Source organism: Oncorhynchus mykiss, chromosome 19 (genome assembly GCF_013265735.2).
Source record: "Oncorhynchus mykiss isolate Arlee chromosome 19, USDA_OmykA_1.1, whole genome shotgun sequence".
NCBI classification, from domain to species: Eukaryota; Metazoa; Chordata; class Actinopteri; order Salmoniformes; family Salmonidae; genus Oncorhynchus; species Oncorhynchus mykiss.
Genome location: NC_048583.1, coordinates 23,733,059 through 23,877,237, shown reverse-complemented (window position 1 = coordinate 23,877,237; position 144,179 = coordinate 23,733,059). Strand labels below are relative to the sequence as shown.

Below are 144,179 nucleotides of genomic sequence, written 5' to 3'. Positions count from 1 at the left end.
CCAATTTTTATGTGCTGTCTATTTGAGATGAAATGAACATTGTGGACAGTTTTCAGCAAGTTGCAACATGAAACGAAGAAATTAACGTCTTTTTTTTCCCATAAACAAGCTCTAAATCATGGTTGATGCACTCTGGATGTCCACGTTTTGCTGTGCTGTCTATTTGAGATGAAATGAACATTGTGGACAGTTTTCAGCAAGTTGCAACATTGAAATTAAGAAATTAACTTCTTTTTTTCCATAAACAAGCTCTAAATCATGGTTGATGCACTCTGGATGTCCAATTTTTCTGTGCTGTCTTATTTGAGATGAAATGAACATTGTGGACAGTTTTCAGCAAGTTGCAACATTGAAATGAAGAAATTAACTTCTTTTTTACCATAAACAAGCTCTAAATCATGGTTGATGCACTCTGGATGTCCAATTTTTCTGTGCTGTCTTATTTGAGATGAAATGAACATTGTGGACAGTTTTCAGCAAGTTGCAACATGAAACGAAGAAATTAACTTCTTTTTTTCCATAAACAAGCTCTAAATCATGGTTGATGCACTCTGGATGTCCAATTTTTCTGTGCTGTCTTATTTGAGATGAAATGAACATTGTGGACAGTTTTCAGCAAGTTGCAACATTGAAATGAAGAAATTAACTTCTGTTTTTCCATAAACAAGCTCTAAATCATGGTTGATGCACTCTGGATGTCCAATTTTTCTGTGCTGTCTTATTTGAGACGAAATGAACATTGTGGACAGTTTTCAGCAAGTTGCAACATTGAAATGAAGAAATTCACTTCTTTTTTACCATAAACAAGCTCTAAATCATGGTTGATGCACTCTGGATGTCCACGTTTTGCTGTGCTGTCTATTTGAGATGAAATGAACATTGTGGACAGTTTTCAGCAAGTTGCAACATTGAAATGAAGAAATTAACTTCTTTTTTTCCATAAACAAGCTCTAAATCATGGTTGATGCACTCTGGATGTCCAATTTTTCTGTGCTGTCTATTTGAGATGAAATGAACATTGTGGACAGTTTTCAGCAAGTTGCAACATTGAAATGAAGAAATTAACTTATTTCTTTCCATAAACAAGCTCTAAATCATGGTTGATGCACTCTGGATGTCCAATTTTTCTGTGCTGTCTATTTGAGATGAAATGAACATTGTCGACAGTTTTCAGCAAGTTGCAACATTGAAATGAAGAAATTAACTTCTTTTTTTCCATAAACAAGCTCTAAATCATGGTTGATGCACTCTGGATGTCCACGTTTTGCTGTGCTGTCTATTTGAGATGAAATGAACATTGTGGACAGTTTTCAGCAAGTTGCAACATTGAAATGAAGAAATTAACTTCTTTTTTTCCATAAACAAGCTCTAAATCATGGTTGATGCACTCTGGATGTCCAATTTTTCTGTGCTGTCTTATTTGAGATGAAATGAACATTGTGGACAGTTTTCAGCAAGTTGCAACATTGAAATGAAGAAATTAACTTCTTTTTTACCATAAACAAGCTCTAAATCATGGTTGATGCACTCTGGATGTCCAATTTTTCTGTGCTGTCTTATTTGAGATGAAATGAACATTGTGGACAGTTTTCAGCAAGTTGCAACATGAAACGAAGAAATTAACTTCTTTTTTTCCATAAACAAGCTCTAAATCATGGTTGATGCACTCTGGATGTCCAATTTTTCTGTGCTGTCTTATTTGAGATGAAATGAACATTGTGGACAGTTTTCAGCAAGTTGCAACATTGAAATGAAGAAATTAACTTCTGTTTTTCCATAAACAAGCTCTAAATCATGGTTGATGCACTCTGGATGTCCAATTTTTCTGTGCTGTCTTATTTGAGATGAAATGAACATTGTGGACAGTTTTCAGCAAGTTGCAACATTGAAATGAAGAAATTCACTTCTTTTTTACCATAAACAAGCTCTAAATCATGGTTGATGCACTCTGGATGTCCAATTTTTATGTGCTGTCTATTTGAGATGAAATGAACATTGTGGACAGTTTTCAGCAAGTTGCAACATGAAACGAAGAAATTAACTTCTTTTTTTTTTCCATAAACAAGCTCTAAATCATGGTTGATGCACTCTGGATGTCCACGTTTTGCTGTGCTGTCTATTTGAGATGAAATGAACATTGTGGACAGTTTTCAGCAAGTTGCAACATTGAAATGAAGAAATTAACTTCTTTTTTTCCATAAACAAGCTCTAAATCATGGTTGATGCACTCTGGATGTCCAATTTTTCTGTGCTGTCTTATTTGAGATGAAATGAACATTGTGGACAGTTTTCAGCAAGTTGCAACATTGAAATGAAGAAATTAACTTCTTTTTTACCATAAACAAGCTCTAAATCATGGTTGATGCACTCTGGATGTCCAATTTTTCTGTGCTGTCTTATTTGAGATGAAATGAACATTGTGGACAGTTTTCAGCAAGTTGCAACATGAAACGAAGAAATTAACTTCTTTTTTTCCATAAACAAGCTCTAAATCATGGTTGATGCACTCTGGATGTCCAATTTTTCTGTGCTGTCTTATTTGAGATGAAATGAACATTGTGGACAGTTTTCAGCAAGTTGCAACATTGAAATGAAGAAATTAACTTCTGTTTTTCCATAAACAAGCTCTAAATCATGGTTGATGCACTCTGGATGTCCAATTTTTCTGTGCTGTCTTATTTGAGATGAAATGAACATTGTGGACAGTTTTCAGCAAGTTGCAACATTGAAATGAAGAAATTCACTTCTTTTTTACCATAAACAAGCTCTAAATCATGGTTGATGCACTCTGGATGTCCACGTTTTGCTGTGCTGTCTATTTGAGATGAAATGAACATTGTGGACAGTTTTCAGCAAGTTGCAACATTGAAATGAAGAAATTAACTTCTTTTTTTCCATAAACAAGCTCTAAATCATGGTTGATGCACTCTGGATGTCCAATTTTTCTGTGCTGTCTATTTGAGATGAAATGAACATTGTGGACAGTTTTCAGCAAGTTGCAACATTGAAATGAAGAAATTAACTTATTTCTTTCCATAAACAAGCTCTAAATCATGGTTGATGCACTCTGGATGTCCAATTTTTCTGTGCTGTCTATTTGAGATGAAATGAACATTGTGGACAGTTTTCAGCAAGTTGCAACATTGAAATGAAGAAATTAACTTATTTTTTACCATAAACAAGCTCTAAATCATGGTTGATGCACTCTGGGTGTCCAATTTTTCTGTGCTGTCTATTTGAGATGAAATGAACATTGTGGACAGTTTTCAGCAAGTTGCAACATTGAAATGAAGAAATTAACTTCTTTTTTTCCATAAACAAGCTCTAAATCATGTGTGATGCACTCTGGATGTCCACGTTTTTTTGTGCTGTCTATTTGAGATGAAATGAACATTGTGGACAGTTTTCAGCAAGTTGCAAAATTGAAATGAAGAAATTAACTTCTTTTTTTCCATAAACAAGCTCTAAATCATGGTTGATGCACTCTGGATGTCCAATTTTTCTGTGCTGTCTTATTTGAGATGAAATGAACATTGTGGACAGTTTTCAGCAAGTTGCAACATTGAAATGAAGAAATTCACTTCTTTTTTTTACCATAAACAAGCTCTAAATCATGTTTGATGCACTCTGGATGTCCAATTTTTCTGTGCTGTCTATTTGAGATGAAATGAACATTGTGGACAGTTTTCAGCAAGTTGCAACATTGAAATGAAGAAATTAACTTATTTCTTTCCATAAACAAGCTCTAAATCATGGTTGATGCACTCTGGATGTCCAATTTTTATGTGCTGTCTATTTGAGATGAAATGAACATTGTGGACAGTTTTCAGCAAGTTGCAACATTGAAATGAAGAAATTAACTTATTTTTTTACCATAAACAAGCTCTAAATCATGGTTGATGCACTCTGGATGTCCAATTTTTCTGTGCTGTCTATTTGAGATGAAATGAACATTGTGGACAGTTTTCAGCAAGTTGCAAAATTGAAATGAAGAAATTAACTTCTTTTTTTCCATAAACAAGCTCTAAATCATGGTTGATGCACTCTGGATGTCCAATTTTTCTGTGCTGTCTTATTTGAGATGAAATTAACATTGTGGACAGTTTTCAGCAAGTTGCAACATTGAAATGAAGAAATTAACTTCTTTTTTTCCATAAACAAGCTCTAAATCATGTTTGATGCACTCTGGATGTCCAAGTTTTTTTGTGCTGTCTATTTGAGATGAAATGAACATTGTGGACAGTTTTCAGCAAGTTGCAACATTGAAATGAAGAAATTAACTTCTTTTTTTCCATAAACAAGCTCTAAATCATGGCTGATGCACTCTGGATGTCCAATTTTTCTGTGCTGTCTTATTTGAGATGAAATTAACATTGTGGACAGTTTTCAGCAAGTTGCAACATGAAACGAAGAAATTAACTTCTTTTTTTCCATAAACAAGCTCTAAATCATGGTTGATGCACTCTGGATGTCCAATTTTTCTGTGCTGTCTTATTTGAGATGAAATGAACATTGTGGACAGTTTTCAGCAAGTTGCAACATTGAAATGAAGAAATGAACTTCTTTTTTTCCATAATCAAGCTCTAAATCATGGTTGATGCACTCTGGATGTCCAATTTTTATGTGCTGTCTATTTGAGATGAAATGAACATTGTGGACAGTTTTCAGCAAGTTGCAACATGAAACGAAGAAATTAACTTCTTTTTTTTTTCCATAAACAAGCTCTAAATCATGGTTGATGCACTCTGGATGTCCACGTTTTGCTGTGCTGTCTATTTGAGATGAAATGAACATTGTGGACAGTTTTCAGCAAGTTGCAACATTGAAATGAAGAAATTAACTTCTTTTTTTCCATAAACAAGCTCTAAATCATGGTTGATGCACTCTGGATGTCCAATTTTTCTGTGCTGTCTTATTTGAGATGAAATGAACATTGTGGACAGTTTTCAGCAAGTTGCAACATTGAAATGAAGAAATTAACTTCTTTTTTACCATAAACAAGCTCTAAATCATGTTTGATGCACTCTGGATGTCCAATTTTTCTGTGCTGTCTATTTGAGATGAAATGAACATTGTGGACAGTTTTCAGCAAGTTGCAACATTGAAATGAAGAAATTAACTTCTTTTTTTCCATAAACAAGCTCTAAATCATGTGTGATGCACTCTGGATGTCAACGTTTTGCGGTGCTGTCTATTTGAGATGAAATGAACATTGTGGACAGTTTTCAGCAAGTTGCAAAATTGAAATGAAGAAATTAACTTCTTTTTTTCCATAAACAAGCTCTAAATCATGGTTGATGCACTCTGGATGTCCAATTTTTCTGTGCTGTCTTATTTGAGATGAAATGAACATTGTGGACAGTTTTCAGCAAGTTGCAACATTGAAATGAAGAAATTCACTTCTTTTTTTACCATAAACAAGCTCTAAATCATGTTTGATGCACTCTGGATGTCCAATTTTTCTGTGCTGTCTATTTGAGATGAAATGAACATTGTGGACAGTTTTCAGCAAGTTGCAACATTGAAATGAAGAAATTAACTTATTTCTTTCCATAAACAAGCTCTAAATCATGGTTGATGCACTCTGGATGTCCAATTTTTCTGTGCTGTCTATTTGAGATGAAATGAACATTGTGGACAGTTTTCAGCAAGTTGCAACATTGAAATGAAGAAATTAACTTATTTTTTTCCATAAACAAGCTCTAAATCATGGTTGATGCACTCTGGATGTCCAATTTTTCTGTGCTGTCTTATTTGAGATGAAATTAACATTGTGGACAGTTTTCAGCAAGTTGCAACATTGAAATGAAGAAATTAACTTCTTTTTTTCCATAAACAAGCTCTAAATCATGTTTGACGCACTCTGGATGTCCACGTTTTTTTGTGCTGTCTATTTGAGATGAAATGAACATTGTGGACAGTTTTCAGCAAGTTGCAACATTGAAATGAAGAAATTAACTTCTTTTTTTCCATAAACAAGCTCTAAATCATGGCTGATGCACTCTGGATGTCCAATTTTTCTGTGCTGTCTTATTTGAGATGAAATTAACATTGTGGACAGTTTTCAGCAAGTTGCAACATGAAACGAAGAAATTAACTTCTTTTTTTCCATAAACAAGCTCTAAATCATGGTTGATGCACTCTGGATGTCCAATTTTTCTGTGCTGTCTTATTTGAGATGAAATGAACATTGTGGACAGTTTTCAGCAAGTTGCAACATTGAAATGAAGAAATGAACTTCTTTTTTTCCATAATCAAGCTCTAAATCATGGTTGATGCACTCTGGATGTCCAATTTTTATGTGCTGTCTATTTGAGATGAAATGAACATTGTGGACAGTTTTCAGCAAGTTGCAACATGAAACGAAGAAATTAACTTCTTTTTTTTTTCCATAAACAAGCTCTAAATCATGGTTGATGCACTCTGGATGTCCACGTTTTGCTGTGCTGTCTATTTGAGATGAAATGAACATTGTGGACAGTTTTCAGCAAGTTGCAACATTGAAATGAAGAAATTAACTTCTTTTTTTCCATAAACAAGCTCTAAATCATGGTTGATGCACTCTGGATGTCCAATTTTTCTGTGCTGTCTTATTTGAGATGAAATGAACATTGTGGACAGTTTTCAGCAAGTTGCAACATTGAAATGAAGAAATTAACTTCTTTTTTACCATAAACAAGCTCTAAATCATGTTTGATGCACTCTGGATGTCCAATTTTTCTGTGCTGTCTATTTGAGATGAAATGAACATTGTGGACAGTTTTCAGCAAGTTGCAACATTGAAATGAAGAAATTAACTTATTTCTTTCCATAAACAAGCTCTAAATCATGGTTGATGCACTCTGGATGTCCAATTTTTATGTGCTGTCTATTTGAGATGAAATGAACATTGTGGACAGTTTTCAGCAAGTTGCAACATTGAAATGAAGAAATTAACTTATTTTTTTACCATAAACAAGCTCTAAATCATGGTTGATGCACTCTGGATGTCCAATTTTTCTGTGCTGTCTATTTGAGATGAAATGAACATTGTGGACAGTTTTCAGCAAGTTGCAAAATTGAAATGAAGAAATTAACTTATTTTTTTCCATAAACAAGCTCTAAATCATGGTTGATGCACTCTGGATGTCCAATTTTTCTGTGCTGTCTTATTTGAGATGAAATTAACATTGTGGACAGTTTTCAGCAAGTTGCAACATTGAAATGAAGAAATTAACTTCTTTTTTTCCATAAACAAGCTCTAAATCATGTTTGATGCACTCTGGATGTCCACGTTTTTTTGTGCTGTCTATTTGAGATGAAATGAACATTGTGGACAGTTTTCAGCAAGTTGCAACATTGAAATGAAGAAATTAACTTCTTTTTTTCCATAAACAAGCTCTAAATCATGGCTGATGCACTCTGGATGTCCAATTTTTCTGTGCTGTCTTATTTGAGATGAAATTAACATTGTGGACAGTTTTCAGCAAGTTGCAACATGAAACGAAGAAATTAACTTCTTTTTTTCCATAAACAAGCTCTAAATCATGGTTGATGCACTCTGGATGTCCAATTTTTCTGTGCTGTCTTATTTGAGATGAAATGAACATTGTGGACAGTTTTCAGCAAGTTGCAACATTGAAATGAAGAAATGAACTTCTTTTTTTCCATAATCAAGCTCTAAATCATGGTTGATGCACTCTGGATGTCCAATTTTTATGTGCTGTCTATTTGAGATGAAATGAACATTGTGGACAGTTTTCAGCAAGTTGCAACATGAAACGAAGAAATTAACTTCTTTTTTTTTCCCATAAACAAGCTCTAAATCATGGTTGATGCACTCTGGATGTCCACGTTTTGCTGTGCTGTCTATTTGAGATGAAATGAACATTGTGGACAGTTTTCAGCAAGTTGCAACATTGAAATGAAGAAATTAACTTCTTTTTTTCCATAAACAAGCTCTAAATCATGGTTGATGCACTCTGGATGTCCAATTTTTCTGTGCTGTCTTATTTGAGATGAAATGAACATTGTGGACAGTTTTCAGCAAGTTGCAACATTGAAATGAAGAAATTAACTTCTTTTTTACCATAAACAAGCTCTAAATCATGTTTGATGCACTCTGGATGTCCAATTTTTCTGTGCTGTCTATTTGAGATGAAATGAACATTGTGGACAGTTTTCAGCAAGTTGCAACATTGAAATGAAGAAATTAACTTCTTTTTTTCCATAAACAAGCTCTAAATCATGGTTGATGCACTCTGGATGTCAACGTTTTGCGGTGCTGTCTATTTGAGATGAAATGAACATTGTGGACAGTTTTCAGCAAGTTGCAACATGAAACGAAGAAATTAACTTCTTTTTTTCCATAAACAAGCTCTAAATCATGGTTGATGCACTCTGGATGTCCAATTTTTCTGTGCTGTCTTATTTGAGATGAAATGAACATTGTGGACAGTTTTCAGCAAGTTGCAACATGAAACGAAGAAATTAACTTCTTTTTTTCCATAAACAAGCTCTAAATCATGGTTGATGCACTCTGGATGTCCAATTTTTCTGTGCTGTCTATTTGAGATGAAATGAACATTGTGGACAGTTTTCAGCAAGTTGCAACATTGAAATGAAGAAATTAACTTCTTTTTTTCCATAAACAAGCTCTAAATCATGGTTGATGCACTCTGGATGTCAACGTTTTGCGGTGCTGTCTATTTGAGATGAAATGAACATTGTGGACAGTTTTCAGCAAGTTGCAACATGAAACGAAGAAATTAACTTATTTTTTTCCATAAACAAGCTCTAAATCATGGTTGATGCACTCTGGATGTCCAATTTTTCTGTGCTGTCTTATTTGAGATGAAATGAACATTGTGGACAGTTTTCAGCAAGTTGCAACATGAAACGAAGAAATTAACTTCTTTTTTTCCATAAACAAGCTCTAAATCATGGTTGATGCACTCTGGATGTCCAATTTTTATGTGCTGTCTATTTGAGATGAAATGAACATTGTGGACAGTTTTCAGCAAGTTGCAACATTGAAATGAAGAAATTAACTTCTTTTTTTCCATAAACAAGCTCTAAATCATGGTTGATGCACTCTGGATGTCCAATTTTTCTGTGCTGTCTTATTTGAGATGAAATGAACATTGTGGACAGTTTTCAGCAAGTTGCAACATTGAAATGAAGAAATTAACTTCTTTTTTTACCATAAACAAGCTCTAAATCATGGTTGATGCACTCTGGATGTCCAATTTTTCTGTGCTGTCTATTTGAGATGAAATGAACATTGTGGACAGTTTTCAGCAAGTTGCAACATTGAAATGAAGAAATTAACTTCTTTTTTTCCATAAACAAGCTCTAAATCATGGTTGATGCACTCTGGATGTCAACGTTTTGCGGTGCTGTCTATTTGAGATGAAATTAACATTGTGGACAGTTTTCAGCAAGTTGCAACATGAAACGAAGAAATTAACTTCTTTTTTTCCATAAACAAGCTCTAAATCATGGTTGATGCACTCTGGATGTCCAATTTTTCTGTGCTGTCTTATTTGAGATGAAATGAACATTGTGGACAGTTTTCAGCAAGTTGCAACATGAAACGAAGAAATTAACTTCTTTTTTTCCATAAACAAGCTCTAAATCATGGTTGATGCACTCTGGATGTCCAATTTTTCTGTGCTGTCTTATTTGAGATGAAATGAACATTGTGGACAGTTTTCAGCAAGTTGCAACATTGAAATGAAGAAATTAACTTCTGTTTTTCCATAAACAAGCTCTAAATCATGGTTGATGCACTCTGGATGTCCAATTTTTCTGTGCTGTCTTATTTGAGATGAAATGAACATTGTGGACAGTTTTCAGCAAGTTGCAACATTGAAATGAAGAAATTCACTTCTTTTTTACCATAAACAAGCTCTAAATCATGGTTGATGCACTCTGGATGTCCACGTTTTGCTGTGCTGTCTATTTGAGATGAAATGAACATTGTGGACAGTTTTCAGCAAGTTGCAACATTGAAATGAAGAAATTAACTTCTTTTTTTCCATAAACAAGCTCTAAATCATGGTTGATGCACTCTGGATGTCCAATTTTTCTGTGCTGTCTATTTGAGATGAAATGAACATTGTGGACAGTTTTCAGCAAGTTGCAACATTGAAATGAAGAAATTAACTTATTTCTTTCCATAAACAAGCTCTAAATCATGGTTGATGCACTCTGGATGTCCAATTTTTCTGTGCTGTCTATTTGAGATGAAATGAACATTGTGGACAGTTTTCAGCAAGTTGCAACATTGAAATGAAGAAATTAACTTATTTTTTACCATAAACAAGCTCTAAATCATGGTTGATGCACTCTGGGTGTCCAATTTTTCTGTGCTGTCTATTTGAGATGAAATGAACATTGTGGACAGTTTTCAGCAAGTTGCAACATTGAAATGAAGAAATTAACTTCTTTTTTTCCATAAACAAGCTCTAAATCATGTGTGATGCACTCTGGATGTCCACGTTTTTTTGTGCTGTCTATTTGAGATGAAATGAACATTGTGGACAGTTTTCAGCAAGTTGCAAAATTGAAATGAAGAAATTAACTTCTTTTTTTCCATAAACAAGCTCTAAATCATGGTTGATGCACTCTGGATGTCCAATTTTTCTGTGCTGTCTTATTTGAGTTGAAATTAACATTGTGGACAGTTTTCAGCAAGTTGCAACATTGAAATGAAGAAATTAACTTCTTTTTTTCCATAAACAAGCTCTAAATCATGTTTGATGCACTCTGGATGTCCACGTTTTTTTGTGCTGTCTATTTGAGATGAAATGAACATTGTGGACAGTTTTCAGCAAGTTGCAACATTGAAATGAAGAAATTAACTTCTTTTTTTCCATAAACACGCTCTAAATCATGGTTGATGCACTCTGGATGTCCAATTTTTCTGTGCTGTCTTATTTGAGATGAAATTAACATTGTGGACAGTTTTCAGCAAGTTGCAACATGAAACGAAGAAATTAACTTATTTTTTTCCATAAACAAGCTCTAAATCATGGTTGATGCACTCTGGATGTCCAATTTTTCTGTGCTGTCTTATTTGAGATGAAATGAACATTGTGGACAGTTTTCAGCAAGTTGCAACATTGAAATGAAGAAATTCACTTCTTTTTTTACCATAAACAAGCTCTAAATCATGTTTGATGCACTCTGGATGTCCAATTTTTCTGTGCTGTCTATTTGAGATGAAATGAACATTGTGGACAGTTTTCAGCAAGTTGCAACATTGAAATGAAGAAATTAACTTATTTCTTTCCATAAACAAGCTCTAAATCATGGTTGATGCACTCTGGATGTCCAATTTTTATGTGCTGTCTATTTGAGATGAAATGAACATTGTGGACAGTTTTCAGCAAGTTGCAACATTGAAATGAAGAAATTAACTTATTTTTTTACCATAAACAAGCTCTAAATCATGGTTGATGCACTCTGGATGTCCAATTTTTCTGTGCTGTCTATTTGAGATGAAATGAACATTGTGGACAGTTTTCAGCAAGTTGCAACATTGAAATGAAGAAATTAACTTCTTTTTTTCCATAAACAAGCTCTAAATCATGTTTGATGCACTCTGGATGTCCACGTTTTTTTGTGCTGTCTATTTGAGATGAAATGAACATTGTGGACAGTTTTCAGCAAGTTGCAAAATTGAAATGAAGAAATTAACTTCTTTTTTTCCATAAACAAGCTCTAAATCATGGTTGATGCACTCTGGATGTCCAATTTTTCTGTGCTGTCTTATTTGAGATGAAATTAACATTGTGGACAGTTTTCAGCAAGTTGCAACATTGAAATGAAGAAATTAACTTCTTTTTTTCCATAAACAAGCTCTAAATCATGTTTGATGCACTCTGGATGTCCACGTTTTTTTGTGCTGTCTATTTGAGATGAAATGAACATTGTGGACAGTTTTCAGCAAGTTGCAACATTGAAATGAAGAAATTAACTTCTTTTTTTCCATAAACAAGCTCTAAATCATGGCTGATGCACTCTGGATGTCCAATTTTTCTGTGCTGTCTTATTTGAGATGAAATTAACATTGTGGACAGTTTTCAGCAAGTTGCAACATGAAACGAAGAAATTAACTTCTTTTTTTCCATAAACAAGCTCTAAATCATGGTTGATGCACTCTGGATGTCCAATTTTTCTGTGCTGTCTTATTTGAGATGAAATGAACATTGTGGACAGTTTTCAGCAAGTTGCAACATTGAAATGAAGAAATTAACTTCTTTTTTTCCATAAACAAGCTCTAAATCATGGTTGATGCACTCTGGATGTCCAATTTTTATGTGCTGTCTATTTGAGATGAAATGAACATTGTGGACAGTTTTCAGCAAGTTGCAACATTGAAATGAAGAAATTAACTTATTTCTTTCCATAAACAAGCTCTAAATCATGGTTGATGCACTCTGGATGTCCAATTTTTCTGTGCTGTCTATTTGAGATGAAATGAACATTGTGGACAGTTTTCAGCAAGTTGCAACATTGAAATGAAGAAATTAACTTATTTTTTACCATAAACAAGCTCTAAATCATGGTTGATGCACTCTGGGTGTCCAATTTTTCTGTGCTGTCTATTTGAGATGAAATGAACATTGTGGACAGTTTTCAGCAAGTTGCAACATTGAAATGAAGAAATTAACTTCTTTTTTTCCATAAACAAGCTCTAAATCATGTGTGATGCACTCTGGATGTCCACGTTTTTTTGTGCTGTCTATTTGAGATGAAATGAACATTGTGGACAGTTTTCAGCAAGTTGCAACATGAAACGAAGAAATTAACTTCTTTTTTTCCATAAACAAGCTCTAAATCATGGTTGATGCACTCTGGATGTCCAATTTTTCTGTGCTGTCTTATTTGAGATGAAATGAACATTGTGGACAGTTTTCAGCAAGTTGCAACATTGAAATGAAGAAATTAACTTCTTTTTTTCCATAAACAAGCTCTAAATCATGGTTGATGCACTCTGGATGTCCAATTTTTATGTGCTGTCTATTTGAGATGAAATGAACATTGTGGACAGTTTTCAGCAAGTTGCAACATTGAAATGAAGAAATTAACTTATTTCTTTCCATAAACAAGCTCTAAATCATGGTTGATGCACTCTGGATGTCCAATTTTTCTGTGCTGTCTATTTGAGATGAAATGAACATTGTGGACAGTTTTCAGCAAGTTGCAACATTGAAATGAAGAAATTAACTTATTTTTTACCATAAACAAGCTCTAAATCATGGTTGATGCACTCTGGGTGTCCAATTTTTCTGTGCTGTCTATTTGAGATGAAATGAACATTGTGGACAGTTTTCAGCAAGTTGCAACATTGAAATGAAGAAATTAACTTCTTTTTTTCCATAAACAAGCTCTAAATCATGTGTGATGCACTCTGGATGTCCACGTTTTTTTGTGCTGTCTATTTGAGATGAAATGAACATTGTGGACAGTTTTCAGCAAGTTGCAAAATTGAAATGAAGAAATTAACTTCTTTTTTTCCATAAACAAGCTCTAAATCATGGTTGATGCACTCTGGATGTCCAATTTTTCTGTGCTGTCTTATTTGAGATGAAATTAACATTGTGGACAGTTTTCAGCAAGTTGCAACATTGAAATGAAGAAATTAACTTCTTTTTTTCCATAAACACGCTCTAAATCATGGTTGATGCACTCTGGATGTCCAATTTTTCTGTGCTGTCTTATTTGAGATGAAATTAACATTGTGGACAGTTTTCAGCAAGTTGCAACATGAAACGAAGAAATTAACTTCTTTTTTTCCATAAACAAGCTCTAAATCATGGTTGATGCACTCTGGATGTCCAATTTTTCTGTGCTGTCTTATTTGAGATGAAATGAACATTGTGGACAGTTTTCAGCAAGTTGCAACATTGAAATGAAGAAATTAACTTCTTTTTTTCCATAAACAAGCTCTAAATCATGTTTGATGCACTCTGGATGTCCACGTTTTTTTGTGCTGTCTATTTGAGATGAAATGAACATTGTGGACAGTTTTCAGCAAGTTGCAACATTGAAATGAAGAAATTAACTTCTTTTTTTCCATAAACACGCTCTAAATCATGGTTGATGCACTCTGGATGTCCAATTTTTCTGTGCTGTCTTATTTGAGATGAAATTAACATTGTGGACAGTTTTCAGCAAGTTGCAACATGAAACGAAGAAATTAACTTCTTTTTTTCCATAAACAAGCTCTAAATCATGGTTGATGCACTCTGGATGTCCAATTTTTCTGTGCTGTCTTATTTGAGATGAAATGAACATTGTGGACAGTTTTCAGCAAGTTGCAACATTGAAATGAAGAAATTAACTTATTTTTTTCCATAAACAAGCTCTAAATCATGGTTGATGCACTCTGGATGTCCAATTTTTATGGGCTGTCTATTTGAGATGAAATGAACATTGTGGACAGTTTTCAGCAAGTTGCAACATGAAACGAAGAAATTAACTTCTTTTTTTCCATAAACAAGCTCTAAATCATGGTTGATGCACTCTGGATGTCCAATTTTTCTGTGCTGTCTTATTTGAGATGAAATGAACATTGTGGACAGTTTTCAGCAAGTTGCAACATTGAAATGAAGAAATTCACTTCTTTTTTTACCATAAACAAGCTCTAAATCATGTTTGATGCACTCTGGATGTCCAATTTTTCTGTGCTGTCTATTTGAGATGAAATGAACATTGTGGACAGTTTTCAGCAAGTTGCAACATTGAAATGAAGAAATTAACTTATTTCTTTCCATAAACAAGCTCTAAATCATGGTTGATGCACTCTGGATGTCCAATTTTTATGTGCTGTCTATTTGAGATTAAATGAACATTGTGGACAGTTTTCAGCAAGTTGCAACATTGAAATGAAGAAATTAACTTATTTTTTTTACCATAAACAAGCTCTAAATCATGGTTGATGCACTCTGGATGTCCAATTTTTCTGTGCTGTCTATTTGAGATGAAATGAACATTGTGGACAGTTTTCAGCAAGTTGCAACATTGAAATTAAGAAATTAACTTCTTTTTTTCCATAAACAAGCTCTAAATCATGTTTGATGCACTCTGGATGTCCACGTTTTTTTGTGCTGTCTATTTGAGATGAAATGAACATTGTGGACAGTTTTCAGCAAGTTGCAAAATTGAAATGAAGAAATTAACTTCTTTTTTTCCATAAACAAGCTCTAAATCATGGTTGATGCACTCTGGATGTCCAATTTTTCTGTGCTGTCTTATTTGAGATGAAATTAACATTGTGGACAGTTTTCAGCAAGTTGCAACATTGAAATGAAGAAATTAACTTCTTTTTTTCCATAAACAAGCTCTAAATCATGTTTGATGCACTCTGGATGTCCACGTTTTTTTGTGCTGTCTATTTGAGATGAAATGAACATTGTGGACAGTTTTCAGCAAGTTGCAACATTGAAATGAAGAAATTAACTTCTTTTTTTCCATAAACAAGCTCTAAATCATGGCTGATGCACTCTGGATGTCCAATTTTTCTGTGCTGTCTTATTTGAGATGAAATTAACATTGTGGACAGTTTTCAGCAAGTTGCAACATGAAACGAAAAAATTAACTTCTTTTTTTCCATAAACAAGCTCTAAATCATGGTTGATGCACTCTGGATGTCCAATTTTTCTGTGCTGTCTTATTTGAGATGAAATGAACATTGTGGACAGTTTTCAGCAAGTTGCAACATTGAAATGAAGAAATGAACTTATTTTTTTCCATAAACAAGCTCTAAATCATGGTTGATGCACTCTGGATGTCCAATTTTTATGTGCTGTCTATTTGAGATGAAATGAACATTGTGGACAGTTTTCAGCAAGTTGCAACATGAAACGAAGAAATTAACTTCTTTTTTTTTTCCATAAACAAGCTCTAAATCATGGTTGATGCACTCTGGATGTCCACGTTTTGCTGTGCTGTCTATTTGAGATGAAATGAACATTGTGGACAGTTTTCAGCAAGTTGCAACATTGAAATGAAGAAATTAACTTCTTTTTTTCCATAAACAAGCTCTAAATCATGGTTGATGCACTCTGGATGTCCAATTTTTCTGTGCTGTCTTATTTGAGATGAAATGAACATTGTGGACAGTTTTCAGCAAGTTGCAACATTGAAATGAAGAAATTAACTTCTTTTTTTACCATAAACAAGCTCTAAATCATGTTTGATGCACTCTGGATGTCCAATTTTTCTGTGCTGTCTATTTGAGATGAAATGAACATTGTGGACAGTTTTCAGCAAGTTGCAACATTGAAATGAAGAAATTAACTTCTTTTTTTCCATAAACAAGCTCTAAACCATGGTTGATGCACTCTGGATGTCAACGTTTTGCGGTGCTGTCTATTTGAGATGAAATGAACATTGTGGACAGTTTTCAGCAAGTTGCAACATGAAACGAAGAAATTAACTTCTTTTTTTCCATAAACAAGCTCTAAATCATGGTTGATGCACTCTGGATGTCCAATTTTTCTGTGCTGTCTTATTAGAGATGAAATGAACATTGTGGACAGTTTTCAGCAAGTTGCAACATGAAACGAAGAAATTAACTTCTTTTTTTCCATAAACAAGCTCTAAATCATGGTTGATGCACTCTGGATGTCCAATTTTTCTGTGCTGTCTTATTTGAGATGAAATTAACATTGTGGACAGTTTTCAGCAAGTTGCAACATTGAAATGAAGAAATTAACTTCTTTTTTTCCATAAACAAGCTCTAAATCATGGTTGATGCACTCTGGATGTCCAATTTTTATGTGCTGTCTATTTGAGATGAAATGAACATTGTGGACAGTTTTCAGCAAGTTGCAACATGAAACGAAGAAATTAACTTCTTTTTTTTTCCATAAACAAGCTCTAAATCATGGTTGATGCACTCTGGATGTCCACGTTTTGCTGTGCTGTCTATTTGAGATGAAATGAACATTGTGGACAGTTTTCAGCAAGTTGCAACATTGAAATGAAGAAATTAACTTCTTTTTTTCCATAAACAAGCTCTAAATCATGGTTGATGCACTCTGGATGTCCAATTTTTCTGTGCTGTCTATTTGAGATGAAATGAACATTGTGGACAGTTTTCAGCAAGTTGCAACATTGAAATGAAGAAATTAACTTCTTTTTTTCCATAAACAAGCTCTAAATCATGGTTGATGCACTCTGGATGTCCAATTTTTATGTGCTGTCTATTTGAGATGAAATGAACATTGTGGACAGTTTTCAGCAAGTTGCAACATGAAACGAAGAAATTAACTTCTTTTTTTTTCCATAAACAAGCTCTAAATCATGGTTGATGCACTCTGGATGTCCACGTTTTGCTGTGCTGTCTATTTGAGATGAAATGAACATTGTGGACAGTTTTCAGCAAGTTGCAACATTGAAATGAAGAAATTAACTTCTTTTTTTACCATAAACAAGCTCTAAATCATGTTTGATGCACTCTGGATGTCCAATTTTTCTGTGCTGTCTATTTGAGATGAAATGAACATTGTGGACAGTTTTCAGCAAGTTGCAACATTGAAATGAAGAAATTAACTTCTTTTTTTCCATAAACAAGCTCTAAATCATGGTTGATGCACTCTGGATGTCAACGTTTTGCGGTGCTGTCTATTTGAGATGAAATGAACATTGTGGACAGTTTTCAGCAAGTTGCAACATGAAACGAAGAAATTAACTTCTTTTTTTCCATAAACAAGCTCTAAATCATGGTTGATGCACTCTGGATGTCCAATTTTTCTGTGCTGTCTTATTTGAGATGAAATGAACATTGTGGACAGTTTTCAGCAAGTTGCAACATGAAACGAAGAAATTAACTTCTTTTTTTCCATAAACAAGCTCTAAATCATGGTTGATGCACTCTGGATGTCCAATTTTTCTGTGCTGTCTTATTTGAGATGAAATGAACATTGTGGACAGTTTTCAGCAAGTTGCAACATTGAAATGAAGAAATTAACTTCTTTTTTTTTCCATAAACAAGCTCTAAATCATGGTTGATGCACTCTGGATGTCCACGTTTTGCTGTGCTGTCTATTTGAGATGAAATGAACATTGTGGACAGTTTTCAGCAAGTTGCAACATTGAAATGAAGAAATTAACTTCTTTTTTTCCATAAACAAGCTCTAAATCATGGTTGATGCACTCTGGATGTCCAATTTTTCTGTGCTGTCTTATTTGAGATGAAATGAACATTGTGGACAGTTTTCAGCAAGTTGCAACATTGAAATGAAGAAATTAACTTATTTTTTACCATAAACAAGCTCTAAATCATGTTTGATGCACTCTGGATGTCCAATTTTTCTGTGCTGTCTATTTGAGATGAAATGAACATTGTGGACAGTTTTCAGCAAGTTGCAACATTGAAATGAAGAAATTAACTTCTTTTTTTCCATAAACAAGCTCTAAATCATGGTTGATGCACTCTGGATGTCAACGTTTTGCGGTGCTGTCTATTTGAGATGAAATGAACATTGTGGACAGTTTTCAGCAAGTTGCAACATGAAATGAAGAAATTAACTTCTTTTTTTCCATAAACAAGCTCTAAATCATGGTTGATGCACTCTGGATGTCCAATTTTTCTGTGCTGTCTTATTTGAGATGAAATGAACATTGTGGACAGTTTTCAGCAAGTTGCAACATGAAAAGAAGAAATTAACTTCTTTTTTTCCATAAACAAGCTCTAAATCATGTTTGATGCACTCAGGATGTCCAATTTTTATGTGCTGTCTATTTGAGATGAAATGAACATTGTGGACAGTTTTCAGCAAGTTGCAACATGAAATGAAGAAATTAACTTCTTTTTTTCCATAAACAAGCTCTAAATCATGGTTGATGCACTCTGGATGTCCACGTTTTTCTGTGCTGTCTATTTGAGATGAAATGAACATTGTGGACAGTTTTCAGCAAGTTGCAACATTGGAATACAGAAATTAACTTATTTTTTTCCATAAACAAGCTCTATAAATCATGGTTGATGCACTCTGGATGTCCAATTTTTCTGTGCTGTCTATTTGAGATGAAATGAACATTGTGGACAGTTTTCAGCAAGTTGCAACGTTGGAATGAAGAAATTAACTTCTTCTTTATGGAAAAATCCATAAACATTTCTAAATCATGGTTATCAAAATGTCACGCCAGGGGGAGACTACACGAAACACAGACCTTATTAGAAGTTAGAAGTTGTTCTAATATTCCAGATGCAAAAATGTATTTGGGAAAAAAACAAATGTAACCAACTGGGCTCCCGAGTGGTGCAGCGGTCTAAGGCACTGCATCTCAGTGCTAGAGGTTTCACTACAAGGCACCCTTGTTCAAATCCAGACTGTATCACAACCAGCCGTGATTGGGAGTTCCATAGGGTGGTGCACAATTCGGCTTAGTCCGGTTTTAGGCCGTAATTGTAAATAAGACTTTGTCCTTAATGACTTGCCTAGTTAAAAAAGTTTAAATACAAAATTGCTAGGTTTTATACCACTAGGTTTGATGGGTAATTGTGATGCGTCAACTGTTCCAGTCTATGGGCGTCAACAGGTAGCTAACATCACTTTCAACTGATGGGGTTGACAGGTCGTTGATTTGAAGCTATTCCATCGCTTTTCCCCTTCACTTCCAAGAGGATCAGCCAACATCAGCACAGCAGAAAATAAGTTGAGCAGTGGTAACATTGCAAATTATACTTTCATAATACGCTGGCTAGCTTGCTAGACAATCCAAAGAAAATCAATGTAATTAGCCATGTGCTATCTGATTAAGTGATTTGTAACTTTACAAGCTAGTGTTAGCTACGTTAGCCTAATCACTAATCTACTTGAAGAACACAAACTCTTGCATCTTTCATATCAAAGAAAAAGCGAGTTAGCGAAGGAGAGAGAGAAATAGGGGGAGGCACAGCCAGGCATAGTTAGGCATGTTTGCCACCCGGCATCGGTAATCGGTAATAAGATGTATGCTATCGCAATGCAGTATTTCACAATTTCTTAGCTTGCAATGTTTAGCACAAATTCACATACCTTTTAAGGGAACATTTTGACATTTCATGTATGGTTAGTGAGAAAGTCCATATTGCAAATGTACGGTCCGAAAACGTTTGTAAAATTCGCGGTCGGCGTCGGGCTGTGCGGTAGGGCCGGACCTACCGGGAAGTCATCGAATGAACTTTGTCGGACATTCGGTTTCCGTTTTATCACGGAAATTCCCACGAGGGCATAAGGAATCATATGGCAATTTGGCAAAACATCACGAATCACGACGGGGCCTTATCTCGAAAACTGAAAATATTTCGAAGCCGAAACTTGGTGAGCGTAGGTTTGGCATAATGGCCCCGAACAAGATGGCGTCTAGGCCTCAACGGTTTTTGAGTTATGGCCATTTTTCTGGGATTAAAGGTCCAAAATGGAAATAGAGAAATTATTTTTCCACTTCAGGTCAAAGTCAAGGAGCCTCCGGTGTCAATAAAAAAAGAACCAGCCATTTATCGGAACAATGACAAATTGGTGATGTTCACAAATAGGCGTTTTTTTCAACGGTTACAGATCCAGTTGCAGGGTGTTCATACGAATCTTTTTAAAGTGTGCTGCGGAGCTCTGCGAGATTTGTGATTTTTTCTATGATTTTCTGAAATAACACACACATAATAAACCCTCCGTAAATAACTCTTACTCTTAACGTAAAGACTTAAAACTCAGGATTATGTAAAGGCATACCCCAATCACGATATGAGTATATTTATAGCTTCCTGTGCCAACCGGAAGTGCCTTTAATTGGGTCACAGTGTCTGTTTCGAAGGGTTAAAAAAGTCACATCTCTCCAAAACTTCATATGTGTGACTAGGTAACCCTTCTGAACTGTAAATCAGTCATTTCTCCCAACAGATGTCAAAGAAAAGCTCCCTCACACACACACAGGAAGGATGGAGTGATAAAGTGCGGTGATTAAAGACCAGAGAGCAGGCAATGGCATTACCATAATCCCTAGGCCGTGCCGAGTTCAACGAGATATCCCGCTTGACCGTAGCTCACTCGGTCTAGGCGCAGCGACCATTAGAAAGTAGGCCCAAAATGAAGCCTGCCCCTCAACGTCATTTGATTTTGGGTGAGAGTGAGAGAACCGTTAGGGTGAGAAGAAAAATCCCACCACAGGAATGTTCCTAAGGTCCTCCCGATCCGTGCAAGCCTAACCTTAAAAGAAGGTGTTTACATCAAACATTTTGCATTGACTTCTCTCCCCATAGGAATACATTGCCTGCACTCCTAAATTCAACCTGAAGCCGATATGGGTTATGAATGCCGTATGAACCTGTCTTCGGTAACAGTCCATCAGGCCACTATGAGGTCTACCTGTGTTGATTCTAAGCTTCCTGGACCAACCGGAAGTGGTTAAAATCACCCTAAAAGTGTATATCCATACCCTGCCTGCAGTTTGATAGACATAGTGCATTCAACCCTGTGTAAATCAGTCAGTTCTTAACGTAAAGCCTTAAAACTCAGGATTCTGTAAAAGCATACCCCAATTTTTCCCCAAAAAATTCAAAGGAAAAATAAATCACACTAAACACAATTTGGAAGGAGGGACGTAATTGAGGTGCGTAGAGACAGACAGTGGCTGCAATAGTTAGCTTTGTTCGAGCTAAAAAAGAAACGTCAGACCTAGAGTTCCTAAAATGTAGAATCCTGTTCTAGACCTCATGACGATAGTGCGTGGTGAGTTAGGTGGTTCTATAGAAGGTTCTCGGACCGAGAAACAGCCTCGTACATTTGCAATACCTTCAATTCATTTTTGCATCATGAAAATGACGACATTTAGAAATGTCCCAGAGTCGCAAGACTACGTGCATTGCGAACGTCTCGGCCCATATAGACAGACCCCAACGTTTCTGTCCGATAGCTCATTCAAGGACCATGTAGCAAGTCATGGAAAATAGTGGATTTTCATCACCAATTAGGGTTTTTCTCGGACACCAAATGACCTATCGAGCCGAAACTTGGGATTTGGGGTCGCCTCAGCTAGGCCAACACATAACATAAGAAATGGACCCGCAGCTAGAACGTAACTACGTGTTTTATGTTTTTTTTATGGTTTGAACTGAAGGCGTTGTGAATTTTGGGCCAGCTCTGAAGTATGTCATAGTTGGCTACTAAACGAGTTGGAAAAAGTGGGTTTGGTGTCAGTTTGTATCAGTTTGGTGTCAGAATGATATCTAATTGACTGATGGACTCTTGTCCACTTGACTCTTGTCCATTTGCAATATGTTTAAACAGTGAGGTACCATCACCAAAAGCGTCATTCTGAAATCTACCCTAACGAGTGATTGAGATGAACCAGAATCACTGCATCACTGCATCATCCCGAGTTCATCGGGCCAGTCAATTTCACATTCCTGCAGGATTTTTATAGCATGACAAATTCGTGATGGTACCTGCCCATTAAAACATATTGCAAATGCACAGTGACTTTGAAAAAGTAAGTAAACATAAACAAATGGACATAATGAAATCACCCTTTTTTTATTTTTCAGTTACCAGTTGCACAACAATGCATGTGCATTTGCAATATGATTCTATAGTGAAAAAACATCACCAAAGTGACATTCTGAAATCAACCCTAACGAGCGATTGAGATGACCCAGAATCACTGCCCAGCCATCCCGAGTCCACCGGGCCAGTCAATTTCACATTCCTGCAGGATTTTTATAGCAGGACAAACTAACTTATGTAGCAGGCGAAACCCAGAGGACAAACCATTCAGATTTTGTTTTGTTGAGGTCACTCTCTTTTCAATGAATTTTCATTGGTAATCCAGATTTCTAAGGGACCTTCCTACCGCTTCCACTGGATGTCACCAGTCTTTAGAAATTGGTTGAGGTTTTTCCTTTGTGTAATGAAGAAGTAGCCCTGTTCAAAATGAGGGTCACTTCAAGTGTACTGTTAGATAGAGGCACGTGACCAGAAAGGTAGCGTCAGTTTGTTTTCTTCCTGTATTGAACACAGATCATCCCATCTTCAATTTTATCGACACACCTAAAGCTGTATTATAAAAGTAGTTTGAAATGTTTTGGCAAAGTTTACAGGTAGCTTTTGAGATATTTTGAATGTAAGTTCAAAATTGGAACCAGTGTTTTTCTGGATCAAATGCGCCAAATAAATTGACATTTTGGATATATATCAACGGAATTAATCGAACAAAAGGACCAAGGTGTCACGTCCTTAGTTCCTTTTTTATGTCTCTATTTTAGTTTGGTCAAGGCGTGATCCGATGTGGGCATTCTATGTTTTGTTCTGTGTGTTAGATTTCTATGTGTTTGGCCTGGTATGGTTCCCAATCAGAGGGAGCTGTCAGTCGTTGTCTCTGATTGAGAACCATACTTAGGCAGCCTGTTTTCCCACTATGGGTTGTGGGTAGTTGTTTTCTGTGTCTGTGTTTCACCATACTGTTTCGATTTTCATTGTTTCACTTTGGTTATTTTGTATTCAGTGTTCAGTTATATTTCATTAAAATGGACATTTACCACGCTGCGTTTTGGTCCGATCTTTCATACTCCTCCTCAGAGGAAGAAGATCGTTACATCAGAGGAAGAAAATCGTCAATAATAACATGCATGATTTATGTTTTTATTTCTGTGTTTTATGTCGTGCCTGCAGGGTATGCTTTCTCTCTTTGTTTACTATGCTCAGATAATAGCATCGTTTGCTTTCGCCAAAAATACATGTTGGCTGGATTCACAACAAGTGTATCTTTAATTTGGTATCTTACATGTGTGATTTCATGGAAGTTAGATTTTTATAGTAATTTATTTGAATGTAGCACTCTATGTCCCACATATCCCAGAGAGGTGAAATTGATTTCATGTAATGGACATACACAAAATAGTCCAAATTGGTGAAGTGAAATGAAAATTAATAACAGGTTTCAAAAAATTCTAAAAAATAAAAAACAGAAAAGTGTTGAGTGCATATATATTCACCCCCTTTACTATGAAGTTCCTAAATAAGGTCTGGTGCAACCAATTACTTCAGAAGTGACATAATTAGTTGAATAAAGTCCACCTGTGTGCAATCTAAGTGTCACATGATCTGTCACAGGATCTCAGTATATATACCTGTTCTGAAAGGCCCCAGAGTCTGCAACACCACTAGGCAAGGGGCACCGTGAAGACCAAGGAGATCTCCATACAGGTCAGGGACATAGTTGTGGAAGACTGGAATATGTTCTGGGATTCTTCTGGTGGCATTTGAGGAGTACACCACATAAGTCACTGGCCTCATCAATAATGACGTCGTCCCCACAATAACTGTTTGTACATACCCCAACCAGAAGTTGGGGCGGCAGGGTAGCCTAGTGGTTAGAGCGTTGAACTAGTAACCGGAAGGTTGCGAGTTCAAACCCCCGAGCTGACAAGGTACAAATCTGTCGTTCTGCCCCTGAACAGGCAGTTAACCCACTGTTCCCAGGCCGTCATTGAAAATAAGAATTTGTTCTTAACTGACTTGCCTGGTTAAATAAAGGTAAAATAAAAAATAAATAAATAAAAAAGTCATGGATTACAGGCAACATTTGCACTGAGCTAAAGGGTAGAGATGCCGCTTTCAAGGAGCGGGACTCTTATCCAGATGCTTATAAGAACTCCGGCTATGTCCTCCGATGAACCATCAAACATGCAAAGCGCCAGGACAGGACTAAGATCGAATTGTACTACACCGGCTGCAACGCTCGTCGGATGTGGCAGGGCTTGCAAACTATTACAGACTACAAGCATAGCCGAGAGCTGCCCAGTGACACGAGATAAACCAGACGAGCTGACCAGACGAGATATATAACTTCTATGGTCGCTTCGAGGCAAGTAACACTGAAACATGCATGAGAGCACCAGCTGTTCCGGACGACTGTGTGATCACAGCCGATGTGAGTAAGACCTTCACAAGGTCGCAGGGCCAGACGGATTACCAGGACGTGTACTAAGAGCATGCGCTGACCGACTGGCAAGTGTCTTCACTGACATGTTCAACCTCTCCCGGTCTGAGTCTGTAATATCAACATGTTTCAAGTAGACCACCATAGTCCCTGTGCCCAAGAACACTAAGGTAATCTGCCTAAATGACTACAAACCCATAGCACTCATGTCTGTAGCCATGAAATACTTTGAAAGGCTGTTCATGGCTCACATCAACACCATTATCCCATTATCCCAGAAACACTAGACCAACTCCAATTTGCATACCACCCCAACAGATCCAGAGATGATGCAATCTCCATTGCACTCCACATTGTCCTTTCACACTTGGACAAAAGAGACACCTATGTGAGAATGCTATTAATTGACTGAGTTCAACACCATAGTGCCCTCAAAGCTCATCACAAAGCTAAGGACACTGGGACTAAACACCTTCCTCTGCAACTGGATTCTGTACTTCCTGACGGGCTGCCCCCAGGTGGTAAGGGTAGGTAACAACATATACGCCACGCTGATCCTCAACACAGGGGCCCATCAGGGGTTCATGCTCAGTCCCCTCCTGTACTCCCTGTTCACTCATGACTGCATATCCAGGCATGACTCCAACACCATCATTACGTTTGCAAATGACACAACAGTGGTAGGCCTAATCAGCGGCAACGATGAGACAGCCTATAGGGAGGAGGTCAGAGACCTGACTGTGTGGTGCCAGGACAACAACCTCTCCTTCAATGTGATCAAGACAAATGAGATGATTGTGGATTACAGGAAAAGGAGGACAGAGCACGCCCCCATTCTCATCGATGGGGCTGTAGTTGAGCAGATTGAGAGCGTCATGTTCCTTGGCGTCGACATCACCAACAAACTAACATGGTCCAAGCTCACCAAGACAGTTGTGAATAGGGCACGACAAAACCTATTCCCTGTCAAGGAGACTGAAAAGATTTGGCGTGGGTCCTCATATCCTTAAAAGGTTTTTCCAGCTACACCATCGAGATCATCCTGACGGGTTGCATGGCTGGTATGGCAACTGCTCGGCCTAACAGAGGGTAGTGCGTGCGTCACCGGGGCGAAGCTTCCTGCCATCCAGGACATCTATACCAGGCGGTGTCAGAGGAAGACCCTAAAAATTGTCAAAGACTCCTGCCACCCTAGTCATAGACTTTTCTCTCTGCTACCACACAGCAAGCGGTACCGGAGCTCCAAGTCTAGGTCCAAGAGGCTTCTAAACAGCTTCTACCCCCAAGCCATAAGACTCCTGAACATCTAATCAAATGCCAACCTAGACTATTTGCATTGCCCCCCCCCTCCCCCTTCTACGATGCTGCTACTCCCTGTTATTATCTATGCATATTCACTTCAATAAGAATCGGGCCCTGTTTTTCAATTTTCGCCTAAAATGACATACCCAAATCTAACTGCCTGTAGCTCAGGCCCTGAAGCAAGGATATGCATTTTCTTGGTACCATTTGCAAGGAAACAGTTTGTGGAAATGTGAAAGGAATGTAAGTGAATATAACACATTAGATCTGGTAAAAGATAATACAAAGAAAAAAAAAAGAAAATTGTACCATCTTTGAAATGCAAGAGAAAGGCCATTATGTATTATTCCAGCCCAGCTGCAATTTAGATGTTGTCCACTAGATGGCAGCAGTGTGTGTGAAAAGTTTTAGACGGATCCAGTGAACCATTGCATTTCTGTTCAAAATGTTGTATCAAGACTGCCCAAATGTGCCTACTTTGTTTATTAATAACTTTTCCTGTTCAAAACTGTGCACTCTCCTTAAACAATGACATGGTATTCTTTCACTGTAATAGCTACTGCAAATTGGACCGTGCAGTTAGATTAACAAGAATTTAAGCTTTCTGCCAATATCAGATATGTATATGTCCTGGAAAATGTTCTTGTTACTTACAACCTCATGATAACCGCATTAGCCTACGTTAGCTCAACCAAACCTACATTCTCACCGATCCTGAAGAAGTTTTTAATAACTACTAATAACCTACATGTACATATTACTTCAATTACCTCGACACCGGTGCCTCCGCATATTGACACTACAGCGGTTCCTCTTTATTTATTTTTTATTCTTATCTGGTACTTTCTTAAAACTGCATTGTTGGTTAAGAACTTGTAAGTAAGCATGTGACAAATACAATTTGATTTGATTATTTAGCAGTGGTCATTCATCAGTGTTTTTATTTGGTTTGCTTTGGGAAAATGCCCTCCCAGAAAAGCAAAGATGTAAAGGAGTCTGATAGAACCATGGAAACCAAAAACGCCTCTTGGTCGTTTTTAAAGCTCTTACCAGGTACAGGGAGACACTTTTTGTGTCTGTTTGCTCTTCTGATGGTATGCTGTCTTTCTCTCTCAGTGGTTCTTCCTTTAAACGTTTTGAGCTTATGTCACAACCGTTAGTGGTAGATGGTGGCATTCTGTCATTGCACCACACTATCACAAGGGGGAGTTAGAACGCTGATCTATCGGTAGTCTAAACAGTGGCACAAATTGACTATATTTTTATAAATTAATGGAGGTGTTTTCTGTCTGAGAGTCTCTTTTCTCTGGCACTAGAGTCCTGCATCAGGCAACAACAACAAAAAAACGATCAGTGGTCCTGGAGTTAAGAGAGAACTTGGGTAAATACAATGGGGAATTACACTTGACATGTGGACTGACGATTTTCGAAAAATAGCCACATTGGGCTTTTGGTTTCTCTCCCTCTAAAAACAGAAATAAATCATTCTAAATAACAAATTGGTTTAATTTACCACAGTGTGAAAGAGTGATAGCCCCTATATAAAGTGAGTTTCTGAAACACAGAGTCCTTCTTTGCTGATGTGAAAAAGACATTTAATTTAAATTAAACAATCCATAGAAAGTTGGTTGCAAATTCAGCTTAATCCACCAGAAATACAACAAATATTGTGGTTAAACTCAAATATATTAATTGATAAAAAAAAAGCATTATACAGTATATTGGAACCTTTATCAAGTGGAACGGGGAAAAAGTAAGGAACTTGTCTGTCGGCCCTGTATTAAAGACCAAAATTGGTTAAATAAAATTGTGATAAATAAAAATATATACCAGTTTAAGATTGCAAAATAGTTGGGAAGAGATTTTCAACGTACCGAATCCATATTTTATGAATATATTATGAATTGACAAGCAATTTTTCGTTCCTCCCGAAAGCCCTAATCTGCTCACCTTAAATTAATAGAGATCCTGGTCATGGTGCTACAGTATGTTCTTACAACATAATCAAAGTGAGGACAATCGGCGATCTGCTATATACTTATGGCCTATTGTAACCAGGAGTCACCCCTTTCCAGTACTGCTCACTCCACCCCAAACTCCACCCTTAAACACAGTTACAATGAAACAATGAGCTCTTTATCTAAAAAAAAAAGACACCTAAGAGAACAGATGAAATTGACATAGTTGTCAACAAGCCAGTTTCTTTCTACGGTGCTACCCCTTTCCAGGGTTAAAACTGTAACCACCAGAAGACTTGAAAATGAGATTATGAACTCCGAGAATGAGAATGGTAAATAGCTGTAAGTAATACATTCATTCAATGCATTGGAATACAAAAGAATGATGGGCTATTAGCAGGACAATAGACTATTGCTAAGGAGGGTAGGAAACAGAGGGTAACCTTAGATATTCTCTGTAAGGTTTTACATTTCTAAATCAATATCACAGACCAGATTTGAATGAAAAATGCCCCTTAGATATTAATTTACAAAAGGATAGCCTAACATCTTGGCTGTGACAAAAAAATCCCCCCAATTTGCAATGTATTAAGTACTCTAAAGTTTTAAATTTCTAACTCCAAATCACATGCAACTGCAAAATGTCGGATCAAGTATAACTGTACAGTATTTGTTCATCAACATTTGTATGCTTTCGTCAATAAAATAGTGATAAAAATGCTAAACTGAGCAAAAAAAGAAACAGTTCTTGCTGTGAGATGTTACCCCACTCTTCCACCAAGGCAAGTTCCCGGACATTTCTGGTGGGAATGGCCCTAGCCCTCACCCTCCAATCCAACAGGTCCTGCTCAATGGGATTGACATCCGCGATCTTCATTCCTGTCTTGCAGGAAATCATGCACTGAACGAGGAGTATGGCTGGTGACATTGTCATGCTGGAGTGTCATGTCAGGATGAGCCTGCAGGAAGGGTACCACATGAGGGAGGAGGATTTCTTCCCTGTCACGCACAGCGTTGAGATTACAGTAAAACAGCTTCAGTAACAAATGCATTTTAACTTTCTTGGAGTAGAAATACGTTATACAGTGACATATTTTCCTAACGGAAACCCTTAGGAAACCCAGTACATTGTCTACAGTAACAAATGCATTTTCGTTTTTCTTGCAATGACAAGCTCAGTCCGATGATGTGACACACGGCCCCAGAACATGATGGACCCTCCACCTCCAAATCGATCCCGCTCCAGAGTACAGGCCTCGGTGTAACGCTCATTCCTTCAACGATAAACACGAATCCGACCGAGACAAAACCACGACTCGTCAGTGAAGAGCAGATTTTGCCAGTCCTGTCTGGTCCAGCGACGGTGAGTTTATGCCCATAGGCGACGTTGTTGCCGGTGATGTCTGGTGAGGACCTGCCTTACAACATGCCTACAAGCTTCTGTCAGCCTATTGCGGACAGTCTGAGCACTGATGGAGGGATTGTGCATTCCTGGTGTAACTCAGGCAGTTGTTGTTGCCATCCTGTACCTGTCCCGCAGGTGTGATGTTTGGATGTGCAGGTGTTATTACACGTGGTCTGCCACTGTGAGGACGTTCAGCTGTCTGTCCTGTCTCCCTGTAGCGCTGTGTTAGGCGTCTCACAGTACGGACATTGCAATTTATTGCCCTGGCCACATCTGCAGTCCTCATGCCTCCTTGCAGCATGCCTAAGGCACATTCATGCAGATGAGCAGGGTCCCTGGGCATCTTTCTTTTGGTGTTTGTCAGTGTCAGTAGAAAGGCCTCTTTAGTGTCCTAAGTTTTCATAACTGTGACCGTAATGCCTACCGTCTGTAAGCTGTTAGTGTCTTAACGACCGTTCCACAGGTGCATGTTAGTGAAATGACATGGAAATGGAGCCTTGAATAGAACAGACTATATATATGGTATAGATTGTTTAGAAAAGTAAGCTTAATTATTTTGATGACTATACATTTCTGAAGGTGTTTCTGCTGCCAGCTCTCTTTAGACCCTAAAGAAGGAGATGAGGGAGAGGCAGAGGCAAAGCCCAGTTCTAAGAAGCTCTTAAAAAAGAGGGACCCCAGCAGAGTAAGAACTTAGAGCTCAGTGCCCCCCTCTCTCTCTCGCTCTCACTCGCACAATGCACACTAGCCAATAACAAGCCAAAACTTGATGGAGAATTTTCGAATTCTCAAGTATGTATGCTGGCTTTCTACACAATTCCCCCTAAATCCATTTCACTGTTAGATCAACATGAGGTATACAAAGAAACTGGGCTTAGGCAGAATTAATTTACTAAGTAACAGTGTTGCAATATACAGACTAAGCTACTCTGTGATTTCTATTGTACCATTCACACTCTTAGTCTCTGTATTTTTTTCAGTATATTGCTACCTGAATTGTACCATGCGTAAAGAGTGCTACTTTGTAGCGAGAGAAATGCTGTTGCATGTTGTATCATGTGCTTTTGTCTTCCAGCCGCCCTATCAGGACAGTACCCTGAGGATGGCCCCGACTATTGTGTCTGGGTACCACTAATCTTATTTATATTCACTTGTTTATTCTTCTGTTAGTTCTTAGTTTATAGTTATTTCATCTTGTGAGTTCAATTACAGACCACCTGGCCCCTTGACTAGAGGTAAACTGTACTGTAGGTAGGGGTCAAAGACAACTCAATTTGGCTTGGCTTTGTTAATAAGCAAGGACATTAACCTTATCAAGTGTAGTTCATCCATTTAACAGAAATGTAATTTCAGTCAAGTTTTTGTTGTTGGTGAAGAACCTTCCCCAAGACATTAGACCTTTTTGTCTAAGCAATCTCACAGGCTTGTAAGCTGGCAGCTAGGTGACATTTACTGTAGAGTTTACAGCAAGAGTTTCTCTCACGCAATACAAGGCTAAGGAAATGTACAGTACAAAGCAAGATTATTGTCAACCTAGTGTTGTCCACTGCACCGTGTTCCTCATCTGGGACTTTATTGTGTGCTCTGACGCTCCTAAATTAGAAAAATAAGACTGTCCCTGACCTCCCTGGGATGACTGGGCGAGGGAGAAAGAGAAAAGGGAAGTAAAACGGGCTTTATGGCCAATTGTTTCTCTGCAAATTAGCTATAAACACTGACATGATTCATTGCCAAAACTCATTGTATGTAGCAACTAGCAAGTAATCCAGAACTACGTGCATTGCGAACGTCTCGGCCCATATAGACAGACGCCAACGTTTCTGTCCGATAGCTCATTCAAGGACCCCGTAGCAAGTCATGGAAAATAGTGGATTTTCATCACCAATTAGGGTTTTTCTCGGACACCAAATGACCTATCGAGCCGAAACTTGGGATTTGGGGTCGCCTCAGCTAGGCCAACACATAACATAAGAAATGGACCCGCAGCTAGAACGTAACTACGTGTTTTATGGTTTTTTTATGGTTTGAACTGAAGGCGTTGTGAATTTTGGGCCAGCTCTGAAGTATGTCATAGTTGGCTACTAAACGAGTTGGAAAAAGTGGGTTTGGTGTCAGTTTGTATCAGTTTGGTGTCAGAATGATATCTAATTGACTGATGGACTCTTGTCCACTTGACTCTTGTCCATTTGCAATATGTTTAAACAGTGAGGTACCATCACCAAAAGCGTCATTCTGAAATCTACCCTAACGAGCGATTGAGATGAACCAGAATCACTGCATCACTGCATCATCCCGAGTTCATCGGGCCAGTCAATTTCACATTCCTGCAGGATTTTTATAGCATGACAAATTCGTGATGGTACCTGCCCATTAAAACATATTGCAAATGCACAGTGACTTTGAAAAAGTAAGTAAACATAAACAAATGGACATAATGAAATCACCCTTTTTTTATTTTTGAGTTACCAGTTGCACAACAATGCATGTGCATTTGCAATATGATTCTATAGTGAAAAAACATCACCAAAGTGACATTCTGAAATCAACCCTAACGAGCGATTGAGATGACCCAGAATCACTGCCCAGCCATCCCGAGTCCACCGGGCCAGTCAATTTCACATTCCTGCAGGATTTTTATAGCAGGACAAACTAACTTATGTAGCAGGCGAAACCCAGAGGACAAACCATTCAGATTTTGTTTTTGTTGAGGTCACTCTCTTTTCAATGAATTTTCATTGGTAATCCAGATTTCTAAGGGACCTTCCTACCGCTTCCACTGGATGTCACCAGTCTTTAGAAATTGGTTGAGGTTTTTCCTTTGTGTAATGAAGAAGTAGCCCTGTTCAAAATGAGGGTCACTTCAAGTGTACTGTTAGATAGAGGCACGTGACCAGAAAGGTAGCGTCAGTTTGTTTTCTTCCTGTATTGAACACAGATCATCCCGTCTTCAATTTTATCGATACACCTAAAGCTGTATTATAAAAGTAGTTTGAAATGTTTTGGCAAAGTTTACAGGTAGCTTTTGAGATATTTTGAATGTAAGTTCAAAATTGGAACCAGTGTTTTTCTGGATCAAATGCGCCAAATAAATTGATATTTTGGATATATATCAACGGAATTAATCGAACAAAAGGACCAAGGTGTCACGTCCTTAGTTCCTTTTTTATGTCTCTATTTTAGTTTGGTCAAGGCGTGATCCGATGTGGGCATTCTATGTTTTGTTCTGTGTGTTAGATTTCTATGTGTTTGGCCTGGTATGGTTCCCAATCAGAGGGAGCTGTCAGTCGTTGTCTCTGATTGAGAACCATACTTAGGCAGCCTGTTTTCCCACTATGGGCTGTGGGTAGTTGTTTTCTGTGTCTGTGTTTCACCATACTGTTTCGATTTTCATTGTTTCACTTTGGTTATTTTGTATTCAGTGTTCAGTTATATTTCATTAAAATGGACATTTACCACGCTGCGTTTTGGTCCGATCTTTCATACTCCTCCTCAGAGGAAGAAGATCGTTACATCAGAGGAAGAAAATCGTCAATAATAACATGCATGATTTATGTTTTTATTTCTGTGTTTTATGTCGTGCCTGCAGGGTATGCTTTCTCTCTTTGTTTACTATGCTCAGATAATAGCATCGTTTGCTTTCGCCAAAAATACATGTTGGCTGGATTCACAACAAGTGTATCTTTAATTTGGTATCTTACATGTGTGATTTCATGGAAGTTAGATTTTTATAGTAATTTATTTGAATGTAGCACTCTATGTCCCACATATCCCAGAGAGGTGAAATTGATTTCATGTAATGGACATACACAAAATAGTCCAAATTGGTGAAGTGAAATGAAAATTAATAACAGGTTTCAAAAAATTCTAAAAAATAAAAAACAGAAAAGTGTTGAGTGCATATATATTCACCCCCTTTACTATGAAGTTCCTAAATAAGGTCTGGTGCAACCAATTACTTCAGAAGTGACATAATTAGTTGAATAAAGTCCACCTGTGTGCAATCTAAGTGTCACATGATCTGTCACAGGATCTCAGTATATATACCTGTTCTGAAAGGCCCCAGAGTCTGCAACACCACTAGGCAAGGGGCACCGTGAAGACCAAGGAGATCTCCATACAGGTCAGGGACATAGTTGTGGAAGACTGGAATATGTTCTGGGATTCTTCTGGTGGCATTTGAGGAGTACACCACATAAGTCACTGGCCTCATCAATAATGATGTCGTCCCCACAATAACTGTTTGTACATACCCCAACCAGAAGTCATGGATTACAGGCAACATTTGCACTGAGCTAAAGGGTAGAGATGCCGCTTTCAAGGAGCGGGACTCTTATCCAGATGCTTATAAGAACTCCGGCTATGTCCTCCGATGAACCATCAAACATGCAAAGCGCCAGGACAGGACTAAGATCGAATTGTACTACACCGGCTGCAACGCTCGTCGGATGTGGCAGGGCTTGCAAACTATTACAGACTACAAGCATAGCCGAGAGCTGCCCAGTGACACGAGATAAACCAGACGAGCTGACCAGACGAGATATATAACTTCTATGGTCGCTTCGAGGCAAGTAACACTGAAACATGCATGAGAGCACCAGCTGTTCCGGACGACTGTGTGATCACAGCCGATGTGAGTAAGACCTTCACAAGGTCGCAGGGCCAGACGGATTACCAGGACGTGTACTAAGAGCATGCGCTGACCGACTGGCAAGTGTCTTCACTGACATGTTCAACCTCTCCCGGTCTGAGTCTGTAATATCAACATGTTTCAAGTAGACCACCATAGTCCCTGTGCCCAAGAACACTAAGGTAATCTGCCTAAATGACTACAAACCCATAGCACTCATGTCTGTAGCCATGAAATACTTTGAAAGGCTGTTCATGGCTCACATCAACACCATTATCCCATTATCCCAGAAACACTAGACCAACTCCAATTTGCATACCACCCCAACAGATCCAGAGATGATGCAATCTCCATTGCACTCCACATTGTCCTTTCACACTTGGACAAAAGAGACACCTATGTGAGAATGCTATTCATTGACTACAGCTCATCGTTCAACACCATAGTGCCCTCAAAGCTCATCACAAAGCTAAGGACACTGGGACTAAACACCTTCCTCTGCAACTGGATTCTGTACTTCCTGACGGGCTGCCCCCAGGTGGTAAGGGTAGGTAACAACATATACGCCACGCTGATCCTCAACACAGGGGCCCATCAGGGGTTCATGCTCAGTCCCCTCCTGTACTCCCTGTTCACTCATGACTGCATATCCAGGCATGACTCCAACACCATCATTACGTTTGCAAATGACACAACAGTGGTAGGCCTAATCAGCGGCAACGATGAGACAGCCTATAGGGAGGAGGTCAGAGACCTGACTGTGTGGTGCCAGGACAACAACCTCTCCTTCAATGTGATCAAGACAAATGAGATGATTATGGATTACAGGAAAAGGAGGACAGAGCACGCCCCCATTCTCATCGATGGGGCTGTAGTTGAGCAGATTGAGAGCGTCATGTTCCTTGGCGTCGACATCACCAACAAACTAACATGGTCCAAGCTCACCAAGACAGTTGTGAATAGGGCACAACAAAACCTATTCCCTGTCAAGGAGACTGAAAAGATTTGGCGTGGGTCCTCATATCCTTAAAAGGTTTTTCCAGCTACACCATCGAGACCATCCTGACGGGTTGCATGGCTGGTATGGCAACTGCTCGGCCTAACAGAGGGTAGTGCGTGCGTCACCGGGGCGAAGCTTCCTGCCATCCAGGACATCTATACCAGGCGGTGTCAGAGGAAGACCCTAAAAATTGTCAAAGACTCCTGCCACCCTAGTCATAGACTTTTCTCTCTGCTACCACACAGCAAGCGGTACCGGAGCTCCAAGTCTAGGTCCAAGAGGCTTCTAAACAGCTTCTACCCCCAAGCCATAAGACTCCTGAACATCTAATCATATGCCAACCTAGACTATTTGCATTGCCCCCCCCCCCCCCCCCCTTCTACGATGCTGCTACTCCCTGTTATTATCTATGCATATTCACTTCAATAAGAATCGGGCCCTGTTTTTCAATTTTCGCCTAAAATGACATACCCAAATCTAACTGCCTGTAGCTCAGGCCCTGAAGCAAGGATATGCATTTTCTTGGTACCATTTGCAAGGAAACAGTTTGTGGAAATGTGAAAGGAATGTAAGTGAATATAACACATTAGATCTGGTAAAAGATAATACAAAGAAAAAAAAAAGAAAATTGTACCATCTTTGAAATGCAAGAGAAAGGCCATTATGTATTATTCCAGCCCAGCTGCAATTTAGATGTTGTCCACTAGATGGCAGCAGTGCGTGTGAAAAGTTTTAGACGGATCCAGTGAACCATTGCATTTCTGTTCAAAATGTTGTATCAAGACTGCCCAAATGTGCCTACTTTGTTTATTAATAACTTTTCCTGTTCAAAACTGTGCACTCTCCTTAAACAATGACATGGTATTCTTTCACTGTAATAGCTACTGTAAATTGGACCGTGCAGTTAGATTAACAAGAATTTAAGCTTTCTGCCAATATCAGATATGTATATGTCCTGGAAAATGTTCTTGTTACTTACAAACTCATGATAACCGCATTAGCCTACGTTAGCTCAACCAAACCTACATTCTCACCGATCCTGAAGAAGTTAATAACTACTAATAACCTACATGTACATATTACTTCAATTACCTCGACACCGGTGCCTCCGCATATTGACACTACAGCGGTTCCTCTTTATTTATTTTGTATTCTTATCTGGTACTTTCTTAAAACTGCATTGTTGGTTAAGAACTTGTAAGTAAGCATGTGACAAATACAATTTGATTTGATTATTTAGCAGTGGTCATTCATCAGTGTTTTTATTTGGTTTGCTTTGGGAAAATGCCCTCCCAGAAAAGCAAAGATGTAAAGGAGTCTGATAGAACCATGGAAACCAAAAACGCCTCTTGGTCGTTTTTAAAGCTCTTACCAGGTACAGGGAGACACTTTTTGTGTCTGTTTGCTCTTCTGATGGTATGCTGTCTTTCTCTCTCAGTGGTTCTTCCTTTAAACGTTTTGAGCTTATGTCACAACCGTTAGTGGTAGATGGTGGCATTCTGTCATTGCACCACACTATCACAAGGGGGAGTTAGAACGCTGATCTATCGGTAGTCTAAACTGTGGCACAAATTGACTATATTTTTATAAATTAATGGAGGTGTTTTCAGTCTGAGAGTCTCTTTTCTCTGGCACTAGAGTCCTGCATCAGGCAACAACAACAAAAAAACTATCAGTGGTCCTGGAGTTAAGAGAGAACTTGGGTAAATACAATGGGGAATTACACTTGACATGTGGACTGACGATTTTCGAAAAATAGCCACATTGGGCTTTTGGTTTCTCTCCCTCTAAAAACAGAAATAAATCATTCTAAATAACAAATTGGTTTAATTTACCACAGTGTTAAAGAGTGATAGCCCCTATATAAAGTGAGTTTCTGAAACACAGAGTCCTTCTTTGCTGATGTGAAAAAGACATTTAATTTAAATTAAACAATCCATAGAAAGTTGGTTGCAAATTCAGCTTAATCCACCAGAAATACAACAAATATTGTGGTTAAACTCAAATATATTAATTGATTAAAAAAAAGCATTATACAGTATATTGGAACCTTTATCAAGTGGAACGGGGAAAAAGTAAGGAACTTGTCTGTCGGCCCTGTATTAAAGACCAAAATTGGTGAAATAAAATTGTGATAAATAAAAATATATACCAGTTTAAGATTGCAAAATAGTTGGGAAGAGATTTTCGACGTACCGAATCCATATTTTATGAATATATTATGAATTGACAAGCAATTTTTCGTTCCTCCCGAAAGCCCTAATCTGCTCACCTTAAATTAATAGAGATCCTGGTCATGGTGCTACAGTATGTTCTTACAACATAATCAAAGTGAGGACAATCGGCGATCTGCTATATACTTATGGCCTATTGTAACCAGGAGTCACCCCTTTCCAGTACTGCTCACTCCACCCCAAACTCCACCCTTAAACACAGTTACAATGAAACAATGAGCTCTTTATCTAAAAAAAAAAGACACCTAAGAGAACAGATGAAATTGACATAGTTGTCAACAAGCCAGTTTCTTTCTACGGTGCTACCCCTTTCCAGGGTTAAAACTGTAACCACCAGAAGACTTGAAAATGAGATTATGAACTCCGAGAATGAGAATGGTAAATAGCTGTAAGTAATACATTCATTCAATGCATTGGAATACAAAAGAATGATGGGCTATTAGCAGGACAATAGACTATCGCTAAGGAGGGTATGAAACAGAGGGTAACCTTAGATATTCTCTGTAAGGTTTTACATTTCTAAATCAATATCACAGACCAGATTTGAATGAAAAATGCCCCTTAGATATTAATTTACAAAAGGATAGCCTAACATCTCGGCTGTGACAAAAAAATCCCCCCAATTTGCAATGTATTAAGTACTCTAAAGTTTTAAATTTCTAACTCCAAATCACATGCAACTGCAAAATGTCGGATCAAGTATAACTGTACAGTATTTGTTCATCAACATTTGTATGCTTTCGTCAATAAAATAGTGATAAAAATGCTAAACTGAGCAAAAAAAGAAACAGTTCTTGCTGTGAGATGTTACCCCACTCTTCCACCAAGGCAAGTTCCCGGACATTTCTGGTGGGAATGGCCCTAGCCCTCACCCTCCAATCCAACAGGTCCTGCTCAATGGGATTGACATCCGCGATCTTCATTCCTGTCTTGCAGGAAATCATGCACTGAACGAGGAGTATGGCTGGTGACATTGTCATGCTGGAGTGTCATGTCAGGATGAGCCTGCAGGAAGGGTACCACATGAGGGAGGAGGATTTCTTCCCTGTCACGCACAGCGTTGAGATTAGAGTAAAACAGCTTCAGTAACAAATGCATTTTAACTTTCTTGGAGTAGAAATACGTTATACAGTGACATATTTTCCTAACGGAAACCCTTAGGAAACCCAGTACATTGTCTACAGTAACAAATGCATTTTCGTTTTTCTTGCAATGACAAGCTCAGTCCGATGATGTGACACACGGCCCCAGAACATGATGGACCCTCCACCTCCAAATCGATCCCGCTCCAGAGTACAGGCCTCGGTGTAACGCTCATTCCTTCAACGATAAACACGAATCCGACCGAGACAAAACCACGACTCGTCAGTGAAGAGCAGATTTTGCCAGTCCTGTCTGGTCCAGCGACGGTGAGTTTATGCCCATAGGCGACGTTGTTGTCGGTGATGTCTGGTGAGGACCTGCCTTACAACATGCCTACAAGCTTCTGTCAGCCTATTGCGGACAGTCTGAGCACTGATGGAGGGATTGTGCATTCCTGGTGTAACTCAGGCAGTTGTTGTTGCCATCCTGTACCTGTCCCGCAGGTGTGATGTTCGGATGTGCAGGTGTTATTACACGTGGTCTGCCACTGTGAGGACGTTCAGCTGTCTGTCCTGTCTCCCTGTAGCGCTGTCTTAGGCGTCTCACAGTACGGACATTGCAATTTATTGCCCTGGCCACATCTGCAGTCCTCATGCCTCCTTGCAGCATGCCTAAGGCACATTCATGCAGATGAGCAGGGTCCCTGGGCATCTTTCTTTTGGTGTTTGTCAGTGTCAGTAGAAAGGCCTCTTTAGTGTCCTAAGTTTTCATAACTGTGACCGTAATGCCTACCGTCTGTAAGCTGTTAGTGTCTTAACGACCGTTCCACAGGTGCATGTTAGTGAAATGACATGGAAATGGAGCCTTGAATAGAACAGACTATATATATGGTATAGATTGTTTAGAAAAGTAAGCTTAATTATTTTGATGACTATACATTTCTGAAGGTGTTTCTGCTGCCAGCTCTCTTTAGACCCTAAAGAAGGAGATGAGGGAGAGGCAGAGGCAAAGCCCAGTTCTAAGAAGCTCTTAAAAAAGAGGGACCCCAGCAGAGTAAGAACTTAGAGCTCAGTGCCCCCCTCTCTCTCTCGCTCTCACTCGCACAATGCACACTAGCCAATAACAAGCCAAAACTTGATGGAGAATTTTCGAATTCTCAAGTATGTATGCTGGCTTTCTACACAATTCCCCCTAAATCCATTTCACTGTTAGATCAACATGAGGTATACAAAGAAACTGGGCTTAGGCAGAATTAATTTACTAAGTAACAGTGTTGCAATATACAGACTAAGCTACTCTGTGATTTCTATTGTACCATTCACACTCTTAGTCTCTGTATTTTTTTCAGTATATTGCTACCTGAATTGTACCATGCGTAAAGAGTGCTACTTTGTAGCGAGAGAAATGCTGTTGCATGTTGTATCATGTGCTTTTGTCTTCCAGCCGCCCTATCAGGACAGTACCCTGAGGATGGCCCCGACTATTGTGTCTGGGTACCACTAATCTTATTTATATTCACTTGTTTATTCTTCTGTTAGTTCTTAGTTTATAGTTATTTCATCTTGTGAGTTCAATTACAGACCACCTGGCCCCTTGACTAGAGGTAAACTGTACTGTAGGTAGGGGTCAAAGACAACTCAATTTGGCTTGGCTTTGTTAATAAGCAAGGACATTAACCTTATCAAGTGTAGTTCATCCATTTAACAGAAATGTAATTTCAGTCAAGTTTTTGTTGTTGGTGAAGAACCTTCCCCAAGACATTAGACCTTTTTGTCTAAGCAATCTCACAGGCTTGTAAGCTGGCAGCTAGGTGACATTTACTGTAGAGTTTACAGCAAGAGTTTCTCTCACGCAATACAAGGCTAAGGAAATGTACAGTACAAAGCAAGATTATTGTCAACCTAGTGTTGTCCACTGCACCGTGTTCCTCATCTGGGACTTTATTGTGTGCTCTGACGCTCCTAAATTAGAAAAATAAGACTGTCCCTGACCTCCCTGGGATGACTGGGCGAGGGAGAAAGAGAAAAGGGAAGTAAAACGGGCTTTATGGCCAATTGTTTCTCTGCAAATTAGCTATAAACACTGACATGATTCATTGCCAAAACTCATTGTATGTAGCAACTAGCAAGTAATCCAGAATTTGTTTCTTGGATGATTAGAGGGATAAATTTGCATCCGAGTGCCTACAGAGAAACGTATATGTCATTGGCAGACACTGAAAAGTTGGAGTGGTTAGATAGAATAATTATTTTTCCCCATACCTGTGATTAGGTAGGGCTTTGTTCGTGGAGCAGATGGCCAGAAACTTCATATATCAACAGGCCAACATACTAAATGTGTGATCTTGCGAGGCCACTAAGTATTCAAGCAGGAACTTAAGATTGGTCTTCTTTCTTATTGTACATGTTCGTGTTCAGACTAATATGCCTAAAACGTTGTCCTTCAAGTCTACAGGTCAGTCTGGGGATGGCCATACCCACCTCAACGGCTTCTGAACACAAGGCATAAATGTTTGACCCTTCTGTCGACTCCACCCACCTGCAAACTTATCAGCAACACACACACCGGTAACTGTCGCCTCAGTGTTTACCCCCTCTCCATATTGCATACAACTTATGTTTTAGCATATTTTAATTTATTTTTTGAGTAAATGGCAACATTGTAGAGGCTGAAACAGCCTGAAACTGGTAAAACATTCCATGTTTTCCTCATTGTGATTTTTATAGGGTAGCCAGTTTGCAGTTGACAGTTTGCAGTTACCGCGAGGTAACCATTGCCTCCTTTTTTCATGATAATTATGAAATTGAAACAACTTGGTGAATGTTTTGCATTACTTATCCTTGATCAATGTGAATAAACCATTATGGTTTAGATATCAGTCCTCAGATTCTGGTTAGGCTCTCCCCCTTGTACGTAACAAAGATAGCCTGCACTTAAACCTCTAACTGAAATTTGATTTGGCCCTATCGTATATACATAATATAGTGAAACATTTAGCTTTAGCGCAGATATTCACTCATCTGAGGTCAGCTTTGTTACTTTGGCTGCTCTCTTGCAGCTAAGCCCACCTGATGTCCGAACAGTATGGACTTCCTGCTGGGTTTCACTCTGTCGATTGCTGGCGTAACCCTCTTTCAAAGGAGAGTGAGCGGGGGGGAGAGGGAGGGAGTGCATTGAAGCAGCTTTGCAGGCCATCTGGACACTTGTGTGGCATTACCAGATAAAACGCAAGCTGATAATGAGTCGTCAACAGTAGTTTGTGTGTGTGTCCTCCCACTCCAAAGTCTCTTTTTAACCAGATCTTCATTACGAGTGAGTGATTCAGCGTTTGGCAGGCTGGTTTGTGTGTGAAATAGGGTTTTGTGTGTGTGTGTGGCAAGCTGCCTAGAGTAGGATTATTCTGCCTCAGAAATACCACATGGCATTTGTTCTCCTTCATTCTCTTCCTCTTTCTCCTCCTCCACCTCACTACTATTGTATCCTATCCCCTCCTTCAACTGAGACTTAAACCTGGAAGGTTAAAAGTATTACCCTTTCCAAAAGTCACATATTTTGTTACTTTTTATTTGTACAATAAAGTTGACCACACAGTACTTAGCCCACGGATTGTTCGGATTTCATCTTTGAAGGTTTGCAGTGAATACTAATTTCCCCTCAGAAATAGCTACATGTTTGTAGCCATTCATGCCGTCTCATCTCCAGTTCAACCACTCCATCCACATCTTCCACTCCATTTTCACACTCCCTCTCTTCCAAAGCTTCCACCATCCCCATCTGCCTCACTACAGGCCCTTTTCTCACAGCCAACCCAGTAGAGTGGTGCTGACGTCAGTGGCTCTCACACACACACACTGACGGTAAAAAGCTTGCAGGATTGGCTTGCACCGTTTGGTGAGATGTTCTATTGTGACCCAGTGAGGAGGGTTGTGAACCTTGCAGTCTTGGCAGGCTTTGATGTGATACAACACAAGTCCTGCCTTGGTCTACTACGCCACCACTCAACCTCTGCACATACAGAGACACACACTGGTGTTAAATACTCATATACTGTATGTTAATCTTGATTCTTAATATTAATATATATCTGCAGATGCCTTAGCTGCATATAACCCACATACCAGGCGCACAAGCTTTACACACTCTGAAAATACACACAGTTGCATAAACAAATACTGTATGCAAGCACATGCTGTAATCACATACATTCAAATCCCACTTCCCCACCCACTCCTAAGGTGTATTGAGAAGTGTCCTGCTGGACCTCCAGACAGCTTTGGCCCTTGGCTCTAGCTCCAGATGGGCTGATTGGAACCAAAAATTGGTCCTGGCATTTCTAACACACCACCCCATTTTATTCCTTGAGGCCCACATTATTAGCCAGAAAGTTATAATTTGGTGTGAAAAAAACAAACAAAGTTAAATAGGCCCACTAGGCTAAAAATGGACCAGTCTGCCCCTTGCTCCAGATCCACCTCTCTGTTTCATTTGATTTGTGATACAGCATGAAATCAAACCAGGGTCTATAGTGACACCTCTAGCACTGAGATGCAATTGCCTTTGACCACCGCGCCACTCCGGAGCTCTAAGCACCTGGCCCAGCACAGTTGAACCATGCTGCCTGACCTTCTATATCAGGGTTCCTCAACTGGCAGCCCGTGGGCCGAATAAAACCCGGGTGGTTTTATTTGGCCACCCAAGTTTTCAGAACAATGTTTTTTATCTCCAAAGTAATTTTAATTTGGGAAATCTGTTCTATTCCCACGAATAATAAAGATACGTGATGGTACACAAATGTAAGGGAATAACCCCCCTGAAATGGACAAAAATGAATGGCAAAACATTGGCATTGGACAAACCATATGTGGCGTTGATTCGTGTAAAGTTGATTACAAATGCCATATGGCAAATGCCAGTTGTAACACTTCAAAGAACCAACAAGTGGCGAGAGCGCTCCAACAGGGTTTTTCATATTGGAAATTGCAACCCAAGTCAACATCCAAAAGCAAAATTTTGAAAAAATGATTTTTTGGTCAAAAACGTATCACCCCTTAAAAAAGTGCTTTCTGGACCAGTTTTCAAAATTCTTTCGATTTTTTTTGTCAATTTTTGTCAATGTGTGAGAACTGTATGAATATACTTTTGTCCAATTTTATTATCATATTATTATTTTTTTAATTACTTGCACATAAGGCATATGTTTTGTCCATTTGCAATATGATTTCATAGGAAGTCAAAAGTCAAAAATGTCAGAATTTTGTAAAAAACTTCACACACCCTTAAAAAAGTGCTTTCTTGACCGTTTTTTGAAATTCTTTCGAGTTTTGTGTCAATTACACACGTATAAGAACTGTATCAACATACTTTAGTCGTATTTTATTATCATTATTATAATTTTTTATTTTTTTTACTTGTGCATAAGGCATATGTTTTGTCCATTTGTAATATGATTTAATAGGAAGTCAAAAGTCGAAAATGGGAACCCTCGTAAAAAAGTGCTTTCTGGACCGTTTTTCGAAATTGTTTCGATTTTAAGTCAATTAATCATGTGTAAGAACTGTATGAATATACTTTTGTAAAATGTTATTATCATAATTATCATTATTTTTACTTGTGCATAAGGAATATGATTTGTACATTTGCAATGTGATTTCATAGGAAGTCAAAAGTCAATGTCAAAAGTCACTTTTTTTCGGGCCAAAATTGACTGAACTGATGAACTCGGGATGGCCGGGCAGTGATAGTTGTTCCTTTCCATCACTCGTTGTGTTGATTTCATCATGTCCATTTGGTGATGTTTTTTCACTTTTGCAAAGTCACTGTGCATTTGCAATATGGTTCAATGGGCATGTACAATCACAAATTTGTCATGCTATAAATATCCTGCAGGAATGTGAAATTGACTGGCCCAACGAAATCGGGATGACTGGGCAGTGATTCTGGTTCATCTCAATCGCTCGTTAGGGTTGATTTCAGAATGTCACTTTGGTGATGGTACCTCACTGTTTAAACATATTGCAAATGGACAAGAGTCACCAGCAAGTCACCGTCCATCAGTCAATTAAATGTCATTCTGACACCAAACCCACTTTTTCCAACTCCTTTAGTAGCCAACTATCACATACTTCAGAGCTGGCCCAAAATTCACAACGCCTTCGGTTAAAACCATAAAAAAACCATAAAACACGTAGTTACGTTCCAGCTGCGGGTCCAGTTCAGATGTCATGTGTAGGTCTAGCTGAGTCGACCCCGAATCCCAAGTTTCGGCTCGATAGGTCATTTGGTGCCCGAGCAAGACCCTAATTGGTGCTGAAAATCCACTTTTTCCATGACTTGCTACGGGGTCCTTGAATGAGCTATCGGACAGAAACGTTGGGGTCCGTCTATATGGGCCAAGGTGGTCGTAATGCACCTAGTCTTGCAACTCTGGGACATTTCTAAATGTCGTCATTTTCGTGATGCAAAAATGAATTGAAGTCATTGCAAATGTACGAGGCTGTTTCTCGGTCCGAGAACCTTCTAGAGCCACCTAACTCACCACGCACTATCGACTTGAGGTCTAGAACAGGTTTCTAAAGTTTCGGAACTCTAGGTCTGACGGTTCTTTAAAAGTTACAACAAGATTAACTAATGCAGGCAGTGTATTTCTCTACGCACCCTAATTACGTCCCTCCTTCCAAGTTGTGTGTTAGTGTGATTTAGTTTTATGGGAAAAATGACTGATTTACAGTTCATGGGGGTTGCCTAATCACACATATGAAGTTTTGGACAGATCCCCATATTCCTATGGGGAGAGATGTCAATGCAAACTATTTGATGTAAACACCTTCTTTTAACTGTTAAGGGTTAATGCCACACGGTCAAGGTTTGCACGGATTGGGAGGACCTTAGGAACGTACCTGAGGTCGAATTGTGCTTCTCACCCTAACGGTTCTTTCACTGTCACCCAAAAGCAAATGACAATGTGGGGCAGGCTTCATTTTGGGCCTTCTTTTTTTCAAGGTCACTGCACTCAGAGCGAGCTACGGTCAAGCGGGGCGTCTCGTTGAACTCGGCACAGTCTGGAGACTATGGCGATGCCATTTTTTGTGTTGATTTCAGAATGCCATTTGGGTGATGGTCCCTCTCCGTTTAAACATATTGCAAATGTACAAAAGTCAACTAGCAAGTCAGTGTCCATCAGTCAATTAGATGTCATTATGACACCAAACTGATATCAATTGACACCAAACCCACTTTTTCCTACTCATTTAGAAGCCAACTATCGCATATGTCAGAGCAGGCCCATAATTCACAGCGCCTTCAGTTTAAAACATAATAAAAACGTAAAACACATAGTTACGTTCTAGCTGCGGGTCCAGTTCGGACATTATGTGTAGTCCTATGTGAGGCGACCCCGAATCCCGAGTTTCGGCTCGATAGGTCCTTCGGTGCCCGAGCAAAACCCTAATTGGTGCTGAAAATCCACTTTTTTACATGCCTTGCTACGGGGTCCTTGAATGAGCTATCGGACAGAAACGTTGGGGTCCGTCTCTATGGGCCGGGCCGGTTTCAATGCACCTAGCCTTGCGTCTCTGAGACTTTTCTAAATGTCGTCATTTTCGTAATGGTCAAAATTAATTGAAGTCATTGCAAATGTACGAGGCTGTTTCTCGGTCCGAGAACCTAATAGAGCCACCTAACTCACCACACACTATCGACCTGAGGTCTAGAACAGGTTTCTAAAGTTTCGGAACTCTAGGTCTGACGGTTCTTTTTTAGCTCGAACAAAGCTAACTATTGCAGCCACTGTCTGTCTCTACGCACCCCAATACGTCCCTCCTTCCAAGTTGTGTGTGTGTGTGATTTAGTTTTCCTTTGAAATTTTATGGGAAAAATGACTGATTTACAGTTCATGGGGGTTGCCTAATCACACATATGAAGTTTTGGAAAGATCTGACTTTTTTAACCCTTCGAAACAGCCCCTGAGACACCAATTATGGCACTTCCGGTTGGCACAGGAAGCTATAAATCAACACATATCCTCATTGGGGTATGTTTTTACAGAATCCTGAGTTTTAAGTCTTTACGTTAAGAATTGACTGATTTACACAGGGTTGAATGCACTGTGTCTATCAAACTGCAGGCAGGGTATGGATATACACTTTTAGGGTGATTTTAACCACTTCCGGTTGGTCCAGGGAGCTTAGAATCAACACAGGTAGACCTCATAGTGGCCTGATGGACTGTTACCGAAGACAGGTTCATACGGCATTCATAACCATTATAGGCTTCAGGTTGAATTTAGGGGTGCAGGCAATGTATTCCTATGGGGAGAGATGTCAATGCAAACTATTTGATGTAAACACCTTCTTTTAACTGTTAAGGGTTAATGCCACACGGTCAAGGTTTGCACTGATCGGGAGGACCTTAGGAACGTACCTGAGGTCGAATTGTGCTTCTCACCCTAACGGTTCTTTCACTGTCACCCAAAAGCAAATGACATTGTGGGGCAGGCTTCATTTTGGGCCTTCTTTTTTTCAAGGTCACTGCACTCAGAGCGAGCTACGGTCAAGCGGGGAGTCTCGTTGAACTCGGCACAGTCTGGAGACTATGGCGATGCCATTTTTTGTGTTGATTTCAGAATGCCATTTGGGTGATGGTCTCTCTCCGTTTAAACATATTGCAAATGTACAAAAGTCAACTAGCAAGTCAGTGTCCATCAGTCAATTAGATGTCATTATGACACTAAACTGATATCAATTGACACCAAACCCACTTGTTCCTACTCATTTAGAAGCCAACTATCGCATATGTCAGAGCAGGCCCATAATTCACAGCGCCTTCAGTTTAAAACATAATAAAAACGTAAAACACATAGTTACGTTCTAGCTGCGGGTCCAGTTCGGACATTATGTGTAGTCCTATGTGAGGCGACCCCGAATCCCGAGTTTCGGCTCGATAGGTCCTTCGGTGCCCGAGCAAAACCCTAATTGGTGCTGAAAATCCACTTTTTTACATGCCTTGCTACGGGGTCCTTGAATGAGCTATCGGACAGAAACGTTGGGGTCCGTCTCTATGGGCCGGGCCGGTTTCAATGCACCTAGCCTTGCGTCTCTGAGACTTTTCTAAATGTCGTCATTTTCGTAATGGTCAAAATTAATTGAAGTCATTGCAAATGTACGAGGCTGTTTCTCGGTCCGAGAACCTAATAGAGCCACCTAACTCACCACACACTATCGACCTGAGGTCTAGAACAGGTTTCTAAAGTTTCGGAACTCTAGGTCTGACGGTTCTTTTTTAGCTCGAACAAAGCTAACTATTGCAGCCACTGTCTGTCTCTACGCACCCCAATACGTCCCTCCTTCCAAGTTGTGTGTGTGTGTGATTTAGTTTTCCTTTGAAATTTTATGGGAAAAATGACTGATTTACAGTTCATGGGGGTTGCCTAATCACACATATGAAGTTTTGGAAAGATCTGACTTTTTTAACCCTTCGAAACAGCCCCTGAGACACCAATTATGGCACTTCCGGTTGGCACAGGAAGCTATAAATCAACACATATCCTCATTGGGGTATGTTTTTACAGAATCCTGAGTTTTAAGTCTTTACGTTAAGAATTGACTGATTTACACAGGGTTGAATGCACTGTGTCTATCAAACTGCAGGCAGGGTATGGATATACACTTTTAGGGTGATTTTAACCACTTCCGGTTGGTCCAGGGAGCTTAGAATCAACACAGGTAGACCTCATAGTGGCCTGATGGACTGTTACCGAAGACAGGTTCATACGGCATTCATAACCATTATAGGCTTCAGGTTGAATTTAGGGGTGCAGGCAATGTATTCCTATGGGGAGAGATGTCAATGCAAACTATTTGATGTAAACACCTTCTTTTAACTGTTAAGGGTTAATGCCACACGGTCAAGGTTTGCACTGATCGGGAGGACCTTAGGAACGTACCTGAGGTCGAATTGTGCTTCTCACCCTAACGGTTCTTTCACTGTCACCCAAAAGCAAATGACATTGTGGGGCAGGCTTCATTTTGGGCCTTCTTTTTTTCAAGGTCACTGCACTCAGAGCGAGCTACGGTCAAGCGGGGAGTCTCGTTGAACTCGGCACAGTCTGGAGACTATGGCGATGCCATTTTTTGTGTTGATTTCAGAATGCCATTTGGGTGATGGTCTCTCTCCGTTTAAACATATTGCAAATGTACAAAAGTCAACTAGCAAGTCAGTGTCCATCAGTCAATTAGATGTCATTATGACACCAAACTGATATCAATTGACACCAAACCCACTTGTTCCTACTCATTTAGAAGCCAACTATCGCATATGTCAGAGCAGGCCCATAATTCACAGCGCCTTCAGTTTAAAACATAATAAAAACGTAAAACACATAGTTACGTTCTAGCTGCGGGTCCAGTTCGGACATTATGTGTAGTCCTATGTGAGGCGACCCCGAATCCCGAGTTTCGGCTCGATAGGTCCTTCGGTGCCCGAGCAAAACCCTAATTGGTGCTGAAAATCCACTTTTTTACATGCCTTGCTACGGGGTCCTTGAATGAGCTATCGGACAGAAACGTTGGGGTCCGTCTCTATGGGCCGGGCCGGTTTCAATGCACCTAGCCTTGCGTCTCTGAGACTTTTCTAAATGTCGTCATTTTCGTAATGGTCAAAATTAATTGAAGTCATTGCAAATGTACGAGGCTGTTTCTCGGTCCGAGAACCTAATAGAGCCACCTAACTCACCACACACTATCGACCTGAGGTCTAGAACAGGTTTCTAAAGTTTCGGAACTCTAGGTCTGACGGTTCTTTTTTAGCTCGAACAAAGCTAACTATTGCAGCCACTGTCTGTCTCTACGCACCCCAATTACGTCCCTCCTTCCAAGTTGTGTGTGTGTGTGATTTAGTTTTCCTTTGAAATTTTATGGGAAAAATGACTGATTTACAGTTCATGGGGGTTGCCTAATCACACATATGAAGTTTTGGAAAGATCTGACTTTTTTAACCCTTCGAAACAGCCCCTGAGACACCAATTATGGCACTTCCGGTTGGCACAGGAAGCTATAAATCAACACATATCCTCATTGGGGTATGTTTTTACAGAATCCTGAGTTTTAAGTCTTTACGTTAAGAATTGACTGATTTACACAGGGTTGAATGCACTGTGTCTATCAAACTGCAGGCAGGGTATGGATATACACTTTTAGGGTGATTTTAACCACTTCCGGTTGGTCCAGGGAGCTTAGAATCAACACAGGTAGACCTCATAGTGGCCTGATGGACTGTTACCGAAGACAGGTTCATACGGCATTCATAACCATTATAGGCTTCAGGTTGAATTTAGGGGTGCAGGCAATGTATTCCTATGGGGAGAGATGTCAATGCAAACTATTTGATGTAAACACCTTCTTTTAACTGTTAAGGGTTAATGCCACACGGTCAAGGTTTGCACTGATCGGGAGGACCTTAGGAACGTACCTGAGGTCGAATTGTGCTTCTCACCCTAACGGTTCTTTCACTGTCACCCAAAAGCAAATGACATTGTGGGGCAGGCTTCATTTTGGGCCTTCTTTTTTTCAAGGTCACTGCACTCAGAGCGAGCTACGGTCAAGCGGGGAGTCTCGTTGAACTCGGCACAGTCTGGAGACTATGGCGATGCCATTTTTTGTGTTGATTTCAGAATGCCATTTGGGTGATGGTCTCTCTCCGTTTAAACATATTGCAAATGTACAAAAGTCAACTAGCAAGTCAGTGTCCATCAGTCAATTAGATGTCATTATGACACCAAACTGATATCAATTGACACCAAACCCACTTGTTCCTACTCATTTAGAAGCCAACTATCGCATATGTCAGAGCAGGCCCATAATTCACAGCGCCTTCAGTTTAAAACATAATAAAAACGTAAAACACATAGTTACGTTCTAGCTGCGGGTCCAGTTCGGACATTATGTGTAGTCCTATGTGAGGCGACCCCGAATCCCGAGTTTCGGCTCGATAGGTCCTTCGGTGCCCGAGCAAAACCCTAATTGGTGCTGAAAATCCACTTTTTTACATGCCTTGCTACGGGGTCCTTGAATGAGCTATCGGACAGAAACGTTGGGGTCCGTCTCTATGGGCCGGGACGGTTTCAATGCACCTAGCCTTGCGTCTCTGAGACTTTTCTAAATGTCGTCATTTTCGTAATGGTCAAAATTAATTGAAGTCATTGCAAATGTACGAGGCTGTTTCTCGGTCCGAGAACCTAATAGAGCCACCTAACTCACCACACACTATCGACCTGAGGTCTAGAACAGGTTTCTAAAGTTTCGGAACTCTAGGTCTGACGGTTCTTTTTTAGCTCGAACAAAGCTAACTATTGCAGCCACTGTCTGTCTCTACGCACCCCAATACGTCCCTCCTTCCAAGTTGTGTGTGTGTGTGATTTAGTTTTCCTTTGAAATTTTATGGGAAAAATGACTGATTTACAGTTCATGGGGGTTGCCTAATCACACATATGAAGTTTTGGAAAGATCTGACTTTTTTAACCCTTCGAAACAGCCCCTGAGACACCAATTATGGCACTTCCGGTTGGCACAGGAAGCTATAAATCAACACATATCCTCATTGGGGTATGTTTTTACAGAATCCTGAGTTTTAAGTCTTTACGTTAAGAATTGACTGATTTACACAGGGTTGAATGCACTGTGTCTATCAAACTGCAGGCAGGGTATGGATATACACTTTTAGGGTGATTTTAACCACTTCCGGTTGGTCCAGGGAGCTTAGAATCAACACAGGTAGACCTCATAGTGGCCTGATGGACTGTTACCGAAGACAGGTTCATACGGCATTCATAACCATTATAGGCTTCAGGTTGAATTTAGGGGTGCAGGCAATGTATTCCTATGGGGAGAGATGTCAATGCAAACTATTTGATGTAAACACCTTCTTTTAACTGTTAAGGGTTAATGCCACACGGTCAAGGTTTGCACTGATCGGGAGGACCTTAGGAACGTACCTGAGGTCGAATTGTGCTTCTCACCCTAACGGTTCTTTCACTGTCACCCAAAAGCAAATGACATTGTGGGGCAGGCTTCATTTTGGGCCTTCTTTTTTTCAAGGTCACTGCACTCAGAGCGAGCTACGGTCAAGCGGGGAGTCTCGTTGAACTCGGCACAGTCTGGAGACTATGGCGATGCCATTTTTTGTGTTGATTTCAGAATGCCATTTGGGTGATGGTCTCTCTCCGTTTAAACATATTGCAAATGTACAAAAGTCAACTAGCAAGTCAGTGTCCATCAGTCAATTAGATGTCATTATGACACCAAACTGATATCAATTGACACCAAACCCACTTGTTCCTACTCATTTAGAAGCCAACTATCGCATATGTCAGAGCAGGCCCATAATTCACAGCGCCTTCAGTTTAAAACATAATAAAAACGTAAAACACATAGTTACGTTCTAGCTGCGGGTCCAGTTCGGACATTATGTGTAGTCCTATGTGAGGCGACCCCGAATCCCGAGTTTCGGCTCGATAGGTCCTTCGGTGCCCGAGCAAAACCCTAATTGGTGCTGAAAATCCACTTTTTTACATGCCTTGCTACGGGGTCCTTGAATGAGCTATCGGACAGAAACGTTGGGGTCCGTCTCTATGGGCCGGGACGGTTTCAATGCACCTAGCCTTGCGTCTCTGAGACTTTTCTAAATGTCGTCATTTTCGTAATGGTCAAAATTAATTGAAGTCATTGCAAATGTACGAGGCTGTTTCTCGGTCCGAGAACCTAATAGAGCCACCTAACTCACCACACACTATCGACCTGAGGTCTAGAACAGGTTTCTAAAGTTTCGGAACTCTAGGTCTGACGGTTCTTTTTTAGCTCGAACAAAGCTAACTATTGCAGCCACTGTCTGTCTCTACGCACCCCAATACGTCCCTCCTTCCAAGTTGTGTGTGTGTGTGATTTAGTTTTCCTTTGAAATTTTATGGGAAAAATGACTGATTTACAGTTCATGGGGGTTGCCTAATCACACATATGAAGTTTTGGAAAGATCTGACTTTTTTAACCCTTCGAAACAGCCCCTGAGACACCAATTATGGCACTTCCGGTTGGCACAGGAAGCTATAAATCAACACATATCCTCATTGGGGTATGTTTTTACAGAATCCTGAGTTTTAAGTCTTTACGTTAAGAATTGACTGATTTACACAGGGTTGAATGCACTGTGTCTATCAAACTGCAGGCAGGGTATGGATATACACTTTTAGGGTGATTTTAACCACTTCCGGTTGGTCCAGGGAGCTTAGAATCAACACAGGTAGACCTCATAGTGGCCTGATGGACTGTTACCGAAGACAGGTTCATACGGCATTCATAACCATTATAGGCTTCAGGTTGAATTTAGGGGTGCAGGCAATGTATTCCTATGGGGAGAGATGTCAATGCAAACTATTTGATGTAAACACCTTCTTTTAACTGTTAAGGGTTAATGCCACACGGTCAAGGTTTGCACTGATCGGGAGGACCTTAGGAACGTACCTGAGGTCGAATTGTGCTTCTCACCCTAACGGTTCTTTCACTGTCACCCAAAAGCAAATGACATTGTGGGGCAGGCTTCATTTTGGGCCTTCTTTTTTTCAAGGTCACTGCACTCAGAGCGAGCTACGGTCAAGCGGGGAGTCTCGTTGAACTCGGCACAGTCTGGAGACTATGGCGATGCCATTTTTTGTGTTGATTTCAGAATGCCATTTGGGTGATGGTCTCTCTCCGTTTAAACATATTGCAAATGTACAAAAGTCAACTAGCAAGTCAGTGTCCATCAGTCAATTAGATGTCATTATGACACCAAACTGATATCAATTGACACCAAACCCACTTGTTCCTACTCATTTAGAAGCCAACTATCGCATATGTCAGAGCAGGCCCATAATTCACAGCGCCTTCAGTTTAAAACATAATAAAAACGTAAAACACATAGTTACGTTCTAGCTGCGGGTCCAGTTCGGACATTATGTGTAGTCCTATGTGAGGCGACCCCGAATCCCGAGTTTCGGCTCGATAGGTCCTTCGGTGCCCGAGCAAAACCCTAATTGGTGCTGAAAATCCACTTTTTTACATGCCTTGCTACGGGGTCCTTGAATGAGCTATCGGACAGAAACGTTGGGGTCCGTCTCTATGGGCCGGGACGGTTTCAATGCACCTAGCCTTGCGTCTCTGAGACTTTTCTAAATGTCGTCATTTTCGTAATGGTCAAAATTAATTGAAGTCATTGCAAATGTACGAGGCTGTTTCTCGGTCCGAGAACCTAATAGAGCCACCTAACTCACCACACACTATCGACCTGAGGTCTAGAACAGGTTTCTAAAGTTTCGGAACTCTAGGTCTGACGGTTCTTTTTTAGCTCGAACAAAGCTAACTATTGCAGCCACTGTCTGTCTCTACGCACCCCAATTACGTCCCTCCTTCCAAGTTGTGTGTGTGTGTGATTTAGTTTTCCTTTGAAATTTTATGGGAAAAATGACTGATTTACAGTTCATGGGGGTTGCCTAATCACACATATGAAGTTTTGGAAAGATCTGACTTTTTTAACCCTTCGAAACAGCCCCTGAGACACCAATTATGGCACTTCCGGTTGGCACAGGAAGCTATAAATCAACACATATCCTCATTGGGGTATGTTTTTACAGAATCCTGAGTTTTAAGTCTTTACGTTAAGAATTGACTGATTTACACAGGGTTGAATGCACTGTGTCTATCAAACTGCAGGCAGGGTATGGATATACACTTTTAGGGTGATTTTAACCACTTCCGGTTGGTCCAGGGAGCTTAGAATCAACACAGGTAGACCTCATAGTGGCCTGATGGACTGTTACCGAAGACAGGTTCATACGGCATTCATAACCATTATAGGCTTCAGGTTGAATTTAGGGGTGCAGGCAATGTATTCCTATGGGGAGAGATGTCAATGCAAACTATTTGATGTAAACACCTTCTTTTAACTGTTAAGGGTTAATGCCACACGGTCAAGGTTTGCACTGATCGGGAGGACCTTAGGAACGTACCTGAGGTCGAATTGTGCTTCTCACCCTAACGGTTCTTTCACTGTCACCCAAAAGCAAATGACATTGTGGGGCAGGCTTCATTTTGGGCCTTCTTTTTTTCAAGGTCACTGCACTCAGAGCGAGCTACGGTCAAGCGGGGAGTCTCGTTGAACTCGGCACAGTCTGGAGACTATGGCGATGCCATTTTTTGTGTTGATTTCAGAATGCCATTTGGGTGATGGTCTCTCTCCGTTTAAACATATTGCAAATGTACAAAAGTCAACTAGCAAGTCAGTGTCCATCAGTCAATTAGATGTCATTATGACACCAAACTGATATCAATTGACACCAAACCCACTTGTTCCTACTCATTTAGAAGCCAACTATCGCATATGTCAGAGCAGGCCCATAATTCACAGCGCCTTCAGTTTAAAACATAATAAAAACGTAAAACACATAGTTACGTTCTAGCTGCGGGTCCAGTTCGGACATTATGTGTAGTCCTATGTGAGGCGACCCCGAATCCCGAGTTTCGGCTCGATAGGTCCTTCGGTGCCCGAGCAAAACCCTAATTGGTGCTGAAAATCCACTTTTTTACATGCCTTGCTACGGGGTCCTTGAATGAGCTATCGGACAGAAACGTTGGGGTCCGTCTCTATGGGCCGGGCCGGTTTCAATGCACCTAGCCTTGCGTCTCTGAGACTTTTCTAAATGTCGTCATTTTCGTAATGGTCAAAATTAATTGAAGTCATTGCAAATGTACGAGGCTGTTTCTCGGTCCGAGAACCTAATAGAGCCACCTAACTCACCACACACTATCGACCTGAGGTCTAGAACAGGTTTCTAAAGTTTCGGAACTCTAGGTCTGACGGTTCTTTTTTAGCTCGAACAAAGCTAACTATTGCAGCCACTGTCTGTCTCTACGCACCCCAATACGTCCCTCCTTCCAAGTTGTGTGTGTGTGTGATTTAGTTTTCCTTTGAAATTTTATGGGAAAAATGACTGATTTACAGTTCATGGGGGTTGCCTAATCACACATATGAAGTTTTGGAAAGATCTGACTTTTTTAACCCTTCGAAACAGCCCCTGAGACACCAATTATGGCACTTCCGGTTGGCACAGGAAGCTATAAATCAACACATATCCTCATTGGGGTATGTTTTTACAGAATCCTGAGTTTTAAGTCTTTACGTTAAGAATTGACTGATTTACACAGGGTTGAATGCACTGTGTCTATCAAACTGCAGGCAGGGTATGGATATACACTTTTAGGGTGATTTTAACCACTTCCGGTTGGTCCAGGGAGCTTAGAATCAACACAGGTAGACCTCATAGTGGCCTGATGGACTGTTACCGAAGACAGGTTCATACGGCATTCATAACCATTATAGGCTTCAGGTTGAATTTAGGGGTGCAGGCAATGTATTCCTATGGGGAGAGATGTCAATGCAAACTATTTGATGTAAACACCTTCTTTTAACTGTTAAGGGTTAATGCCACACGGTCAAGGTTTGCACTGATCGGGAGGACCTTAGGAACGTACCTGAGGTCGAATTGTGCTTCTCACCCTAACGGTTCTTTCACTGTCACCCAAAAGCAAATGACATTGTGGGGCAGGCTTCATTTTGGGCCTTCTTTTTTTCAAGGTCACTGCACTCAGAGCGAGCTACGGTCAAGCGGGGAGTCTCGTTGAACTCGGCACAGTCTGGAGACTATGGCGATGCCATTTTTTGTGTTGATTTCAGAATGCCATTTGGGTGATGGTCTCTCTCCGTTTAAACATATTGCAAATGTACAAAAGTCAACTAGCAAGTCAGTGTCCATCAGTCAATTAGATGTCATTATGACACCAAACTGATATCAATTGACACCAAACCCACTTGTTCCTACTCATTTAGAAGCCAACTATCGCATATGTCAGAGCAGGCCCATAATTCACAGCGCCTTCAGTTTAAAACATAATAAAAACGTAAAACACATAGTTACGTTCTAGCTGCGGGTCCAGTTCGGACATTATGTGTAGTCCTATGTGAGGCGACCCCGAATCCCGAGTTTCGGCTCGATAGGTCCTTCGGTGCCCGAGCAAAACCCTAATTGGTGCTGAAAATCCACTTTTTTACATGCCTTGCTACGGGGTCCTTGAATGAGCTATCGGACAGAAACGTTGGGGTCCGTCTCTATGGGCCGGGACGGTTTCAATGCACCTAGCCTTGCGTCTCTGAGACTTTTCTAAATGTCGTCATTTTCGTAATGGTCAAAATTAATTGAAGTCATTGCAAATGTACGAGGCTGTTTCTCGGTCCGAGAACCTAATAGAGCCACCTAACTCACCACACACTATCGACCTGAGGTCTAGAACAGGTTTCTAAAGTTTCGGAACTCTAGGTCTGACGGTTCTTTTTTAGCTCGAACAAAGCTAACTATTGCAGCCACTGTCTGTCTCTACGCACCCCAATACGTCCCTCCTTCCAAGTTGTGTGTGTGTGTGATTTAGTTTTCCTTTGAAATTTTATGGGAAAAATGACTGATTTACAGTTCATGGGGGTTGCCTAATCACACATATGAAGTTTTGGAAAGATCTGACTTTTTTAACCCTTCGAAACAGCCCCTGAGACACCAATTATGGCACTTCCGGTTGGCACAGGAAGCTATAAATCAACACATATCCTCATTGGGGTATGTTTTTACAGAATCCTGAGTTTTAAGTCTTTACGTTAAGAATTGACTGATTTACACAGGGTTGAATGCACTGTGTCTATCAAACTGCAGGCAGGGTATGGATATACACTTTTAGGGTGATTTTAACCACTTCCGGTTGGTCCAGGGAGCTTAGAATCAACACAGGTAGACCTCATAGTGGCCTGATGGACTGTTACCGAAGACAGGTTCATACGGCATTCATAACCATTATAGGCTTCAGGTTGAATTTAGGGGTGCAGGCAATGTATTCCTATGGGGAGAGATGTCAATGCAAACTATTTGATGTAAACACCTTCTTTTAACTGTTAAGGGTTAATGCCACACGGTCAAGGTTTGCACTGATCGGGAGGACCTTAGGAACGTACCTGAGGTCGAATTGTGCTTCTCACCCTAACGGTTCTTTCACTGTCACCCAAAAGCAAATGACATTGTGGGGCAGGCTTCATTTTGGGCCTTCTTTTTTTCAAGGTCACTGCACTCAGAGCGAGCTACGGTCAAGCGGGGAGTCTCGTTGAACTCGGCACAGTCTGGAGACTATGGCGATGCCATTTTTTGTGTTGATTTCAGAATGCCATTTGGGTGATGGTCTCTCTCCGTTTAAACATATTGCAAATGTACAAAAGTCAACTAGCAAGTCAGTGTCCATCAGTCAATTAGATGTCATTATGACACCAAACTGATATCAATTGACACCAAACCCACTTGTTCCTACTCATTTAGAAGCCAACTATCGCATATGTCAGAGCAGGCCCATAATTCACAGCGCCTTCAGTTTAAAACATAATAAAAACGTAAAACACATAGTTACGTTCTAGCTGCGGGTCCAGTTCGGACATTATGTGTAGTCCTATGTGAGGCGACCCCGAATCCCGAGTTTCGGCTCGATAGGTCCTTCGGTGCCCGAGCAAAACCCTAATTGGTGCTGAAAATCCACTTTTTTACATGCCTTGCTACGGGGTCCTTGAATGAGCTATCGGACAGAAACGTTGGGGTCCGTCTCTATGGGCCGGGACGGTTTCAATGCACCTAGCCTTGCGTCTCTGAGACTTTTCTAAATGTCGTCATTTTCGTAATGGTCAAAATTAATTGAAGTCATTGCAAATGTACGAGGCTGTTTCTCGGTCCGAGAACCTAATAGAGCCACCTAACTCACCACACACTATCGACCTGAGGTCTAGAACAGGTTTCTAAAGTTTCGGAACTCTAGGTCTGACGGTTCTTTTTTAGCTCGAACAAAGCTAACTATTGCAGCCACTGTCTGTCTCTACGCACCCCAATACGTCCCTCCTTCCAAGTTGTGTGTGTGTGTGATTTAGTTTTCCTTTGAAATTTTATGGGAAAAATGACTGATTTACAGTTCATGGGGGTTGCCTAATCACACATATGAAGTTTTGGAAAGATCTGACTTTTTTAACCCTTCGAAACAGCCCCTGAGACACCAATTATGGCACTTCCGGTTGGCACAGGAAGCTATAAATCAACACATATCCTCATTGGGGTATGTTTTTACAGAATCCTGAGTTTTAAGTCTTTACGTTAAGAATTGACTGATTTACACAGGGTTGAATGCACTGTGTCTATCAAACTGCAGGCAGGGTATGGATATACACTTTTAGGGTGATTTTAACCACTTCCGGTTGGTCCAGGGAGCTTAGAATCAACACAGGTAGACCTCATAGTGGCCTGATGGACTGTTACCGAAGACAGGTTCATACGGCATTCATAACCATTATAGGCTTCAGGTTGAATTTAGGGGTGCAGGCAATGTATTCCTATGGGGAGAGATGTCAATGCAAACTATTTGATGTAAACACCTTCTTTTAACTGTTAAGGGTTAATGCCACACGGTCAAGGTTTGCACTGATCGGGAGGACCTTAGGAACGTACCTGAGGTCGAATTGTGCTTCTCACCCTAACGGTTCTTTCACTGTCACCCAAAAGCAAATGACATTGTGGGGCAGGCTTCATTTTGGGCCTTCTTTTTTTCAAGGTCACTGCACTCAGAGCGAGCTACGGTCAAGCGGGGAGTCTCGTTGAACTCGGCACAGTCTGGAGACTATGGCGATGCCATTTTTTGTGTTGATTTCAGAATGCCATTTGGGTGATGGTCTCTCTCCGTTTAAACATATTGCAAATGTACAAAAGTCAACTAGCAAGTCAGTGTCCATCAGTCAATTAGATGTCATTATGACACCAAACTGATATCAATTGACACCAAACCCACTTGTTCCTACTCATTTAGAAGCCAACTATCGCATATGTCAGAGCAGGCCCATAATTCACAGCGCCTTCAGTTTAAAACATAATAAAAACGTAAAACACATAGTTACGTTCTAGCTGCGGGTCCAGTTCGGACATTATGTGTAGTCCTATGTGAGGCGACCCCGAATCCCGAGTTTCGGCTCGATAGGTCCTTCGGTGCCCGAGCAAAACCCTAATTGGTGCTGAAAATCCACTTTTTTACATGCCTTGCTACGGGGTCCTTGAATGAGCTATCGGACAGAAACGTTGGGGTCCGTCTCTATGGGCCGGGACGGTTTCAATGCACCTAGCCTTGCGTCTCTGAGACTTTTCTAAATGTCGTCATTTTCGTAATGGTCAAAATTAATTGAAGTCATTGCAAATGTACGAGGCTGTTTCTCGGTCCGAGAACCTAATAGAGCCACCTAACTCACCACACACTATCGACCTGAGGTCTAGAACAGGTTTCTAAAGTTTCGGAACTCTAGGTCTGACGGTTCTTTTTTAGCTCGAACAAAGCTAACTATTGCAGCCACTGTCTGTCTCTACGCACCCCAATACGTCCCTCCTTCCAAGTTGTGTGTGTGTGCGATTTAGTTTTCCTTTGAAATTTTATGGGAAAAATGACTGATTTACAGTTCATGGGGGTTGCCTAATCACACATATGAAGTTTTGGAAAGATCTGACTTTTTTAACCCTTCGAAACAGCCCCTGAGACACCAATTATGGCACTTCCGGTTGGCACAGGAAGCTATAAATCAACACATATCCTCATTGGGGTATGTTTTTACAGAATCCTGAGTTTTAAGTCTTTACGTTAAGAATTGACTGATTTACACAGGGTTGAATGCACTGTGTCTATCAAACTGCAGGCAGGGTATGGATATACACTTTTAGGGTGATTTTAACCACTTCCGGTTGGTCCAGGGAGCTTAGAATCAACACAGGTAGACCTCATAGTGGCCTGATGGACTGTTACCGAAGACAGGTTCATACGGCATTCATAACCCATATAGGCTTCAGGTTGAATTTAGGGGTGCAGGCAATGTATTCCTATGGGGAGAGATGTCAATGCAAACTATTTGATGTAAACACCTTCTTTTAACTGTTAAGGGTTAATGCCACACGGTCAAGGTTTGCACTGATCGGGAGGACCTTAGGAACGTACCTGAGGTCGAATTGTGCTTCTCACCCTAACGGTTCTTTCACTGTCACCCAAAAGCAAATGACATTGTGGGGCAGGCTTCATTTTGGGCCTTCTTTTTTTCAAGGTCACTGCACTCAGAGCGAGCTACGGTCAAGCGGGGAGTCTCGTTGAACTCGGCACAGTCTGGAGACTATGGCGATGCCATTTTTTGTGTTGATTTCAGAATGCCATTTGGGTGATGGTCTCTCTCCGTTTAAACATATTGCAAATGTACAAAAGTCAACTAGCAAGTCAGTGTCCATCAGTCAATTAGATGTCATTATGACACCAAACTGATATCAATTGACACCAAACCCACTTGTTCCTACTCATTTAGAAGCCAACTATCGCATATGTCAGAGCAGGCCCATAATTCACAGCGCCTTCAGTTTAAAACATAATAAAAACGTAAAACACATAGTTACGTTCTAGCTGCGGGTCCAGTTCGGACATTATGTGTAGTCCTATGTGAGGCGACCCCGAATCCCGAGTTTCGGCTCGATAGGTCCTTCGGTGCCCGAGCAAAACCCTAATTGGTGCTGAAAATCCACTTTTTTACATGCCTTGCTACGGGGTCCTTGAATGAGCTATCGGACAGAAACGTTGGGGTCCGTCTCTATGGGCCGGGACGGTTTCAATGCACCTAGCCTTGCGTCTCTGAGACTTTTCTAAATGTCGTCATTTTCGTAATGGTCAAAATTAATTGAAGTCATTGCAAATGTACGAGGCTGTTTCTCGGTCCGAGAACCTAATAGAGCCACCTAACTCACCACACACTATCGACCTGAGGTCTAGAACAGGTTTCTAAAGTTTCGGAACTCTAGGTCTGACGGTTCTTTTTTAGCTCGAACAAAGCTAACTATTGCAGCCACTGTCTGTCTCTACGCACCCCAATACGTCCCTCCTTCCAAGTTGTGTGTGTGTGCGATTTAGTTTTCCTTTGAAATTTTATGGGAAAAATGACTGATTTACAGTTCATGGGGGTTGCCTAATCACACATATGAAGTTTTGGAAAGATCTGACTTTTTTAACCCTTCGAAACAGCCCCTGAGACACCAATTATGGCACTTCCGGTTGGCACAGGAAGCTATAAATCAACACATATCCTCATTGGGGTATGTTTTTACAGAATCCTGAGTTTTAAGTCTTTACGTTAAGAATTGACTGATTTACACAGGGTTGAATGCACTGTGTCTATCAAACTGCAGGCAGGGTATGGATATACACTTTTAGGGTGATTTTAACCACTTCCGGTTGGTCCAGGGAGCTTAGAATCAACACAGGTAGACCTCATAGTGGCCTGATGGACTGTTACCGAAGACAGGTTCATACGGCATTCATAACCCATATAGGCTTCAGGTTGAATTTAGGGGTGCAGGCAATGTATTCCTATGGGGAGAGATGTCAATGCAAACTATTTGATGTAAACACCTTATTTTAACTGTTAAGGGTTAATGCCACACGGTCAAGGTTTGCACTGATCGGGAGGACCTTAGGAACGTACCTGAGGTCGAATTGTGCTTCTCACCCTAACGGTTCTTTCACTGTCACCCAAAAGCAAATGACATTGTGGGGCAGGCTTCATTTTGGGCCTTCTTTTTTTCAAGGTCACTGCACTCAGAGCGAGCTACGGTCAAGCGGGGAGTCTCGTTGAACTCGGCACAGTCTGGAGACTATGGCGATGCCATTTTTTGTGTTGATTTCAGAATGCCATTTGGGTGATGGTCTCTCTCCGTTTAAACATATTGCAAATGTACAAAAGTCAACTAGCAAGTCAGTGTCCATCAGTCAATTAGATGTCATTATGACACCAAACCCACTTGTTCCTACTCATTTAGAAGCCAACTATCGCATATGTCAGAGCAGGCCCATAATTCACAGCGCCTTCAGTTTAAAACATAATAAAAACGTAAAACACATAGTTACGTTCTAGCTGCGGGTCCAGTTCGGACATTATGTGTAGTCCTATGTGAGGCGACCCCGAATCCCGAGTTTCGGCTCGATAGGTCCTTCGGTGCCCGAGCAAAACCCTAATTGGTGCTGAAAATCCACTTTTTTACATGCCTTGCTACGGGGTCCTTGAATGAGCTATCGGACAGAAACGTTGGGGTCCGTCTCTATGGGCCGGGACGGTTTCAATGCACCTAGCCTTGCGTCTCTGAGACTTTTCTAAATGTCGTCATTTTCGTAATGGTCAAAATTAATTGAAGTCATTGCAAATGTACGAGGCTGTTTCTCGGTCCGAGAACCTAATAGAGCCACCTAACTCACCACACACTATCGACCTGAGGTCTAGAACAGGTTTCTAAAGTTTCGGAACTCTAGATCTGACGGTTCTTTTTTAGCTCGAACAAAGCTAACTATTGCAGCCACTGTCTGTCTCTACGCACCCCAATACGTCCCTCCTTCCAAGTTGTGTGTGTGTGTGATTTAGTTTTCCTTTGAAATTTTATGGGAAAAATGACTGATTTACAGTTCATGGGGGTTGCCTAATCACACATATGAAGTTTTGGAAAGATCTGACTTTTTTAACCCTTCGAAACAACCCCTGAGACACCAATTATGGCACTTCCGGTTGGCACAGGAAGCTATAAATCAACACATATCCTCATTGGGGTATGTTTTTACAGAATCCTGAGTTTTAAGTCTTTACGTTAAGAATTGACTGATTTACACAGGGTTGAATGCACTGTGTCTATCAAACTGCAGGCAGGGTATGGATATACACTTTTAGGGTGATTTTAACCACTTCCGGTTGGTCCAGGGAGCTTAGAATCAACACAGGTAGACCTCATAGTGGCCTGATGGACTGTTACCGAAGACAGGTTCATACGGCATTCATAACCATTATAGGCTTCAGGTTGAATTTAGGGGTGCAGGCAATGTATTCCTATGGGGAGAGATGTCAATGCAAACTATTTGATGTAAACACCTTCTTTTAACTGTTAAGGGTTAATGCCACACGGTCAAGGTTTGCACTGATCGGGAGGACCTTAGGAACGTACCTGAGGTCGAATTGTGCTTCTCACCCTAACGGTTCTTTCACTGTCACCCAAAAGCAAATGACATTGTGGGGCAGGCTTCATTTTGGGCCTTCTTTTTTTCAAGGTCACTGCACTCAGAGCGAGCTACGGTCAAGCGGGGAGTCTCGTTGAACTCGGCACAGTCTGGAGACTATGGCGATGCCATTTTTTGTGTTGATTTCAGAATGCCATTTGGGTGATGGTCCCTCTCCGTTTAAACATATTGCAAATGTACAAAAGTCAACTAGCAAGTCAGTGTCCATCAGTCAATTAGATGTCATTATGACACCAAACTGATATCAATTGACACCAAACCCACTTTTTCCTACTAATTTAGAAGCCAACTATCGCATATGTCAGAGCAGGCCCATAATTCACAGCGCCTTCAGTTTAAAACATAATAAAAACGTAAAACACATAGTTACGTTCTAGCTGCGGGTCCAGTTCGGACATTATGTGTAGTCCTATGTGAGGCGACCCCGAATCCCGAGTTTCGGCTCGATAGGTCCTTCGGTGCCCGAGCAAAACCCTAATTGGTGCTGAAAATCCACTTTTTTACATGCCTTGCTACGGGGTCCTTGAATGAGCTATCGGACAGAAACGTTGGGGTCCGTCTCTATGGGCCGGGCCGGTTTCAATGCACCTAGCCTTGCGTCTCTGAGACTTTTCTAAATGTCGTCATTTTCGTAATGGTCAAAATTAATTGAAGTCATTGCAAATGTACGAGGCTGTTTCTCGGTCCAAAAACCTAATAGAGCCACCTAACTCACCACACACTATCGACCTGAGGTCTAGAACAGGTTTCTAAAGTTTCGGAACTCTAGGTCTGACGGTTCTTTTTTAGCTCGAACAAAGCTAACTATTGCAGCCACTGTCTGTCTCTACGCACCCCAATATGTCCCTCCTTCCAAGTTGTGTGTGTGTGTGATTTAGTTTTCCTTTGAAATTTTATGGGAAAAATGACTGATTTACAGTTCATGGGGGTTGCCTAATCACACATATAAAGTTTTGGAAAGATCTGACTTTTTTAACCCTTCGAAACAGCCCCTGAGACACCAATTATGGCACTTCCGGTTGGCACAGGAAGCTATAAATCAACACATATCCTCATTGGGGTATGTTTTTACAGAATCCTGAGTTTTAAGTCTTTACGTTAAGAATTGACTGATTTACACAGGGTTGAATGCACTATGTCTATCAAACTGCAGGCAGGGTATGGATATACACTTTTAGGGTGATTTTAACCACTTCCGGTTGGTCCAGGGAGCTTAGAATCAACACAGGTAGACCTCATAGTGGCCTGATGGACTGTTACCGAAGACAGGTTCATACGGCATTCATAACCCATATAGGCTTCAGGTTGAATTTAGGGGTGCAGGCAATGTATTCCTATGGGGAGAGATGTCAATGCAAACTATTTGATGTAAACACCTTATTTTAACTGTTAAGGGTTAATGCCACACGGTCAAGGTTAGGCTTGCACGGATCGGGAGGACTTTAGGAACGTACCTGAGGTCGAATTGTGCTTCTCACCCTAACGGTTCTTTCACTGTTTTAGATTAACTAACTTCTTAGTAATGACTCGGGACGTCGGTTTTGATACGAAAGCTTATTTTAGTAAGAATACTTGTTTACGTTACATTTAACAACATTTGTTTTGGTACAGAGCAATGCAGGTAAGATGCTATTGGAAAGTCAGCCACAATCACAAGCACCTGCACATAATTGGCGCGTTATCACTCATTCCTCTCGCAAGGCATTCTGGGACTTGCAGTCAAAAAGCGTAATTCAACACAACCCAATACAATTACATATGCAAATAAATCTAAAGAAATATCTTTAGATACAGCTCAAAGAATAAACTTAAACATTAACTCTGTAACACATTAAAGTTACAACATCCTCCCCCCCCGATGAACAATTGTGTTCATCTAGATCTCTAGGCAGTATATCAACTGAATAGGTCTCCTCAACAAAGTCCCTGAAGCAGTACGAACTGAACATGATCTAACTAAGCCATCTCGGCCTGGAAACAGTTCCTCAATCTTTCCTAGTTTCCAGGTTTGTCTGGGTAGGTTATCTTCTCCAATGAGTACAACGTCACCCGCTTTCAGTGGGGTGGGCTGTGGTGTGTCACAGCGGTGTGCTGACTTTAGATGCAGCAAGTAGTTCCTTCGCCAACTGTTCCAGAAACTGGTCACAAGTCTCTGCCTGTACTTCCATCAGCGTGTCATTTCCCCCTTGTTTAACGTTGGGTGCTGAGTGTCAGCTGGAAATGGCTTTGGAGGCAAAGAGGTTAGTATTTTACCCACCAGGAAGTGTGCTGGGGTCAGGGGTTGTGGTTCATCCACCTCATTGTGCACGAAGGTCAGAGGCCTAGAATTTAGGATAGCTTCAACCTCTGTCAGGACTGTGCATATCTCTTCAAAATTAAGTGAAGCTCTCCAAAGAACCTTTCGCAGGCATGTTTTTACTGACCTGACGAGTCTTTCCCAGAATCCGCCCCACCAGGCTGCTCGCTCTGCGATGAACCTCCAGGTGATGCCCCTTTCTGAGAAGAACGCCAAGAGTTGGGGCTCTTCGATTGCCTTCCACAGCTCTTTCAAGTCCTGATCAGCTCTCTTGAACGTTTTTGCATTGTCTGAGTAGATTACCTTGCATAATCCTCTCCTTGAGATTAATATTTTTAGAGCTAACAAGAATGTCTCTGTTGACTGATCTGAGACCAGTTCCAAATGCACTGCTCTGGTTACAGCACAAGCGAACAGTGCAATGTATTACTTCTTCACAGAACCATTTTCTTTCACATAGAGCGGTCCTGCAAAATCCACACCTGTGACTTCGAATGGTGGCGATTCAGTTATTCTGTCTTTTGGTAAAGGCGCAGTGACCTGCTGTCCGGCCCTTGCCTTGAATCTCTTGCACACTATACATCTTGCCACTGTGCTCTTGACTAGCTGCCTAGCACTCAAGATCCAGTATCGCTCTCTGATTTGTACTAGAGTGTCTCTTGCTCCAGAATGCATCACCTTCTCATGGTGGTACTGTGTCAGCATTTCTGAGTATCTGGACTTATTGGGCAGAACCCATGGGTGCTGCTCTCTGAATGTGAAGTTGGACTGTTGCAGTCTTCCTCCTACACTGAGTAGTTCGTGTTCGTCCAGGAAAGGTTTCAGTTCTCTGATTTTACAGTCATTGTTTAGGCTTTTTCCTGCCTTCAGTAGTTTGATCTCCTGTCCGAAACTCTGTTGTTGTGTTACCTTAATCCAGTACTTTTCTGCATCGAACAGTTCGTCAGCAGTCAGTTCACCTTGCATCTTTATGGTTGTACGAGCATTGGCTATGAATCTCTTTATCCAGGCGGTGACTCTGAACACTCTTTTCAGTTTGCTGTACCTTTCAAGCTCCAACACAGGTTCAGTGCTGTCTGTGCTGTTTGCCGCGAGTTGTACAGTAACCTGGCAACTGGACTTGAGTTCTATATTCACCTCATCCGGAACCTTGTTATCATCAGTCTCTTCGGACTGATGGGATGATGTCAGAATTCTGGGTCCATTCCACCATAGCTCGCTCTGTGTCAAGTTTCGAACAGTTTGTCCTCTTGTAGGGAGGTCAGCTGGATTAGTTTTCCCTTCAATATGTGACCATGACTCTGGATTGGTCAAGGACTGGATCTCCGTCACTCTGTTCGCAACAAACTGTTTCCATTTCTGAGCTGAGCTGCAAATCCAATGCAGCACGATCATCGAGTCTGTCCACATTTTGATCTGGTTTTCTTCCATTTTCAGTGTGGTCATCAAGTTGTTTGCTAGTCTCGCTCCAATCACAGCTCCCATGAGCTCCAGGCGTGGCAGCGTCATTTTCTTAAGTGGGGCTACCCTGGACTTGGATGCGACTAGACTTGTTGTTTCCCTGTCTTGTGACTCACCTTGCAAGTAAGCTACTGCACTGTAAGCCCTTTCACTTGCATCACAGAACACGTGTAGTTTCAGGGTGTGGTTATTCTGTGGCCGCATGTCTGTTCTGTACCACCTTGGTATGGTGAGCTGGTGTAACTGGGGTAGTTCTGAACACCACTGTTGCCATTCTCGTGTCAGATCAGGTGGTAATTCTTCGTCCCAGCTGAGTCCCCTCTCCCACATTTCCTGGAACATGCACTTGATCCTGATGGTGAAGGGAGTTAAGAAACCAAGAGGGTCGAAGATACGTGCAGACGACTGCAGAACACTTCTCTTTGTGTTTTCCTTTTGCTTTAGAATGCTCAGTAGTGGCCTGAGGTCAAACACAAAGTCATCCGTTTCCGGCCTCCATACTAAACCTAAAACCTTCAGCACTACTCCTTGTGTTTGTAACGTCAACGGGTGGTCAGTTGTCGTACTCTCCTCCCATTTTGTTTTCAATTCAGGAGAATTGGTCATCCACTTGCAGAGGTCCATGCCTGCAATCGACAGCATTCGCTTTGCAGTTGTTGTCACAAGGTAAGCCTCTTCAACATTGCGTGAACTTGCAATGAAGTCATCTACGTGGAGTGACTCGCTCAGTATCTCTACAACTTCTGGTTGTTCTGTTTCATATTGTTTCAGGTGCTTCCTGATTGTAGCTGCCAGCAAAAATGGACTTGGGGAAGCTCCAAATACCACTCTTTTCATCCTCAGCACACGCAGCTCCTCCTCATTTTCTCCCCTTGGTGGGCCAGTGAGCCATAGAAATCTCACGGCGTCTCTGTCTCTCTCTGCTAGGGATATATGCAGGAAAGCTTTCTTGATGTCTGCCATGAATGCGATCTCATGTAGTCTGAACTTTATCAGAACGCTGAGCAGATCCGGATTCAGGTTCGGTCCTGTGAGTAGACAGTCATTGAGAGATGGACAGCCATCTTCATGGGACGAGGCATCAAACACCACTCTCAGTTTTGTTGTCACCTTATCTTCTCGGAGTACTGCATGGTGAGGTAAGTAGTATTTTACGTTGTCTGCACTTGATGCGTTGTCCTTGGGCACGTCCTCTGCCATATCTTGTTGTAAGTAGTCTTCTACTTCATTGTATCTGCTGTACAACGTCACATCCTTCTTCAGTCTTTTCTTCAGACCTTCAAACCGTTTCTTGACGATTCTATAGTTGTTTTGGAGTTCTGGCATTTCTCGTTTCCATGGCAACTTCACGTGGTATCGCCCATCTTTGAAGGTGGTTGTTTCCTCAAACCTTTGTAGAGCCTCGGTTTCCTCTGGGTTCTGTGTTTTCTCGCTTAGAATACCCAGAGACTCAAGCTCCCAGAATGCATGCAGTTGCTTGGAGACTAATGTGTCTTCATCAAGTGGGATGAACATGCAAGTTGCCTCGGCGACACTTGACATGGACACGGGTCCCTGCACCGACCATCCAAAGGTGCTCTCTAAAGCAACTAGCGTCTCGTCAGTCAGTCGCTCCACTCTGCCTGATACTATCTGCCAGTAGTAGTCTGCTCCTATCAGGACAGAGAGTTCAGGATCATTGTCATCTCCTGGAAAGTCTGCGAGCTGCAGTCCCCTTTTACTGAGCTCATGCTGAATCCGTTCACCAGGAGCCTTCATCACAGCTGTGCACACTTGTGGGGTTTCAATTGCCTCTATCTCTATTCTCTGCTGTTTGTCCCAGACATTCTCCAAGATGACTTTCACTGTGTTGCGTTGGGATGTTGCTGGGGCAGAGGAGCCAAACGTGTGAAGAGTGAGTGCCTCTTGTCTGATTACTGGTAGCTTCAAGCCCTTCACAAGGTTTTCATGTATGAAGCTTCTCTGACTGCCTCCATCTAGTAAGCAACGAGCTATCTTCCTGCCCGATGGGCCTTCTACCCATGCCTTTGCCGTTTGTAGCAACACAGTGTTCTGTCCATCTGGTTTCATCTTCACTGAATGGGGAATAACTGAGGAAACAACAGCATCTACAGAAACAGTAGGGGGTTGCACCTCACTCCTCTTACTGGTACAAACCGCAAAGTGATGTCTGCTTCCACATGTTGCACATGACACATCTTTGACTTTACAGAATTTTGCTATGTGTCTCTGTCCTAAACATACAAAGCATCTTCCCATGTTCTTTAGTTTCTCTTTGCGTGTAGCAATATTGTAGTCAGGGCAGTTTTCTGATTTGTGGTCTGCACTGTCACAAAATAGACACGTTTGCTGTTCCTTCTGGCTGGCTGTATGCAGTGCTGCAGCAGAGGGCATGTTGGGTCTTTTTGGTTTCATTTCATTGGAGAAGCATGACTTGTTCCATGGTTTGCTCTCTTTCTGTTGGTTGTATGATCTTGTCATTGGTAGCGCTCTCTCCCTGCTCTGAACCTCTTTCTGTAGGAAACTGATAATCTCAGACACTTTCCATTCATCATCTACTCCCCTCTGACGACTATAGTCAAGAGCTATGTCCTCTGGAATCATCTGCAGTAAGATTGGGAATAGTAGGCTTCCATAGGATTCTGACACTACACCCAGTGATTCCAGGCTCCTAATCTGAATTTCACATTCATCATATAGCTGCCTCAATGCATTTAGATCAGAGGATTTCTTCACAGGTGTGAGATTCAGCAGCTTTGACATATGATCACTAATCACAAGATCTTTCCTTCCAAATCTGCTCTTGAGTAGAGTGATTGCATTATCATAGTTACTGTCTGTTAACATCAGTCCTGCTACTGCCTTTGCAGCTGGTCCAGTGAGATATGTTTTCAGATAGGTAAACTTCTCTTTTTTACACAGTGAATCATTGTTGTGAATAGCAGTCTCATATTGGCTCCAAAACTCCTGCCACATACTGACATCTCCATAGAATTTCTCAATAATCAACTTCGGTAGCCTTACTGATTTTCTCTGTGATATGTTTGAGTTAGCGTCACTCACCCGGGCTGGTAGTGGATTGACGTCCTGTTTCTTCGTTATCACTCTTTGTGCACGGCTCTTCAGCATGATAATGCATTCTTTGTAATCCTCCGTGCATGCAATCTCTGCCTCCAATCCGTCCAATGGCGTTAACTGTTCAATTCCACGATCGAGTTCAAACAAACTGTCCTCCTTAGCTGATAGCAATTCCAACAATGTACTCAAGTGATCGGTATCCGGATTTGACTGGGATATTTCCAAGTCAATCTGATTCAAAATCCGTGTTGTTGCGCCTCGAATGGTACCCCGCTTTCGTCTCATTCTTTCTGCTTCATGCCGACGTTCCTCCTCAGCCATTTCAGCCACTTCTTCGTCGCAGCTCATATCCCGGGTTTCGGCACCAAATTTTAGATGAACTAACTTCTTAGTAATGACTCGGGACGTCGGTTTTGATACGAAAGCTTATTTTAGTAAGAATACTTGTTTACATTACATTTAACAACAATTGTTTTGGTACAGAGCAATGCAGGTAAGATGCTATCGGAAAGTCAGCCACAATCACAAGCACCTGCACATAATTGGCGCGTTATCACTCATTCCTCTCGCAAGGCATTCTGGGACTTGCAGTCAAAAAGCGTAATTCAACACAACCCAATACAATTACATATGCAAATAAATCTAAAGAAATATCTTTAGATACAGCTCAAAGAATAAACTTAAACATTAACTCTGTAACACATTAAAGTTACAACACACTGTCACCCAAAAGCAAATGACATTGTGGGGCAGGCTTCATTTTGGGCCTTCTTTTTTTCAAGGTCACTGCACTCAGAGCGAGCTACGGTCAAGCGGGGCGTCTCATTGAACTCGGCACAGTCTGGAGACTATGGTGATGCCATTTTTTGTGTTGATTTCAGAATGCCATTTTGGTGATGGTCCCTCTCCGTTTAAACATATTGCAAATGTACAAAAGTCAACTAGCAAGTCAGTGTCCATCAGTCAATTAGATGTCATTATGACACCAAACTGATACCAATTGACACCAAACCCACTTTTTCCAACTCATTTAGAAGCCAACTATCACATGTGCCAGAGCAGGCCCATAATTCACAGCGCCTTCAGTTTAAAACATAATAAAAACGTAAAACACATAGTTACGTTCTAGCTGCGGGTCCAGTTCGGACATTATGTGTAGGCCTATGTGAGGCGTCCCCGAATCCCGAGTTTCGGCTCGATAGGTCCTTCGGTGCCCGAGCAAAACCCTAATTGGTGCTGAAAATCCACGTTTTTCCATGCCTTGCTACGGGGTCCTTGAATGAGCTATCGGACAGAAACGTTGGGGTCCGTCTCTATGGGCCGAGACGGTTTCAATGCACCTAGCCTTGCGTCTCTGAGACTTTTCTAAATGTCGTCATTTTTTTTTTGTTGCCCCACTGTATAGCATTTACATAAGTATTCAGACCCTTTATTCAGTACTTTGTTGAAGCACCTTTGGCAACGATTACAACCTCGAGTCTTCTTGGGGTATGATGCTACAAGCTTGGTACACCTGTATTTGGGGAGTTTCTCCCATTCATCTGCAGATCCTCTCAAGCTCTGTCAGGTTGGAGGGGAGTGTCCCTGCACAGCTATTTTCAGCTCTCTCCAGAGTCTTGGCTGTGTGCTTAGAGTCATTGTCTCTTTTGTAAGGTGAACCTTTGCCCCAAGTCTGAGGTCCTGAGCAGGTTTTCATCAAGGGTCTCTCTGTATATTTCTCCGTTCATCTTTCCTTCGTTCCTGACTAGTCTCCCCACAGCATGACGCTGCCACCACCATGCTTCACCATAGGGATAAAAATGGACCAGTCCATAAAGGCCTTATTGGTGGGGTGTTGCAGAGATGGTTGTCCTTCTGCAAGGTTCTCCCATCTACACAGAGGAGCACTGTCAGCGATCGTAGGGTTATTTTTGCTTTGTCATTATGGTGTATTGTGTGTAGATGAGGGAACATTTTGAATGCATTTTAGAAAACAGCTGTAACAATGTGGAAAATGGGAAGGAGTCTAAATAATTTCCAAATGCACTGTATATTGTATATTGACGCAAATGTAGAAATGTAAAAATAAAAATCACTCCTAAGAATCAAGAGGCCACAGGGCGTTTATTTGTTCAGAAATAATGCGAGGGACACAGAAACATCACAGCAGTCACTTTAGAAGAGCTTGGTTACGGTGACAACACTGTTTTGAGCTCAACATGTCCATCACGGTATACATTCATATGCATAAATAGGTTGTCATGTCACTTGAGAAAAGGTTTTTCATATCTGTCCTCTGATTACCCTAGCATAACGACTCTACAGTTGACTACTTTCAGTTTTACATTCAATCCATCAGGAATGTCATTCAGAAGCATAATGTTGGTTGTCTCATACAAGAAAAGAAGGTATGGGTTAGAAATCTCATGTCATTCTAGTAGATTTCTTATACTTCCCTTAAATGCTTACATACTGTTCTTTTCTACACCTCAGCACAGTGAAATGCATGCAGGAAAAGAGGACAATGGTTTTCCTCTACAGTGAAAATCAAACTCAGACAGGTTGAAGCAAAAAAAAATGTTTTAAGTGTTTTAAGGTTAACGCAAACTACGATCATACATGCCGTAGTAGCTTATTACCTGGACAATTCAAATAACATCCACAAAATAGTAATGCAGACAGACATCTACTTTACTTTCAAATGACTGCATGTGTCAGGGATGCCCTCTGTCACCACAACCTATTCATGTGTATTAGGACAGATTGTCAGGCCAGTTTCCCTCTAACTGGTTGATACACACAAAGAAATCGACTCTACATGTATTGTGCAGTGTACAGCTTGCAATGTATCAAGAACCCCTCTGTTAATGAGTGGTCCTAATGAGCTTTTTCCAGTCTAGAAAATGAACCTGTCTTGAGTTTGATTGACCCTTGATTGTCATCAAGATGCATTTTATATTCACAAGAGAACTGTATCGGAGTAGTCTGAACGCTTTCCAATGCTTGTGTTGTCCTTTGAAAATATATTTGATAGTGAAGTCCATTTTCTGAACAGACATCCAAAAGACAGCTGTTAATGTATGAAATATCTGAAGTGTCCTTGGAACTAAGAGCTTGAGTGAAGCGGTGTATTTTCAAAGAGACTTCTATTGCAGCCTTATCATTCCCCAGTACATACAATCTGCATGTCTCACATCATCATTCAATATCAGGGTTAAGATCACCCCATTCTTGGTGTATTAGATGCTTGTGTTTGTTGAGCAGTTGTCCGAGCAAGAGCATGACTTGACAGAGTGGGATTACCTGAGAGTACAATATTGACCTTTCAAACATTGGCTTTGTCAAATTATCCTATCGGCCATTATTACTCATTATTTAGCACAGTCTCATCTTCAAAGCTGAGACAAGTTATAGCCTGGGGGTCTCCTATACGGTCAATAAGTGTGTGGGGGGTCTGTTGGTGTTATCCCCTCACACACATGGGCGGTCTTCGGACGGAGTCAGTGGACTGCAAGGAGGGACCGTGCTGAGGGACCGGAAGGCAAAAATGGAGGGATCGTAGGCATACCTGGGTAGAGGGCGAGTGCCAGTCAAGTTCTGTGGACAGAAAAAGAGACAGTATGGTTAACCAAAGGAAGGAATAGTTAGTGTTTTGGCTAATCTGTTTTTTAATCCTCTATGATTCTGGGTAGATGGAAAGAGCAGGGCTTACCCTGCTTCCCTAGGCATTAGTTAGTGGTAATATACTGGTCAGCCACCCCTACTGTAGCTAGGTCAGAGTTAGAGGCTAATGTGATGCTAGCTGGTGCCCTCTTTAAAGAGCTAAGATTCACAGTAGGCAGAAGATAACTATTTATGGGATGGAGCCCTTTCATTCAACTAGTCTGGATGGGGTAGAAACTAAGGCAACCATTTACACCGAGTTGTCCCTATGCCACGGAGATACCCTGGAACGACTTTGGTAATCATTCCATTGCATCCAGAATAACTGCAGATAGGGTACATAAAGCAATAATTGAAACTCAATTTCTCACTAAAATCTGCTTCAACTGAGCTTAGAACAATTACTTTAGTGACTTTGAATAGTGACGCCAAGAACTGAAACATTCCTGTTAAGTATATCTGATATTTCTGCAAGTGAATGACAAATGTAACCAAAACCACAGACATGCAGGAAGAGAACTGAATGGAAAAGTATGATATTTCATTTCTACATTTTCAGTGAGACTTTATATTCATAACAGGGCTAGTGACATAACACTCTTCCACTGCATACTGTACAGAGCCCTGGGCAGGACTCTCACTCTTCTCTGTTGTGAAGGACTGCAGGGTATGTCTAAAATTAGCCCAAGTCGTTTTCCCCTCGACAGGAAATTGCTTTGTGTAATTTGGCAGTGAGGCAGCACTTTCTCCGGCCTACTCAGGGGGGTAGTGGAAGTTCTAGGGTGAAAGATTGACCTACAGTATCACAAGGCCCCACACACTGTAATCAGGAACTGGCCTCCGTGGATAGAGGGCAAACAGAGTAAAATGAGAGAGTCTGGGGTTTGTGCGATTCATTCTATCATTTCATCATCCTCCTGCCTCTCTTTTAATCCCTCTCTCAACCTGAACCCATTTCTCCACCCCACCAAACATCCCTTCAGTATCATATTTCTCTGCCTTCTCCATCACCTCAATATACTGTACATGCTGTTACTGTAATGTGCTGACTTCCACATCAAGTGTAAAGTGCATTAAAAGTTAAACAAAGCTCTGCTCTACAATTCCTTTGGGTAAGTTTTTCTGACCAGCAGCTCTAATAAGATGTAATTTGTCTCCTCTTCACTCCCGTATCCTGACCTGAGCCTGGATCAAAGCACACTAATACTGCCAGCTAGCACGATAACACTAACTTTAAATGGACACATTGAGGTGCTGCCAGTCTCACGCCTCTTAACAGGAGTCTTTCATCCAGCTCTGCATCCCTCTGTCTCGAACTTGCTCTTCCACTCACAATCCCCCCCTCTCTCTTCCACCTCCTCTTCGGGGGCTGAAACCAGACACTGCTCTTGGCGGCTACATCCCTGAGAAAGAGCTCTCTCCACCTCCTCCTACTCTCTCCCACCCCAGAGTTGAAGTTTCAGGAGTAGGGGAGAGTGGGGTAAATTGAGGTGAAGGGTTAGTTAAGCCAACCCTTGTTACTAGGAAAGCATAAACAAAATGGAGTCTGAAGGAAGAAACCACATGGAAAAAGTGGTAAACAAGTTGTCCAAAAAACAGACTTTCACAAAGTCAGAAGTCTAAACCAAAGTAGATCGTTGTAAGATTGTTTTGTTCATCAGTTGGTGTCTTGACAAGCTTCAAAATGAAATCCTAAACCTAGCATGAAAGTGCATTGTTGTAGTTGTGTCGGCTAATAGTCAAATTGTTTGCCTTGGGGTAAGTTGAGCCAATGGCCACCATACCCAATACAAATGATTACATAAATCAGTTTTTGTGATAATATGCATAGTATTTTTGCAATAGCTCATGCATTTGAACTCAAGATTTTTATGTTACAGACAATTGTTACATCATGCCCCGTATTTTATTTTATTTATCCGTTATTTTAGCAGGTAAGTAGACTGACAACACGTTCTCATTTGCAGCAACATCCTGGGGAATAGTTACAGGGGAGAGGAGGCGGATTAAATTAGGCAATTGTAAACTGGGGATTATTAGGTGACTGATGGTTTGAGGGCCAGATTGGGTATTTAGCCAGGACACCGGGGTTACTCTTACGATAAGTGCCACGGGATCTTTAATGACCTCAGAGAGTCAGGACACTCGTTTAACATCCCATCCAAAAGATGGCACCCTACACAGGGCAGTGTCCCCAATCACTGCCCTGGGGCAATGGGATATATATATTTTTTTAGACCAGAGGAAAGAGTGCCTCCTACTGGCCCTCCAACACCACTTCCAGCAGCATCTGGTCTCCTATCCAGGAACTGACCAGAACCAACCCTGCTTAGTATCAGAAGCAAGCCAGCAGTGGTATGCAGGGTGGTATGCTGCTGGCTTATTGAAACGTAAAACAATCATGGGTCTAGCTCCCCTTGAGGTTCTTGAGAGTCCATTTGAGCAGCAGCAAGGGATGAAAAAATGATACTGACGAGGTACATTGACAAAAAAGAAAATGAACATGTACAGTGCATCCGGAAAGTATTCTGACCCCTGGACTTTTTCCACATTTTGATATGTTGTAGTCTCATTCTAAAATGGACAAAAACAATCTACACACAATACCCCATAATGACAAAGCAAAAACAGGTTTTTAGACCCTTTATTCAGGACTGTTGAAGTACCTTTGGCAGCGAAAACAGTCTCGAGTCTTCTTGGGTATGACGCTTCAAGCTTGGCACACCTGTATTTGGGGAGTTTCTCCCATTCTTCTCTGCAGATCCTCTCAAGCTCTCTCAGGTTGGATGGGCAATGTTGCTGCACAGCTATTTTCAGGTTTCTCCAGAGAAAGTGAACCATCGCCCCAGTCTGAGGTCCTGAGCAGATTTTCATCAAGCATCTCTGGTTCATCTTTCCCTCGATCCTGACTAGTCTCCCAGTCCCTGCAGCTCAAAAACATCCCCACTGCATGATGCTGCCAACACCATGCTTCACCGTAGGGATGGTGCCAGGTTTCCTCCAGACGTGATGTTTGGCATTCAGGCCAAAGAGATCAATCTTGGTTTCATCAAACCAGACAATCTTGTTTCTCATGGTCTGAGAGTCTTTAGTTGCCTTTTGGCAAACTCCAAGCGGGCTGTCATGTGCTTTTTACTGAGGAGTGGCTTCCGTCTGGCCACTATCATAAAGGCTTGATTGGTGGGGTGCTGCAGAGATGGTAGTCCTTTTGGAAGGTTCTCCCATCTCCACAGAAGAACTCTGGCTCGGTCAGAGTGACCATCAGGTTCTTGGTCACCTCACCGGCCTTCCTCCCCCGATTGCTCAGTTTGGCCGGGCTGCCAGCTCTAGGAAGAGTCTTGGTGGTTCTAAACTTCTTTGGAGGCCACTATGTTCTTGGGGACCTTCAATGCGGCAGAATATTTTTGGTACTCTTCCTCAGATCTGTGAATGGACACAATCCTGTCACGGAGTTCTACAGACAATTCCTTCGACCTCATGTCTTGGTTTTTGCTCTGACTTGAACGGTCAACTGTGGGACCTTATATAGACAGGTGTGTGTGCCTTTCAAATCATGGCAATCAATTGAATTTACCACAGGTGGACTCCAATCAAGTTGCAGAAACATCAAGGACAATCAATCGAAACAGGATGCACCTGAGCTTAATTTCGAGTCTCATAGTAAGGGGTCTGAATACTTAAAAAAAAAATGTAATAGTAAATAAAAAATCTTAACCCATTTTCACTTAATGTGGTATTGTGTGTAGATTGCATGAAATAATTTTTTCCCCTCATTTTAGAATAAGGCTGTAAACGTAACAAAATGTGGAAAAAAGTCAAGGGGTCTGAATACTTTCCGAATGCACTGTACCTGTGCAAAAGAGAGGCTCTGATGACATGGAGTCTGAGCTTGCTAAACATATTAAGAATCACACGAACCAGTTTCATGGACTTAGGCAACATCTCTGCATTTGAGGCTGCTATGAATTGGCATATCCCTGTCCCAGACAACTGGTCAAGAAATGAAGGGTACGTCTCAACAGAGATCTATATCTGCATGAAGGAATACATTTAAGATATACAATATACCACACCCCCATTCCATGAAACAGAGGAGACTGGTGGCAGGAGCTATAGAACGGGCTCGTTGTAATGGTTCCTCCCACCAGCCTCCTCTGCCACGAACAAAACCTTTTACCTACCATCACCCAGTTATCTCAAGACTGCTCAAATTACCCTGTCCCTATACTGACCCCATACCTGGGGTAAGTTTTGCCAAGAGACCACTTTTTTGGGACAAGACATGTTTTGTTTACATTAATTCTTATTATTTCCAGGGATACACAGCATCCTGAAATCTAGTGTCTCTCCTGGTTCCATGCCAGGAAAGAGAGAGAGAATTAGGTTAATGGAGAAAAAAGGAGGGCGAAAGAGCAAGAGAGAAAGACAGAGGCAGGGAGAAAGGGAGAAGAGACGTGCAGGGGGAGTTAAAGGGGAGAGTAGCAAGGAGTGCGAGCACGGGGAGGAGGGAGGGTGAGAGAGAGTGGTGAAGAGGAAGAACATAAGTAACAAGAGGTGGAGAGAGAAAGAAAGCATCGTGCATCCCCAAAATCGCTCCAAAGATCTATACTGTACTAGAAAATGCTGTGTCTGGAAAATAACCATTACCAAGAGTCATCATTAACAACAAAAACAACAATGAGAGGAGGAGATCATGAACAACAACACAGAGCAGCCCGTCGGGCTAAAAATGGAAAGTGACTTCATCCCTGGTGATACACCACAGGGTAACCACAGACACTCCTCCATCTCTCCTCTTCTTCTACCACTTTGAAAGATGAGCTTCAATTATTTATTTCAGTCAGAGCTTAGACACAGCAAAAGTAGCGTTCAACCACATAGAAAGGGTTAGCCTATGAGTGCAAAATTGTAACCCGAGTGTGTCTGTGCTGACACTAATGGTGTGTCATAAACGTGTGTTTGCAATCCCCACAGAGAATCCAGTCACTTTCCCGCCACACTCTATGCATCCTTCTGGACTGTGCTGGTTTGTGCCAAAATGCCCATGTGCCATTGACTCAACTCGAGCTGCCTAGCCTGCCTCCCCCCACCACTTACACAACCCGTGGCCCACACACACTTACCCTGCTGGTGACACATGGCGCTCCAAAAACACCCTAGAGTGGTCTCAGCACTGAGATAATTTTTAGAGCTAGTGTATGTAGCTTGCATCTTCGCTGAGCCATTGCAATTTAATATCCTTTAACTAGTGTCACTTGCCTTAAAAAAACCCTTGGTTCAGAAATAAACAATGCCCAGTGATGACAGTATATAGTAATTTCGGACCTAAAGGGAAGTCAATTGTAAGTTTTAAGCTGTGATGAAAGGATAATTGCTTGCTGTTTAATATAGAGTTTCTGCTTTCTTGTTAGAGTAGACATAGTGGCTGTAGCAGAGGGTCATAGAAACCAGTGCCGGTTAACATTTAAAAAAGCTCACAGCGTGAAATAGCTCACAATCAATGATTATGATTGACTGTGATCTTTTTCACACTTATAACAAAATTACACCGACACTTGTCGGGTAACTTTAGCAACTGGGTGGAATGGCGAGATTTAGCCATTTGTGTGTTAACATTGCGATTGCTGCAAGCCTGTTAGCTTGTTGTGAACACTCCTGTGTAGATGGCTGCGCTAGTTTGGATGTCTCGTCTCACCCTCCCTCCCTACGTTAGCGAGCTAGCGTAATAAGTTGTCAGCTGGTTGATTTGGCTTGTTCTCAGGTGTGCAGTTGTATCTTGCTTGTTTAGCTAAATGAACAAATGTAAAGCTCTTTTTCAGACAAAGTATAAACAACTTTCACCTAGCTTGCTAGTAATGCTTATTTCATTAATTAAATGTTAGCTATGCTAATATAATGATCCTAGCTAGTCATAGTTGTCAGTGGGAGATTTCCTAAAATGAAGACACTTTTTAGGCTTATAGCCAGCTAATACACCTCCAGAAACCCTACACAAGGCAGGATTGCTGGTCAGCTAAATATCATCGTTGCATCTACCAACTAGCAGCTAGGTACTGTGTCAATGTAAAGCCATTCCTAAAATGCTCCCTCCACCAGTCCTAAATCACTCTCTCCCCCTTGGTCCTATCCCCTCGATGTTTGCAGATCTGTAGGGTCTTGGCAGGTAGGCTATAAGCACTGCAATTATGGATCTCACACCTTACAGAGCTACAGAAACAAATGGTTAGGGCCAAGGGGAGGGGTAGGAAGCGATTTGGGACCGGACATAAGTGTTGAGACTCTACCAATCACACTAAGTTACACTGAGTTACCCTTATTGTGTCTCTCTGTCCTCCCTCCAGATAATAAGACAACCAACTTTGTATGTCTAGCAGATTGGATGTTAGCCTACCACGTCAAGCTCAACATTGACAAGAGAAGCTGCTCTTCCTGCCTGGAAAGGCTGCCTGCTCCAAGGCTCTGTCACAGATAACAACAACCCCTAGCCAACTGTGTAAAACTCCCTTCGCTGGCTCCCATCGGCAGTGTGCATGAAATTCAAATCCCTGTTCCTTGCTTTTAGGGCAGCAAGGGGAATCGCTCTGCCCCAATCTTTGTCAGCACTGCCAAACCTATTGTTCTTCATATTGCCATTATACATGTAGCATGTCTCATGAAAAAGTTGCATGTCTTAAACTCTACCCATTTTTTTTGTTTATCCTGTAGCTGACATAAGTTGGAGGTGCGACAGGCAGAGATACCCAGAAGGTAAACACCCATCTGTAGAACCTGTCAAGAATATTTAGATCAGTGTTTCTTAACCCTGTTCCTGGGGACCCAAAGGGGTGCACATTTGTTTTTAATTTAGCGCTGCACACCTGTTTGAAATCATCAAAGCTTGATAATGGGAAAAGGGGAAAACTAGTCAGTTGTACAACTGAATGAGTCTTCTGCAATTAACCCAACCCCTCTGAATCCAAGAGGTGCGGGGGGCCGCCATAATCGTCATTCACGTCTTCCGGGGAACAGTGGGTTAACTGCCTTTCTCAGGGGCAGAACGACAGATTTCTTTTACCTTGTTAGCTCTGGGATTCGATCCAGCAACCTTTCGGTTACTGGCCCAACGTTCTAACCATAATAAGTTGATAATTTGTGTCAGCTGTGTAGTGCCAGGCCAAAAACTAAAATGGGGTTGTTGACACGGCAGCACCACTGTAGATAGCAAAATAGTGTAGAAGCCAGGGACGCTGGCAAAGGTGTGGCGAGCTGACATTTGCCCCGCTCTTTTCAATCAGGTGTGGCAGACAAGTTTCAGTACTTTCAATACAGCTGACATGATTTCATACCTCATGATAATAGCCAATTTAATTAGTCGTATCTTAGATAAAGTGGAAGCCCACTAAATTGTAGGGTAAATACATAGCTGAAATGGACTTATCCCTAAAAAGGGAATATTTTCCATAATTTCCAATGTTGCCCTGATCCCATCCCTACAATTTACTTTCATTAGTTGTGTTTAAACGTAATTGTGTTAGAATACCACTCACTGTTTGCATCGTTGTTTGTCCTAGCGTGCACAAGCTCTGGCAGCGTTAGGTCTTGTCCTCTTCTCAGACCACCCCACAGTCCATTCGGAGGAGCAGCCTGATCCTGTGCCCAACCGCTCTGCCTCTCCTGGGCGTTAAGTGTCCTTGCTGCATCCCTGGTCATTCACTTCATTCATCCTCACTGTGTCATTACTTTCATCATACTTTTGCCTCCTTTACGATCGCATTTTCAGTTTTTTGTTCACCACATGGTCTCACCACATTCTACCTCTTGCTTGTATTAGTAATATCTAGGTTTAAAAACTTATTATGTTAGTTTTTCCTGATATTCTTCACAAGCAATACTAAGTTGGAGTTTTACACATTTCTTGGAAGTCATGGCTTCAAGCCTGACTAATATGTCTTAGTATGAGCAGAGGGATTTAATAATTTGTTTGAAGACATAAGGAAAGCAGATGTAAATTTAAAAAAAACTTTTGAATTGTATTATTCATGTCTTTTGGCTTTGTTGTTATTGTTTTGTGTTAAATTGGGGAATGTATTCTCTTCCTCCCCCACCACCCTTTAAATAAAAAACGGTCACATATTTCAGTGTTGTTGTTTGCTGTCATTAACCTAACATTAAGCTGGTCCAGTGGGTAAGTGTAACAGTAAAAGCATGACACATTGTATTGGGGTGGGCTGTTGTTATAGCTAGACAGTTTTTTTTGCCTAGGCAGCAAGAATACACTTCATCTTTGACTTATCTAGTGTCATCAATAACAGCTATTAGACAGCAGATCATTATGAGACATGGGAAATGTTCATGTACATTTTTGCTTTTGGTCTGATACCTGCCAGGATGAATAGTTTTCTTCCAGATAGCCTGTAATGTGTTCCTTATAACCTGAAATAAAATCAACCTACTAATTAAGCATATGGCCATGGACTAACAAAGGACACCAAGGAAGGTCTTGTTTTCTCCATGGCATTATCGAGACAAACCTGGAAAAAACAACAAAGTTGAGTCTTCAGTTCCACATTACGCCAGTAAAGGTCATTTGTAACATAAAATGAGAGGACTTTAACAGATGATTTTGGTGAAATTGTACTACCATGGCAATCATCGTAGTGTTGATCCATAGCAAGCTATATACCTCAATGGTTGATAGATGATTACTTGGCTTTACCACAAATGTTTTTATTTGTATTTACTTTCCATTCAAGGATTGCTCCAGCAGAGGCAACCATGGTAGACTATTGTTAAGTCTGAAAGACGGTGGGTTGCGGTCACATACTCTTGACTGCATAAGGAACGTCAGGGCTAGTTGTGGTCATGCAAACAGCGAGCTGGTATATAATATTATGGACAGAATGGCAACTGGCTAGATCAATACATTTGGTTATCAAAATAACATATTTGAACAATGTCAAATCAAAGTGACTGTAGTGGAGATGTGGGTGAGAGGAGAGCGATCCGCACAAGTGCAGTGGCACTGCTACGAGCTCAGCCATCTACACAGTTTTCACAACTAGGTAACAGGTTTGTGGCTAAATCGCTATGCTAACGCATAAACTCGCACCATTCTGACCAGTTGCTAAAGTTACCCGACGCTAGCTAGCTAGCCAGCCCCGACAGAATAGCAAAATAATCAATAATATATTTAAAAAGTGATAATTTCTTATTTATTCAAGTTAAGTGTCAATTTCAATCAGGCACTGATGTTATCCACCTAAGCAACAAGATGAAGCAGAAGCAATTGACCAGTGAGAATTCTCAAGCCATGAGCTTTTTCACACTTTCATGTCACAATCACAGGCAATCATAAGTGTAAAAATGTTCACAATAATAAGCCTTCACATGGAGTATTTTTTACATGACACTGGTGTCAGATTCTATCCCAGCATGCATTTGGAGGGGCATCAACAGTGTAGCGAGACAGACTTGTTCACGGGGCTGTATGATCCCTCAGTCTTATCGCGACTTTAATGGACACGGCCAGCTTGACTGGGTATTATCGCTTGGTTTGAAAGGATAAGGACTCCGTGTGTTTGTGTTTGAATTTTTTATATCCTATATTTAACAAAAAATAAGAACAAATTCTTATTTACAACGACCAATTGTGCACTAGCCCTTATGGGACTCCCAATCATGGCCGATTGTTATACAGCCTGGAATTGAACCAGAGTCTGTAGTGACGCCTCTAGCACGGCGATGCACTGCCTTAGACCACTGTGCCACTCGGGAGCCCAAATTTTCCTATCCTTGTGGGGACCAGAAGATTCATCTAAACTCACCTGAATCTTTATGGCCCGTGTTTTCCCACCACAGTTCTTTTTAAGGAGCATTTTCTGAGGGGAAGAAATGAGAAACAATTATCAGCAAACATCCCTCTTTAAACCAACTTTATCCCTCAGCATTCTGTCCCATGTCTTACTGAAACATTTCAAAACACACCTGAATAATAATTACAATAAATAATTAATTGATTTGTATACCCCATTTCATACAAAGAATGCAGCTTAAACTGCATACTTCGAGGGCAGTTTACAGTGCCTTGCAAAAGTATTCACCCCCACAGCCGTTTTTCCAAGTAGGAAAAATGCCAAGGGGGTGAATACTTTCGCAAGCCACTGTATTCTGTCGAGAGCAGCCAATGGGTTTCATTGACAATTAGAGGTAAATCCATTTGATGATGTCACAGCAACTGACCACTGTGAGTCAATTAAGAATTATTAAATCAAGAAAGTGACGGAAGTGCAGCTGCTGCTAAACCAAACAAGGCAGCTTATAAAAGCTTATAATATCCTGTCAAAGACTACTTCCCAGTCCAAGTTAGAATGTAAACGCAAGTCTCCTGCTGTTGTGGAGGGAGGGAGATTTGGTACAGTGGCTTGCATTTTTCCTATTTTGTTGCCTTTCAACTGGAATTACATTTTTTTTTTTTTTTTTGGGGGGGGGGGGGGGGGTTGTATCATTTCATTTAAACATGCCTACCACTGCAACATATTTTTTTTTTATTGTGAGACAAACAATAAATAAGACAAAAAAACAGAACTTGAGCGTGCATAACTATTCAACACCCCCAAAGTCAATACTTTGTAGAGCCACCTTTTGCAGCAATTACAGCTGCAAGTCTCTTGGGGTATGTCTCTATAAGCTTGGCACATCTAGCCACTCTGATTTTTGCCCATTCTTCAAGGCAAAACTGCTCCAGCTCCTTCAAATCGGATGGGTCCCGCTGGTGTACAGCAATCTTTGTCATACCGCAGGTTCTCAATTGGATTGAGGTCTGGGCTCTGACTAGGCCATTCCAAGACATTTAAATGTTTTCCCTTACACCACTCGAGTGTTGCTTTAGTAGTATGCTTAGGGTCATTGTCCTGCTGGAAGATAATCCTCCGTCCCAGTCTCAAATCTCTGGAAGACAAACTCAAGAACTTCCCTGTATTTAGCACCATCCATCATTTCTTAAATTCTGACCAGTTTCCCAGTCGCTGCTGATGAAAAACATCCCACAGCATGATGCCGCCACCACCATGCTTCACTGTGGAGATGGTATTTTCGGGGTGATGAGGTGTTGGGTTTGTGCCAGACATTTTCCTTGATGGCCAAAAAGCAAACATTTGTCTCATCTGACCAGAGTACCTTCTTCCATATGTTTGGGGAGTCTCTCACATGCCTTTTGGAGCACACCAAATGTGTTTGCTTATTTTTTTTAAGCAATGGCTTTTGTATGGCCACTCTTCTGTAAAGCCCAGCTCTGTGGAGTGTTCGGCTTAAAGTGGTCCTATGGACAGATACTCCAACCTCCGCTGTGGAGCTTTGCAGCTCCTTCAGGATTATCTTTGATCTCTTTGTTGCCTCTCTGATTAATACCCTCCTTGCCTGGTCCGTGAGTTTTGGTGGGCGGCCCTCTCTTGGCAGGTTTGTTGTGGTGCCATAATCTTTCAATTTTTAAATAATGGATTTAATGGTGCTCCGTGGGATGTTCAACATTTTGGATATTTATTTATAACCCAACCCTGATCTGTACTTCTCCACAACTTTGTCCCTGACCTGTTTGGAGAGCTCCTTGGTCTTCATGGTGCTGCTTGCTTGGTGGTGCCTTTTGCTTAGTGGTGTTACAGACTCTGGGGCCTTTTGAAACAGGTGTATATATACACTGAGATCATGTGACACTTCAATAAAGTCCACCTGTGTGCAATGTAACTAATTATGTGACTTCTGAAGGTAATTGGTTGCACCAGATCTTATTTAGGGGCTTCATAGCCAAGTGGGTGAATACATGTGCACACGTTATTTTTTTCATTTCACTTCATCAATTTGGACTATTTTGTGTATGTCCATTACATGAAATCCAAATAAAAATCTATTTAAATTACAGGTTGTAATGCAAAAAATAGGAAAAACGCCAAGGGGGATGAATACTTTTGCAAGGTACTGTATGGACCTCACATGCCCAACAACGTTTGTACAGTGTGTTTAGTAGTTGAAAGTTTGGTGATTAATAGCTCTTAAATGTGCTCTGTATCATCCCTGAAACCGTATATGCATCTCTGTCATTTGAGGACCATAAAGGAAATTCTGATATTTTTCTCGAGGCGCACAGTTATGAACTTAATGCATATCTGACAGACCAATAATTTGTGACCAGACAGGTAAAAAAGACATCTGCCACAAACAGTTTGCTTTGACAATCGTTCCCTACAGACAATGGGTCGTGCCACATCTGAGCAATTGGGTTCGGATTACCGTGAGCACGGTGGATTAGTAGTAGAGATAAACAGCCGTGTGACCCTTTTGACCCGTTTAAGAATATTACAAAGATTTTTTTTAATTTAACCTTTAACTATGCAAGTCAGTTAAGTTATGGCAAGCCGATCCCCGAGGGGAACTCCACCCCCCCATTCAGCTGAAAAGGTGGCGCAGGGAATTCAAAAATATTCTTTAGAAATATTTAACTTTCACACATTAACAAGTCCAATACAGCAAATGAAAGATAAACATCTTGTTCATCTACCCATCATGTCCGATTTTTAAAAGTGTTTTACAGCGAAAACACATCATATATTTTTTTAGACCACCACCAAAGGAAAAACACAGCCATTTTTCCCAGCCAAAGATAGAGTCACAAAAGCAGGATTAGAGATAAAATGAATCACTAACCTTTTGAAAATCTTCATCAGATGACACACATATGACATGTTATACAATACATTTATGTTTTGTTCGATAATATGCATATTTATATCCACAAATCTCGGTTTACATTGACGCCATGATCAGAAATGCCTCCAAAATATCCGGAGGAATTATAGAAAGCTACGCCAGATAACAGAAATACTCATCATAAACTTTGACTAAAGATACATGTTCTACATATAATTAAAGATACACTGGTTCTTAATGCAACCGCTGTGTCAGATTTTTTAAAAACGTTACGAAAATTTCTCTGCCATGTTGGAGTCAACAGAAATACGAAATTACATCATAAATATTCCCTTACCTTTGATGATCTTTCATCAGAATGCAGTGCAAGGAGTCCTAGTTTCACAATAAATCGTTGTTTTGTTCCATAATGTCCAATTAGCTGCATTTGCTAGCACTTTCAGCTCAAGTGCCCAAAAGCTGACGCTGGTCCAGGACAACTCGCACGAAAACTTCAAAAATATATATTCCAGGTCGAATAAACTGGTCAAACTAAGTAGAGAATCAATCTTCAGGATGTTATTTTCATATATATCCAATAACGTTCCAACCGGATCATACGTTTTCATCTGCAGCCAAATGGAACGACGGTGGCACCCACAGAGAAATGCGCCACAGGGAAATTGCATTCTGCCAAGACCTTGACTATTTCCCCTCCCATTCGGTCAAAGTTCACACCAGAAGCTACATTCCACGTTCTACTGAATGAGGACATCTAGTGGAAGGCGTAGGAAGTGCTACCAGATCCATCTCTTGTTGGGAAAGGAAGGGGCGATGACGTCAAATTTGACCCACATTCAGAATTTCACTTCTTGTTTGGAAGATTGCCTGCCCTATGAGTTCTGTTATACTCACAGACATAATTCAAACAGTTTTAGAAACTTCAGAGTGTTTTCTATCCAATAGTAATAATAATATGCATATATTAGCAATCTAGGACAGAGTAGGATGCAGTTCACTATGGGCACGCAATTCATCCAAAGTGAAAATACTGCCCCCTATCCCCAAACAAGTTTTAAAAACAAATTCTTATTTACAATGACGGCCTAGGAACAGTGGGTTAACTGCCTTGTTCAGGGGCAGAACGACATATTTTTACGTTGTCAGGAAAATGACTGTACATTATGTCACACTTATGTTGTATGCTGATTTTATTCACTTGCTTCTCCTTTTATTTTAGCAGCCTATTGCAAAGGTGCTACTACTATTAGTCGTTGTTGAGGTGTTTGGATTCATGGTATGTCCTAGCACCGTGCGCTGGCAATACTATTACTTTCCTTTAAAGAGTTGTGCTAACAGTGTTTAACTCCATCTGTCGGCAAAGTGACTACAATATCCTTGATTTGGTACAGAATTGTAGCATAGTGGGAGTGGGGGGCTCTAGTGGGAGTGGGGGGCTCGAGGTGGCAAATTTCGGGAAACATACAGTGCCTTGCGAAAGTATTCGGCCCCCTTGAACTTTGCGACCTTTTGCCACATTTCAGGCTTCAAACATAAAGATATAAAACTTTATTTTTTTGTGAAGAATCAACAACAAGTGGGACACAATCATGAAGTGGAACGACATTTATTGGATATTTCAAACTTTTTTAACAAATCAAAAACTGAAAAATTGGGTGTGCAAAATTATTCAGCCCCCTTAAGTTAATACTTTGTAGCGCCACCTTTTGCTGCGATTACAGCTGTAAGTCGCTTGGGGTATGTCTCTATCAGTTTTGCACATCGAGAGACTGACATTTTTTCCTATTCCTCCTTGCAAAACAGCTCGAGCTCAGTGAGGTTGGATGGAGAGCATTTGTGAACAGCAGTTTTCAGTTCTTTCCACAGATTCTCGATTGGATTCAGGTCTGGACTTTGACTTGGCCATTCTAACACCTGGATATGTTTATTTTTGAACCATTCCATTGTAGATTTTGCTTTATGTTTTGGATCATTGTCTTGTTGGAAGACAAATCTCCGTCCCAGTCTCAGGTCTTTTGCAGACTCCATCAGGTTTTCTTCCAGAATGGTCCTGTATTTGGCTCCATCCATCTTCCCATCAATTTTAACCATCTTCCCTGTCCCTGCTGAAGAAAAGCAGGCCCAAACCATGAAGCTGCCACCACCATGTTTGACAGTGGGGATGGTGTGTTCAGCTGTGTTGCTTTTACGCCAAACATAAGGTTTTGCATTGTTGCCAAAAAGTTCAATTTTGGTTTCATCTGACCAGAGCACCTTCTTGCACATGTTTGGTGTGTCTCCCAGGTGGCTTGTGGCAAACTTTAAACAACACTTTTTATGGATATCTTTAAGAAATGGCTTTCTTCTTGCCACTCTTCCATAAAGGCCAGATTTGTGCAATATACGACTGATTGTTGTCCTATGGACAGAGTCTCCCACCTCAGCTGTAGATCTCTGCAGTTCATCCAGAGTGATCATGGGCCTCTTGGCTGCATCTCTGATCAGTCTTCTCCTTGTATGAGCTGAAAGTTTAGAGGGACGGCCAGGTCTTGGTAGATTTGCAGTGGTCTGATACTCCTTCCATTTCAATATTATCGCTTGCACAGTGCTCCTTGGGATGTTTAAAACTTGGGAAATCTTTTTGTATCCAAATCCGGCTTTAAACTTCTTCACAACAGTATCTCGCACCTGCCTGGTGTGTTCCTTGTTCTTCATGATGCTCTCTGCGCTTTTAACGGACCTCTGAGACTATCACAGTGCAGGTGCATTTATACGGAGACTTGATTGCACACAGGTGGATTGTATTTATCATCATTAGTCATTTAGGTCAACATTGGATCATTCAGAGATCCTCACTGAACTTCTGGAGAGAGTTAGCTGCACTGAAAGTAAAGGGGCTGAATAATTTTGCACGCCCAATTTTTCAGTTTTTGATTTGTTAAAAAAGTTTGAAATATCCAATAAATGTCGTTCCACTTCATGATTGTGTCCCACTTGTTGTTGATTCTTCACAAAAAAATACAGTTTTATATCTTTATGTTTGAAGCCTGAAATGTGGCAAAAGGTCGCAAAGTTCAAGGGGGCCGAATACTTTCGCAAGGCACTGTAGTTGCAAAATGTACTCTAGGTTCTTTTAATGGAGAGAAAGTGCTGTCCACTAAAATAGTTTGTGAGGAAGAAAAGAGAAAGGTTGAGATGCAGGAAAATACTTTTTAGACAGTTCAGACATGAAAGAAGCAAAACAGAGGTAGATAACATTTGATATGAAGGATGGAGAAGTCTAGACATTTATTTAGATTGATAATTTGGAGACACCAAGAACGCATCCCAAATGGCACCCCATTCCCTATACAGTACTTACTTCTGACCAGGGTCCATAGGGACACACATTTGGAGTTGCCCAGAAAAGGGTTAATGGGAGAGTATTGTCTGGCAGCTACCTCTGAAGACCCCCCTAATTGTTTTCCCTCCAGCATCTCCCATTCCCCTTGACTGAGCTCACATACACACATAAAGATGTAGAAACACACACAGACACACACTCAGATGCCGATCAGACAGAAACACATAACCTCATCCTTTCCTTTTATTTCCCCTAGCCCCTGTCACTACCCACTGTCTCTCATCTGTTCCCTTGTTCCAAAAACACCCATGGACATATGGACCCCTCAAATCCTCCCCTACACACAGACGCATACACACACTTCCAATATCATAGTCTGTGCCAATGTGGCTATTGGATTTTAACGATCACTGGACCAGCTTCTCTGTGACTCATTAGTCATTGTCGTTTTCTGTTGTTTATTTAATCCTCTCCTTCTGCCTTGCTGGCTTTTGTGAGAAACGAGGGCAGACATCTGCCGTCCGTGCCTCCCTCATCTCTCCGGACCACCGAGGTGGCAAGCGCCGGGCAATGGATTGTGTGGGTGTGTGTGTGCAGGAGAGCAACGCTATTGTGTCCCTTTACCTAATCCCAAACTCAATGTAATGAAGCATAGTCTACAGTCTGGCTAGTGGTACAAGGCTACCCTAAAGTAAAGCCTAGTTATTCAGTGTCCTTAATACAGTTTGAGTGAAATAACATACTCACACAACTTTCTTGGTCAATTGTCCTTCGTGAAAACCCATTAGTTAAATTTAGGTAATGCTTTACTTGAACCCATAACAGATATGGATGAGAAAAATATAAAACAATACACTTTAGTCATCTTGGAAGATCTGTGGTGTGGTCCACAGACTACATACCCAAACAAGAGTTGAAACATGGCATCATTGGAGAACATAGATAAAGAATGCCCTTTCGATGAACCTTAAATGGTTAGTCCATCCAAATATGATAATTTTCTGTTTGTTTTATAAGATTGGATGTAGTCTACAGGGATCAGATGGCAATCCACAATAGGTTTTATACCTAACTTTTTGGGAGTAAAAAGAGAGCTGTAGTTAGCATGGCTAATTGCTCGAGGCCTCAATTCGCATTGAAAACTAGCATACCAAAATAATAAATATATACAAATTCCAAAGGGAAATGGGTTGCTCCACGAGTGCCTTTTATGTCCCTCAAACATTGTGTGTAAGTTTTGATAAAGCACTTAATTTAACAGTTGGATAACCTACACTCTGACTCCAACGAAAGTAAACCATGTTAAATATTCAAATAGCAGTGTGTTTACATGTCAATAACTGTATTTCTTTCTCAAATCCCCCTTTTTGGAATATCCCACGACATGTTCGTCCAACTTCCGGTGAAGATTTAACCCCAAGATTTGCACCATTTTAAAGCTCTAGTTATTTTGTTGCTTTGGGAAAGATATTCTCAATTGTACTTACTTAATGTGATTAATTTACATTTAGTCCCTCAGGTAAGGTCAACCCTGTAATATGAACTGAACTTCCATTTCAACATGGTAAAATTATTTATTTTTATTTAAAAGAAACATTGAACAAGCAGGTGAGCTGGTTCGACTTTTTATATACAGTTGAAGTTGGAAGTTTACATACACAAACATTTAAACTCAGTTTCACAATTCCTGACATTTAATTATAGTAAAAAGTCCCTGTTTCAGGTCAGTTAGGATCACCACATTATTTAAAAAATGTGAAATGTCAGAATAGTAGAAGAGAGACTTATTTTTTCTGCTTTTATTTCTTTCATCACATTCCAAGTGGGTCAGAAGTTTACATACTAATTGAGTGTATTTGATAACACTGCCTTAAAATAGTTTAACTTGGGTCAAACGTATCAGGAAGCCTTCCACAAGCTTCCCACAATAAGTTGGGTGAATTTTGGCCCATTCCTCCTGACAGAACTGGTGTAATTGAGTCAGGTTTGAAGGCCTCCTTGCTCGCACACACTTTTTCAGTTCTGCCCACAAATTTTCTATAGGATTGAGGTCAGGGCTTTGTGATGGCCACTCCAATACCTTGACTTTGTTGTCCTTAAGCCATTTTGCCATAAATTTGGAAGTATGCTTGGGGTCATTATCTATTTGGAAGACCCATTTGCGACCAAGCGTTAACTTCCTGACTGATGTCTTGAGATGTTGCTTCAATATATCCACATAATTTTCCTTCATGTTGCCATCTATTTTGTGAAGTGCATCAGTCCCTCCTGCAGCAAAGCACCCCCACAACATGATGCTGCCACCCCTGTGCTTCACGGTTGGGATGGTGTTCTTCGGCTTGCAAACCTCCTCCTTATTCCTCCAAACATAACGACGGTCATTACGGCCAAACAGTTCTATTTTTGTTTCATCAGACCAGAGGACATTTCTACCAAAAGTACAATCTTTGTCCCCATGTGCAGTTTCTGACCGTAGTCTGGCTTTTTTTAAGGCGGTTTTGGAGCAGTGGCTTCTTCCTTTCAGGTTATGTCGATATAGAACTCGTATTACTGTAGGTATGTATACTTTTGTACCTGTTTCCTACAGCATCTTCACAAGATCCTTTGCTGTTGTTCTGGGATTGATTTGCACTTTTTGCACCAAAGAACGTTAATTTCTAGGAGACAGAACGCGTCTCCTTCCTGAGCGGTATGACTGCTGCGTGGTCCCATGGTGTTTATAGTTGCGTACTATTGTTTGTACAGATGAACGTGGTACCTTCAGGCGTTTGGAAATTGTTCCCAAGGATGAATCAGACTTGTGGAGGTCTATAATTTGTTTTCTGAGGTCTTGACTGATTTCTTTCGATTTTCCCATAATGTCAAGGAAAGAGGCATTGAGTTTGAAGGTAGGCCTTGAAAAACATCCACAGGTACACCTTCAATTGACTCAAATGATGTAAATTAGCCTAACAGAAGCTTCTAAAGCCATGACATAATTTTCTGGAATATTCAAAGCTGTGTAAAAAGGCACAGTCAACTTAGTGTATGTAAACTTCTGACCCACTGGAATTGTGATACAGTGAAATAATCGGTCTGTAGACAATTGTTGGAAAAATGACTTGTGACATGCTCAAAGTAGATGTCCTAACCAACTTGCGTTTGGAAATTGTTCCCAAGGATGAATCAGACTTGTGGAGGTCTATAATTTGTTTTCTGAGGTCTTGACTGATTTCTTTCGATTTTCCCATAATGTCAAGGAAAGAGGCATTGAGTTTGAAGGTAGGCCTTGAAAAACATCCACAGGTACACCTTCAATTGACTCAAATGATGTAAATTAGCCTAACAGAAGCTTCTAAAGCCATGACATAATTTTCTGGAATATTCAAAGCTGTGTAAAAAGGCACAGTCAACTTAGTGTATGTAAACTTCTGACCCACTGGAATTGTGATACAGTGAAATAATCGGTCTGTAGACAATTGTTGGAAAAATGACTTGTGACATGCTCAAAGTAGATGTCCTAACCAACTTGCCAAAACTATAGTTTGTTAACAAGAAATTTGTGGTGGTTGGAAAAACTAGTTTTAATGACTCCAACCTAAGTGTATGTAAACTTCCGACTTCAACTGTGTGTGTGTACACACCATCCGCCACTTCATCAGGAGCATGCCCAGGCGTTGTAGGGAGGTCATATACAGGCACGTGGAGGCCACACACACTACTGAGCCTCATTTTGACTTGTTTTAAGGACATTACATCAAAGTTGGATCAGCCTGTAGTATGGTTTTCCACTTAAATTTTGAGTGTGACTCCAAATCCAGACCTCCATGGGTTGATAAATTTGATTTCCATTGATAATTTTTGTGTGATTTTGTTGTCAGCACATTCAACTATGTAAAGAAAAAAAGTATTTAATAAGAATATTTAATTCATTCAGATGTGTTATTTTAGTGTTCCCTTTATGTTTTTGAGTAGTATAAAGGGGTAAAAAGTGATATATGTATGTATATGTGTGTGTGTGTATGTATATGTGTGTGTATATATATATACAGTGCCTTGCGAAAGTATTCGGCCCCCTTGAACTTTGCGAACTTTTGACACATTTCAGGCTTCAAACAAAGATATAAAACTGTATTTTTTTGTGAAGAATCAACAACAAGTGGGACACAATCATGAAGTGGAACGACATTTAATTGGATATTTCAAACTTTTTTAACAAATCAAAAACTTAAAAATTGGGCGTGAAAAATTATTCAGCCCCCTTAAGTTAATACTTTGTAGCGCCACCTTTTGCTGCGATTACAGCTGTAAAAGTCGCTTGGGGTATGTCTCTATCAGTTTTGCACATCGAGAGACTGACATTTTTTCCCATTCCTCCTTGCAAAACAGCTCGAGCTCAGTGAGGTTGGATGGAGAGCATTTGTGAACAGCAGTTTTCAGTTCTTTCCACAGATTCTCGATTGGATTCAGGGCTGGACTTTGACTTGGCCATTCTAACACCTGGATATGTTTATTTTTGAACCATTCCATCGTAGATTTTGCTTTATGTTTTGGATCATTGTCTTGTTGGAAGACAAATCTCCGTCCCAGTCTCAGGTCTTTTGCAGACTCCATCAGGTTTTCTTCCAGAATGGTCCTGTATTTGGCTCCATCCATCTTCCCATCAATTTTAACCAATTTTAACCAGTCGCGGGGGCAGCTGCGATACACTGCAATGCAGACCGCTGCGCCACCCCGGAGGCCCTGGTTATACTCTTTTTAGTAATTGTCTGGTGTTTTGTGGTGGAAAACTGAACATAACACATTAACCCTGTTACCCATAAATATATAGGCCACCAATGTTCTTAAACAGTTCAAACATTGTTGTGAAGACTGCATTTAATCTCCCTTCCCTGTTTTCCATACAACATGCCAATTTAAGATGATATCAACCCTTTCACTTTTATATAAAAACAATTCTTAATTTAAATTACACTAGCCAAAAGGCACTATGCATAGCATGACCATGAGAATGAACAACGCAATACAAACGGTTGCTATTTAAGAATTGTGGACACTGCATAGAAACACTAACCTGTTGCATTTTCTCCAGGTCCAGACTCGGCCTCCCAACCTCTCCCCCGTAGCTGTGCCTGTGCTTCGTATAGGGAACCGCTGACTGGTCAAAGTGGGTCAAGATAATGGGCCTGGCAGCAGGCTGCACCACCTGGAACTGGAGCCGAATGGGGGGCGGGGGCTTGAGGCTGCGAGGCAGGCTGGAGCTAAAGAGCACTGGGCTGGGGGAGGCCTCCAGGCAAGTCCCAGGCTCCAAGGCTGCCACCACCGGACCACAGCCGAACAGGTCCCGCACCTCCTCGTCGCTGGAGGCACTGCTGTGGTGCTCGACATGGTGATGGTGCAGCATCCACTTCTTGCCATCTCCAACGCTGCGGCTGATTCGCTCCAGCTCTTCTTCGGAAGAGTGGTGGTCCAGAGTTGGGTCTAGAAGGAGGCGTAGGCGACAGAGGCATGCCGGGGAGAGGGGACCCTGGTTGTGCTGTTGGCTGGTGGCCAGAGGGGTGAGGCCGCCGTTCCGCCGCCTCTCTGAGGGGGGCAACCAAGAGTATAGGTCAAAGTTGAAGAGGCAGAAATAGCAACAAGCTTATTGTCTTCTTCTATACTGTGTTACCTAGAAGTAGCTTAATCTGTTAAATGACCATCTTGTACACATCCATGTAACAATGAAGACCATAGACGACTTGGGTTGGTTTGAGCGACACATACCTCTGTCAATCTGTGCAAGCTCCTGGTTCTCCCCCTCGGAATCGTCGCTCTCTGCTCCCTCCCCACTGCAATGGTAGGAAATCTAGAAGGAAAGGGTTAAAGGTTAACTATGACATCAGGCAACATATGGCTCTCAACCAGTTAAATGAGTTAGCATCAGTACAAGCCACTCTTTGGGGCTTTAAGCAACATGGTGGCCCACTAACCCAAAAGCTCAATCAACATGATTTATCCAAAGAAATTGTGCAATGTAAAAAAGGTTACAATTAGCACAACTCTGTTTCACATGTAGCGTGCATATCATGCGAACACCTAAACTTGGTCAAATGGCCTATTCTTCCTGAAAAATGCCTTCCAAAATCCAACTTGAGTGTAAGATGGATGAAGTTACAAAAAGCTTAAATCTAGGCCAAGTCTGCTCTCTAGAAGACAGCCTCTTCAGTTCAATGTAAACCCTTGGCAGCTCTTGATGCTGCCATTTCCATGTCCCAGACTGTCCCTTTAAAAAAATGAGATTTCAGTCTTGTGGTTCGATGTGGCAGTTAGGGGATGTTAGTCCCCTCATGGGGGACAAAACCAGTATCTCTTCCTCAAACTGTCAGATTGAATCTAAGATAAATCAAGAAATCTGTAATTAATTGTAATTAACGTTTTTGCAGAGGTTTTAGTATAGAGCAATTTTACATCTAGCTAAGGTGTTTGTATTTTTTTTACTTGAGAAATACTGCACCAATTTGTCATCTTATGTTAACAAAGTCAGATCTGATGGGCAGGTCTGTCTCACTGTCTGTGTTCTGCGGTAAGATTGGATAGAGCGCAATCCCAGCAGCTGTGTAACCCGTGTTAGTGGGCAAATGAGCAGTCAAAATCAAAACAACCCTCAAGTAAGTCATGAACTCACAAAACTCAGTTTTGGATGAGACTGACTTTATGAACAAAATTATCCTATTTACATTTGACACTTTATATAAATGTTTTGACTAATATCGATGCCACATATTTTTTATCAGATAGGTATTTTATTGCCTTCAGCTGTGCTTTAAGAGCATTCTCCTTTTGAGGAGTCTAAAAAGATAGAAACCCAACAGACGGCAGCACTAAGAGTTAAGTAACGCACCACACTGAGTGAGGCCAGGCCGAGCAGCTGCCATCTGTGCTCACATGCACACACAGACTCAACACCTCCCCTTCCTACTGAAGCACTTCAAACAGTGAAAAGGAGAGAAAGAGAAAGGAACCAGTGCTCCTCGAGCAAGCCGCATACACTACTTGTGATAAACCCGCACCCTCCAAGTACCTTTACAATCAACAGTAAAGACCTGCAAGTCTGTGAATCAGTCAAACTTCTTAGTCATTGTACAAAATAATCTGCAGTGGGACGAATACGTAACAATCATGGTTAGAAAGAGAAACAAGAAAGGTTCAATGTGCCAAAGGCTGACCTGGTAGCTATATACACAGGCTACATTCACCCCTGCCTGGAATACGCAGCACCAGCTTCGCATTGCTCCTTAACTCAAGCCTCTCTGATCAACTGGAGCGTATCCAGAAGTATGCTTGCAGAATCATCCTCAGCACAGCATATCCTGAATAGATGGATGCTCTGACTTCATTATCACTACCCTCACTTCATGAGAGAAGAGAGAAACTGTGCCTTTCAGGGACTGGTTACCCACTGCCTGTCAAGGACACGTGTCAGGAAGGTACACCCAAAGTGCCCTCTTCTCTATCCAACAGGCCAAGACAGATATATAAAAGTTGTCCATAACCTACGCAAACTAAATCAACAACTCAGAGTCTCCTAAATGTATATTGAAAAAAAATAAACGGAACATGTAAAGTTGGTCTCATGTTTCATGAGCTGAAATAAAAGATCACAGAAATGTTCCGTACACAAAAAGCTCATCTCTCATATTTTGTGCACAAATTTGTTTACATCCCTGTTAGTGAGCAGTTCTCCTTCGCCAAGATAATCCATCCACTTAACAGGTGTGCATAGCAAGAAGCTGATTAAACAGCATGATCATTACACAGGTGAACCTTCTGCTGGGGACAATAAAAGGCCACTCTAAAATGTGCAGTTTTGGCACACAACCCAATGCCACAGATGTCTCAAGTTAAGGCAGCGTGCAATTAGCATGCTGACTGCAGGAATGTCCACCAGAGGTGTTGCCAGATAATTTAATGTTCATGTCTATACAATAAGCCAATGTCATTTTAGAGAATTTGGCAGTACATCCTAACGGCCTCACAACCGCAGACCACGTGTAACCACACCAGCCCAGGACCTCCAAATCTGGTATCTTCACCTGGTGATCGTCTGAGACCAGCCACCCGGACAGCTGATGAAACGGAGTACTTTTGTCTGTAATGAATCCCCTTTGTGGGGAAAAAAGAATTGGCTGGGCATTGCTTCCAAATGGGTGGGCCTGGCTCCCAAGTGGGTGGGCCTGTGGCTGTCCCCCTGTACAGTCATGTAAAATCCACAAATGAATTCATTTCAATTTACTGAGTTCCTTATATGAGTTGAAATTGTTGCATTTTGCATTTATATTTTTGTTCAGTATACATAGTCATGAATTGTTTTTTGTATGTACTGTAATATCCATGCATTTCAGTGACTGCCATATGTATATCTGTAAAACTTGAACATTACTTATTCTACATACAATAGGTGTGCATTCAAAGTTTTACTGCCATCACACGGTCACACCTGCCATCTCCATGACATCACCCACTAGCACTGCATGGGACTGGGGTGTGTGTGTGTCGCTGTGGGGCCCAACACATTCACAGGGCTGGAGGGAGCTTGCATTTCCTGACAGTGATATGAACCTTTCAAACAATTCAGAATAGGTAAAAAAATATACATGTTTCCCCCTTACCACTGATACAGGATCAGGTAATCTGATCGAAGATCAGTTTTTAAGGGCAACTTCTACATCAAGCAAGGGGTTAAAGGCATCCAGGTTAGATGTCAAGGGTGTGCCCCATCTTGGAGCAAGTCAGACACTATTGTCTGTGGCAACAGGATGAGTCAACATAACAGTGACGTTGCATGTTGACTTAACTATTTGGCGGTATTTCAGGGAACCTGGTATTAACTGTTTATAAGGACACCAGGTGACTAAGAGGGAACACACTCATACACACAAAGGTAAAAAAAAAAACATTCATACACACGATGCACACACACACACATTAACGTTGCACTTAACTTCTTTGGGACTGGGGGGCAGTATTGAGTAGCTTGGATAAAAAAGTGCCCAGAGTAAACTGCCTGCTACTCAGGCCCAAAAGCTACAATATGCATATAATTAGTAGATTCGGATAGAAAACACTCTGAAGTTTCTAAAACTGTTTGAATTATGTCTGGGAGTATAACAGAACTCATATGGCAGGCAAAAACCTGAGACAAAATCCAACCAGGAAGTGGGAAATCTGAGGTTTGTAGTTTTTCCAAGTCACTCCCTATCGAATATACAGTGTCTATGGGGTCATATTGCACTTCCTAAGGCTTCCACTAGATGTCAACGGACGCTAGCGTCCCACATATCCCAGAGGAGTTAAAGGACATACATGCACGCACAGTAAAGCCAAAGTTATTCAGTGTGTGTACGACTGGGGTAAGGAACTAGGCTATTTATCACACCAAATATCCTTACATTTTCTGCTACATTCCTACTTCGCAGTCCCAGTTAGTCTCCTTATCTATGTTACATACATTCACCCCACATTGGAAAAACAGGGGACATTTGTTTTATCTGAGGAACTCAAACAGGGTTCAAATAATTGGACCATGAAAAATGCAAATGTCTATGGGGTTTTCATGACTAATGTACTTGGGATCCAGGATACTTGTGTTGAGCCTGTAGACTAGTATCAGAGGGTACTCTTGAAAAGGACATCAATGTTATGCACAGTGAAGTGTGTATGAAAATAGATTATTTTTGCAAATGCATGGTAAACATAAAATATGATATAGGTCATGCATGTATGTATTCAACAGTTGAGGGAACTGTGTGTCTGGGTGTTTCTGATGAGATTCTGCACAAGAGAGAAACTACCTCTTGAGATACATATGAGATACTCTTGAGTGCATATGCTGTGCAATGGAGCTGAACTGATTTTCTTACTGTTTGAGCAGGGGACCATTAGGCTATTAGATACAGCAACACCTTGCCTTGTGGCACACAGCACACTATGCCTTCAAATCTAGGGCTGCACATTTTGGGGAATATTCAAAAGGTGGAAACTTTCCATGGGAATTAATGAAAATATGCAAATTAATGTTAATACCATTTAAATGTAGATGTTTTTTGCATTGGATATATTTACCATATCATGTGGAGACAGAAACATATACCTTTTACCTTATCATAAGTAGACATAATTGCAAATGATTAAATACGTCCAATAGAATATTTTTAAAACAACTTAGTTACGAATTGAACTTTAATTAAATGAGTTGACTCTTCACATGGGATGATTTCACTGAACAACAAAAGGGAATATTGAATGATCCCCAAATGTTCCATTGCATCTCCCAAAAACGTTTTCAACATACATCTGAAAAATGATAGTTCCTATACTAAAGCTTTGGTTGTCTTCCTCTCAGGCTTCCATGTCTTCTCCCTGGACATCAATGTCCATCTCTTGAACATCAGACTGAGGCCTCTTCTTCACTGTCACTTTCCAACCCTGTTGAGGATTACTCGATAGCCACCAAATGTTCAACCTGGTCAGCCTGTTGCGTGCTTTGGTGTGTGTGTTCCCAAATAAGGACCAGTTGTGCTCTGAGGTGGATGATGTTGTTGGGATTTGGAGGATGGAGGCAACATGGGAAAGAGCCTCAGATCCATAAAGTCCCTTCCACTAGGTGGCTGATGAGATATGTTAGCACAACTGCCATATTGCATCTCCATCCCAAAGCCCTTGCTTGGAAGTGCACTTCACCAGACTGCCAAGAACCCATCCCTCATCCAGGCCAGGGTGGTGAGACACGGTAGTGATGACACCATAGGCCTTGTTGATCTCTGCACCAGACGGGATGCTCTTGCCAGAATACTTGGGGTCCAACATGTACGCTGTGGCATGTATGGGCTTCATGCTTTTTGATGCATTTCAGAACTGCAGTTTCCTCTGCTTGGAGCAACAGTGAAGTGGGCATGGCAGTACGGATTTCTCCTCTTACATCTGCAAGCAGAGTCAGAACATCAGACAGGATGGCACTGTCTCCCTCAATCTATTCAATGGCAACTGCTATTCAGTGGTCCCTCCGTTAAAAGTTGCAGCGTACTGCTGCGCAGCTTGCATGGTGCCACAGAATTCTATGGAGCGTTATTTAAAAGTGTGCGCGGCTCTGCGGTTCATCCCGAAAGCATGATGTTTCCACCCCCATGCTTCACAGTAGGTATGGTGTTCTTTGGATGCAACTCAGCATTTTTTGTCCTCCAAACACAACGAGTTGAGTTTTTACCAAATGTTATATTTTGGTTTCATCTGACCATATGACATTCTCCCAATCTTCTTCTGGATCATCCAAATGCTCTCTAGCAAACTTCAGACGGGCCTGGACATGTACTGGCTTAAGCAGGGGGACACGTCTGCACTGCAGGATTTGAGTCCCTGGCAGCGTAGTGTGTTACTGATGGTAGGCTTTGTTACTTTGGTCCAAGTTCTCTGCAGGTCATTCACTAGGTCTCCCCCGTGTGGTTCTGGGATTTTTGCTCACCGTTCTTGTAAACACTTTGACCCCACGGGGTGAGATCTTGCGTGGAGCCCCAGATCGAGGGAGATTATCAGTGGTCTTGTATGTCTTCCATTTCCTAATAATTGCTCCCACAGTTGATTTCTTCAAACCAAGCTGCTTACCTATTGCAGATTCAGTCTTCCCAGCCTGGTGCAGGTCTACAATTTTGTTTCTGGTGTCCTTTGACAGCTCTTTGGTCTTGGCCATAGTGGAGTTTGGAGTGTGACTGTTTAAGGTTGTGGACAGGTGCCTTTTGTACTGATAACAAGTTCAAACAGTTGCCATTAATACAGGTAACGAGTGGAGGACAGAGGAGCCTCTTAAAGAAGAAGTTACAGGTCTGTGAGAGCCAGAAATCTTGCTTGTTTGTAGGTGACCAGATACTTATTTTCCACCATAATTTGCAAATAAATTAATTAAAATTCCTACAATGTGATTTTCTGGATTTTCTTATCTCATTTTGTCTGTCATAGTTGACATGTACCTATGATGAGAATTACAGGCCTCTCTCATCTTTTTAAGTGGGAGAACTTGCACAATTGGTGGCTGACTAAATACTTTTTTGTATGTACGTCAGCTTTGACATCGTTTTTTTTACATCAGCGTTAAACTAGACATCGGGCCGATACCGATGTTGGCATTTTCAGCTAATATCCTGCGATTCCGACATGTTCACCGATACATCGTGCATCCCTTACCCTTGGAAGTTACTGTTAACATTCCCTTTAGCAATCACATTATTGTGTGTGTGCGCGCATGTGTGTGTAATGTAAACTTACTGACTACCACTAACGCCCAGTCCCAAATCGAGCCGATACCCTATGCACTTGGTGGAGATTAAATAGATCCAAGCAATATTGCGATAAATGCCATCCAGCCTATCATTGGAAAAAATGACTGCTAAATTATATATACAGTGCCATCAGAAAGTATTCACACCCCTTGACCTTTTCAGCCTGAATTTAAAATGGTTTACATTCTGATTTTGGGACACTGTCCTACACATAATACCCTATAATGTGAAAGTATAACTCTTTTTTGGCAAGCATAAATAAGTTCAAGATTCTAAATTATCTTAACAAGTGACATAAGTTGTGTGGACTCACTGTGTGTGCAATATAGTTTAACATGATTTTTTAAATGACTACCTCATATCTGTACTCCACACATACAATCATTTGTAAGGTCCCTCAGGTCGAGCAGTACATTTCAAACACAGATTCAAAAACAAAGACCATGGAAGGGCACCTATTGGTAGATGGGTAAAAAAAACATAAGCTAACATTGAATATACCTTTGAGCATGGTGAAGTTAATTACACTGGATGGTGTATCAATACACCCAGTAACTACAAAGATGCAGGTGTCCTTCCTAACTCAGTTGCCGGAGAGGAAGGAAACCCCTCAGCAATTTAACCACCAGGTCAATGGGAGTTAAATGGCTGTGATAGAAAAAACTGAAGATGGATCAACAATATTGTTGATACTAACTTAAATGGCAGAGTGAAAAGAAGGAAGCCTGTACAGAATAAGGCACTCATGTAAAACTGAAACAAATGAGGCAAAATGAACTTCTATGTCCTGAATACAAAGTGCTATGTTGGGGGAAATCCAAAACACCACATCATTGAGTGCCACCCTTGATATTTTCAAGCATTTGTGCCTGCATCACGTTATGGGTATGCTTGTAATCGGCAAGGACTAGGACGTTTTTTTATGATAAAAATAAATGGAATAGAGCTAAGCACAGGCAAATTCTAGAGGAAAACCTGGTTCAGTCTGTTTTCCAAAAGACACATGGAGACTTACCCAGAAAGACTCACAGATAGAATTGTTATAAATGGCTGCCAAAAGGTGATTCTAACGCCTCACTTTGCGTTCTTAGGAAACTATGTAGTATTTTGTTTTTTTAAATGTATTATTTCTTACACCGTTACCCCAGGAAATCTTAAGTCTTATTACATACAGCCGGGAGGAACTATTGGAAATAAGATGTCAACTTACCAATTAAATTTGATTTGACATGTACAGTGCATTCGGAAAGTATTCAGACCCCTTGACTTTTTCCACATTGTTACATTACAGCCTTATTCTAAAATGGATTAAATACATGTTCCTCATCAATCTAGGCACTGAACTCACAAGGACAGTGTTCTTGAAGCTCTAGGATTAAATAAACATGAAATGTATCAACTGTCGCTTCACTACTGAAAACTCGCTAACCAAAAAGTGTTTCTCTTATCCTCTAACACAAGCACTTCCTTCAACCACGAGTGAGTAAACAATTGTTTAAAAAAATACATTGCGTGTATCTGATGGCCTGTACAGGTCCGGAAAGATACATCTATTGTTTTGTTATGTGTTTTACTCTGCCTGCAAACACACTGGATGATTCAGAATCCATTGAAGAGCTTGAACGATTCATTGACAAGAGATACTCACGAGCTCAACACAATGTCGCTGGTTTCGTAGGATTCAAGCACTGTTAAGGACAATAAACCCAATCAACTAAACAAACCAAAGCCAAGTTGGCCAAGCAGTATCAAAGATGGCACTAAACCATCCCCAAGCAAGAAGTTTTACTGATATGGATGTTGACTTGTTAAAACCCATCAATGAAAGGCTTGCCAAACTTGAGAGGATGTCAATGCCGGTCTAGAATTCAGCCAATGTCAGAATGATCTAAGAAAAGAGAACACGGAACGGAAAGGTAATGAAGACTCTATTCATGCAAGGTGGAGGTGTTGCAAAGGGAGAACAAACAACTTAAAGAAACCTTGCTTGATGTACAGTGTCGATCAATGCGGGACAATCTAATCTTTTCAGGGATAATGGAGAATGACAACATCAGAAGCTGTGAGGACACCATCTGAGACTTTATGTCTACTCAACTGAATCTGCCCACATATGTTATGCGTAATGTCACTTTCTCCAGAGTCCATAGAATGGGTAAGGCCTCTGGGACTAGGCCACGGGCTATTATTGCATGTTTTGAATTTTTTAAGCAAAATGAAAATAGCGAAGAGCAGTGGCAGACAACTCAGAAACACTAATTTTGGAATTAATGATCACTTCCCCACGGAAAGGAGAAAAAAAACTATCCCACCATGATGGAAAAGCGTTGCCCGAATCAACGAGTCTCCATGGTGATGGATAAACTTTAAATCAACGGGCAACTGTATCAGGATTCCAGACTAACTCCCTGGCTATTTTAATTCAATGTTCAAACATGTGTATCATGACAACTTCAACTATAATGAATACATGCACTATTGATCTCCACTTGACAAGGAAAGGGCTGCATATACAGTGGGGAGAACAAGTATTTGATAACCTGCAAAATCGGGCAGTGTTTCCTACTTACAAAGCATGTAGAGTTCTGTAATTTTTTTTATCATAGGTACACTTCAACTGTGAGAGATGGAATCTAAAACAAAAATCCAGAAAATCACATTGTCTGATTTTTAAGTAATTCATTTGCATTTTATTGCATGACATAAGTATTTGATACATCAGAAAAGCATAACTTAATATTTGGTACAGAAACCTTTGTTTGCAATTACAGAGATCATACGTTTCCTGTAGTTCTTGATCAGGTTTGCACACACTGCAGCAGGGATTTTGGCCCACTCCTGCATACAGACCTTCTCCAGATCCTTCAGGTTTCGGGGCTGTCGCTGAGCAATACGTACTTTCAGCTCCCTCCAAAGATTTTCTATTGGGTTCAGGTCTGGAGACTGGCTAGGCCACTCCAGGACCTTGAGATGCTTCTTACGGAGTCACTCCTTAGTTGCCCTGGCTGTGTGTTTCGGGTCGTTGTCATGCTGGAAGACCCAGCCACGACACATCTTCAATGCTCTTACTGAGGGAAGGAGGTTGTTGGCCAAGATCATGCGATGCATGGCCCCATCCATCCTCCCCTCAATACGGTGCAGTCGTCCTTGTCCCCTTTGCAGAAAAGCATCCCCAAAGAATGATGTTTCCACCTCAATGCTTCACGGTTGGAATGGTGTTCTTGGGGTTGTACTCATCCTTCTTCCTCCAAACACGCCGAGTGAAGTTCAGACCAAAAAGCTATATTTTTGTTTCATCAGACCGCATGACCTTCTCCAATTCCTCCTCTGGATCATCCAGATGGTCATTGGCAAACTTCAGGCGGGCCTGGACATGCGCTGGCTTGAACAGGGGGACCTTGCGTGCGCCTCAGGATTTTAATCCATGATGGCGTAGTGTGTTACTAATGGTTTTCTTTGAGACTGTGGTCACAGCTCTCTTCAGGTCATTGACCAGGTCCTGCCGTGTAGTTCTGGGCTGATTCCTCACCTTCCTCATGATCATTGATCCCCCACGAGGTGAGATCTTGCATGGAGCCCTAGGCCGAGGGTGATTGACCGTCCTCTTGAACTTCTTCCATTTTCTAATAATTGCACCAACAGTTGTTGCCTTCTCACCAAGCTGCTTGCCTATTGTCCTGTAGCCCATCCCAGCAGGTCTACAATTTGATCCCTTATGTCCTTAGACAGCTCTCTGGTCTTAGCCATTGTGGAGAGGTTGGAGTCTGTTTGATTGAGTGTGTGGACAGGTGTCTTTTATACAGGTAACGAGTTCAAACAGGATCAGTTAATACAGGTAATGAGTGGAGAACAGGAGGGATTCTTAAAGAAAAACTAACAGGTCTGTGAGAGCCGGAACTCTTACTGGTTGGTAGGTGATCAAATACTTATGTAATCCATTAAAATGCAAATTAATTACTTAAAAATCATACAATGTGATTTTCTGAATTTATGTTTTAGATTCCGTCTCTCACAGTTGAAGTGTACCTATGATAAAAATTACAGACCTCTACATGCTTTGTAAGTAGGAAACACTGCCGATTTTGCAGGTTATCAAATACTTGTTCTCCCCACTGTATGTGGCAGGGTCTACAGTCAATCACAGATTACAAAAAGAAAACCAACCCCGTCGCGGACACCAATGTCTTGCTCCCAGACAAACTAAAACAACTTCTTTGCTCGCATTGAGGAAAATACAGTGCCACTGACACGGCCCGCTACAAAAACCTGTGGTCTCTCCTTCACCGCAGCCAACATGAGTAAAGCGTTTAAATGTGTTAAGCCTTGCAACTGCATCCCTAGCCGCGACCTCAGAGCATGCGCAGACCAGCTGGCTGGTGTGTTTACGGGCATATTCAATCAATCCCTATCCCAGTCTGCTGTTCCCACATGCTTCAAGAGGGCCAACATTGTTCCTGTTCCCAAGAAAGCTAAGGTAACTGAGGTAAACAACTATCACCCCGTAGCACTCACTTCCGTCATCATGAAGTGCTTTGAGAGACTAGTCAAGGATTATATCACCTCCACCCTACCTGACACCCTAGACCCACTCCAATTTGCTTTCCGCCCCAATAGGTCCACAGCCGAGGCAATCACACTGCCCTAACCCATCTGGACAAAAGGAATACCTATGTAAGAATGCTGTTCATCGATTACAGCTCAGCATTTAATGCCATAGTACCCTCCAAACTCGTCATTAAGCTCGAGACCCTGGGTCTCCACCCCGCCCTGTGCAACTGGATCCTGGACTTTGACGGGCCGCCCCCAGGTGGTGAAGGTAGGAAACAACATCTCCACCCGCTGATCCTCAACACTGGGGCCCAACAAAGGTGCGTTCTAAGCCCTCTCCTGTGCTCCCTGTTCACCCATGACTGTGTGGCCATGCACGCCTCCAAATCAATCATCAAGTTTTCAGATGACACTACAGTGGTAGGCTTGATTACCAACAACGACGAGACGGCCTACAGGGAGGAGGTGAGGGCTCTGGGTGTGATGTCAGGAAAATAACCTCACACTCAACGTCAACAAAACCTAGGAGATGATCGTGGACTTCAGGAAACAGAGCAGAGGGAGCACCCCTCTATCCACATTGATGGGACAGTAGTGGAGAAGGTGGGAAGCGTCAAGTTCATCGGCGTACACATCACTGACATTCTGAAATGGTCCGCCCACACAGACAGTGTGGTGAAGAAAGCACAACAGCGCCTCTTCAACCTCAGGAGGCTGAAGAAATGCGGCTTGTCTCCAAAAACACTCACAAATGTTTACAGATGCCCAATCAAGAGCATCCTGTTGGGCTGTATCAACTGCTCCGCCCACAACTGTAAGGCGAGCACAACAGTGAGGTGAGCACAAAGCGTCACCGGGGTAAACTACCTGCCCTCCAGGACACCTACACCACCCAATGTCACAGGAAGGCCAAAAAGATCATCAAGGACAACAACCACCCGAGCCACTGCCTGTTCACAACCGCAATCAACCAGAAGGCAAGGTTAGTACAGGTGCATCAAAGCTGGGACCGGGAGACTGAAAAACAGCTTCCATCTCAAGGCCATCAGACTGTTAAATAGCCATCACTAACATTGAGTGGCTGCTGCCAACATACTGACTCAAATCTTCATCCACTTTTAACTATAAAAATTTGGATATAATAAATGTATTACTCGTCACTTTAAACAATGCCACTTTATATAATGTTTACATACCCTACATTTACTCATCTTATGTATATGCTGTACTCTATACCATCTACTGCATCTTGCCTATGCTGTTCGGCCATCGCTCATCCATATATTTATATGTACATATTCTTATTCATTCTTTTACACTTGTGTGTGTAAGGTAGTTGTTGTGAAATTGTTAGATTACTTGTTAGATATTACTGCATGATCGGAACTAAAAGCACAAGCATTTCACTACACTTGCATTAACCTCTGCTAGCCATGTGTATGTGACCAATGAAATGTGATTTTATTTGAGGCCTTCAAAAATACGCCAAACAAATGATATAGTTGCTGGAAATGTAATTGGCTATTCTTAACACTGAGGTTAAAGAGTAAATGAACATTGTTTCCAGAGAAGTGATATATTATTTAGTATCTGGAAGTGTGACCAGTCAGATTCAGTAAAACTCCATGTTCTATTACGGAGTGGAATTTATTTTAATTACATTGAATTAAACTCTACTTCTTGTCACTATAATTCAAATTCTACAATCCTTTGGGGTGTGGCCAACTGAATTGAATTTAAATTCATTCTGAATTGAGCCCGAACCCTGGTAGCAACCAGCTCCTACTTGTGCCACCATTGCACATTTTGAATGGTCTGGAGGAGCCCCCCCCCCCCCCCCCCCCCCCCCACTGAAATGTCACATTACATAAGTATTCAGACCCTTTACTCAGTGCTTTGTTGAATCACCTTTTCACAGCGAATACAACCTTGAGTCTTCTTGGGTATGACGCTACAATTCTTCTCTGCAGATCCTCTCAAGCTGTCTGGTTGGATGGGCAGCGTCGCTGCACAGCTGTTTTCTGGTCTCTCCAGAGCCCAGATTCAAGTCCGGGCTCTGGCTGGGCCACTCAAGGACATTCAGATACTTGTCCCGAAGCCACTCCTATGTTTTGGCTGTGTGCTTAGGGTTGTTGTCCTGTTGGAAGGTGAACCTTTGCCCCAGTCTGAGGTCTTGAGCGCTCTGGAGCAGGTTTTCATCAAGGCTCTGTACTTTGCTCAGTTCATCTTTCCATCGATCCTGACTAGTTTCTGTGTTCCTGCTGCTGGAAAAACATCCACACAGCATGATGCTGCCACCCCCATGCTTCACCGTAGGGATGGTGCAAGGTTTCCTCCAGATGTGACAGTTGGCATTCAAGCTAAAGAGTTCAATCTTGGTTTCATCAGACCAGAGAATCTTGTTTCTCATGGTAAGAGTCCTTTAGGTGCCTTTTGGCAATGTATGCCACTTCTCACTAAAAGGCACTTCTGGCCACTACAATAAAGGCCTGGTTGGTGGAGTACTACAGAGATGGTTGTCCTTCTGGAAAGTTCTCCCTTTACACAGGAACTCTGGAGCTCTGTCAGTGACCATCAGGTTCTGGTCACCTCCCTGACCAAGGCCCTAATCCCGCCATTGCTCAGTTTGTCCAGGTTGGCAAGGTCTAGGGAGAGTCTTGGTGGTTCCAAACCAATTCCATTTAAGAACGATGGAGGCCACTGTGTTCTTGGGGACCTTCAATGCTGCAGAAATGTTTTGATACCCTTCCCCAGATATGTGCCTCGACACAAACCTGCCACGGAGCACTACGGACAATTCCTTTGACCTCATGGCTTGGTTTTTGCTCTGACATGCACTGTCAACTGTGGGACTTGATGTAGACAGGTGTGTGTGCCTTTCCAAATCATGTCCAATAAATTGAATTCACCCAGGTGGACTCCAATCAAGTTGCAGAAACATCTCAAGGATAATCAATGGAAACAGAATGCACCTGAACTCAATTTTGAGTCTCATAGGCTCTGAGTTTTTGGGTAAATAAGGTATTTCTGTTTATTTTTAACATGTTTGCAAAAATGTCTAAATCTGTTTTGTCTTTGCCATTATGGAGTATTGTGTGTAGATTTTTGTTTTGATTAGGATCTCTCTAAGTCCTCATTTGGACTAATCTTCCAAGAGTCCTTAAACATTCAAATACAATTTATAATACAAACACATTTTCAAATAAAACACTGTTACAAACAAACATAATACACTGACATATTGCCCAGATAAATACCAGATAAAAACTGTCTAAAAAGAGAGATTTTTCATCCACCATAGGACAGAACAACTGTCCTATGTGTTATATTTAAATGGTTTTAAAGTCTTGTTTGAATTTATATCTAGAAATGTTTCTGGTTTGCTCAGATAAATTATTCAATTTCTTTATTGCTCTAAGTCAATGTTATTTTGCCTATTTCTCTTTTCTTTCTGGATAACACATAGACGGTGGAGTATTTACTGAATGTCTCTTACCAACTGAGTACTGTTTTGAATAGAGTTTGGCTGTTTTTAAATGGTGTATATTATAAAATAAGCCTTTTCCTGGTGGAACAGACCAACATAACTTTGGTTTTCTTGGTGTTTAAAAACAGTACACTCACAAACCTGACATTATCCTTAGCATTGAGCCACTGGTCAGTCATGTCAACCAATGCAGTGGTAGTGGAATGTTTTTTGGGATAAGCATGCTGATTGGCTGTAATCAGATCATTCTTTTCCATGTACTCTCATATTTGTCTACTCACAATACCCTCCAATATATTACTGAGTGAAGGTTGACTATTGGCACGAGTAATGGGTTCTTTGCTGTCTTTTGGGATAGGACACATCCAGATAGGACACTTTAGAGCTAGGTCTATACACACATCCCACCAATATGGATGCCTAGTGAGGCAGATGTGCTCATCCCTCCTCTTAAAAGGATTTTGATTCTGAATGTACAGTGCTGCACCCCCACTATTCCTGTCCCTTCTAAGTAGACTATATCATGAATCTTCATTTGCCAATCATTTACAGATGCATCTAAATGCGTTTCGGTCAAAGCTAAAATATGAATATTATTTAAGTTGACCAAGTTTAAAAACCTCATGTATTTTGTTAGGAAGGCTACATACATTAACCTGAGCTACAGTGGGGAGAACCAAGTATTTGATACACTGCCGATTTTGCAGGTTTTCCTACTTACAAGAGAGCATTGAAGATGTGTGAAACTACGTGCAAATTAATTACTTAAAAATCACACAATGTGATTTTCGTTTTAGATTCCGTCTCTCACAGTTGAAGTGTACCTATGATAAAATTACAGACCTCTACATGCTTTGTAAGTAGGAATACCTGCAAAATCGGCAGTGTATCAAATACTTGTTCTCCCCACTGTACCTCTCGTGTCTGAGCCGTTGAGTTGCGACTCTACTTTGTCTCTATACTGACGCTTAGCTTGTTTGATTGCCTTGGAGGGAATAGCTACACTGTTTGTATTCGGTCATGTTTCCGGTCGCCTTGCCATGATTAAAAGCAGTGGTTCGCGCTTTCAGTTTGCGTGAATGCTGCCATCAATCCACGGTTTCTGGTTGAGGAAGGTTTTAATAGTCGGGGTCAACTTGAGAATTAAATTAATACATTCTGAAAATTGTAGTATTTCCCAATATTGAACAAAATGTAAGTGATTGATTAAATATAATAACTTATATTTGCATACATGTTTTGTTTTCCTTGATAATTTAAGCGTTTGTCCTGAAAATCCATTGTTTCAACAATATTTTATATGCATGTTTATAACATGTTATTTTATGTACAACATCTAACAAAGAATACAAATTCATTGAATTTCACTGAATAAATTGTATTTTCTTTCATTCAAATTGCAATTCTGTATCCTGTTTACAACTTCAATTCAAATTGCCTCAAATTCAAATTCTGGAATCTCAATTCAATTTTGAATTGATCCGAAACCTGGTTTCTATACAATGGTGGAGGTTGAGGCGAGTGACCCATTCACAATTTAAAGTCCCTCCACACCCTACATTAAACAGTCTCTCCAGGATTCCAAGATAGCATACATAGTACAACGCAAAAATCAACCAATCCATGCATATTACGCGAGAGCTCACAATTGACCCATCACTGCACTTTACTGCATTAAAAGGGTCCAAAACAAATGAGGTTTCGCAATTACGACCACTTACCTCAAACTGCCCAATCAAACCATACGTCAAACTTTCTTCCCCCGTCTGCGTGTTAAAATGTCAGTCATCAACCATCAGTTTATGACAGACAGAACAATGAACAGGAATCTAATTTACCAACAAAAATCACAGCTAAAGACCGTGCAAAACTATTTCCAAATATTTGACATGAAAGTGGGGGCAAATTGTAATGCACTCCATGCAACGTTGTGCTGGAACACAAGGTCACTTCGAAACAGCAAAGCATGTGAAAAGAATGTCCAAACGGTCATCACAGCAGCGGCAGATCACCATGACCAAAGCAACAGCAGTGAAATCTGTGGTAGTGATGTGTAGTTCGCGAATGATTCGTTATTTTTGAAATACTTTTTAGTGACTCGAGAATCATCATAATTTTTTTATTTTACTGCTGGCTGCAATGAATCGCAAATAATGATTGATTCACGAGCCTCTGGCTCAGCGTACGCAGACCAACAACTGTGCCCTCTATAAAATAGATCATTCTGCAGGTAGCATAGAGACGTATTCGACTTAAAATCCTACTAGGACTGAGCACATGTGAAATTAACATGGTCCAAAAAAATGGCTGCCGTGTAACGTTGAATTGGTTGCCACTGAAGGTTGAAGAAAAGCAAGTGTAAAGGTGGGTGACTTCAATCACCATCATTACATTACATTATTAAAAGTGATGATGCAGCCCCCTGCCAACAAACGGTTAGTGTTTTTATTGAAGACTGGTGACACCAGCTTTGTATATTGCTGCAAAGTCCTTAGGGCTCCAGCTAAGATAACCTCTAGTCTAGGGAAACACTGCTAGAGCTCTTGGACTCTGAGGAGACTGTCTGTAGAGTTGAACAGCTGTTGGATGGGCAAATCATACGTGTAGTTTAAGCAGGCCAGGTGCATGTGTGTGTGTTAAAGCATTCTGGGCAGTTTAGGGTGGAAACACTGCTGGGCATACACACACACACACACACACACACACACACATTACTAACACAGATTCCCCTTTCAGAGGAGAACCAGATGTGCAATACATTGAAGTAGGGCGATGGTTTGTGTAATACTGATGTTATATTGAAATGTCAAATGTGTGTTAATGTTTATACATACAGTGCCTTGCGAAAATATTCGGCCCCCTTGAACTTTGCGACCTTTTGCCACATTTCAGGCTTCAAACATAAAGATATAAAACTGTATTTTTTTGTGAAGAATCAACAACAAGTGGGACACAATCATGAAGTGGAACGACATTTATTGGATATTTCAAACTTTTTTAACAAATCAAAAACTGAAAAACTGGGCGTGCAAAATTATTCAGCCCCTTTACTTTCAGTGCAGCAAACTCTCTCCAGAAGTTCAGTGAGGATCTCTGAATGATCCAATGTTGACCTAAATGACTAATGATGATAAATACAATCCACCTGTGTGTAATCAAGTCTCCGTATAAATGCACCTGCACTGTGATAGTCTCAGAGGTCCGTTAAAAGCGCAGAGCATCATGAAGAACAAGGAACACACCAGGCAGGTCCGAGATACTGTTGTGAAGAAGTTTAAAGCCGGATTTGGATACAAAAAGATTTCCCAAGCTTTAAACATCCCAAGGAGCACTGTGCAAGCGATAATATTGAAATGGAAGGAGTATCAGACCACTGCAAATCTACCAAGACCTGGCCGTCCCTCTAAACTTTCCGCTCATACAAGGAGAAGACTGATCAGAGATGCAGCCAAGAGGCCCATGATCACTCTGGATGAACTGCAGAGATCTACAGCTGAGGTGGGAGACTCTGTCCATAGGACAACAATCAGTCGTATAGTGCACAAATCTGGCCTTTATGGAAGAGTGGCACGAAGAAAGCCATTTCTTAAAGATATCCATAAAAAGTGTCGTTTAAAGTTTGCCACAAGCCACCTGGGAGACACACCAAACATGTGGAAGAAGGTGCTCTGGTCAGATGAAACCAAAATTGAACTTTTTGGCAACAATGCAAAACGTTATGTTTGGCGTAAAAGCAACACAGCTCATCACTCTGAACACACCATCCCCACTGTCAAACATGGTGGTGGCAGCTTCATGGTTTTTGGCCTGCTTTTCTTCAGCAGGGACAGGGAAGATGGTTAAAATTGATGGGAAGATGGATGGAGCCAAATACAGGACCATTCTGGAAGAAAACCTGATGGAGTCTGCAAAAGACCTGAGACTGGGACGGAGATTTGTCTTCCAACAAGACACTGATCCAAAACATAAAGCAAAATCTACAATGGAATGGTTCAAAAATAAACATATCCAGGTGTTAGAATGGCCAAGTCAAAGTCCAGACCTGAATCCAATTGAGAATCTGTGGAAAGAACTGAAAACTGCTGTTCACAAATGCTCTCCATCCAACCTCACTGAGCTCGAGCTGTTTTGCAAGGAGGAATGGGAAAAAATGTCTCTCGATGTGCAAAACTGATAGAGACATACCCCAAGCGACTTACAGCTGTAATCGCAGCGAAAGGTGGCGCTACAAAGTATTAACTTAAGGGGGCTGAATAATTTTGCACGCCCAATTTTTCAGTTTTTGATTTGTTAAAAAAGTTTGAAATATCCAATAAATGTCGTTCCACTTCATGATTGTGTCCCACTTGTTGTTGATTCTTCACATAAAAATACAGTTTTATATCTTTATGTTTGAAGCCTGAAATGTGGCAAAAGGTCGCAAAGTTCAAGGGGGCCGAATATTTTCGCAAGGCACTGTATGTAAGTTATTTTGTGTGCAACAGTTGGGTGGTGTGTGTGTACATTCGAAGTCAGAAGTTTACATACACCTTAGCCAAATACATTTAAACTCAGTTTTTCACAATTCCTGACATTTAATCCTAGTAAAAAGTCCCTGTATTAGGTCAGTTAGGATCACCACTTTATTTTAAGAAAGTGAAATGTCAGAATAATAGTAGAGAGAACGATTTATTTCAGCTTTTATTTCTTTCATCACATTCCCAGTTGGTCAGACGTTTACATACACTCAATTAGTATTTGGTAGCATTGCCTTTAAATTGTTTAACTTGGGTCAAAAGTTTTGGGTAGCCTTCCACAAGCTTCCCACAATAAGCTCCTGACAGAGCTGGTGCAACTGAGTCAGGTTTGTAGGCCTCCTTGCTCACACACGCTTTTTCAGTTCTGCCCACAAATGTTCTATGGGATTGAGGTCAGGGCTTTGTGATGGCCACTCCAATACCTTGACTTGTTGTCCATAAGCCATTTTAGCACAACTTCGGCAGTATGCTTAGGGTCATTGTCCATTTGGAAGACCCATTTGCAACCAAGCTTTAACTTCCTGACTAATGTCTTGCTTCAATATACCCACATAATTTTCTTTCCTCATGAAGCCATCTATTTTGTGAAGTGCACCAGTCCCTCCTGCAGCAAAGCACCCCCATGCTTTACGGTGTTCTGCGGCTTTCAAGCCTCCCCCCTTTTCCTCCAAACATAACGATGGTCATTATGGCCAAACAGTTATATTTTTGTTTCATCAGACTATAGGACATTTCTCCAAAAAGTATGACCTTTGTCCCCATGTGCAGTTGCAAACCATGGTCTGGCTTTTTTGGAGCAGTGACTTCTTCCTTGCTGAGTGGCCTTTCAGGTTATGTAGATACAGGACTCGTTTTACTGTGGATATAGATATTTTTGTAGCCGTTTCCTCCCGCATCTTCACAAGGTCCTTTGATGTTGTTCTGGGATTGATTTGCACTTTTCACACCAATGTGTACGTTCATCTCCAGGAGACAAAACGCATCTCCTTCCTAAGCGGTATGACGGCTGCGTGGTCCCATGGTGTTTATACTTGCGTACTATTGTTTGTACAGATGAACGTGGTACCTTCAGGCGTTTGGAGGTCTTGGCTGATTTCTTTTGATTTTCCCATGATGTCAAGCAAAGAGGCACTGGGCTTGAAGGTAGGCCTTGAAATACATCCACAGGTACACCTCCAATTGACTCATAATGTAAATTGGTCTATCAGAAGCTTCTAAAGCAATGACATAATTTTCTGGAATTTTCAAAGCTGTTTAAAGGCACAGTCAACTTCGTGTATGTAAACTTCTGACCCAGTGGAATTGTGATACAGTGAATTATAAGTTAAATAATCTGTTTGTAAACAATTGTTGGAAAAATTACTTGTCATGCAAAGTAGATGTTAACCGACTTGCCAAAACTATAGTTTGTTAACAAGACATTCGTGGAGTGGTTGAAAAACGAGTTTTAATGACTCCAAATAAAGTGTATGTAAACTTCCGACTTCAACTGTACACACACTTGTGTGTGCAATTTTTTACATAGTATGTGTCCAGCTAATTTCTTTGAACGTTAAATGCCTGATTTGAAGTAGGAGCAAAAATACTGTACTGCCCACATAATGTGTGTGTGTGTGTGTGGTTGCAGTAGTCTTTCGAAGTAACCAGGTCATTCACCTAAAACCACAGGCCCTAGCAAAAACACTCTGCATAATGCAATACTAATTAATATAGAAGGGTAAAAAATGTTGCTGCAATCAAAAATATAACAAAATGTTGCTGCAATCAATTGGCTACCAACCCACAACCGGTGGTTGTTGTATTCTTTATTTTAGTTAAATGATACTATTATAATAGCACTTAACAATGTTAAAATTTCTATTTTGGATGTGGGATGGGATGTTACTGTGGGGGCAGGGTAAATTCAACAGGGGGACGATGTTACTGTAGGGGGAGGGAGGGGGAAATTCGACAATACTGTAAACATATTATGCTTACCTTGAACTGAAAGGGATGTATCTCGTTGAGTGAGTGTCTCCTTAGCTTCTTGGTTAGAGTCTTCAACATCCTGAAATTTTACGAATATGGTTTCCCCAAACTATTTTTGTTGCTAAATGTACACTGGTGTGAAGCAATGCTACAACTACAGTGCATTCATTGCGAATTGTACAGCAGTTTACACATCAGTCGCACACATTTACACATTAACGCACACACCACACACACAAAGGTGGCACGCTCAACTTCTGTTGAAGAGAAGAATCAGCCCCAATATCAGGTTGAAGATAAACTCTGTGCAGGTCAAAATCTTGACATGATAGCGACCAAATCCGTTATTTGTGACAGGCTGGATTAGGACGAATTTGAACTAAAACCGACTTCTTGTGCGTTTATTTAGCTTGGTAGCGACGTAGCCAGTCCTGGTAGCTGGTTTCCCAGGTCCCAAATGAATACATCATAGTCGTTTCGACTTTCTCCTCCTATGCTTTGCAAAAATAATTGTAGCGCGCGCAAACTATGTAGGTTACTTTTACTGAACTTGCTCACATTTAGACACGCACACAGCACTCATTCTCACAGACATACACACAGCCGAATGCAGGCTACATGGCACGCTAGTTTACAACAGACATACTACTTCTCTCCGTTATGGATCCGTCTTTTTCATTGGCTTCTCCACCGAATGTCGTTTTTTTCTGTCGAGGGAGGGGTGACTGTCTATTTCTTAAAGCCATATCTTGTTTTCATGGAACGATAAGCCTTATGTTTAAATACTGCCTAAGTCTGTAATGTATTTCAGCCCATTTTCATCTATTGGAGGAACAATAGGGTTACATAGATTTGGGAACTGTCATTAGGATGATGTGTGTCAAGTTTCGAATTTGAACTATAAAATAGCCTACTTCCTTTAAATATAAAATAATAGAATGTATTAGAATAGAATGAAAAATAATGCAATTCAAATAGAATATCACTTTATTTATTCATTATACAGTGACAATGGAAAAATAATAGCTTAAAATAAACAGTTTAAAGAAAAGGGGCACTCCAAAAAGTTATGACTACAAAATATGAACAATGCATCATTACAAACTTATATTGTGAGTTATGATAGGGTAATACCGTTTTAATAAGCCCATGTGGCATTTATAAGTTAGTTTCTTCAGGAATCGATGGGTATATCATAAATTGAATGACCATTGTATAGCACAAAATCTTCCATATTGTGCCTTTACTGTAAGTGCGTCCCACGGGAGGGAAAGAAGAAAGGGAGGGGGAGAGGTAAGTACATGTCACTTATAATAGTCTTCATATTATTACTTTAATTTTGAGTTGCTTCTGGTCGGTTCAGTGACGTGTTAGCTTTGACAGCATTGGATTTGTTTGTCATCCGAATAAAGACAATTGAACTGAAATTAAAGTGAGATTGAGATGTGGGTAAGAAAGAAGAGAGAGTCCGGTATAATTGGCGAGAGTAGAGAGATTCTATTTCAATGACATCATCATCTCCCTTACAAAAAAAACATACTGTTTTCACATGTTGAGCTTAAATTTCATAATCTATACAGCTAAAAACAACATTGCGATGTCAAAACAAGTTGACTTTGAGGTTAAAGAAAGTGTAGTGGGTACTAAGCTAACATGGATTTTTTTTTGATGGTCATACCATGGATCATTTAGCTACCTTATTTGGTTTTGAAGTGTCTGTACTATATCCATGTAACGGTTTTCTTGGTGAGAAGGAGAGTCGGACCAAAATGCAGCGTGTCTATTGCGATCCATGTTTAATGAACAACGTAAACACGAATGAACACAAACACTACAAAACAAAAGAACATAATGAACGAAAACCGAAACAGCCTATACTTGTGTAAACAAACACAGAATAAGGACATCAAGACACTAAGGACAATCACCCACGACAAACTCAAAGAATATGGCTGCCTAAATATGGTTCCCAATCAGAGACAACTATAAACACCTGCCTCTGATTGAGAACCACTCCAGACAGCCATAGACTTTGCTAGATCACCCCACTAGCTACAATCCCAATACATACACACCAAAACCCCAAGACAAAACACACCACAATACAAAAACCCCATGCCACACCCTGGCCTGACCCAATACATCAATACATAAAGATAAACACAAAATACTTCGACCAGGGCGTGACAGAACCCCCCCCCCCTAAGGTGCGGACTCCCGAACGCACCTCAAAACAATAGGGAGGGTCTGGGTGGGCGTCTGTCCATGGTGGCGGCTCCGGCGCGGGACGTGGACCCCACTCAGTCAATGTCTTAGTCCCCTCTCCTCGCGTCCCTGGATAGTCCACCCTCGACGCCGACCATGGCCTAGTAGTCCTCACCCAGAACCCCACTGGACTGAGGAGCAGATCGGGACTGAAGGACAGCTCGGGACTGAGGCAGCTTGGGACTGAGGGGAAGCTCGGGAGTGAGAGAAAGCTCGGGAGTGAGAGAAAGCTCGGGAGTGAGAGAAAGCTCGGGAGTGAGAGAAAGCTCGGGAGTGAGAGAAAGCTCGGGAGTGAGAGAAAGCTCGGGAGTGAGAGAAAGCTCGGGAGTGAGAGAAAGCTCGGGAGTGAGAGGAAGCTCGGGAGTGAGAGGAAGCTCGGGAGTGAGAGGAAGCTCGGGAGTGAGAGGAAGCTCGGGAGTGAGAGGAAGCTCAGGCAGGTAGATAGATCTACCAGATCCTGGCTGGCTGGTGGTTTCAGCAGATCCTGGCTGACTGGCAGATCCTGGCTGACTGGCAGATCCCGGCCGACTGGCAGTTCTGGCAGATCCCGGCCGACTGGCGGATCTGGAAGAGTCTGGTTGACTGGCAGATCTGGAAGAGTCTGGTTGACTGGCGGATCTGGAAGAGTCTGGTTGACTGGCGGATCTGGAAGAGTCTGGTTGACTGGCAGATCTGGAAGAGTCTGGCTGACTGGCGGATCTGGAAGAGTCTGGCTGACTGGCGGATCTGGAAGAGTCTGGCTGACTGGCGGATCTGGAAGAGTCTGGTTGACTGGTGGATCTGGAAGAGTCTGGCTGACTGGCGGATCTGGAAGAGTCTGGCTGACTGGCGGATCTGGAAGAGTCTGGCTGACTGGCGGATCTGGAAGAGTCTGGCTGCCTGGCGGATCTGGAAGAGTCTGGCTGCCTGGCGGATCTGGAAGAGTCTGGCTGACTGGCGGATCCTGGCAGACTGAAAGATCTGGCTGCTCCATGCTGACTGGCGGCTCTGGCTGCTCCATGTAGGCTGTCGGCTTCTTACAGACTGGCAGCTCTGGCGGCTCCGTGCAGACTGGCAGCTCCTTGCAGACTGGCAGCTCCTTGCAGACTGGCAGCTCCGTGCAGACTGGCAGCTCCTTGGAGACTGGCTGCTCCTTGCAGACTGGCAGCTCTGGCTGCTCCATGCAGACTGACAGCTCTGGCTGCTCCATGCAGACTGACAGCTCTGGCTGCTCCATGCAGACTGACAGCTCTGGCTGCTCCATGCAGACTGACAGCTCTGGCTGCTCCATGCAGACTGACAGCTCTGGCTGCTCCATGCAGACTGACAGCTCTGGCTGCTCCATGCAGACTGACAGCTCTGGCTGCTCCATGCAGACTGACATCTCTGGCTGCTCCATGCAGACTGACATCTCTGGCTGCTCCATGCAGACTGACATCTCTGGCTGCTCCATGCAGACTGACAGCTCTGGCTGCTCCATGCAGACTGACAGCTCTGGCTGCTCCATGCAGGCTGGCAGCTCTGGCTGCTCCATGCAGGCTGGCAGCTCTGGCTGCTCCATGCAGGCTGGCAGCTCTGGCTGCGCTGAACAGGCGGGAGACTCCGGCAGCGCAGGAGAGGAGAAAGGCTCTGGCTGCGCTGAACAGGCGGGAGACTCCGGCAGTGCTGTAGAGGAGAAAGGCTCTTGCTGCGCTGAACAGGCGGGAGACTCCGGCAGCGCTGTAGAGGCGGAAGGCTCTGGCAGCGCTAAACAGGCGGGAGACTCCGGCAGCGCTGAAGAGGAGGAAGGCTCTGGCAGCGCTGAACAGGCGACGCGCACTGTAGGCCTAATGCGTGGTGCTGGCGGTACTGGGCCGAGGACATGCACAGGAAGCCTGGTGCGGGGAGCTGCTACCGAAGGGCTGGGATGTGGAGGTGGTACTGGGTAGACCGGACCGTGCAGGGGCACTGGAGCTCTTGAGCACCGAGCCTGCGCAACCTTACCTGGTTGAACGCTCACGGTCGCCCTGCCAGTGCGGCGAGGTGGAATAGCCCGCACTGGGCTATGCAGGCGAACCGGAGACACCGAGCGCAAGGCTGGTGCCATGTAAGCCGGCCCAAGGAGACGCACTGGGGACCAGATGCGTAGAGCCGGCTTCATGGCACTTGGCTCGATGCTCACGGAGCTTGGCTCGATGCCGACGCGGAGCTGGAATGTACCGCACCGGGCTATGAACCCGCACCGGAGACACCGTGCGCACCACAGCATAACACGGTGCCTGCCCGGTCTCTCTAGCCCCCCGGTAAGCACAGGGAGTTTGCGCAGGTCTCCTACCTGGCGTAGCCATACTCCCTGTTAGCCCCCCCCCAATAAATTTTTGGGGCTGACTCTCGGGCTTCCGTCCGCGCCGCCGTGCTTGCTTTGCCAACTCCATTCTCCGATAACCTTCCGCGCACTGCTCCATCGAATCCCAGGCGGGCTCCGGCACTCTCCCTGGGTCGACCGCCCACCTGTCTATCTCCTCCCAAGAAGTATAGTCCATACTGTCCTCCTCTTTGGGCTGCTCCTGTTGCCTCTTCTCCTGCTGCACCTTTGGGCGGCTACACTCCCCTGGTTTAGCCCAGGGTCCTCTCCCGTCGAGGATTTCCTCCCATGTCCAGAAATCCTTATTGCGCATCTCCTCTTTGGGCTGCTCCTGCCTGTTGACACGCTGCTTGGTCCTTTTGTGGTGGGTGATTCTGTAATGGCTTTCTTCGGTAGAAGGAGAGTCGGACCAAAATGCAGCGTGTCTATTGCGATCCATGTTTAATGAACAACGTAAACACGAATGAACACAAACACTACAAAACAAAAGAACGTAATGAACGAAAACCGAAACAGCCTATACTTGTGTAAACAAACACAGAATAAGGACATCAAGACACTAAGGACAATCACCCACGACAAACTCAAAGAATATGGCTGCCTAAATATGGTTCCCAATCAGAGACAACGATAAACACCTGCCTCTGATTGAGAACCACTCCAGACAGCCATAGACTTTGCTTGATCACCCCACTAGCTACAATCCCAATACATACACACCAAAACCCCAAGACAAAACACACCACAATACAAAAACCCCATGCCACACCCTGGCCTGACCCAATACATCAATACATGAAGATAAACACAAAATACTTCGACCAGGGCGTGACAGAACCCCCCCCCCCCCCCTAAGGTGCGGACTCCCGAACGCACCTCAAAACAATAGGGAGGGTCCGGGTGGGCGTCTGTCCATGAACAGTTGAAACTGGAGCAGCAGCACGGCCAGGTGGACTGGGGACAGCATGGAGTCATCAGGCCAAGTAGTCCTGAGGCATGGTCCTAGGGCCCAGGTCCTCTGAGAGTGAGAGAGAAAGAGAGACAGAAAGTGAAAAAGAGAATGAGAGAGAATTACAGAGAGCATACTTAAATTCACATAGGACACTGGATAAGACAAGAGAAATACTCCAGATATAACAGATTGATTTTGCTAAAGCACAACCCCCACACCACTAGAGGGATATCTTCAACCACCAACTTTCCATCCTGAGACAAGGCCGAGTATAGCCCACAAAGATCTCCGCCACGGCACAACCCAAGGGGGGGCGCCAACCCGGACAGGAAGATCACGTCAGTGACTCAACCCACTCAAGTGACGCACCCCTCCTAGGGACGGCATTGGAAGAGCACCACTAAGCCAGTGACTCAGCCCCTGTAATAGGGTTAGAGGCAGAGAATCCCAGTGGAGAGAGGGGAACCGGCCAGGCAGAGACAGCAAGGGCGGTTCGTCGCTCCAGTGCCTTTCATGATCACATTTTTTGGTTCTAGTCAAGATTCTAGCAGTCATGTTTAGCACTAACTGAAGTTTATTTTGTGCTTTTCCGGGTAGCCGGAAAGTAGAGCATTGCAGTAGTCTAACCTAGAAGTGACAAAAGCATGGATATATTTTTCTGCATCATTTTTGGAGAGAAAGTTTCTGATTTTTGCAATGTTACGTAGATGGAAAAAAGCTGTCCTTGAAACAGTCTTGATATGTTCGTCAAAGAGAGATCAAGGTCCAGAGTAACGCCGAGGTCCTTCACAGTTTTTTTTGAGACGACTGTACAACCATCAAGATTAATTGTCAGATTCAACAGAAGATCTCTTTGTTTCTTGGGACCTAGAACAAGCATCTCTGTTTTGTCAGAGTCTAAAAGTGCAATTTTTGGGCTTCACCATGTTTCATCGAAATGTACAGCTGTGTGTCATCCGCATAGCAGGGAAAGTGTACTTCTTATGGCTACAATCCCGTTTAACGGGAGCGATATGACAACAGCCAGTCAAAGTGTAGTGTGCCATTTTCAAAACTTCAAAAATCTCATAATTAACATTCCTCAAACATACATGTATCTCATACCATTTAAAAGCTATTCTCGTTGTTAATCCCACCACAGTGTCCGATTTCAAATATGCTTTACAGCAAAAGCACCACAAACGATTTTGTTAGGTCAATAGTCCAGGATTATGAGAAAAAACATTAAGATCAACAACATTTATTCCATGGGACAAAACTAGGTCCAGAGTATGACTGTGGCAGTGAGTAGGTCCGGAGACATGTTGGACAAAACCCACTGAGACGATGATGGCTCCAAAAGCCTTTTGGAGTGGGTCTGTGGATTTTTCCATGTGAATATTAAATTCACAAAAAAATTGAATATTATCTGCCATGACTACAAGGTCCAATAGGAATTCAGGGAACTCAGTGAGGAACGCTGTATATTGCCCAGGAGGCCTGTAAACAGTAGGCTGCATAGATTTCATGACTAGAAGCTCAAAAGACGAAAGCATAATTTTATTTTTGAAAATTGAAATTTGCTATCATATAAATATTAACAACACCTTTGCCTTTGAGGGATTTATTTATTTACCTAGGCAAGTCAGTTAAGAACAAATTCTTATTTTCAATGACAGCCTAGGAACAGTGGGTTAACTGCCTGTTCAGGGGCAGAACGACAGATTTGTACCTTGTCAGCTTGGGGGTAGTAACCTTCCGGTTACTAGTCCAACGCTCTAACCACTAGGCTACCCTGCCCTTGATATGGTTGTGTGGTCCATACTTATGGTCCATACTTGTGGTCCATACTTCCATTTGTTTGTGTGGGTTACCTTCAGAAGTGTCTCCTTGACAGAGAGTCTCCCATTTCCATAGAGTGCTCATTTTAGTTTTGTAGCCTAAACTGTTCAGTCTTCTCACAAAAATCCAATGCATCTGCCTTTGTCATCCTTTGTCATCTGCAGTGGTAGGTGGCCAAGCTACAGGGTTGTTTGTCAGACCATTAGACATTCCAAAAACGTCTGTAGAGAAGACAGATTGAGATGACCGATGTTTGGGATGTCTCATGGTCTGACAAACAACGGTGAAACTTCTGTACAAAAAGCACTTGTCTGTTTACATGTGAAAAATTAAAGTGAAACGTCACGTGTCCGAAAACCACATGTCTGACTCGTGAAAATGTCATAAAAAAAATAATTAACATTTACATGTGACATTTTTCACATGATTTGTCCGACAACCGCATATCAAAATCTGTGTTTGTGCATTTGCATGCTTCTGATGCGTGTGCATGCATGTGTGGGTGTGCCGCCGTATGTGTGTACGTGTGTCACCGTGTGTGTATGCGCATGGATATGTGTGTGTGCATGGATATGTGTGTGTGCGTGCGTGCATGCATGCTTGTGTCACGGGTATATTCTTTATGAAGCAACACACTGGCTGCCATTGGCCTTTTCCATTTTCATTATGACACAAGCTCACACAACTCAGTTCCAAGGTAAATGTTAGCAATGGTTTGCAACTGCTACCACAAGACACACCACTTATTTTTTAATGTAACCTTTATTTAACTAGGCAAGTCAGTTAAGAACAAATTATTATTTACAATGACGGCCTACCCCGTTCAAACCCGGACGACATTGGGCGAATTGTGCTCCGCCCTATGGGACTCCCAATCACAGTCGGATGGGATTCAGCCTGGATTCAAACCAGGGACTGTAGTGACGCCTCTTGCACTGAGATGCAGTGCCTTAGACCACTGAATCAATTCATTTTGAGTAATTTCAGTAAAGGATTAAAGTCAGCACTTCCATATCTCAAAATACTCTTTATTCACTTATTCCACCAACATGTAACTTACAATTACACCGGTCGTACACAGAATGAGTGTATTTCAACAGGTGTAATCAGAGCTAGTACATTCACATAGTGCTCCTCAGGGCAGAGAGAACACACAAAGAGGAGCTTTGAGACTGTTCAGCCCTACTAACACTATTATACCCTAATTACCCTGTTCAAATAGTGATCAAATGCAAACATTCCCTTAGCCTGGTCCCAGAACCTTAGCCTGGTTCCAAAATGTTTGGCATGGAGTTGACATGATAGCACAAACAGATCTGGGACCAGGGTACCATTCCCTCCTTATTTAAAGTCATCCATGTTCTAATCACTGTATTGGCCAGTGTCTAGATGCAAATTAATGATAATTTCTGGTACTTTAATATACTTTTTAGCCAGTAGTTCTGAAAGTAGTGCTCAAAAGCCAAAACGGGTCCCAAAAATGGTGGACTTCGTCATCACTTTGCTTCTGAGGCGTGCACAAAGATAATTAAAAGAACCTGTCTGTCGTTCATGAGCTATGCACTTGCTTGGGCTCACCCCACAACCTCATTGGACAATGCTGTGCCAATCTGACCCCACCTCCCACTTTAACCTTGCAACCTCATTGAGCATCATTCCACCTGCCAATCAACATTGTCCCTTAACGTTTGGCTTCTAGCTAATTCCCGTTGTTTTAAAGACTTGCAAGCAAACAATTGTAATAATTGCATTAAAACAAAAGAAAAGTGATAGCCTACTTTCAGTATGTGTTTGCATCGAAGTCCTACTCCTTGAAAGTTGTGTAATGATTATTCAATTTTGTGTAATGATTATTCAATTTTGTTTAAACTAGTTTTTTAACCACTCCACACATTTCCTGTTCACAAACTATAGTTTTGGCAAGTCGGTTAGGACATCTACTTTGTGTTGACTGTGCCTTTAAAAAGCCTGGAAAATTCAAAGAATTGATGTTGTGGCTTTAGAAGCTTCTGATAGGCTAATTGACATCCTTTGAGTCAATTGACAGTGTACTTGTGGATGTATTTCAATGCCTACCTTCAAACTCAGTGCCTCTTTGCTTGACATTATGGGAAAATCAAAAGAAATCAACCAAGACCTCAGAAAAAAAATTATAGACCTCCACAAGTCTGGTTCATCCTTGGGAGCAATTTCCAAACGCATGAAGGTACCACGTTCATCTGTACAAACAATAGTACGCAAGTATAAACACCATGGGGCCATGCAGCTGTCATACCGCTCACTAAGGAGACGTGTTCTGTCTCCTGGAGATGAATGTACTTTGGTGCGAAAAGTGCAAATCAATCGCAGAACAACAGCAAAGGACCTTGTGAAGATGCCTGAGGAAACGGCTACAAAAATATCTATATCCACAGTAAAACAAGTCCTATATCGACATAACCTGAAAGGCCACTCATTAAGGAAGAAGCCACTGCTCCAAAACCGTCATAAAAAAGCCAGACTATGGTTTGCAACTGCACATGGGGACAAAGATCGTACTTTTTGGAGAAATGTCCTCTGGTCCGATGAAACAAAAATAGAACTGTTTGGCCATAATGCAAGCCGAAGAACACCATCCCAACCGTGAAGCACGGGGCTGGCAGCATCGTGTTGTGGGGGTGCTTTGCTGCAGGAGGGACTGGTGCACTTCACTAAATAGATGGCATCATGAGCAGGGAAAATTATATGGATATATTGAAGCAACATCTCAAGACATCAGTCAGGAAGCTGAAGCTTGGTCGCAAATGGGTCTTCCAAATGGACAATGACCCCAAGCATACTTCCAAATTTGTGGCAAAATGGCTTAAGGACAACAAAGTCAAGGTATTGGAGTGGCCACCACAAAGCCTTGACCACAATCCTATAGAAAAGTTGTAGGCAGAACTGAAAAAGCTTGTGCGACCAAAGAGGCCTACAAACCTGACTCAGTTACACCAGTTCTGTCAGGAGGAATGGGCCAAAATTCACCCAACTTATTGTGGGAAGCTGGTGGAAGGCTACCCACAACGTTTGACCCAAGTTAATTAAAGACAGTGTTTGGATATTCAGAGAGTAAGAACTATAGTATGCTCTATCAAGATGTAGTGGTGCAGATAATTTCACCACCATGTGTTTTGTGTTATTATTACGCATTGCTTTGAATTTCAGAGTTGCGATAATTTAGGGCCTGGACACAGATTAAGCCCAGTGTCACGACTTCTGCCGAAGTTGGTGCCTCTCCTTGTTCGGGCAGCGTTTGGCGGTGGACGTCACCGGCTTTCTAGTCTCCACCGATCTACAATTATTTTTCCTTTTGTTTGGTCTTGATTGTACACACCTGGTTTCCATTACGTTATAATTTATTCCCTATTTAACCCTCTGGTTCCATCATGGTTTTGTGCGTGTTTATTGTTGTCAAGTTGTCTCGTTTATGTGATCTGGAATTTTGTTCTCCTTGATGGAAGATTGTTTATTGAGTAAAGTTACGATTATTACTCATCTCTGTATCCTGCGTCTGACTCCGCCTTACCCACATCACCTAGACTATTGCCATCCAGTCATGGACTAGCAAACATAATCAATGGAAAATCACCAGAACTAGCTTAAAAACTTGTTCTAGAGGATTGATAACGACCTTGTTATTTTTTAAACCTCCCGTTTTGGACTCTATGTCTCAATATATGGTTCATACATGCATAATAAACCATCTGCAGTCCTCTCCCAATGGAAAAGGCAGAGTTCTTCCATTCTTACTTGGCATCATTTAGTGCATGAGATATGCACTCTTTCCTGACATGTAGTGATTATGCGCTCTGATTCGAGTGGGATTGCCTGGCTACATGCGCTTACCATTAGTTATTTCATTAACATTGAAAATACATTCAAACCCATAAGTTAGAAAACATTTGGCATTAGAAGTTAGATCTATTAGACCTCAGTATTAGTTTTATTTCTCTCTTTCAACAGCCTACATTTCTCTGGTAACCAAGTGTCATGGGTCCACCTGTCACCAGAGCGAGGCAGAGACCGTCCTAGAGACATTAATGACACTCGGGTTTGTCCATAGCAGAAGCATAAATTGTTTACCCTGTGTGTTTGTTTCCTGAGTGAGTTTTCTAGACTTAGTGTTTGTTGTTTTTTCAAGTGTACTGTGATCCTGCGGCTACCGTTTCTCAGTAAAGTATTGTGTTTATCCTTAACCACTGATTCCTCATCTGTTATCTTCACCTGGGTCCAACCTTACCACGTCACACCAAGCAGAAAATAATGTGCGCTAAAGATGGCATTGTAGCCAGACAAGGACATTAGAAGATAATTGTCAACCCGATCAGAAACACAAGTCACAACCTGTACAGTGTCTCCTAAATATTTACACTGGTGTATTTTGTTAGAATTTTGGAATATATTGCATATACGTTTTTATGAATCACAACACACATATAACTTTGATGCGCTCAAGAAATGTATACTGCAAACTTTCACCCACTTTTTAGATAAGAAAATATCGCGCTACCTTGCTGTTGTCAACCATCCATCCAAATCAAATAATTCCATGTGTCCACCATCTGTCCTGATAATAATCCAACACTGCAGTTGAGTGCCAGCGATCATCATTCATCATCATTCATCACGTAGGCAAATGCTATATAGAGTTGAAGTCGGAAGTTTCCATACACCTTAGCCAAATACATTTAAACTCAGTTTTTCACAATTCCTGACATTTAATCCTAGCAAAAGGACTAGCAAACATAATCAATGGAAAATCACCAGAACTAGCTTAAAAACTTGTCAGTTACGATCACCACTTTATTTTTAAGTGAATGTGAAATGTCAGAATAAAAGTAGAGAGAATGATTTAATTCAGCTTTTATTTCTTTCAACACACTCCAAGTGGGTCAGAAATTTACATACACTCATTTAGAATTTGGTAGCATTGCCTTTAAATTGTTTAACCTCTGCGCACGGAACCCACTAGTGGGCTGAAATTCCACAACATATGGTGATTGCTACATAAATAGTCATATTAAACATTCATGAAAATACAAGTGTCTCACATGTATCGAAAGACTAGAATCTTGCTAATCCAACTGCGTTGTCAGATTTAAAAAAGGATTTACTGCGAAAGAATACGATGCGATTATCTGAGCATAGAGCCCCATAAAAAAACAACAATTTTAACCAGCACAGGCGTAACATAATCACAAACTGCATTAAAATAAATAGTTTACCTCTGACGATCTTTGTCAGTTTGCAATTCCAATGCTCATTGTTACACAATGAATGGTCTTTTGTTTGATCAAATCCGTTTTTATAGCCTAACACGAAACATTTTGTGAACCGCTTGTGTCGTGAATTCCGTCTCATTCCATTTTCGATGACACATTCCAGGTAAATAACCCACACAGAACGTGACTTTTCCAGTCATGTTTGGTTTCACTGCAATCAACTGGTTTGTTTGTAACACAATCAAACGTGATGGGCCATTTCGCGGGACGTATTGACTGAAAGAAACCGATTTGAAGACAACAAGTCATGACATCAATGTGCACCAATGATTTGTCTGCTGTTTCGTTGATTGACTGTCTTTTAACCCAATGACCACTGATCGTCTTGAAATCTAGCTGGGTAGATAGCCAATGAGGTGAGGTAAACGGCAATAGGCCATGTTTATGTGTTGCAAGACCAACCCATGTAGTAAGCTCCAGCGTAAAGTGAGTCATTCGCTATTGAAGTTTCATACCGGAAGGAGAAACACATATTACATATTGCATTGTTTGGTAAACGCGCAGATTCAGCTGTTTAGAAATCAATCAGTATGGCGACTAAGTCAGGGAAAGCTAAATCTAAGTCTAAATATATAGATGTACACACAATTTTTGAATAAATTGATTGAGAAAGTGAGACAGAGATTGTTGTAGGACGATTCTTTTAGCGATTGTGGAGGAATATTTTTTGAACGGGAGAGGACATCGTTTTGGACTGGTAAGTTCTTATCATGCTAATGCCCTTGTTTGAAATTAATAATATAAAATATTATGTGATTTTTATTTTATTTTAGAAACAATATATAAACATGTAATGTCATGAAATGTGAGCTGCGTGTGTCTGCCGCCCCACCCACACCCACATGAAATAGCCTATTTGAGGCTGTTGAGGGGAGGGCAGGCCCACAACAATGGCAAAAGTGAAATGGAGACAGTAGATACAGCTGGTCTGTTGTAATATAATAAAGACAGTAGATCTAGCTGGTCTGTCGTAATACAAAAGAGACAGTAGATATAGCAGGTCATAATAATATATTCAACCTTATGTTCCCTGTACTCTATATATACACTGCTCAAAAAAATAAAGGGAACACTAAAATAACCCATCCTAGATCTGAATGAATGAAATATTCTTATTAAATACTTTTTTTCTTTACATAGTTGAATGTGCTGACAACAAAATCACACAAAAATTATCAATGGAAATCAAATTTATCAACCCATGGAGGTCTGGATTTGGAGTGACACTCAAAATTTAAGTGGAAAACCACACTACAGGCTGATCCAACTTTGATGTAATGTCCTTAAAACAAGTCAAAATGAGGCTCAGTAGTGTGTGTGGCCTCCACGTGCCTGTATGACCTCCCTACAACGCCTGGGCATGCTCCTGATGAGGTGGCGGATGGTCTCCTGAGGGATCTCTTCCCAGACCTGGACTAAAGCATCCGCCAACTCCTGGACAGTCTGTGGATGGAGCGAGACATGATGTCCCAGATGTGCTCAATTGGATTCAGGTCTGGGGAACGATGCGGGCCAGTCCATAGCATCAATGCCTTCCTCTTGCAGGTGCTTCTGACACACTCCAGTAACATGAGGTCTAGCATTGTCTTGCATTAGGAGGAACCCAGGGCCATCCCCCCCAGCATATGGTCTCACAAGGGGTCTGAGGATCTCATCTCAGTACCTAATGGCAGTCAGGCTACCTCTGGCGAACACATGGAGGGCTGTGCGGCCCCCCAAAGAAATGCCACCCCACACCATGACTTACCCACCGCCAAACCGGTTATGCTGGAGGATGTTGCAGGCAGCAGAACGTTCTCCACGGCGTCTCCAGACTGTCACGTCTGTCACATGTGCTCAGTGTGAACCTGCTTTCATCTGTGAAGAGCACAGGGCGCCAGGGGCGAATTTGCCAATCTTGGTGTTCTCTAGCAAATGCCAAATGTCCTACACGGTGTTGGGCTGTAAGCCCAACCCCCACCTGTGGACGTCGGGCCCTCATACCATCCTCATGGAGTCTGTTTCTGACCGTTTGAGCAGACACATGCACATTTGTGGCCTGCTGGAGGTCATTTTGCAGGGCTCTGGCAGTGCTCCTCCTTGCACAAAGGCGGAGGTAGCGGTCCTGCTGCTGGGTTTTTGCCCTCCTACGGCCTCCTCCACGTCTCCTGATGTACTGGCCTGTCTCCTGGTAGCGCCTCCATGCTCTGGACACTACGCTGACAGACACTGCAAACCTTCTTGCCACAGCTCGCATTGAGGTGCCATCCTGGATGAGCTGCACTACCTGAGCCACTTGTGTGGGTTGTAGACTCCGTCTCATGCTACCACTAGAGTGATAGCACCGCCAGCATTCAAAAGTGACCAAAACATCAGCCAGGAAGCATAGGAACTGAGAAGTGGTCTGTGGTCACCACCTGCAGAACCACTCCTTTATTGGGGGTGTCTTGCTAATTGCCTATAATTTCCACCTGTTGTCTATTCCATTTGCACAACAGCATGTGAAATTTATTGTCAATTAGTGTTGCTTCCTAAGTGGACAGTTTGATTTCACAGAAGTGTGATTGACTTGGAGTTACATTGTGTTGTTTAAGTGTTCCCTATTTTTTTGAGCAGTGTATATCTGTTTATTATACCTGTTGATACAGGCCTCATATGTGAAACTATTCTAACTGAACATTTTCTTTCACAGTGACACTGACTCCGAATGGGAGTCTTATCCCGTGTCCTGTGTGGATTTAAGTATGCTCTCTCTAATTCTCTCTTTCTCTCTCTCGGAGGACCTGAGCCCTAGGACCATGTGTCAGGACTACCTGGCATGATGACTCCTTGCTGTCCCCAGTCCACCTGGCCTTGCTGCTGTTCCAGTTTCAACTGTTCTGCCTATGCAACTCTCTAGGTTTCTTTCTAGGTTTTTGCCTTTCTAGGGAGTTTTTCCTAGTCACCGTGCTTCTACACTTGCATTGCTTGCTGTTTGGGTTTTTTGGCTGGGGCTATATAAATAGATTTGATTTGATAGAGGACTGAGGGTCTTCCAAATATTGAAAGTGTGTAAATAGTTAACCATGTTACTTTGTAAGTGTATATATATACATTTTTTATATATTTTTTTAAATCAATATGTTAGAATACCATTTTGGTATTTTGTAAATAGTTATTTGTTTCAAAATGTATACCTTCACCTATTTGGCCACTTGGGTACATTTGGGCTACTTGTGTGGGACGCCTGGGTGACTTCATGTAGCACACACATTTTGGAAGTTATCATTCTGAAACGTTGCACAAGTACTGTTGCCCTCATATGTTTTTCACTGAAATTGTCCTTTTGTTAATCACCCTGTCATCTCAGATTTTCTAAATATGCTTTACAGCCAAAGCTAGACAAGCATTTGTGTAAGTTTATCAATAGCCTAGCATAGCATTTTGTCCAGCTAGCAGCAGATAACTTGGTCACGGAAATCAGAAAAGCAATCAAATTAAATAGTTTACCTTTGATGAGCTTCGGATGTTTTCACTCACGAGACTCCCAGTTAGATAGCAAATGTTCCTTTTTTCCCAAAATATTATTTTTGTAGGCGAAATAGCTCCGTTTGTTCTTCACGTTTGGCTGAGAAATTGCCTGGAAATTGCAGTCACGAAAACTCAGAAAAATATTCCAAATTAGCTCCATAATATCGACAGAAACATGGCAAACGTTGTTTATAATCAATCCTCAAGGTGTTTTTCAAATATCTATTCGATAATATATCCGTCGGGACAATTCGTTTTTCAGTAGGACCGATTGGAATAATGGCTACCTCTGTATTTTACGCGAGAGTCACTATGGGAGCCATCAGGTGACCACTTGCGCAATGTAGCCGCTTACGGGTATTCTTCAACATAAATGCGTAAAACTACGTCACAATGCTGTAGACACCATCGGGAATACGGAGAAAGAGCAATCTGGTTGATAGCCCATTCACTGCTCAATAGGGACGCATTGGAACGCAACGCTTTCAAAACATGAGGCACTTCCGGATTGGATTTTTCTCAGGCTTTCGCCTGCAACATCAGTTCTGTTATACTCACAGACAATATTTGTACAGTTTTGGAAACTCTAGAGTGTTTTCTATCCTAAACTAAAATTATATGCATATTCGAGCATCTTGTCCTGACAAAATATCCTGTTTACTACGGGAACGTTATTTTTCCAAAAATGAAAATACTGCCCCCTAGTCACAGTGTTAAAGCATGTTCTTTTGGTTCTGAGAATGCAGGCTACAATGCAGCTCAGACAACTGAAAAGGTCTGTTGACTTCTTATATGTGTGTGTGAGGAAGAGAGAGGCTTTCTATTACCCAGTGTTGTAAAGTACTTTAAGTAACAATACTTGAAAATACTACTTAAGTAGCTTTTTTGGGTATCTGTATTTTTGACAACTTTTACGTTGACTTCACCACATACTTAAAGAAAATTATTACTTTTTACTCCGTACATTTTCCCTGACACCCAAAAGTACTTGTTGCATTTTGAATGCTTAGCATGACAGGAAAATTGTCCAATTCACGCACGTATCAAGAGAACATCCCTGATCATCCCTACTGCCTCTGATCTGGTGGACTGACTAAACACATGCTTCATTTGTAAATGATGTCTGAGTGTTGGCGCATGCCCCTGGCTATTTGTAAATTTTAAAAACAAGAACGTGATGCTGTGTGGTTTGCTTTATATAAGGAATTTGAAATTATTTATACTTTACTTTTACTTTTGATACTTAGGTATATTTTATCAATTACATTTACTTTTGATACTTAAGTATATTTAAAATCAATTACTTTTAGGCTTTTACTCAAGTAGTATCTTACTGGGTGACTTTCACTTTTACTATTTCTATTAAGGTATATTCACTTTTACTCAAGTATGACAATTGGGTACTTTTTCCACCACTGCTATTAACTAGTAACACATCCGGTCGTTGACCTGGTAACTTTACAAGGAACCCTGAACTTGGCTTCGGGCCAAGATAATTTTAGTGAATCTGACTGTGGCTCCATCATCATAATACTGAAGGCTATGTTTGTTGGTTCATCGACAAGGCACTGAGTTCCCTTTGTTATGTTTACTATACACTTACTACATCAAAATGTTCCCCCCCCACTATTTATCTATTTGAAATATTTCAAAACAAATTGAGTCATTACATGTAACTGTTAATTATCAGTTTATTAATAAGCTCTTCAAGAGTTATGGTGTTCTTGAAAAGACTGCTCTTTTCTGATTCCCTTTAAAAAAAACAAAAAAAAACATTTTAAATCTTGCCACAGGAGAGCACTATGTCCCTTCTTTTGGTGAGAGTAAGGTCAAGATGAAGAGCCTATATCAAATCAAATTAATATAAATTGTATTGTTCATATACACATATTTAGCAGATGTTATTGTGGGTGTAGCGAAATGCTTGTGTCCCGAGTTCCAACAGTGCAGTAGTATATAACAATTCACAACAATACACACAAATCTAAAAGTCAAAGAATGGAATTAAGAATGAAAGAAATATAAGGACCAGCAATGTTGGAGTGGCATTGACTAAAATGCAGTAGAATACAGTATATACATATGAAATGAGTAAAACAGTATGTAAACATTATTAAAGTGACTAGTGTTCCATTATTAGTGACCAATGATTCCATGTCTATGTACATAGGGCAGCAGCCTCTAAGGTGCAGTCTGATGGCCTTGAAGCTTGAAGCTGTTTGTTAGTCTCTCGGTCCCATCATTGATGCATCAGTACTGACCTCACCTTCTGGATGATAGCAGGGTGAACATGCAGTGGCTCGGGTGGTTGTTATCCTTGATTATTTTTGTTGGCCTTCCTGTGACATTGGGTGGTGAAGGTGTCCTTGAGGGCAGGTGGTTTGCCCCCGGTGATGCGTTGTGCAGACTGCACCACCGTCTGGAGAACCCTGCAGTTGTGGGCGGTGCAGTTGCCATACCAGGCGACAATTGTGCATCTGTAACATTTTGTGAGGGTTTTTGGTGACAAGCCAAACTTCTTCAGCCTCCTGAGGTTGAAGAAGTGCTGTTGCGCCTTCTTCACCACACTGTCTGTGTGGGTGAACCATTTCAGTTTGTCAGTGATGTGTACGCCTACCAAGGCTCAGGAGAAGACCCAGATGTAGACAGTTTCGAAGTAACAAAAAGTTTATTACAAAAACAGGGGGGCAGGCAAACGACAGGCAGGCAGAGATAAGTAATCCAGAGCAGAGTCTGAAAGGTGCAGTACGACAGGCAGTCTCAGGGTCAGGGCAGAATGGTCAAAACCAGGAAAGCTAGAAAACAAGAAATAGAGAAAAACAAGAGCACGGGAAAAACACTGGTAGGCTTGACGAAACAAAATGTGCTGGCAACAGACAAACAGAGAATACAGGTATAAATTCACTGAGGATAATGGAAAGATGGGCCACACCTAGAGGGGGGTGGAGACAAGCACAAAGACAGGTGAAACAGATCAGGGTGTGACAACGCCCATAAACTTAAAACTTTCCGCCTTCTCCGCTGCTGTCCCGATGATGTGAATAGGGGGGTACTCCCCCTGCTGTTTCCTCGAAGTCCACTATCATCTTCTTTGTTTTGTTGACATTGCGTGAGAGGTTATTTTCCTGGCGCCACACACACTCCCAGAGCCCTCACCCCCACCTTGTAGGCTGTCTCGTCATTGTTGGTAATCAAGCCTGTGTCATCTGCAAACTTGATGGTTGAGTTGGAGGAGTGCTTGGCCACGCATTAATGGTTGAACAGGGAGTACAGGAGGGGGTTGAGCACACACCCTTGTGGGGCCCCAGTGTTGAGGATCAGCCAAGTGGAGGTGTTGTTTCCTACCTTTACCATCTGGGGGCGGCCCGTCAGGAAGTCCAGGACCCAATTGCACAGGGTGGGGTTCAGACCCTGGGCCTCAAGCTTAATGATGAGCTTGGAGGGTACTATGGTGTTGAATGCTGAGCTGTAGTCAATGAATCTTAGTATCTTAGTCACTAAATAATGTTTACATATCTTGCATTACTCATGTCTCATCTCATATGTATATACTGTTTTCTATACTATTATACGGTATCTCATTCGCTTAATAATGTTTACATACCTTGCATTACTCATCTCATTTGTATATACTGTATTCTATACTATTCTACTGTATCCATTCCACTCTGACATCGCTCGTCCATATGTACAGTATATAGTCTTAATTCATTCCTAATTAGATTTGTGTGTTGGGTATATGTGTAATTTGTTAAATATTACTTGTTAGATATTACTACACTGTTGGAGCTCAAATCACAATCATTTCGCTACACCTGCAATAGCATCTGCTAATCATGTGTATGTGACCAATAACATTTGATTTGATTTGAACAGCATTCTTATATAGGTATTCCTCTTATCCAGATGGGATAGGGCAGTGTGATGGTGATTGCATCATCTCTGGACCTATTGGTGTGGTAAGCAAATTGAAGTGGGTCTAGGGTGACAGGTGAGATGATATGATCCTTGACTAGTCTCTCAAAGCACTTCATGATGACAGAAGTGAGTGCTACGGGGCGATAATCATTTAGTTCAGTTACTTTTCATTCTTGGGTACAGGAACAATGGTGGCCATCTTGAAACCTATGGGGACAGCAGAGATAGGGAGAGATTGAATATGGGATAGGGAGAGATTGAATATGTCCGTAAACCCTCCTGACAGCTGGCCTGCGCATGCTTTGAGGACAAGGCTTGGGATACCATCTGGACCGGCAGCCTTGTATGGGTTAACACGCTTAAATATAAATTACTTACTCACGCCGGCCACGGAAAACGAGAGCCCACAGTCCTTGAGAGCGTGTTGCATCAGTGGCACTGTGTTATCCCCAAAAGGGGGCGAAGAAGTGTTTAGCTTGTCCAGAGCAAGAGTCCGCGACGTGGCTGATTTTCCCTTTGTAAATCTGTGATTGTTTGTAGACCCTGCCACATACGTCCTGTGTCTGAGCTGTTGAATTGTGACTATAAAATTACAAGCCTATGTAATGAACAAAGAAATTAAATGTGTATTAGCTACATTATCAGTTGAAATGATCAATGGATAAACCTGAACTATACAATAACAGTAAAACCTTTAACCTTTAAGTTACTGTTATAATAGTTATGTTATGATGATATTTGTCCACTGATAAAAAATAATATGCATTAAGTGTTTGTCATTACATGCTGAAACACAATAAATCAGAAGAATGCAAGGGGAGAATGCGGGGGCAAAATGAGGGGGCAAATGGCAGGAACATACGGAATGAAGATGTCAACACTTTCCTCCTTCCCTCTCTTCAGTTTTTTTGAAAGTGCTGAAATAGCTGATGACAGAGTCAGCCTGACATTGCTTTGGCATTATTTCTGTTTTTATCTTTTCATGTAAACTTCTGCCTCTTTGCCTGGAAGCCTCCTGACTTTCCAGATTTCCCGCAGCCCATGCCGCCCACTCCCTCCCTGGGTAAATCCGTATTGCTCCCCTTCCCCTGCACTCCTCTCCTCCCATACCCACTGACCCACTGGCGGAAAGAGTGGGCTATATGCGTTAGAGAGAGTCTGCTTTTAGAACACAGAGGTGCTATTTTCTCACTCACACTTCAATACTAGGTGGGCTTATGCAATGCCGCTCTCTCTCTCCACAGAGAAGTATGGCTTGTTTACACAATAGTGGACTCAGCCAAAGGCAGTATGTGTAGTCTGTGGACTTGCAGGAAGCAATATAGTCAAATATAGATATTGAGGTGAAGTACTGAGTAAATTAGTAGGCTTACAACAATTTAATATAACTTCGTAAAGCTGAATGTCCTAAATATCCACTTTCTTTTTCCTCAGATACCCAAAGTAGTTCATCCTAAAAAACCAACCGCAATCCAAACACTATCAGATACTGTATCTCTCAGATATCATATCCACTTTTTAAAGCTACCATGTGCTAGACACCCACTTTTTTAAACAATTATCCAAATGCCCTCTATACCAGCCCCAAAACGACTACAGATTCTGTCAAAAAATAGGACTGGCATTTTTGATGACACTATGTGATGACAGTATCTGACATCACAGGAAGTGAACTCATCCTGGCCTGAGAGTGTAAGCTGCTGATTTACCCCCCACCCCCCAAAAAAGAACTAAATACAGAAATAATATATATGACTGAGGGCAAGTGGGTCAGGTGACGATGATGATCCTTACCCCATGAAATCCCAGGGGAAACTAACTTAGAAAAGGCTATTACTGCTTTTCCAACCACAGTAAAGTAGTTGCAGTCAGGTAATTTTCAAGGTAATTTTCAAGGACTAGGCTTAATTATTTTTGTGGAAAAAGACTGCAATTCTGTGTATGATAATCAAATACAAATGCATCTTTTTTTTTTCTGTGATCGAGCACTACTACACTATAGTATACATACTGTATGTGGATTATGAGTAACGTCTATATATTATGTCTGTATATTCTGTTTATTGTGGTAAAAGCAGCACCATTTCACCAGGTCAAATTCCTGATACGTGTAGATGTACTTGACAAATAAAGGTGATTGTGATTATAGCCTAGCCCTAGACAGACACTAATACACCCTTATGAATCAGAACATTCCAACAAATACTACTACATCACCCTATCTATTTTTGTTCAGGAGTTACTATTTTCTATCATTAGCATCATCCTCTGCCAAACTTCTTAACTGTATTTCTAAATTATGCAATTAATACATGTATAAATAGTGGTGCATGTCATGTCCACTGGGAGGGCCTTAATGGGCCTGGCCTGCCCAACCATTCCTTGCCCATCCAAATAAAATATTGAGAATTTATTTAACCGAGACTCGCACCAACAGAAAGACGTATCAATCTCAGATAAAGCATCCGAGTGAGCGAAACAGAGCCCTTGTGTCTCAGTATGTGTAGCCCATGTATCTGATGCTCTCTGGACAGAGTATGGTATGTCATACTCTTTTTAGCGAGACAGCTCGGATGCTTTCTCCAGTGAGATCGTTTCAGCAGAGAGGAAGAGGCGAAGCGAGAGGGCTCACTCTCACCAAAATCTGTCCAGAATAAGCCCAATGCCTTTCGATAGATGGTTTAGCTGAAAACATCATAAAAACGATGTACGAGCTTCCATGGGGAAGAAGACAGTGTGTAGCTCTGATTCTGGGTGGCCAGATTGCTAGCAAGAATGGCAATAAACTACCATATGGGGATCATAAGTGGCTCATATCAGCTCGTTTCATCTTGTTATTGACACCATGTCTTATTTTATGGTGTTTTGACTGATTTCATGTCAATGCTAATATGGCAAAAAATTCACTAGATAGCTCACCCACAACTGTAATGATGTATTTGACAGACAACAAGTGCTCATTGTGCAAATGTATTTATGTTTTCAAATCAACATTGGAGATGAAATATAGCTTACATGTTGTCAACAATCTATGTTGCTTAACAACCAACCCGTCTATCGGCTTAATATGCAGACCTAAACTTTTCACCTGCCTTCCCGCCTTTGGGACAATGAGACTCCCATTGTTAGGGTGGAGACATGAGCATCTCATCATTTTATACAGATTTCTGGTTTCAGGCAGCCACTTGAGAATTGGAAAGGAAAGTTGACGTGTGCACAGGTCACTCTTCGGATGCTGGCTTCCCCTAAAGTAAATGTATGTTTTTACCCAAATTATAGAATTGCTCCTGTTTTAATGAATAGAATTCAAAAAACTTAACCAGAGAGTGTGACTTAGCCACAGGGGATCATTCGCTTCTTTAAAAAAATTGAGGTGGATTGTTTCAACTCACAAGCACATGGGCCAATGCCTATTTGGAAAGCGTGAGTGGCAATAGGCCTAGCTGATTATTCAGTTGTGGATGTCGGTGAAAGGTATCTACAGTATTCCTCCCCCTTGGCGTTTAACCAACAGTGCAGTTCAAGAAGAACTGAGAAAATATTTACCAAATAAACTAAAGTTAAAAATTATAAAAAGTAACACAATAAAATTCCAAAAGAGGGTAAAGATAGGAAGGAATGCATGGATTATACGTCTTAACATGGATTATGAAATAAACTCAGATCTCCATTGTTCCAGGTTTAAACACTGTTTCCCATGCTTTTTTAATTAACCATAAACAATTCATGAGCATGCACCTGTGGAACGGTCGTGAAGACACTAACAGCTTACAGACGGTAGGCAATTAAGGTCACAGTTATGAAAACTTAGGACACTAGAGGCCTTTCTACTGACACTGACAAACATCAAAAGAAAGATGCCCAGGGTCCCTGCTCATCTGCGTGAACGTGCCTTAGGCATGCTGCAAGGAGTCATTGTCATGTTCTGACCAAAGTTATTTTTGTTTTCTTTGTTTTAGTGTTGGTCAGGACGTGAGCTGAGTGGGCATTCTGTGTTGTGTGTCTAGTTTTCCCGTTTCTATGTTTGGCCTGATATGGTTCTCAATCAGAGGCAGGTGTTAGTCATTGTCTCTGACTGGGAACCATATTTAGGTAGCCTGTTTTGTGTTGGGTTTTGTGGGTGGTTGTCTTCTGTCTTTGTGTGTCTGCACCAGACAGAACTGTTTCGTTTTTTCACATTTGTTGTTTTGTATTTTGTAGTGTTCACGTTTATCGTCTTTATTAAACATGATGAACACTAATCACGCTACGTTTTGGTCCTCTCCTTTTTCCACAATAGAAAGCCGTTACAGACATGAGGACTGCAGACGTGGCCAGGGCAATACATTGCAATGTCCGTACTGTGAGACTCCTAAGACAGCACTACAGGGAGACAGGCCGGACAGCTGATCGTCCTCGCAGTGCCAGACCACGTGTAACAACACCTGCACAGGATCGGTACATCCGAACATCACACCTGTGGGACCAGTACAGGGTGGCAACAACTGCCCGAGTTACACCAGGAACGCAGAATCCCTCCATCAGTGTTCAGACTGTCCGCAACAGGCTGAGAGAGGCAGGTCCTCGCCAGATCTCACCGGCAACAAAGTCACCTATGGGCACACACCCAACGTCGCTGGAACAGACAGGACTGGCCAAATCTGCTCTTTACTGACAAGTCACAGTTTTGTCTCACCAGGGGTGATGGTCTGATTCGCATTTATCGTCAAAGGAATGTGCGTTACACCAAGGCCTGTACTCTGGAGCGGGATCGATTTGGAGGTGGAGGGTCCATCATGGTCTGGGGCGGTGTGTCACAGCATCATCGGACTGAGCTTGTTATCTAAAAGCTGTGCATTACAGGGATGACATCCTCCTCCCTCATGTGGTACCCTTCCTGCAGGCTCATCCTGACATGACCCTCCAGCATGACAATGCCACCAGCCATACTGCTCGTTCTGTGCGTGATTTCATGCAAGACAGGAATGTCAGTGTTCTGCCATGGCCAGCGACAAGCCTGGTTCTCAATCCCATTGAGCACGTCTGGAACCTGTTGGATTGGAGGGTGAGGACTAGGGTCATTCCCCCAAAAAATATCCGGGAACTTGCAGGTGCCTTGGTGGAAGAGTGGTGTAACATCTCACAGCAAGAACTGGCAAATATGGTGCAGTCCACGTGGAGGAGATGCATGGACCACATCACTTAGGATAAAACAGGTGCTATATTAAATCAGTCTAGATGCAGATAAAGCATTTGATTCAGTGTGATGGGATTATCTATTCCAAGTTCTGGATAGATTTGGTTTCAACGAAGAAGTGATACAGTGCATCAAAACACTGTATTCATCTGCCAGAAGTAAGATGAATGGACATTTGTCATGAACGATAAGTTTAGAACGAGGGGCAAGACAAGGCTATAATCTTTCACCCACACTTTTCTCTTGTACATCAAGCTTTTAGCACAGGCTATAAGACGGGACCCATTTTTAGAGGGAATAACAATAAGAGGTAGTGAAAATAAAATATGCATGTATGCTGATGATCTCTTATTCCTTAAGAAATGCCTTTTTCTGGCCACTCTTCCGTAAAGCGGTCCTATGGACAGATACTCCAATCTCAGCTGTGGAACTTTGCAGCTCCTTCAGGGTTATTTTTGGTCTCTTTGTTGCCGCTCTGATTAATGCCCTCCTTACCTGGTCCCTGAGTTTTGGTGGGCCACCCTCTCTTGGCAGGTTTATAGTGGTGCCATATTCTTTCAATTTTTAAAATAATGGATTTAATGGTGTTCCGTGGGATGTTCAAAGTTTCTGATATTTTTTTGTAACCTAATCCTGATCTGTACTTCTCCACCACTTTGTCCCTGACCTGTTTGGAGAGTTCCTTGGTCTTCATGGTGCCGCTTGCTTGGTGGTGCCCCTTGCTTAGGGGTATTGCAGACTCTGGGGCCTTTCAGAACAGGTGTATATATACTGAGATCATGTGACACTTAGATTGCGCACAGGTGGACTTTTTTTAACCAATTATGTCACTTCTGAAGTAATTGGGTGAACCAGATCTTATTTAGGGGCTTCATAGGAAAGGGGGTGAATACATATGCAGGCACCACTTTTCCATTTGAAATCTTTTACATTTTTTTTTAAATGTTCTTTTTTTCATTTCACTTCACCAATTTGGACTATTTTGTGTTTGTCCATTACATGACATCCAAATAAAAATAAATTTAAACTACAGTTTAAGGGCTTGTAAGTAAGCGTTTCACGGTAAGGTCTACACTTGTTGTATTCGGCACATGTGACAAAGTTTGATTTGAAATACAGAATGCATTTGAATCATACTATACAAATCTGTACAAGCAACCAGAAAGGCATATGCAAAGACATTAGAGCATTTTTTTGGGGACAGTAGTTATTTCTGCTCTGTCCCAATTGAGGGGAGTGACCTCAAGTGAGTAAAAAAATGCTCTGTTTGTGCATATGCCTTCTCTGGTTGCAAGCTTAACCGACAGTGTAGTTCAAGCAGAGTTAAGAAAATATTTCCAAATAATCTAAAGTAAAAAAATAAAAAAAAGTAACACGATAAAATAACAATAACGAGGCAATTTTTTTCATCCAATTTTTATGTAATCTTCTTTGTTTTGGGGTCTTTAATTTAGAAATAGCTTTTTGTGCTTGTTGTTTTCTGAATCTCCATGTTAGTAATTTTGTTGACTTTCAGCCTACTTCATCATTTCGTTGTTTCAGGAACCTGGGCTTTTTCTCTAATTCACTATAAATATGGTTAATTTCCTGTTTTACCTTTTCAATCTCACTGCTCAAAAAAAATAGGGAACACTTAAACAACACAATGTAACTCCAAGTCAATCCAATCACACTTCTGTGAAATCAAACTGTCCACTTAGGAAGCAACACTGATTGACAATAAATTTCACATGCTGTTGTGCAAATGGAATAGACAACAGTTGGAAATTATAGGCAATTAGCAAGACACCCCCAATAAAGGAGTGGTTCTGCAGGTGGTGACCACAGACCACTTCTCAGTTCCTATGCTTCCTGGCTGATGTTTTGGTCACTTTTGAATGCTGGCGGTGCTTTCACTCTAGTAGTTGCAT

The 144,179-nt window shown here is 41.4% G+C and overlaps 1 protein-coding gene across 5 annotated transcripts; it reads right to left on the bottom strand.

Moving 5' to 3' along the window:
• Positions 1-72,651: 72,651 nt before the first annotated feature.
• Positions 72,652-117,716, bottom strand: LOC110497479. Of its 5 annotated transcripts, none has more exons than XR_005037681.1 (6): positions 117,032-117,662; positions 95,958-96,039; positions 95,269-95,777; positions 84,019-84,072; positions 81,742-82,725; positions 72,652-74,149 (listed from the first exon to the last, which is right to left on the bottom strand). XR_005037681.1 is itself a non-coding variant. In XM_036954469.1 (6 exons), the coding sequence occupies exons 2-6, from the start codon at positions 117,098-117,100 to the stop codon at positions 74,024-74,026; spliced, it is 840 nt and encodes a 279-aa protein (XP_036810364.1). In that variant the 5' UTR covers position 117,101; positions 117,669-117,716; the 3' UTR covers positions 72,652-74,023. The 5 variants fall into 5 exon arrangements, 4 of the variants coding, with proteins under 4 accessions (XP_036810364.1, XP_036810365.1, XP_036810363.1 ...); XM_036954469.1 differs by lacking the exon at positions 81,742-82,725 and adding an exon at positions 117,669-117,716 and having other exon boundaries at positions 117,032-117,101; XM_036954470.1 differs by lacking the exon at positions 81,742-82,725 and having other exon boundaries at positions 117,032-117,101; positions 117,278-117,662.
• Positions 117,717-144,179: the final 26,463 nt, after the last annotated feature.

Bases quoted from the DNA above. Each gene is read 5' to 3' on its own strand.
- LOC110497479 (XM_036954469.1), bottom strand. From the start codon at position 117,100: ATGTTGAAGACTCTAACCAAGAAGCTAAGGAGACACTCACTCAACGAG. The intron at 96,040-117,031 runs GTAAGCATAATA...CTTTCCTTCTAG, and splicing joins TACATCCCTTTCAGTTCAAG to ATTTCCTACCATTGCAGTGG. The intron at 74,150-84,018 runs GTGAGTTTAGAT...TTCTGTCCACAG, and splicing joins CACGGGCCATAAAGATTCAG to AACTTGACTGGCACTCGCCC.